The following is a 144,179-nucleotide window of genomic DNA, read 5'->3' as shown; positions in this document are numbered from 1 at the left end:
GAAAAATGCCGCCCCGTCTACCTACCTACTTATGTTTATTTCACCAACTGACTTAAAAAAAAAGTGTCCAAATCATTGTAGGCTGAAACTGTTGGCCAGGTTTAAGTTATGAAAGTCGAGACAGATTAATGTACACAAAAAGTTAATAAGTTTTAAAAAGCGCTTTTTTGGAAGCGCAAACTTTTTTGTTTTTGAGGACTCCATAAATATTTTTTTTTCTACATTTGACTTATAAAAGGTTAGACAGCGTGGATTTGACTTATGAAGTTAACAACGCAATGTTCGTATAATACTGCGCGAGCGAAGCGAGCGCGAAATTTTTTGAGCCTGCGACACAAAAGTACCTGATTAAGTACTGCTAAGCAACAAGTAGTAACTTTTTTTAAGTTATTTGTTTGTTGTTGTGTAAGACTCACAAATTAAACTGGGAATTATGTACAAATAAAAAGAAACTGTGATTAGAGCGAGTGCCATTTGTGTTTGTTGATTCGGTGCGTCAATAAAAATAATAAACCATCACAAAAACAGGACATACACTGTTATTTAGCCGCGAGCGTAGCGAGCGAGAATTTTTTCACTTAGTTGCAGGATGTTAAAAGTGAAAAATAATCAACATGATCATTGATTACGCTGATGCCTGTTATCTGGATGCCACTGAGGAGCTTTTAAATAAACTTGAGCGCTTGCAAAATCTTTGCATACGTTTTGTTTTCAATCTTAAAAAGTATGATCATGTCTCACATTTTCGCAAGGAACTCAAGTGGCTCCCTATCCGTCTTCGCAGGAACACTCGCATTTTGTGTCTTATTTTTAATATCCTGTTCAATCCTAAATCTCCAACCTATCTGCGGGAACGTTTCTCCTTTCTCCGCTCACCTGATGCGTCCTGCAGGACACATCTCAAATCCCTTCTTAAAATCCCTTCCCACTCCACTGACTTCTACTCCTATTCTTTCACCGTGCACGCTGTACGGCTGTGGAATAAGTTGCCGCCTGAGGTGAGGAGCTGCCAGACTGTTGCTGTGTTTAAACGCAAGTTGAAAGAACACTATCTTTCCTCTCTGTCATAGATGCATATAGTATTTATTGTATGTATATTTATATATATGTATTTAAGTAGTTTATGTTAGTGATTATATATTGGTTATATCTTCTTTCTTTTTACACTGTCTATCTGTACCTATCTCTTTTATTCTAACTCTCCCATAACGGGCCTGCTGGAAGAAATTTCTTTAGAGATAAGCTGTGCCCTTGTACAATTGTTTCTATTATTTATTATTCTTTGTGTTTTTATGTGTACAAAACTATTAAATAAAATAAATAAATAAATCAACTAAACAAAGCGAAGGCTTTTTTAGAAACTTCGCTTGTCAGTATCATGATACAATGGAACTTCCCTATCAAACGGGTGTAATTTCATCGAAATTTCAAAAAAGAATTGCCTGGTGGTGGGGCGTCCCGCGGCGCCCCTGAGACCGAGGCGCCCGGGTTATTCGCACACTGCACCATAGGTTAAGACGGCCTTGTAGGTAACTATTATGGTAATCTGTGATGTAGGATTTAAAATCAGTCAGCCTGATTTTGCCGCCCCCTGAATTTGCCGCCCGGGGCATGGGCCCCGGCTTGCCCCCCCCTAGATCCGGGGCTGCAGCATAGTCGTATTTTTTTACTCCTGGTTCCATGTACGACTAACAGTCGGAAGTTTGCAATATCTCTTATTCAATAAATAGTCCAATTCTCAAGGCGCATCTTTCGCAAGAACTCTTGATGGCTGCATTTTATTGCCGTTGAGCATTTAAACCATTTTCACGGTTGGTCTCATCATTTCTAACAGAAGCTCAACTTAGCTGTGTGAACTTTGACGATGAGAGTTACACACACTACCAAAACCTCTGTCTCTGTATTGAATTCCACTCACACATGGACAGTTTGTACAGTTTATACGTTTGAATGGCTATCGCGATCGAAGTGTGACCGTCTTTTGTTTGTGTGCGTGAATGTCTGACTCCAAACGTTAGTTAAAGGCACTAGACACCGGACTGTCGTATTCTGGTACCAACGAGTTGTCCCATGCTACTCATACACTCATGATGTCCTAGTACATCCCTTTACGATATACTTAACTTTAACACGAATAGTTTCTGTAAACGTAATTCGATGTTAATGTTCGCCTGTAGTTGTTTCATGACTTCGTGTTTAGATACCGCAATTTCGTAACTGTTCTACCTATATAGTTGTCCTTTTCAGTCGTACGAAATTTTGGATGTCAGAAAGAGAGGGTTGATATCAAATATTATCTATGTACTTCAAACACAATTTGCAAGTTAAAGGCAAGATAAATTGCAGTAATATTGTAGTAATGTTGGCCGTAGTTAAGATACGATCCTTGAGGATAAGCTTGACGTGTCTAAAATTACTTTTTGTTACATATTTTTGGTGTAATTGGATTTACTTTCATGAGGTTATATTAAATTGACATCATTAATTTGCTTGGTTACTCAAAAAAATAGAACTTTTGCAAAATATTTTAAAAGAACAACGTACATTTTTGTAGTTTTCTTTAACGTTCATATTTATTTCGTAAATATTTGTTTGAAGCACTGTTTTTCGACGAGAGTGACAACAATGGAATAATGTTTTAAAATTACAACTACCCTATAGGCATACCTATACATGCTCTAAAAATGAATTTACTATAAATTCTCTTTCACAGCGGTTTTTGATAAACTAATCTAGAGCATTCCAGTACCCAGTAATATTTTGTAAAAAAATACAGAATTTATTTCAAATAGTTTCACGTATGCGAAATTGTACACGTTGCGACAACAGGAACGCAATTACAGACCAGTTATGTAAAGAAATCGTTATGTACGACGCATTCTTTAGACAAACTACACTAAAATCGTTTAGTTAGTTCAATTACTACACTACATTCTCTTTTTATAAGATTTTCTGCCTTACACTGAAACTACAGCAATTTAACTAGAATAAAGTACTATCAATATTGCAAATTCATTATTCTAAACTGACACCATTAGGTCTTACTTAAAAATAAAAAAATAAATTTTTACGATTTGTGAGAAGAATGTATATTAAAAAATCACTCATTGTAAAAACAAAATTCGCTAGTAAAATATATAAAATATAAAAATCGCGCGACACGACAACGGAATTTACCCCATTACTCACTCTCTCGGGTTGGAACCTTGTCACAATCAAATCAACCAAATCCAGCATTAAATGTACTTGTCCTTTCCTAAAAGGGTTTATTTACAAATCAAATTTTTGCGAGACGACGGGACCCATAACCTTGTTGGTCCGATTTACCTAGGGCATTCTTTTTTTACGTCGGTTCTAAAAGGCTCCAAACTGCTCTCGGCTTTTCAAACGGGCCTGAACGGTAGGAACCTCGAAATGACATTTGGGTAAAAATAAAAGACTGTCTCAGATTTGGAAATGGAATTTCAGTTTCAGTTTAGATTTCGGGTTCTATTTGTTCATTAGGTTTTTTTGTGAATGGGATTTTTCTTTTTGTTTTCTGTAGCTTTTGTTACCGTTTATTGTTTTTGCTTGTCTTGGCACCTTTCTAAGTTATCGGAAAAAATATGTATCAGTATGTTTGAGATACTGACTGCTAGAGGGCTATATGCATTTAAATTTTACCATATGTATTTCAAAAGAAATACAATTTCAACATACATATGTACCTATCTGTTTTGGAAGCCGGTTCTCAAAACTAGTACAGTAATTCTATCAGTATTTTCAAAGATAATGTATCTATACATAATTTACTTATTTGCAGAATACCTAAATTTCATCAATAATGATATTACATTACTTTGAATTCTACCTCCATTGTGCGCAGTTCCGTCAATATTAGGTCACATATTGCATGTGACGCCCAAACCTATATGTATTATTGCACCTGATGTTATTCTCATTTAGTTTTCAATTAATAATGTTATTGAAAACAGAAAATGTATGGATATAATAATGTGCTTATTTCCATTTTGTAGAAACATCTTTATCTGTTTTAAGAGCTTCAAATTATATTATTTTACTTGTTTGTTAAATTTGTACATGTAGGGACAAGTCATACATATTTTGTGGCACTATTTGCGTGGTACACCACTTTTAACTTGTTACTTAAAAGGGTGGATTTGAACTTTTGTTACTCAGACAGTAGTTGATTCTATGCAGAAATCAAACCCACAATAATTGTATCGTCACTGCGCCAACCAAACCCCCAAAATCCACCTTTTTCACCAATCGTAAATCCAGCTTTAACACCTTAAAAATAAGGTTTAAATTGCTCAATCTGTTCAAAGTTTTGTTCAAAAGCCTCAGTATTTCACACGAAAACTGCATTTTATATTCCCGCAGTACAAACTTGTACAAATAGCGAACAACATAATCTGGTAACGTATGCTTTAATTTGTTAACAGGCCAAAAATCCTGAATGTGTTGCGAAATTGCCGAGCCTGATTTACAGGCAACACGCAGAATTGTAGTTAATATTCTTACGAATATAGCTAACGTTGTTCTAGCTATTTTTATTTATGTAGGGCTTTAGGTATATTGCATGTCTTCAAGAATTATTTTGGTTTATGCACCGGTCTATGCCTTTGTGAAATTTATCTTCTTGCATATTTATTCTTAATACTTTTATTACATCTAGACACACGGCAGTGTGTCCGCCAAGTTCGAGCAAAAAAAGCGACACACCGGCCAAGTTAAAAATAGTTACTTTTTAATAATGTTACTTGGCAAGTTTTAATAGAAAATTAAATACTTGATTCATTGCGTTTAGTAGGTTTATAAGAAGGTGTGTGAAAACTTGCCAAGTAACATCATTAAAAAGTAACTATTTTTAACTTGGCCGGTGTGTCGCTTTTTTTGCTCGAACTTGGATGTACTTTGGATTGTATGGAACTTGGTACTTATTCAGATCTCACTTCTTTTATAGGCGAAGGATTTCCATATTATCGAACTTGGCAGCCTTTCACATTTTTGTTTTGGGTGGGTTCTTTATACTTTGCTCACGGATATCAAAACACTTTATACACAATTTTTACAAGTACAGCCGTTCACTGTTGTAGATAAATACTTATACACCTACTAGCTTTTGCCCGCAACTTCGTTCGCGTGGAATAGTGACTACCAGCAGATTTTTGATTTGACCAATAGATGGCGCTATATGTCCGGAATAATTTTATTTTTATTTTTTTTTGTAATAAAAACTATCCTATGTCCTTTCTCAAGTTTCAAACTATGTCTGTACCAAATTTCACACAAATCGGTTCAGTAGTTTAGGCGTGAAGAAAAGACAGACAGACAGACAGACAGACAGAAAGACAGACAGACAGACAGACAGAGTTACTTTCGCATTTATAATATTAGTTTGGATATACTTTCTCACAAACAGCTGATTATGTATTCGTCCGATTTCGGAGCAGCTCGTCTCGATTCGGGCGAGTTCCGTAAAGTCGTACAATACGTCTAATCGCACGACACACAGCGCCGTGTCGAAGACTGCCGAACTGACACGACGTTAGACGATGCACGGCCTTCAAGCCACACCTCCGTGCCCGTCGGAGTGGGGAGCGTGAGGTTTTTTCATTACGGAATTTCTGGATTTGGTCCCCGCGCTCAAGGCCTGCGATAGAAGCTATGCAATAGCTTAAAAAACATCAAAATACTACTGTCAGCAAAAGGAATCAATTATTGTACTTATTACTGAACAAAGGTGTCCCCAAAGTGGGGAAATTTGCAAATACTCACCGCGCTGTGCATGCGTAGGTATTGGTGAGCGCAGTGTGGGATATTTTTAGCTTCAGATGTGCTTGAAAAAAAAACTAGCACCTGTTTCGATTTTTCAGTGAAAATATGGTATCTGAATTTGAGAATGCAAAATATAAAAATCATGTAAATCCTCTCTAGCATAAAATCAGAAGCATCTAAATGGTCCATCTATAGGAGTGGCTATAAAACCAGTTTTCTTACAAAACACCTATCGCACGAAGAAGTTTAGCTACAATGTATGTTTTCCTTTAATTCCAAGATCCGTCTCTCCAGCTATCTAGGTTAGAACAATTTTATCAGGAAATAACTTTTAGTTTCACACTACAAACTTCTTTGTTGTACTTTAAAAGGAAAATTTATGACTCCGGTTGGAAATTTTGAAATTGTTATTTATTTCGATTCTGGAGTGTTGGTAGATTTGGACTGTAGGGTAGGACATTGTAATGGAAAAAGTATGTTTGCGGGTCAATTTAAAATTGGTTGAAAATGACGGGGAATTCTAATTTGGAACACAATATGGACTGTAGAGGTATATGACATTATTGCTTGGTGGTATAAATCAGGAACGTAAAATTGGACTCGTGATTATGTTGAACTGCTTTGAGACATGCATATTTTTGTCAAAGACACTTATTCAATATATTAAATCTACATATTTACAAAAATAAAAAAGAAAAAAAAAACTATATCAATATTTATGTTATTGACAAAAATGCAAATGATAACTTAGGTAGGACATGCATACTTAAATATTTTTAATTTTTAAACAGTAGGCTAATAATGATCGTACTCTTTTAACTTTGATAATTGTTTATTTTATTATTTTCACACATCATGGAAACAAACTGATCATTCATAAAAGCTCTCTCGTAAAACTAAAAAAAAAAAAACATTTTTGCTTTATTTGCAAAAGAGTCAACATGTATTTTCAATAAGTAATCTGACATGATGGAACGGTATTACGGGTCCGATAAAAAAACGGATCTGTGAATTTGTCAACACGCGCTGCCAAAAAATAGGGATATTATAATCTGGCACAATTGTATTGCTATTTTCTCTTTGGTTATTTCACCCGCATACCGAGGGAGCTACTTTTGCAATTGGATAAAATTAGCCTACCAGGCTTTAGACCATCTGTGTAGGTACCACATTTGTTTTTATTTGGTTCAGTAGTTTTAGAGTAATAGTCGAGCAGACGTACAGATAGAGTTACTTTTGCATTCATATTGTTAATTGAGGATTAGTAAATCTGCGTGGCCTTTTCAAATAGTATCTACTTACCTAATCATAAATAGTTAAATTCGTAACTAAAGAGCAGAATGATATAGAGAAGAGATACCAACATACGGATTGTAATAAATATTGTCTGGAATTACTTAAAAACGCACATATTTTAAAAAATGCATCAGCAATTGAATGATACATTTCGAATGACGTAGTCGTAGTTACAATTAATATTGAATGAACGGTTTTTAATCAGCATTCGTTTTAATTATTTGCTAATTAAAACTTATGATTACACACTTTGTTAATGAAATGGCTGTCGTTAATAGGAATATTATTAATTTTATAAATACATGATGCACGTAGGAACTACTGTTACGTACGAAGATAACAAAGTATTTTTTTTTTCATTTTGTAAGCATATTTAATGTTAGACTCACTTATACCTATAATATTATGAATAAACGGTTTTTATTTATTTTCATTATCATTAACCTTCTAGAAAAACATGTAACTTAAAAGATACTTCAACCCTCTATATTTTTCATTCTATCAACATGTTTTGTTAAAGATTTGATTTATAAGTTTACAAAATACAAATATTGGAATACCCAAGCATTCAAGTAGAACACGAATAAAACAACGATTATTCCGAATAATAACAATGAATAAACCATTCTAAAGCACTACCTTTTCAAATTCGCCTTGATGAATTGTTTCCGACTCGAAAAATACGATAGGATAATAAATGTACGTAAGAACTGCTTGAAATCCTGTCCACAACAAAGCAAAGATATTTTTCATTTTCAGAATTCTTCAGAAAATCCTTTTCATCTGGTAACCTAACAAAATAGGTCAAATGAATGTAGAACAGTAACTTTTAAAACAGCCTGGAGATAGCATGTAGCAACTTTTATATGAATAACTTTGTTTTGTTGATGACACAAAGGCTTGTCGGGCCACTGCGTCTGACAAACTATAGTTCGGCCATTCAGAGAATGCGTTCCTGACACGTCGCGATTGAACTGACGACGTAACTTTGCAATGGCGTTGCAGTTACGATAAAAATATTTTTGCTGGTTGTTTACCGTTTTAACAATTGAGGAGCATTAAAACAACATTATTATATCAATAATCAATGAATGTTATTACGTCGTCAGTTCAATCGCGACGTGTCAGGAACGCATTCTCTGAATGGCCGAACTATAATTTACTCATTCTGACATATGCACGAATGTACATCGCATAGATGTGGCGTTTTGAAGGTATTTCTGATGTCACTTTCATTGTGATTTAAAAAAATGAAATCTATGTCCATTGCTTTATACTGGTGATCTCTAACTTAAAAATTTTGCTAGTCCCGTTTGATAACGTATTTCCCTTTCCTTTTCACTTTCTGCTTGAAAGGTAGTTTACAATTCAAGCAGTTTCATGTAGTTTCTCTTTATGTTCAAGGTCACCACAAATGTTTGAGTTCTTAAAAATGACTCAATAATAGAACTGGTGAATTTTAAGTATCTGTGTTCATGATCTGAATACAACTGTATTCTAACAGGGCACACTAGGAGTGTTACTAGTAGTGAATACCTATAAACAATAGATTTGATTGAATGCAGACCAAAGGCTGAAATAAATATACTAGGTAGTGTGCTTATTATTCGTGATATTTTATTATAAAGGAAGTGTAGTTCAGTGAAGTAGTAATTAATTTCACAGAAAATAAAGTAAGATTTTCAAGTTATTATGTTTTAAGAGTAGTACCAATGTATTAATTCCTATTTCACAATTCAGTAGTTACTACATAAATGATGTTTAATATGCAAAGAGGTTTACATACAATACTTTTATACGCAAAATGTTCATTTATAGTGCGATGAAGTCGGTATGTAATATATCCTATATAACTACCTTGGAAGAAACACCGAAACAAACTCAAGAACATAATGTATAACACATGAAGAACATATGTACATGACTACACCATGTATAACTGGAAAAGCAATGTACGGTCGACTTGTTTTGTGTAGTTGAATTTATAATAGTAGTTCCTGAAATAAGTTGTAATAGAAATACATTACAGACTCGGAATTTTGTGAAGCGAAGATAATATTACAGTGTATTCCAATATTTGGTGTTCATTATTTCAGTTTCGATAACATTAATTTGAATCAATGTGATTGATAAAAGGGCTATCATGGTATGGGGCATGTGATGCGGAGGAATGAGAATCATGTTGAGGAAGATGATGAGTATGAATGTGGACGGATATAGTGGAAGAGGAAGACCAAAGAAACGATGGATGGATTGTGTGAAAGTAGATATGGTAAGAAATAATGTTACTTATGAGATGACGGCAGATAGAAGAGTTTGGAAGGAGAAAACATGCTGTGCCGACCCCAAATAAAATTGGGATAAGGCCAGGGGGATGATGATGATGATGTTGTAGATAAAATGGCCAAAGATATTATATAAAAGGTTAATAGAGTCGGTATATTTATTTTGTAAAAGGTTAAAGTGCAGGTATTCCGATTTGAGTGCGAAAATTGTTATATGACATTGCTACATTTTTATGTGCCGATAAAAAAATAAAAATTCAGCCGGATCTTATGACTGACTATAGCCATAAAATGACAACGAAGGAAACATAAAAAAGGCAACAAAGGCGATGCGTCTCATACAAATTTTAAGCAGAATGGAACAACAAAAGCAGAAACCAAAAATCCAGCGAACTGAAACAGTTTCTGATTCAAAAAATAAAAACCGGCCAAGTGCGAGTCGGACTCGTGCACGAAGGGTTCCGTAAATTACAGTTAAATCAACCTATCTCAAAAACTATAAGAGATACTTTGATCAAACCAAAAATCGTTGAAAGAGTTAATTAGCATGCATCACCTCTATTTTTTTTAGAATTTTATACCCCGTAGTTATAAAAATAGAGGGGGGGGGACATACTTTTTACGACTTTGAGAGCTGATATCTCAAAAACCGTTCACTTTAAGAAAAATGTTTTTTAGAAAACTTTATATCATTTTAAAAGACCTTTCCATTGATACCCCACACGGGTATGTACATCGAAAAAAAAAATTTCATCCCTCAGTTACATGTATGGGGGGCCCCACCCCCAATTCTTTTTTTTACTATTTAGTGTCATATTTTTGTAGCGGTTCATACAACACATATTCCCATCAAATTTCATCACTGTAGTACTTATAGTTTCCGAGTAAATCGGCTGTGACAGACGGACAGACGGACAGACGGACAGACGGACATGACGAAACTATAAGGGTTCCGTTTTTGCCATTTTGGCTACGGAACCCTAAAAAGGCTATTATCTCAGCGAATGAAAGGGTTCTGGGGCATATCCCGTTTTGTATATTTTTTGTATGGGATCTGCAAATGATAGCAAAAACGAAGCAGGACCTGGGTCTTCTTTTTGGTGCAGTTTTGTAGCTTCTACGCATGAAGCAGCAAGTGCTGTTCAATGAATAATGTTTATGAATCATGAGGATGTTCTTTGGAATTATATTTTTCATGGAGAAATCGTTTATGAAGAACAGTGAAGGTGAAATTGAGACTGTCAACTTGAATTTATTAATAATTTTGGGAATAAATCACTACAATGGTCGTCTCATTTGATTGATAAAATGTTTTACAATAATTTCCATTGCGGCTGTAGGGTTCTTCTGATTACAAAACTAAATGAGCAATGCTTATAATTTCAAAGGCCAGGCACAAACTTAAACAATTCAACGATACATTACGTAGATCGTGGAATCCTAGCCCCAACGACACGATAAGATGAAAGGAATATTTCGAAATACTTATCTGACAAAATATTAATACAACTAGAGGTACTTACAATAGACAGACGATCACAACCGCATCATCTCATACATTAAGATGAACGATGAATTAACGGAAAATGTTCCCAAGATTGGAACAAGAAACTGCTGTAAGTGATTGACCTATGAATGGGGGCTATTATGTGTCATATCGATAAACGATTCGGAATACAACAGTGTCGACTCTTCTGACACTTATCGGCGCATGATTGCGGTTCTGTTGGGTGTCAAACGTGAGGAAAGTTTTCCATTCAAGTCGAGAATTAGCACATGTGTCATGAATAGGAGTGTTGAAGATAATGTTGGTTGTTGTTATGTCAACTGATCGTGTAGTTGACTTGGTTATTGCTTGCTGTAGTTGAGAATAGAGATCGAGAGAGAAAGTTGATAAAGGTAAATTGATTTTATCATTCAGTGTTCAGTATTTTTGCAACAATTTAAAAAAAATGCGGTTGAAGTGTAAAGTTTTTTTTTAATTTACAAATCTATTTAATCTGCCATGTCAGTGAAGACAATCTTTGTCTTACATTAAGACATATTTAGCACGACAAATAAATAAAGAAAAGTCTTGCTTAAAAAAATTCAGATCACAACACTGTAGGTACCCAACATTTTCAGACCAAAAACCTAAACATTCAAGACCAGCACATAACTCAAGCCATTCCAAAGTAAAGCTACACAGTAAAACTTGGCAATATAATTTTACTTGAGCCACAGAGTAAAAAACTGCACTGTGGTAGCAATACGTGCTTCCTGGTACCGTTGATTTAAAAAATTAAGTCTGCACCTTTGTCGTACGAATCGCTGAACTTGCTGTTTCTGAATTCACCATTTGTCGGAATTACGTCAGAATATTCTTTTGAATTCTGAATTGTTATTTACGCTGTGTCGGTCACCGTTTTCGGTGTAAATTTTATTGGTTTGCTTGTATGAAGCTTTGGCCAGTTGCTGTATTGTTTGAATTGATTTCGGTGCTTTTATGTTAAGTAGGTATGGTATATATTTGACTTGTTTTGTTCGTTGTTATTGAACAATCATATTATTTTTTTACGTGATCAGTCATACTGTGTGTTTATTTAGTTATTACTTTTTGCACAATTTTGTGCAATGGCGGACTTTAGACGTGTTTAAATGTACACACACTCTTTGTTTTTGTAAGAGTAAGCTGAACAGCTCCCATAAATAAAATGTGCCTATGCACACAAAATAATTGCCCGATTTCATGAAATAAACCATCTAAATCAATATGTTTAAATGTTTCAAAACCAAAATGATTGCATTATTAAAACTGTCACACTAGCCAACAATTAGAATATTGTCATTTCTTTTAACCAATGCATATGCGTAAGTCGGCTGGCAGGAGCTGGATGCGAGAAGCCGAAAATCGATCTCAGTGGCGTGCACTTGGAGAGGCCTATGTCCAGCAGTGGACTGCGATAGGCTGATGATGATGATGATGAATGCATATTTCAGTAAACATCAATATGACTGTTACAATTCTGTGTTCACGATAAATTCCACGCTGGAATATTTTGGTGCCCCAATTAGAATTTCCAGGTATTTCCAACGTAATTGTGTTTAAATCTACGACTGAATTTACCAATGTAGATTTGTGGATTACCCAGTAATCTTTTGTTATGCATGACGATTTATCGATTTTGTATGACATCATTCCAATTAAATTGTGTTTCGTCTGTAAATGGACTTTTCGGTGTAATGTAGTGCTAATGAGTATATATAGGTTATTTCATAGATTCAGGGGACTGTTTTGTGCTAAAATTTGTAAGAATAGGCCACAGTTTTGTATGATGGTCGGTCGCGATGTGTGATTTTGATTTGAGTATAGTTGTGGGGTTGATACGCTTTTAAGAATGAGAATTTCTGAAGAGAGGAACTTTTCACATTATACTAAGTAGGTACTGTTCTTGCGATTTCCTTTAACTAATTGGTATGGGCACTTAATAATAATCTTTCCCATTTCTTTAGCTGTTTCTCCATACAAACCATAATTGGTAGGCCGGGTCATGTACTATGTAGGTGTACTATCGCAGTTAGAAAAGAAAAGGTTTTATTTTTTAAATAACCCCAGTCCTTTTCTACATCTCAAGAGTCCTACAATTATACCCACAGCTGTAATTTACGCCTACAATAAAGACCACTGGCCAAATAAAACACGTCATCTTATAACTCCCACTTTTATAATTCTTTTAACTGCTCCATGTAAAGTTGGCTACACTTAGAGGTCTCATACATAGCTCCCTGTTGTATAGTAACTGAATTATAGGTCCCCCGACGACATTCGGGATGACCGCGGCAAGATGCCTCGAAGTTTCTGGAAGATTGTATGGTTATGCGGGCATTGTGGCAGTTTGTATCGAATTTTGAGGCTTTAGGGTCAAGTTTTGAAGTGGAATTTACAGGGATACATGTTTGTGTTATATTTGTTATGATTTTAGAAAGGGGTTTTGGTTTTGTTGAAACAGGGAAGCTAATTAAGATATCACATAATCATTTCGAAAATTAACACTAAATATTCTGTCAGTCATAGAGTCTCTATATAGAGTAGAGACTGGAAGCCGACCCCAACATAGTTAGGTTAGGAAAAAAGGCTCGGAGGATATATAATAGAGTCAGTGTAATCATTAGATTTGTGAATCATAAACTAACGAGAAGGCTATGATTTTATTTTTCCAAACAAAAACCCAAAACAATAAACAAAAAAAAAAACATTTGAAAGCCATTACGAAATAAATCTAAAAATCCACCTCCTACCAAACAAATTAGCCTGGAACAATTAAGGCTTCCGCCCACAATAAATTACTGGTCGCATAGAAACACTAGATTTAGCTTAGAATAGAATAGAAACAATGAGAAACAAAGGTACAATGGGGATGCACATTTGACCAACTTTTAATATCAGCGAAGCGGAATAAAAGCACCCAGCCACCTCCGGAGAACTCATTTAGGCAAATTATGCACGTGCGTCCTAGAAAAAAGTGGGTAGCAACAGCGTTCTTTTAAGAATGGTAGTTATAATATGAGTTAGTGTTTTTTTGTACTGCTGCTGTTGTGGAGTTGGTAATGATCCAGTAGTTTAGGCACTTGTGTGTATAGATTCTGATATCCTGAGAATAAGATTGGTAATTTTGTCATATCTTATAAGATCCCTGAATATTAATTTAACTAGCTATTTTCCACGGTCATAAATCTCAAGGGTACCCAAATTAAAAGCAGTCTTTTCTCAGAACTTATTTAATTCACTTCAGTGGTAAGGGCATGAAAGCGCGATAGAATATACCTATAGACAGACAGACACAGTAACTTTCCCATTTATAATATTACTAAGAATTATATTGTAGTGGTACTTGTCTCTACATCCTTGCATCTGGCTATACTGTAATACTTATAAAAACTTAACTAACCATCATATCTTTAAACCAGACCTCACTCCAGACATCAAAATAGTACTCAAACATCAGTCCCAGACATACAGCAACCAGACAGTAAAAAACTGCGCAACTGGCAAGACTTACTATTATGTAAGCATTGTCAAGCAAAAATGCTACCGACGCATTATCCCAGCCGAGCTAATGTATGACGTCACAAATGTATCATGTGGTGCAGTGTGTACCACCCCTAAGGTCGAATGCGTGGATTTTGTTCTGTTTGTGAATGCATTTGTTAGGGCTCTGGATACTTGGAACGGTTAAATAACTGGAGATGTCAAATATGTTATGGACGGCTTTCAGTCTAAGCGGATGCAGCTGAGTACCAGTGTCTCACTTGGAGCGACTACCTATCTAACTCTCTTCAACCCAGCTACCCGGGCAAACCAACACCTCTTGGCGGGACTGCTTGTCAGACTTTGTGACTTCTACGTCATGAGTATAATATGATGAATAGTGACCACATAATTCATGTATTTTTTTGATTATATTACGCACGCACACAACATTGTCAAACTTGATGGACACAACATACGTGGGAGACCTTATCCAGTTGCTTCAATACTCTAAGTCCGAAAACAATAGAGGTTGTTTCCCACAGTAAAAAATACATATACATTGCTGAGGAACTAAGGATTAATCTTAGCCACGTTCGTACGTAATGCGCAATGTATTCATCTCGCTTCGTGCATTTTAATGCTAAGACAATGTCTGGATCTTTTCTTGGTTTTCTCATAATGTTCGCATTGGTTTTCTTTGAACAGAATGTTGTTACTTTGGCTCACGTAGTGTGCTCTTGTTTATTATATTAAAAAGTGTATGTAGCGTTAGATAAAATACATTATGCTATGCACACATATAGCTACGTACAAGTGATATTTAAAGTACCAATCTATTGTCCAAATATACATATACCCGTGCGAATTCGGAGACTGTCACCAGCATGAATATTTTGGTTCTTTAAAAACAACCTTCCATCTTCTAAGTTTCAAAAGCAAATGGATGATATAACCGTCCCGTCCGAAGTGTTAAATTAAATTTACGATATGACAGGGAGCCTGTCTATTCCCTGCCTGAGAGCTATGGGAATACGCCAAAGTGCAAACATTTTCGTTCGAGACGCCTTCGAGCTTATACGAGTATAGCAGACGGAGTGTCAAAGAAAATGTGCCGACTGTTTTGTGAAGCTGATCTTTGAGAGGTTTCTAGAATGTTCTTGGGTTTCGAATGGTTTGTTTTGAATTAGGAATAGGTGGAGTGAACTTTATTTTGCTGTGAGCAAATTGGTGTGTCTGTATTTGTATTTTAGAAGAAATACAAAGTTTCTTACATACTTTGTTTGTGTGTGTGTGTTTGATTAATTTTTGAATTTATCGCGGAAGAGAGACCGATAAAAATAAACTGTTGCTCTTTTATGAATGATGTATTAGCAATCAACGTAGAAAATATTTAACAGTTATTTACCTAAGTAATGTGAACATTCAGATGTAAAAGTTATTATGATAATTACTCAATACCTAAGTATTACAACTCGCGTAAAACCGTTTCTCTAACAGCCTGCATTTTACTATACCTACAGCTTACCAAAATAAATATAAGAATATTGTAAAGATAATTTTGGGACTTATGATGACCAGTTTATAAGACTGAAGTTAGTATACATTTTGAGAATCCTAGATGACGTTGAGGCTTTGTAAGTAAGAGAGTTTGGCTGTTAGAGTCAAAGGCTTGGAACTGTATCCAAGTGCCTTTGACTTGTCTCTGGTTTATCCCTAGATCTAATATCTGTATGGTCTGGTAGTCATCGTTTGTTATTTGTTTTTGTTTGTTAGAGAATACTTATGGTGAGTTGCATTGTTTAGCTATGACGGTAACCGAACCATTTTTAGTTGTCGACTCACTGATTTGACCAATGTTCGGCAATTTAAAATCTGTTTATTGATTGGTTATATTTATAGTTAAATGGTACAACTGATCTTTAGAAATGCAGAAAATTGTAAGAACACAACAAAGTTCAGTTCAGCTTTAGTTTATGAAGCAATTAAAATAATAATGGTGTTCCCAGTAACACAATGAAACTTCTTGCTAACCACTTAATATTAATATTATCTAGTCTCATTCTAAAATAATTGAAACACTTATTACTTGAACTAAACCGTTACGCATTCATTGAAACTAAAAGCCTCAAAATGAGCAATTATGTTTAAAACTTTTAAAGACGATCTATTTTCTGATTTATATCTCCATTACGAAATTTGTTGTGATTATTTGATAAAGGTAAAACTATAATATAATTTTACCTTTATCAAATAATCACAACCGACAAATTATTAATTAAAAATACAGTGTCAATCAAAATCTTTATTCTCTTAAATTAATGGAAATGATATCCCTGATTTTTAATAACAATATCCGATCGTATTCATATGATTAATATTTATAAAATTTAATATTGATACATGAAACGCCAGTAGGTGTCAATTCGATTCGCCGTTTCAATATTGGAAGCTGTTTAATGAATTCATCAACGCATGTAGTAAGAGATACCTTTGTAATGGCGATATTGCAGTAATATAAAGGTGTCTTTTGCAATGTAAAACTACTCGATTTTGATGTCACAAATGAATATGAAAATTTGTTTTTGGGCAAAAAGTTGTAATTGAATTTTGATGAAAGGTTGAAAATGTTATTTCATCTAATTAGCAGACGCATTTCAATGTCATATGTTATTGTTTATGTTTTTATTTTCATTGTCGATAGGCTCGCGTTTGGTCTCTCTCTCATCTGATGATAAAGTCCAATGTGGCCGAAGCACTCATTGCCTAGAATAATCACTCTTGACTCAAAGAATCCTAGGTTGTACTTGACGGGAAGCACGTGATTAGATCCCATTAGTGATAAGATTTTTTAAATCGGTTCAGAGCCTTTATCCTACAAACAAAACAATTGTTTTTTCTTCATTATTATACGAACATATGAAAAAAATATCAGTGATTTTTCGCCTATTTCATGCCGTTATAATATCATCTATATAACAACATAATTATAGAAAATAATAGTCTCTCTGACCAAAGATACTCATACATCACAGATGACAATAATTTTTGTGACTGGAAGCGACAAAGCCGGCTCTCACAATACTGGCTTCTAATGATGTCCTCAGAACTATTGAAATGAAAAGGAACTTCCAGACTAGATGGCTTCGCATAAATCAGTGTTGCTAACCTGTGTATTACGTAATAGTCCTATAAATCATATTAAATGATTTGTGGCAGATTTAATGAGAGATTTAGTAGTGGTTGGTATGTTAGGAATTGTGTAGTAGTCTATTATGGCCTATTATTGTCATACTAGTTTTCGTCTGAGGTTTCACCAACGTCCTAAAGGAAAAACTTCTCGCACATGGATGAAAAGCATAAGCTTTTAAATTCTGATTACTGCTGTTCTGCCAAGTTTCAACAAAATTCAATTATTAGTTTCGGCAAGAATGCGTTACAAACATGCAGGGACACATTACAAACTTTTGCTTTTATTAGTATTAGTTGGATGGACAGATGATGAAATTAATAAAAAGTCTAATCAGATGTCTGATGATGATAAGGACACCATCAATATACGTAATAAACAATCAATTTATAACAAAACAACAAAATATTAACAATATACACTCCACGACTTCTATATCTCATCACACTCGTCAGTTTTTCAAACTGAAATAATTAAAAATGTACGTGTTTTAATAAAAGAATGTAACTCGGAACAATTGCTCGATTCCCCGACGCCGCCACTCCAATTAATATTACGCCTATATTGATTATTTTTTCATATTAAACTGACAGGTATTACTGTATTTTTGAAGCTGATTTTAATTTGTATGTAAAGCGAATGAAATGGTATTTTAGTAATCTCTCAGTAAGTTGAAGGGATTGCGGAACTGTTTGCTGAGGGCTTCATCGAAAGAAGTTCTGCGGCCCGAATCACAATAGACTCTAGAAGAACATGGACTAGTTTTAGTTATTTCATGACTATAATTTACCCATGCAAAGAAATAGTTTTTTAGTCTAAATCTTAATGATACACGATGAATTTCAAACCGAAATTCATCATATTAGTTGGGTCAGCAAAGTTTTAGTGCGCTTAGCCTTTGACTATCCAATTCAATACAATTAAATAGTGTAGTAGGTGACATAATATTATATAGGTATATCAGTAGTCAATGGTACCATGGACCTACCAAACATACATTAAACTACATAATTCACACAACACTATGCCACTTATCATTTAAAACCCTCAGTACCACACACCAATCGTACAGCCATTGAATACCAGCTTTTAGTGAAGTACTTACCTACAGAATATTGGTCGAATATTGACTTGTGTCGTGGTGGTCTAGTGGGTAAAGAACCAACCTCTCGAGTATGAGGGTGTGGGTTCGATTCCAGGTCAGGCAAGTACCAATGCAACTTTTCTAAGTTTGTATGTACTTTCTAAGTATATCTTAGACACCTATGGCTGATAAAAAGGTGAAGGAAAACATCTTGAGGAAACCTGGACTATAAAGTCTGAAATCGCCAACCCGCATTGAGCAAGCGTGGTGATCAATGCTCAATCCTTCTCCGTGTGAGAGGAGGCCTGTGCCCAAAAAGGCTGTAACAGTACCAGTAACAGTATTGATTGCTTTATTTACCAACAATACATTACCACTATCAATCTTGCGAAACCTTTTAACATTATATGACAACATCAGCCATGCGTGTTTCCACTTCTAAATTGGACAAATTGAAGAGTAGATTGAGCGATGGGAGCTCGACAAGGGAAGTGCATTAGTCACTGTTTGCCTTAACATAGATGAATGGTACAAAAGCATATGTGGTGCAGGTAGGTAGGTAAATAAGTTGACCAGATAAAACTTCATTAAGGTGTAATTAATCAATTTTTTGTAGGTAAATAATGGGTGTCTCATGAATGGGTGAACGTTTTTCCTTATCTTGTTAATTTAAATGCAGTTTCAGTGTCTTTTGCAAATATGCTAAATGGCTATTACTAAAATACATATTACAAAGTACCCCGCTGTCTGTCCTTATGTCTTCTTAGGTCTTTAAAACTACGGTACCGATTTTGATGAGATGTTTGTTTTTAGATATAATATAATTCTATCTTTAAGTTTATACCTAATTTAATTTATGTCCGTGAGAAGCCGACCCAAGTTGCTAGTTATAAATAAAATAACTCTATATAAATATTCGGTTTTCACCACAATATTATAAGATTTCTTTATATTTATTTAATTTTAAGAGTTCTGCACCAACACAGTCTGTGCAAAACATTAAACTAACTCGTACTAAAGGTGGTCGCTGACTCTAGCTTGCTTACTGCGCACTGCCGAAATCTTTGGAAACTCGCCCAGTAAACATCCAGACTTCAGCTCATATTGTTTCTGTTACTATGTTTTATGAAACGTCGATGTCAGTAGAAAAATAAATGTAATTTGCCTACCTTTATTTATAAACTAGCTAGCTTCCGCCCGTGGTTTCACCAGCGTCCCGAGATAACTGCTTTCCGTGGCGGGATGGTGCCAAAAACTATCCTATTTCCTTTCACCGGGTCTAAGCTACCCTCCTATAATTATCAGTTTGAACGGATCAGCCGTTTTTAAGTTATAAGTTGTGTAACTAACACGACTTTCTATATAAACTAATCCATAAAAATTATGGGTGAGAAAATGGTAAATATTTTAGAAAAGTCGGTGTGCCTCACCAATATTAGGTACGTAAGTTCCATCAGTCAAAACTTTTTCATTCTAAGTGCTCACTTAAAGTAAAACTATCATTTTGATAAAGAAATCAAGACATGATTCATTACTTAAACTTTGAATCCGTGGTTTTGACGAAACAGCCGATAGGATTTGGGACTTTGCCAAGAATAGATTACAAGCTTTCCAAACTTTGGATTTGAATTGAAGTAAGTAGTTTTATGTCTGACTTAAGTTACTCTCATATTAAAAAAAGCGTTTTCAAGATAAGGGGATTTTATTGTGCGTTTACCATCGATATTTTTAGAAATGACTTATTACGTCACTGACTCACTGTGTCACTCTGACACTAGTTGTTAATTGTTTACTGTTTCGCGTACGAACTGTGCGATGTCGCGCCCAAAAACCGAGCAGCAAATCCGCTAGTGTAAAAGCACTGAAAGGCCAACCAATCATTTTCATTTGAAGCTCAGTTAATTGCATCACAGTATTATATGGTTATTATCTCCATTAAACATCAAACAAAATTATAAAGCAACAAAAACAACAGCTTGTATAACAGCACTCTCGCAACGCGATCTGCAAAGCGTTCTCCTCTCATTATCTTGCCATCCAGTTACGTAAATTCCAGTGGAAAAAGGCCACATTTAACTGTAGATTTTTTTATTGAATAATGAGTAAGAGTTGAGTGTAATAAACAGCCTTTGTACTTTGAGAAATCATTTAGTTTTCGCTTCTGTACTTATAATAGGTAATATGAAAACCTAACGTTTATGAGTTTGTGGCGTTGCGGTTAATACTTATAATATTTCCTCTTTATTTTGTTATACCAACAACATTATTTGTTTGTACCCTAAAGGCTTAGAAATAAGTGAACCGATTAAAAAAATTCTTTCACTATTGGAGAGGTAGACTATCCCCGAATGAAATAAGCTACATTTTATACAGATACGGTAAAAAGTGCCTACGAGACGAGGGTAAAACTGTAGACTAGATCTTCCTAACTGATTTTTAAATTGAGTATTTTAATAATCCCCTTTTTAAACCTTCCTGAAAAAGATGAATGTCCCTACATTTGGAAATACGCGGATCCGAAATACAAATTGCAATAAACTAATTTGTAACATTCGTGCAAATGAAAACCATTCATAAATCAGCTTTAGGATTGACGCAACATTTGCGTTTTATCGTTAAGTCTTTTCTGAGGGTACATTTTAATTAGAGACTGAAGGGATTTGGGAAACGAGTATTTTGCTATGTAGGTATAGGTATTTCGAGCTCATTTTTAACTCTGATTGGTTAGAAGGTTTTTTTTGGTAATGTTAGAAGTTTACCTTATTACGATATTACTTACTGAGAATCCTCCGATTTTCTCTATGTAAGAAGAAATTATACACCAATACCAATGGTTTGGTTTTATTAACTTTAAAAAATAAAATAAAATTCATTTATTTCAGGTATACCCAGAAAAGTTTTTACAAATAAATTATCATTATTACAAGTTAACTTCCTTCAATAGAAATAGCTCCTAAAATTTTTCTATTGCCAATCAAATTAAACAACTATTTTGGCAACAATCTTTCTGAATAATATTTTGTCAAAGATTACTTTTCTTAATCTACAATTCTAACAATCAAACAGACTATTGGTTAGAATGCAGTTACCCTCATTTATGTGTAACTGCGATGTTTAAGCGCAACACGTTACGGCTGTGCGTGACTCCGAATGGTAACATGCAGTGCATCGGAATACCAATGCTGTTTGCTTTGTGTTTGTCTTTTTGTGCAGTAGTAGTTAATTTAGCATTGTGAGTTGGTTTTGGACAGTAAATTAATAGTTAATTTCTATATTTTGCTTTTAGATGTTGTCTAGCTCATTTTGTAAATAATTATAGGCACATCTCAATACAGACACAGCGCTTGCGTCTAGTCATCGGCAGTATTTACAGTTTAATAAAAACACACCCATGTTACAAAGGCAAATGTTTCTGTGTGTACAAGTATGTATCTTACATCAAGCGACTGAACGACCTTTGATGAAACTTCGCAGTAACTTATGTCATTTTTGCCAGTGATTAATGCTCAATCCTTCTCCGTGTGAGAGGAGGCCTGTGCCCAGCAGTGGGACGATAAAAGGCTGTAACAGTAACAGTAACATTATGGAAGTAGTACCTTCCCTGAGGATATTTCTAGCAAAAATAGCCAGTTTCAAATATTCTTCAATTTTCCTGCACTATTTCCTCACTTTCAATAGTTTCAGTACGCAATAAACACACAATCACACTAACCAACTAACATGAATCAGTGTGCTCCCACTATAACCTGTATTCCGATCACGTTTGAAAACAATGAAAAAAAAGATAGAAAAAAAATTGGCTTGGATGGCCTGAATTCTTTTGTTGAGGTATTATTTTAAGGTAGTTTTTGATTTCTTAATTAAATAACAGCAATATATTTCTTAGGAGCAATCGTTGAACGGTGGTCATTTTTTGGATGCTGAGATCAACAGGATAAACAAGATTGATACACGATTACATACATAGCATAAATTCAATATTCACTGGAAAATTCAAAATCAGCAGGAGGATGATGATATTACCTAAACTAACTGGCTATCAACACAAACTATTGCTTTGTCAAGAATTGACAAACAAAATATGATTATTTGCAAATTCAAGAATATCGTGAAAGGTTAAATACGAAACGGCGAAACATTGTGAGTGTGTATGTTTGTTATTTCACGCTCGAATGACTGAACGGCTTATGGTGAAACTTTGCAGTACACGGTGTTGGTTTTAACAGAATAATTCGTACGAAATATGTATAATATACTACTTTTTGGAGCCTGAAGAAGTGCCTACTCTGAGGAAAACTCTCGCAAAAATAGCCAGTTTCAAATATTTTTCAATTTTCCTATATTGCCCCCTCTCTCAATACTTTCAGTACGCAATAAACACACAATCCCACTAACCAACTAACATGAATCAGTGTGCTGCCACTATAACCTGTATTCCGATCACGTTTGAAAACAATGAAAATTTTCCACTGCGGTTCTTTGAAATCTAACAAAAGCCAATCTGGAGTCAACGGTTACTTTTGCCTTGAAGTTTCCTGTGCTGAGTAGTTTGAGTTTTTGAGGTTTCAATAAGGAGGAATATTTCTTGAAAAATAATGCAATTTTGGAAAAAAAAAATATTCTAAGTAAGCTTTTTCTACACTGCACCTGTTAAATATAATTAATAAGTAAAAGCTATATATTTCTTAGAAGCACTTGGCAACGTAGGTCATTCTTTGGCCGTTGCACCCAAAGGGGGATGGGATGATTATGATGATATCCCACCTCAAAAAAATATCATTGACTTAGTGTTATTAACATTGCCTTATCTTGAAGATCTTTATGAACCTACCGTTATTTATTTCCTTTCAATGTGAGATGCATTTGAGTCAAGTACAGTAAAGTTTTTGTTTACAAAGCAAATTTTCTTCCTTTCTAAAACCTAAGACTCAATTGCCAAAAAGACAATACGGTGTCTCAAACGGGTCCCATACTACCTCGCACCTCGACATGAAAATCTTTTTGTCATCATTCCTTTCCTTTTACAGTCAACATGTAGTGCTGTACAATGACTTTCCAAATCAACGTTTGGAAGTTTCATACCTTCTCATTAAAAAATCCACAGGGTTCTTTACCCGTAGGGCTCCTGTAGTTAACTCATGACAAAAAATTAACATATTTATTTGACCACGAGTGCTACCATTGCCAATTGCTAGATTTGAAGCTATACAGCATTTTTTACATACAAGAACAGTTTCGAGTCTGGTATTGAATCGGAGACCTTATTTGGAATTTTCAAAGAAAAGATCACAAGGCAATCGCATGTGGTAATGTGAGATACCCTTACGTCTCAATTGTCACAGAGCGTGGCATGTAAGATGGCACACCAGTCACGTCGCGACTTCAAGACGCAGCGATGTGTGTTTCAAACAAACTGAAAATCTGTTTAGCTCTCACAGAATGGGGTTCCTACAATGATTCTTAGCTCTTGTGGTGTTGTTCAGGAATGGGGTTAACTTTAAAGATAACTTCTAGGATAAGGTGTACCTTAGTAAACTATGTATAGTTTATTCAGAGCTGATGGTGGGAACTTGTTGTTAAAATGTCATCTTTGTTTAATATTTTTGACTGAATAACTAACTAAAAAGTCACTTAAAAATGAACTCAAGTCTACAAACCACAAACTTAAGCAGCGCGTGTAATTCCGCTAATTCAGACATCTCCAAACCTTTTCTACAAAAACTTTATCCCCGAGAACAAATCTGACAAATAAGTCTTTCATCTAAAATCCGTAGCTTCGTTTGTCACAAAGCATTGCACTGTGATCTCATCGAACATCGCATGTATACCAGTCACGTTTCGTAGCACCAACGCTACGACGCTACGAGGCTACGACGCTACGACGTCTACGGACGCCGAATTTGTAGCCGTGGCCGATAACGTTGTACGTAGACGATTTTATTATGGAAACCACCTTTGGGCGATGTTGGACCTTTTCGGTGGCATTTAAATTTTGTTTAAGTGTGGAGGTATTGTTCGAATTCAAATAAAGAACGTATTTTGTGTGTACGTGGGTAGGAATTTGGGTATTTGAAAATAGAATGGGTTTACCACAGCAATTTCAATACTTGTTGGCTTTGTAGGTCACCTTCCACTTAAAGTATGCCTTTGTAGTCTCTGTCAACCAGTTAAACCCATTTATATGTTGGAAAGGCATAACTATCACAGATCACGTCTCAACACTTCTACATAGTACTCGGCAATAGCATTGTGAGTACTTGTAAATGTTTTTATTATAGGAAATCTACTATTCTATCGCTTGTGCTCGGAAAGCACTAAAACGTACGTGTAATGTACTGCTGAGTTGTAAGGAAAGAAGACGTTTCTTAGCAATATAGAATGTAAGTAAATGTCGAATCCAGAAAGCTTAATATATGTTGATAAATATTTATTAAAAGCTAGAAGTTTAACATCTATAGTTCGGCCATTCAGAGAATGCGTTCCTGACACGTCGCGATTGAACTGACGACGTAATAACATTCATTGATTATTGATATAATAATGTTGTTTTAATGCTCCTCAATTGTTAAAACGGTAAACAACCAGCAAAAATATTTTTATCGTAACTGCAACGCCATTGCAAAGTTACGTCGTCAGTTCAATCGCGACGTGTCAGGAACGCATTCTCTGAATGGCCGAACTATACTACCTAGCATTTTCCGAAATATGTCGGAAGAAAATGATAAGAATAATAATAAGTAGTTATCTCGGGGACATAGATAAAACCACGTTAAACAGCCACCACAGTAAGTAGTCAGTGCCACATAAATATTTAACATAAAATTCACAAATAAATTCTCTCACTATTCAAACATCCAGACTCGTTTATTCCATCATAACAATTCTAAGTTTTCCATTGGTTACACGAATATTTTGTACATGTATAGCATACGGCTCAGCGCACTTTGTATTGCGGTAATCCCCGTGTGCGCTGTGACGTCACTTAGCGGTAGGCGGATCTCATACTGCCACGCACGTTACATTTTCTGTACACGGTGAATTTTCTGTAGATTTTACGGCAGAAAAAACGAGTGCGGGCAAAAGGACTCTGGTTGTACCGTATCTTGTGGAGCATAAGATTGTACCTTAAGGTCCCTCGAGATATACATAAAATTATGTATGAAACATTGATAAATCTTTACTAATAGGTTTTTTTTGATCATGTGAATCTCAGGAACTGAGAATAGGCATAGATATGATCTGAAACACTTTGTCAGTGTTAGATTGTATATTTATTGAGAAAGATTAGGCTTAGTAGTAGTTTATAAAAGCGCGAGTTTTCGCGGGCTGCGGGTGTTTTTCATTAAACCGATGATCTGTTGAGAATTTAATGTGAGCCACTGGCAGTGTGTGATCCGCTTAATATTCGCACTGAGTGCATTGAAAGGGAGTATCGGTCAAAAGAGGCTTTTTGCTACTTTCGCGGTAGTTATGCATGGACTACATTTTGTTTGCCGTCGATTTCAGAGAATTCTGTTGTGTGTGCCATTTTACTGAAACGATAACATTTCCCCATTTCATGTCTCTCTGAAATTCTGTGTAAATTGTTATTCCAAAGTAGTGTTCTTCCTCTTATCGAGTGAGCTCCGGTTTTAATCATATAACAAGCCCATTGTGTCAGAGTTTTGTCAAATCCGCCTAACGCCCTCTAACGTGGTATATAACAACGAACGAATGATACTGAGTAGCATTTGGAGACGGTGGCTTTACGTGCCCTTCCAGGCAGGAACGATTAACATCGCCAACTTCCAGACCCCGGGCTTCTATTTATGCCTATGTTTCACAAATAATAATGAACTTCTACTTAGTGAAAACTCTTTCAGGGATTTTTATCCAAATTCGAACTCTATTATTTGCATCACTTCTTGGACCCAGACTCTGCTGCACAAAATCATATATAATCTCCTCAATATTATGTCTCCACAAAATTCACTAAGAATATTTCACCGTACACTTGCAAGTTTCCGTATACACGAGAATCAAAGCCTGATAATGCACGCAAGTGTTTTATGCCATCCTAGTAAGTCCTCATAAGTTATGAACTGTCTCTCTTATGGAACACCTGGGTAACCCTCCTATATGACAAGTTTTATGTGATAATGAACTCTAAATTAAAGCTCTTTAGGTGTATTTTACAGTGATCAAATGTGATTTATGGTCATGTGAATTTGTTGTAGATTTTTTGGTTTAGTTCGAAAAAAAATAGTACAATATTAATAAACTGTAAATGATAGGATTTATTTTAAAATATGAAACTGAAACTAAACTATTTTTTAGCTTTAAAAATCAGGTATTAATTATCACGTATCACAAATATATTTTCAAAACATTTCCAGATATTTTGTATTTAATAAAACTAAGTACCTACCTTTTTTATTTTTATTCAGAATAAATTTTATACATTTATTTTATTCGTAAAATGTTAAATAATGAGCTCATCATTTCTGTACAAATAAATAGTTTAGTTTTAAATATTTTTTTTTACATTCGTGGTTCTATATCCGCGTTCCTTTTTCGGCTTCAGCTTTAACACACTTTCTGAAACAGACAGATAAAATATACTTTCTCATATAAAACATTAGCAAGAATATCTCCTTTTACTAACTACACCAACAATCGACTTCCTAAAAAAATAAGATTTTGCGACCAAAAAGGAGTTCAAAATACTTTCTACGTTTCAGAGTAAACTTACTCAGTCAAATATCAAGTAAAATGTATGATTGCTACTACAACTTGAAGGAACAGTATCCAGTTCGAGATTAGTCTAGAATATTCTACGTTCGTCTAGAAACTTTTGTTCGCCTTCAGTTTGATTTAAAGACGAAATGTCAAGTAAGATGGGAGTCAGAAAGTTTTTATGCACTTTCAGACTTGGTTTGTCTGTTGAAAATATAGTTATAGTAAGTTTAGTTTATTATGAACTAGCGGTCCACAAGTTCTATATAACCGTACCTGAAAATTACTCTTATTATTGTCGTAATTTGTGTAGAAGTTTTTGAGTTTATTTTGTACATAGAGAGAAACATGTGAGAGATTTACAGCATAAAATTGCTTGTTTAATATCTCTATGGGCCAATGCAGTCTGAGAATAAACGTATTTTGATTTGATTTGATAAAGTCGTTTTAAAGGTCTTCAGGGTGTGGACTGCAGGCCCACATTTTTTTCCAAAAACTCAGAAGCCACATGGAATATAAATATTAGATGGAATAGAACATTATACATGGAAAATACAAAATTATAAAAATGTAGGTGTCTTTGTAGTTTTTACTTTTGTGGCCTTGACCTTTTCACAAAAGATAACTAAAAAGACACTTTTTACATTCTAACTTTATATACATTTTAAGTTACTCTAGGACCCTAGGAGTACTATCACGGTATCCTATCTAGAACATTCGATCTGCTATTTATGTGACTGTCAGGTATCTCCCTAAGGATTCAGACTGAAATATTGACGCTCTTTGTAGCTGAAACGCGTCCCTGAAGAAAAGGCCTAAATTCTAAATGTAGTGTTTGTTGAAGGAATTTATGAATGGAAGATTTTATGTTCAGTATTGATAAAAGTAACAGGTTATATTTTCATGCGTTATAGTAGTTTCTCAGTTACAAAAAAATAAGATGCTGTTGCTAAAAAGTAATACTAAAGTGTATAAAAACTGAAAATACTCAATATTATTTATAATATGGTTCTAGACACATTATGAAAAAACACAATTTCATATAATTTCACGTTCAAAACTAGATTGAACACATTATGCTTAACTTAACACCTTCCAAATTCAATAAAAATAAGATTCTTAAATATTTTATTTTTTTACTAGGCTGGATCTCTTCTTTATCTATAATAGCTATGTTCATAACAAAATCATCTAAACATAATAAGGACATTGTAAGCCACTTGAAAAAGTTTTCTTCAAAACAGCTCATTGTATAATTCTAAATATAGAACAAAACGCTAAGAGTTGCGTTAATTTCATTGCTATATAAGCGGAACGCATTAAACATATTACGAGTACTGAAGACAACGACTCTGGCACTAATTGACGGCAATCATCACGGGAATCTGAGCTTTAATCGTAGGTAAAATAAGGTTGAATATCGCGTGTACTTTTTTGGCAAAAGAAAATTTAGCCAAGTGTACAAAACAGCTGGTGCGTTCCTTATAAATCCTCGTTTCTGCATTGAAGTAAGATCTAGGATTAAATGTCTTTATACGCACAAAATAATGTATATTTACATATTGTCTGTTGGCAAGGGATATGGAATTATCTCTTTTATTTGTTTTGTTATGGTACTTAACATGTTTTATGTGTGATATCTTGGAGAATACACTGCCTCGTTGGTTTAGGTAGCAAAGCGTATTCGATCACAACAGCCATGCTGTCTGGAGTCTCGGGTTCAGTTCCTGGATCTGGCTGAATATAAATCTATAAGCTAAACTAATCGAATAGAGTTCTAGTTTTTTCTTTTTTCAATTTCGTAACCTTTTAACTAACATGTATACGTTGTATTTCATTAGGTCTGAATTCCACCTGTGAACGGAATATTGCTTTGTTTTTAGCCGACTTCCCAATGATAAAGAGGTTCTCAATTTGTTCACTTATATATATATATTTTTAATAAATCCTACTTTTCACTACAGTTTTCAATGAAATAAAGTTATTACCCGGTTTCTGCGTCCCCAGTGGGAAGCTAATTAAACTAGCGTGCACTTCATCATTCGATTATCCATCGGAAAGAGGATCGCGAGATTTCGTTTTTTTTTGAAGCCACTTAAAAAATAAAAAAAAATATCTACAGAGCGTTAAAAAAGTTCAACGTATATTTTGGTTTATTTTTAGTTACCTAAATGTTAACTATTAAGATGTTATCATTAAGGCAACCTTTAAAACTTTTAGTATAAAGGTCATAGCCCACATATCGCCACCGCTCGGCAAAAATAATAATATCCAAATATAGCCTAGTATTAAATTACCTACACACCCATTCGAGTCGTATAATATGTGAGACCTTGAAAGGTAGCAAATGTGGTTTCTTTCTAGTGACGAGTCAAACCCAAAAGTTTTTGTGGTAAGATGGTAACATCTTACCACAAAAACTTTTAAACGTCAGTTTAAGCCTTGCCTAAAAAATGTCAAATTATGACGTTGAGATATGGTTCATTTTGGAGCCACAATTTTTTTAGACAGGTGTAAAACAGGCGTTTAAGTTTTTGTAGTAAGGCCATTACAATCTAATTAATACTTAGAACAGTATCGATTTTCTTTTGTAATAATTTTTATGTAGCTTATAGACTTCTCAAAGTTTATAAAAAAAAAGTCTTTAATAATGCTTGCTTTTGTTTACATTGACTTTGATAGTGAAAGAATTCTGTACGCTCTTGATTGTGCTGGCTACTACATTAGTACCTATATTTATCAAGTCCCTAATAACAAAGACGAAAGTCTTCAACCAATGTGTGTTACCAGTGATGACTTACGGCACCGAAACGTGGTCTCTCACTATCGGCCTCATCTCAAAGCTCAAAGTCGCTCAACTAGCTATGGAGAGGGCTATGCTCGGTGTTTCTCTACGTGATCGAATCCGAAACAAGGAGATCCGTAGACGAACCAAAGTCACCGATATAGCCCACCGGATTAGCAAGTTGAAGTGGCAATGGGCAGGCCATATTGCTCGCAGAGCAGATGGCAGATGGGGCCGAAAAGTGCTGGAGTGGAGACCACGGACTAGCAAGCGCAGCGTAGGACGTCCACCAACGAGGTGGACAGACGACCTTATAAAGGTCGCCGGAAGACGCTGGATGCAGGTCGCTTCCAACAGGTATCTGTGGAGATCAAAGGGGGAGGCCTATGTCCAGCAGTGGACGTCCTATGGCTGAGATGATGATGATGATGATGATAATAACAAAGATGCATAGGTACATGCGAGTTTTAAATCTTTAATATTTTAAATGGATCTTGCCAACTAAAACTACCTAAAACGAAATCCTCTTTCTAATCACACCACTGAAGCTGACTGTACTTCTGGAGAATTTCCAAAAACGGTTCACGAACAGTTAATTCAGTAACCCGATTTAATATCGCGTGATAGTCTGACGTTTAATGGCTATAATAAAACAAAGTTAGTTTTAATAAACCCTATTATTTGCGTCGAAAGCAGTAAATACGGCTAATAAAATTATGTTAATTGATTGCCTTATATTCACAGAACGTTATTACGAATTTCTGGTTAAGGCGATGCTCGTTTTGGGGTGGAAATTCTCTTGGAAATAATTGTGCGTAGAGAGGATAACATTAATGTTTTCCATGTCTAAATCCACCGAGCATAGGTGTTTCGTACGTGATTGTAAGCATGATCATCAATTGATCATAAATCTAGAATTAGGACTACTACCTAGACTTAAGTTCACCGACAACATAAACGTCAATTTTCTTAAAACCATTGTTCTATGACTTCTCATGGTAATTTGCAAAGCAAACAGTTGTTTTACGAAAAACTGACTTTTATGTTATCGGAGAAAATGGAGATTAGTCGCGTTCTTTTATTTATTCATACCATATAATTATATTTTATAAAAATAAACCATAAAAAGGTATCTCATTAAAATAATGTGCCCACTTATAGTAAATAATTATCTTCAAAGTACTGTAGGCGTATAAAATTGAGCACAAAAATATAAATAAGAATCGATCATATCTATTGAATTGATCGTTCTATAAATAAAAAATCAAATTTATTGAACGTTCAATATAATCAGTTGAATGTCTTTTGTCACAGATGTTGATCTGTTCAGTGAATCTCTGAGTGATTGAAATTGACTTCGATTTAAAAGTGCGATATTAAAACGATCAAAATGTCGTACGTGAGTGAAATACTGGTTGAAACACCAAAATCTTTATTCAAGCAATTGTACAAAAAATATTAAAAGTTTACCAAGTTTTTTTGCATGAATAATAATCTATTACACTAATATTATACGATTAAGTTTTTTACGCTTTCGAATAAAAACTACTTAATGTATTTTGATGAAAATCGTGATATAGCTTTTATTTAAAAATGACATACAACTTACCTATAGGCTACTTTATACGGGAAGTACATAGTTCCCTCGGAATGTATAGTCAAAATGTGCGAAATATATATGCTCCTTTTGGTAAAAATGCTGATAAAATACAATTAACCAGGAAACCATTCCGATCTTCTAATGAGCCCACCAAAATAAACTGAAAGGTGACGAAACTTCACCTATAACAATTTGAAACCATAACCACTAAAAAAATCACATCCAACTCATTTTTAAAATCCGCCAAAATCCGTTCAACTCCGTCAGATTTCGTCAGAACTCTGACTTAAAAGTCATGATGTTCTATTTTAACTTATTACCGTGGGATCCGTGTCTGCGGAGCTCAAGTCTTAATTAATGAAGTTAGCTTCCAGTTATATGAGTTTGACCCATATTGTGTTTTATTGTTTTTCTACAGACACCCCGGTTAAACTTTAGTCCGGACATCGGCGCTTTTTTTACCGTCATGCTTCCAAGTTTGCGGTCCGGATTTCAGTCTGAGTTATTAATTAGTTTTGCTGTCTTTTTCTAGGGTGTCCGTTTTTGCGTTCGGAATTTGAAACGTTCTTTATTAGACGTTTTGTGTAGAGGGAAATATTTTTGTAGGGTATCTCCGTAATATTTGTGTGCGATGGATCATCTTAAGCATTTGTTTTTAGCAAACAATGTGGGAAGCCTATTTTTATAGGACAACGATGGAGGCTATAGCGGAGATGATGATGATGATGATGATGAAGTTTTATTTGTGACTCCATAAAGTTATCTGTAACGCTCAATCTTCTTCGGGTTGGAGAAGGCCTGTATTCAAGAGCTACCTGTGTTCATAAAAAAGCTAATGATGATGATGATATCTATAAGACTTTTAAGACATGTTACTTTAGTATAAAGATTACTTACACACATAATTCATAGTTCAAAAAACCGTTTTTAACTGCTCTAATGTCATAGAAAAAAATACAGCACAGACGACCGAGAAGGCATTTTTTCACCTCACAAAACACTCTATCGTCTATCATTCACAAAGTTCTTCACAACAAGAAGCCCTAAATATTTCATCCTGACAGCTGTTCTTAATCAATATGATTGATGATGGAGCTCAGTCGACTAATATCTACGCCGTGTTTGATAACCGATTGACATTCAAAAGGCATCGTTATGTGATCATATAAAAATATATCTAGAGTAATAAAATAAAGAAGTTTTGACGACCTCGATGGCGCAATGGTCACCATACCGGACTGCCGGACCTGATGTCCCGGGTTCGATTCCCGGTTCGGTCGACATGTGTGCCGTGGTCTGGGTGTATATGTATTTAAAAATATGTATATATGTAGCTATATGTAGTTTATCAGTTGTGTTAGCACCCATAACACAAGTTAATTAATAACTTACCATGGGGCTAACCGACCGTGTGTGAAAAGGTGTCCCGACATTATTATTATTATTATAAAGAAGGAACATTATTTGGTCTGTTTGTAACCTAAAGGCTTCGAAAATACTTTACTTTGAAAATTTCTCAACTTTAGAAAGCTACACTCTTTCCGAATCACTGTAATACATACTGTATTTTATGCAGTTAAGTAATGCTTGTTGCTTTACTCGATGTAAAAAAGTGTATTTATCAAATGAAAAAATATTTTTAAGTCGAGTTTTTTTTTTGTATAAAATATGGAACCGCAGTTCAGGATATCCACAGCTTTGATAAAAATGTATAAACGGAATAAATTCATGAATAATATTTTTCAGACTGTATGTAGATATGTGATGTATTTAGGGTAAGAATGATGATATGTTTTCGCTGCTTTAGTAGGAATCAAGGGAAATCAAAGTACGTCATCAGATGACGAATTATTAAATATAGTAGAGGTACTTAATTTTATCTACTGAGCCGATGTTGAAAATTCTTTGTCGTTGTGTTTTTGAGTGTATGAGCCTTATCGGGACGCAGACAAAACCAAGGGAAACAGCTAGTAAACAACAATTTATCAAATAAATAATAAACCATTACAATTTACTAAGCTTGTTTATTCCACAAACAACATTAATTGGTTTACAACACAAAATTCATTCATTTAGTATGAAAACCACAATTTAATTGGTGTCTTGTTAATTAAAGTAAACACGGCATAGTTGACAATAACTAAGATTGATCGAAGTGTTAAATCAAATGGAATTATTACACCTTATGTACCTATTGATAACAATGTGCTACAAATTGGAGATAGGTGTTCGACATTGTTATGTTAATAATATTATACAGCTCGTAGATATATTGATACATGTAGAATTTTGTTTTTACTTCATCATGGAGCTGAGTACCAGTGTTTTACATGGAGCGACTCCATATCTGATCTCCTCAACCCAGACCCGGGCAACCCAATACCCCTAGGTAAGACTGGTTGTCAGACTTACTGGCTTCTGACTACTCGTAACGACAACCAAAGATGTTCAAATGACAGCCGGGACCTACAGTTTATCGTGTCATCCGAAACACAGTCATTGGTTTCCAAGGTATACCTTAGAAAGTACATACAAACTTATTAAGGTTGCGTTTTGATTTGCGGGGCCTGGTATCGAACCCACTCGCATACTTGAGAGGTTTGTTCTTTACCCACAAAGATAACATGATCTTTAGTACAATTTAATTTAAAGCTTCGTCGCCACTAAGGCGATTATCACACTGCCCCGCATGATGCAGCGTAGTGCGTGGATGCGTTTTTTTCCGTTGTATGGAAATATCTCCGTTTGTATGGAAAACACGCATAGTCCAACACACTGAAAATGCATCCACGCGCGTTCATGCGGATCACGCACATACATGCGGAGAAACACGCACCCCCGCGCGTAGGTGCGGGGCGAGACGCAAGGTATGGCACACTGAATCCCGCAATGCCGCGCGTGATTTTGAATGGGCGTGACGTGTATATTTGAAAATGGAACTCGCTGTGCGTGAATTTACAAAACGCACCTACGCGCGTGAGTGCGTGAAAAACCCGCACGATGATGCAGATCTGCACTCCCGCAGGAACGCGCGTAGGTGCGTCGACACGCAAGATGCAGCGTGATGCGGGGCAGTGTGAAGATCACCTTATTATAATATAAGCGATATAGGGAAAAGCAGATAACATAGCAATAATATCCATTGGCACAAATAAATAAGCAGAACAAACTATACATTTATTTTTAAAAAATATTAGTAGTTCACCCACATATTGCCAAAAGAAAAATCAACGACATCCTCATAAAAACATAGTAACTTTTCACTTCAAATTTTATCGATATAAATCAAGATAACCCTCTAGTGATTGCGTTAAATCGTGGAAATGTTGCAAAAACCTAAACTTTGTGAAGTGTGTACGTGACGCGAAAATCGAATGGGCGAAGGGTTAACGACTATTGTTTTTTACAAATGCCCACTGTATATCACTGACCAGCACTATTTGGTTTGTGGCGGATTTTACCCCCGTGCGCTGTTTTGGGTTGAAATGTTTGTAAGTGAGATTTTGTTTTTGGTAAATTGTAACATTATTATGAATTGAAGTGGACTGATTCAGTGCTCTAAGTCAAAGTCAAATCATTTATTTCATTTAGACCTTTGCAAGCACTTATGAACGTCAAAATTATTACTAAGTTTTATTTAGTTGCCCATTCCAAAAGTAGCTTCCTATGGAGAAAAACGGGCAAGAAACTCCATGGATACTCTTTTTTCTTAAAGTATGGTAACACAGTTTGTATGTTTTGATACATACCTACAATAACAGCATAATATCTATATTTTGAATTTTTCATGATCAAAAATTAGTTCTATCATAATTCAAAATTAGGGCCTGAAATCAAATGACAAGTAGCCAAAACTCAAAAACAAAACAACATTTCCAAAATAACACAAACGAAAAACAAAAAACAACCAATCACATTTACCCATCGCGTATTTGTTAGAAAACGTCGCAGCAATTCAATTAACTTTTAATAAAAGCGCAATCTTGGACCTCATAGTGTAAACTGTGGGACCTTTTGTTACCACTCAAGAACTTCTAGTTAATTAACTTGGCCTGTCTTTCCGATTGGAAGCCGGTAGTAAGTTACGTGAAGTTCTTTAGAGTTCGATACAATAGGGGATAACTTTACTAGGTGTTTGCTTTGAGATTTTTTTTTTTCTTTGTTGTTTAGTGTAAGTTAGGAAAAAATTGTGTGTGAAGGAATTTTATTTTGATTAAGTGTTAAATTAAGAGATTATTTACCATATAATGCTGGCTTTAAATGCGAGGCGTATAGGCTTGACAGCGCTTGTAAGATCTGAAAAAAAGACACACTAGTTTACAAGCATTGTTAGATTATTTTTACGAAATATAGAAACCATGCTTTCTCTTATTTTCCTTAGAGCAATGTTACAATCACAAGGCATTATTTTGAAGTAATAGTTTTTTAATGCCACCCTTCAAACCTATCAATTACCTTCTTATTCTTCTAGGCAAAGGCAAAAAAAGTACAATATCTAATTTTCCTTGCCTTGTTATGACGTCACAATAAATCTTTTTACCACAAAGCAGAAACTGACCACAGAAATACTCAAGCAAACCAGTACATACATCACTACCATTATTAATTGATTCACCGCGGACAATACACAGATTGAGTTAGCAAAACATATTGATTTCCCTGCCAAAGGAATAACCACCTTGTATAGAAATGATAAGGTTGATTTTCCAATGCCGATTGGTTTAATCAAAGTAATAAGGCAGACTAAAGTGACGCCCCGTTGCCGACAAACAGTTGTAAAGGTTCGGACAATGATGGAGACGAGACATCTATCCGACTAACGTGCCGTAAAGGGCGATCGTTGACGGCATACGAACCGGATTCCGGTGAAATTCTCGTGTTTAGGTTCACTTGCAATTTGTGGGAAATGGCTTGAGATCTGTCTGTGTTTTGAGATCAAAATGATTGTGAGGATGAGTTGAATATGATTTATGAGAGGTTTAGGGAAATTATGAAGGTTTGGTACTCTCAAGCACTGAACAAACGGACAGATACACATTGCGATCAAACTTATAATATCCATACAACACACATTTAAAAGAGAGTGAGACCCGTTAATTTGTTTCAGTGTTTCTTCTTAAGGTAGGACAGCAAATACAGGCGTCATCTTGTTTAAAATGTAAGTGCATTTTAAACGTAAATAAAAATATAGTTTATGATTTCAACCCTCTTTTTTTAGGTTTTAAGTTCTAGTATTAAGTTTTTGTGAACGGATCGCGGAGCCTAGGTTCTACAACACAGGGAATCCTAGTGTAGGATCTAGAGCGTAACCTACATTGTATGAATTACTTGCAATAAACGATTTTTCATTTTTCAATGTTACTCGTAACTTCGTAATAACAATAGGCGTTTAACTGGTAACAGTCGCCTAAGTCCGACATTTAGTACATTTAGTCCCAAATGTCGGACACGAGACATCTGCCGGAGTAATGTGGCGTTAAAAACGATTGCCTGCACTCGATCTGTGGCCAGGATTCTGTGGTTAAGGGATTCTTTGGCGTTCTATGTCGATGGGAGTTTTACGGGTTACAGTCAATGGAATGTTTTTGTAGTTTATAGGTAGTGTAAGTTTCTTTAAAAAAATGCTTTTTTCCAACCCGTGTACTTCTGAAATATACGACTGAGTCTTTAATGACTACAATGTCGGTCGCAGTGGTCGCAAGACTGACTACTGTGTGTTTTTATTTTTGAAATGGCATCTTGCCGTTCAGTCTATGTGTATACTGCTTAAGCAGACTTTACTGACTGTTGTGCCCAGGGTTTGATGCCAGGGTCGCCTTAACTCACTTTATAGGTTTAAAAAACTTTCATAAAGCACTTTCACACCCGTGCCTGAGTAGCAGTCGTTACAACACTACGTCAGAGGCCGTCAGGCGTATTTGATAAAACTCTGACTCAAAAACCAGGCCAGACCATGACGCAGTTAGATTAAACCCACAGCTCACTCTTTAAGGAGAAGTGAGAGTGTTAATGAGAGAGTGCAAATTGCATTTACCTTATTCCCATTACAAAGCAAATTATCTCAGACATATCCCCATTGTCGTTTAACTAATTAATTACAGAATTAACTATGCAGAGTGCATAATCCACGTAACAGCCGTGCGTTTATTTGTTAAATACTACTGATATATGGTACAAGCCCGATTTAGTTGTGGTTTACAACTACAACAAAACTATTCATTATTTATTCAATTTAATTTTATATAGCACACTAATGATTTTAATTATTATAATTATCAAAATGATTATTTAAACAGTGACTTAAATAACATTAACGAATCAGTATCAATGTACATATTATTATGTGATTTAGTGAACCTAATTAGTTGTATGTTTTTATTGAAACCTATTAATTTAGATCAAATTCATTGATCATAAAATAAATAAATATGTTATGCAAACACTATTATAATAAATATGATTACAATTTTATTTGGTTTGTATAGATCTCTTGTAAGCTCATGAGCCTCCTTGTGTGCCTTTGTACATGCACATTATCTTTGTATGACTCAGCAACTTCTTCATTAATGAGTGCTCCAGAACTTACGCATTCACAGGCAATAATATAGGTACAATTACACACACAAGTAAGGCTGGCCCGCTTTCACCAGATTGGAACCTATAAACAATAGTGATTTATATCTAATTTTGCTAGTACAGTTGATGCAACAATACCGAATGTATGCATCTACCCAGACATGCGTGGCACGTAATGTAGTACCATGCTCCATGTCTCGTGCTGACTAACGTCTGGACATTATGTATATATGGACGATTTGCTATTACATAATATTGTGGACTGCTATTCCTTCGGAGTGGTACCTAGCTGTTCGTAATTTTATGTGATGCGATAGTAAAATAATTACTATGACATCTGAAAACGCGCAACAATTACCATGGAGGGGTTTGTCTTTTAAGAGGTAAGTAAAATGTATGTACATTTAGGTAATAATTGATTTAAAAACAATCAGCAATGACAAATGAAACGTAAACGAAAGTGGTAGCGCTGTTAACATTCTGGACAGAGCCTAATTAAACTCGATATTTTTTCTAATGTTTTGTCAATTTACGCAATAAAATTCTTGACTAATTCACTTTTTTTCTCATAGTATGTGAGCGATGCGTCTTAATATTCCAGACAGAGCTGTTTTCCGTCTTTCGTAAGATAAACAGCTTGTTTGATTATTTGACAGACCGATTTCTACCCATTTACCAAAGAAGGCTTTCGTTTACTTTTTATCTAAGTGCGCGGAATAGTGTCCGTGAAACGCGCAAGGAACCGGCAGTGGATATAGTGCTATATTCTACATAAGTTTTTTTGCCATTCTAAGCGATGAACATCCGAACAAATTCAAACAATATTTTTTTAGTACAAAATTACTAAAGGTGAGCTCCCATCAGTTTCAGTCGCTACGCTACTCGTAATTCGTGTAAGCATTGCATTAATTTGGCTTAGCCATGCTTATCTCACCGCTTTGAGATGCGTCCCATTTATCCAGTGCACGCTCCCCGTATTAGCAAATAATACGTTTAAGATTGTATAGCAAATAGTATAAAGATTATGTCGTGGGAAGTTAGAGAGCAAAGTCTGTAAGGTATGAATAATGATCTGCTGTAACCTATTTGTTGGTGGTAAATCATCAAATGACCTACTAGGTGCTGGAAGGGTGTGTCAAACTTTGCTGACTGTACTTCAACTGGAGGTCTTCGTGTTTCAAGGCCACGGTAACTCTTTTGGAAACTTCTACAGTATAGTGTCGGGAACTTAGTACATACATAAAGATATGAAGGTTCCGTCATGTACATAACTTGATTGAACTAAAATAAAGAAAAATTATGACTGTTTGTAGCCGGCTAGCTACAACACTCCATCTATGTAGACAAAAATCTTTCTCCAAATTCAATGACAAAGTCATCATCCTCCTCATCCTCCGAGCCTTTTCCCAATCCTGTTGGGGTCGGCTTCCAGTCTAACCGGATTCAGCTGAGTACCAGTGCTTTACAAGAAGCGACTGCCTATCTGACCTCCTCAACCCAGTTACCCGGGCAACCCGATACCCCTTGGTTAGACTGGTGTCAGACTTACTGGCTTCTGACTACCCGTAACGACTGCCAAGGATGTTTAATGACAGCCGGGACCTACAGTTTAACGTGCCATCCGAAACAATCCGAAACAAAAATTCAATGACAAAGTAATAAGTAGATACTTAATTATCGCTCACACACACAAACAAAAGGTCATCACATAACGCACACTGACACACTACACTCATCATCATTCAAGTACCACACTACGTAAAGACATTTGTCTTATAAAGACCTCTCAACAAAGTAAATAACAGTCCTAACTCAAACTCATTGTCACAGCATTAAAGACTATTGATCAACGCACAAATAACCCTCTCCTGCTTACATGCTCCCGAGTTAACCCTACAAACTGTTGGTACATCAGATCTTGAAACGTACTGTGTTAACAAACTGTTGGTACATCACATCTCGAAACGTACCGTGTTAACAAGCTCGATAATTTCACGAAAGTGTTATTATCAACGTTCGTGATTATAATATAAATGTAAGACGGTGTAATAGAAATTAATTTTGTATGATAGAATTAGCGTGTTCGCGGTATTTTGTGATAGTAAGGTTGAGTGTTCGTAGTTTCACCCTCAGATGTGTTTGAGCTATTTATGTTAGGCGTACATTGTAATTAAATTCATTATTACACACCTCTATTCATTTAATACTAGCTTATTCTGAGGAAATTGCTTCGTGTACCGTATAAAATACGGCCTTTGACAGTTACGAATAATGTTCATTTGTATTTGTAAAAGAGGTTTTAAAATATGTTTACTTAATCTAGAGATAATCAAACACAAAAGCTTTGTCTCTTAAAAATTAAAGTACTATAGAAAGTATAGATGAGCATTATCACGAGTTTTAAGTCCGTTTAAAAAATGAATCACAGAATATAATTTTGTATCATTCATGATCACAGTAAATTACCTATCAAGTCAACATAATTTAGTCACGAACTGTCTGAATAAGTCAGCTTTTTGTCACACATTACTTCACAAAACACAAAAGATTCCATTATTAATAGCGTACATTCGTCACCAAATAATACGATCCCTTTTATTTGTACCATCCTAGCCTAATAGACGGAGACATTACTCAAACATCTTTATACTCTAAGAAAATTCATCTAAAAATACATAATCCCAAAAATCTCAAAGAGACAGCCAACAAGAATCTGAGCCACGGATAATGTATCTAGGCTATTCTGAGCCCAAACTAAGTGTGCCATTTGCAATATTAGTGGCAGAGGCCAGAAAAACATGGGTACAAATTGCGCTAACTTTTTCCCCTTGAAGGACGTAATCCGCTATACAATATTCAGGGTGGTTCTCGAACCTTCGGTCAACATTAAGTGCTATGTATTCAGATTACATTGCCATCTTTGTCGCCACGTAACGCTTTGGAAGCCGTTTTCGTTTCTAATTTGGTCATTGGCTCATTGGATTTGTATTTGGAATCCTTGTTGTGACTTTTTTTTTTTTTTTTTTTGGTTCAAGGTTGAGGATTTTTACGTTGATGACATTGTTTGTGGTGGGTACACATCATATTTTTTTTATCTAGCCTATGCTGTCCCACTGCTGGGCAAAGGCCTCCCCCATAGCCTTCCATCTTTCCATATCGGTCACTATTTGTGGCCTGTCTGTCTGCCTGTCTGAAGCTGTCTAAATCTTCTCTCCAGTGTTTCCTTGGTCGTCCTCTTGGTGGCCTTCCATCATCAGATGGTATTAAACATTAGTAGCTTTTTCTATAATTCAAACATCGCCTATTACAAAAGCACGTCACGTCATTACAAAAGCAGCACCTAAAAATATAAACATTATCTAACATTTTTGACCACTTTTCCATCTAACGTTAACTTTTATCACTTCAAAAATAAATCCTACCCGTACAATTGTTAGAGAATCAAAACAAAATCTGATCCTAAGTTGAGAAGACAGGCCAGACAGACTGTGAACACATCTGCCACTCACGTCCGGCACACGTGGCAACACACGGATCTTACACGGAATTCTAAACGAGAAAATATATTTTACGGATGTGTAAAACTCGGGGATTGAGGTATTATAGTTAAGTTTTGGGTGATTGTAATTTTTAAAGGATTTTAAAAAAGGTGGTTTCCAATTCATAGACATAAAAATATTGCAATAAATAAACAAATGGTATTTTTCACTCAACTATCCGCTGAAAGAAGTACCTGATTATGTGCATACATTGTCCCTAAGTAGGTATCTAATTCATCTTACACTTGTGTCATATTACATAACTGAGCCTGAATCGCTAAAGACTGAATCATGAAGGATTTTTTTCCTAAGATCCCTGAACAGGCATGTGGCTTGTATACTCATTCCTGCACAGTATAAGGTGAAGACATTCAAACTGCAATTTATAAATAATTCATCTATCTTACTCCAGCTTCACTAAATTAAACCACTCATACGAGCATACTCTATCTCTTTCACATCGAAGCAGTAATAAACCATTAAACAGAGACAGCAAGCTTATCGTCCACAGAGATCGTTAACCCAATGTTAACCTATTTCAGTTCACCCTCAATTTAAGGAGCCAGATAAGCTGGTACCAGGGAGTAAGGAAAGATGAGCAGAGATACCATAATGCAGGTAGGTCAGGTGCCTTCTTCCAGGTTGAATACGTACCGAGGGCACGACCAAAACGATAAGTTACGGTTACAGCTCGGGTTCTTTGAGACATCTGTCATTGATTTTTGGCATCATAAAAAATAATTGGTTCCAAATTAGGCGTATAAGGGCAAGGGCAGTAATGTTCCTCGTTCCCCACACAGCCGCATTTTGGCACGCTACTTTCTTAGGAGATTTTCCGTTATGGTACCTTTGCTTGTCAATTTGTTCTCCATGGCTGATACGAATCTTTGAGAAGGAGGTTATAACACGGGAAATCAGACCTAAAGTAAAGTGGATCAATTGTTGCAACTTATTGCAACTTTGCAAGCGGGAAATGTTGCATAAGACGTTGTAGATTTAAATGTGGAACATTATTTTATAGGAATGGAGCGTATTTATTAAGAGTGCTAGTGCAAGAGTATTAGCCAGTTCGGAAGTTCACTGCTTTGGATCGCCAGAAGGACCTACTTGCTATTTTATTTTATTTCTCAATATTAATGTTGTATGTAAGTAAATATATAATTGAATTTAAATGTACTTTTCTTCTTTTAGGTATCTTAGAGTATATGTATTTTTAATTATAATAATAAAAAAAATAGATGGTCACCTATCAACTTTTATTTTTATCTATTTATTTGTTGGTCACACTTTGTCCTCCAAGTTCCTTACTTCCCTATTCTATACAGGAAACCGAATTTCAATTCCAACAATGTAAAAAGCCCACAAAACCAGCAAATAAATTTAAAATTCAATTTAGATTCAGAGTCCATCAAGAAATCACTTGCAGGGTTCGTTCCGAAGTTTGACACATAAAATGTTACAATGTAGTCTATAGATACCCTAACTTGTTAATGACGAATTTGGTCACAGAGACTAGGATGCTTAGATGTCCAAATTACGACCAATCTTATAGAGTAGCCACACGTAGCAAACTTTTAGTCGGCCGATAGTTTGTTCGGACTCATAAATCAGTATGAAGATGAATGGTAGTACGCACATTACAAAGATCAGGTATTTAGTCGGTATCAGACCGACTGAAAACTTTGTTTGGCATCAAGATTTTCTTAAAAAAAATTGCCAACCATTGGGTGAACTGTCGGCCGACTGTTTAGTCTGCCGTTTGCGGCTACTCTAACTTGTTAGTGACGAATTTGGTCACAGAAACTGGAACGCCTAGATGTCCAAAATACGACCAATCGTTTAGACGACATTGTAGGTACTAGGTGGCAAGTTTGTGGATCAATTTTATTACTTTTAGTGCTAACCACGACCTTTTCACTGTTACTTGAAGTCTAGTTGAAATATGTAGTAAATTGAGTAGGAGTGGCTGTTGTGTCACATCACACATCCTTTTTTATTTCTGTTACCAATTTCAAATTGGTGTCAAATTGATCGCCTTTTGTTTTTATATCATTACCTATTTGTTACTTGTTTTTTGTATACTCACTGCTGTTGGTTGTTTCTACAATATAATGATAATTTATCAATATGATTATCTATACTTCTGTATGTATCTATATAAAGAGGAAAGCTTTGATTGTTTGTTTGTTTGTTTTAATCGAATAGGCTCGAGAACTACTGATCCAATTTGAACAATTCTTTCACCATTTAGCAACTACACTATCCGCGCTGAATATGGGCTATGTTTCATCTAGGTACCTACGGGAACAAGTTCTCAAGGGACGCGGGAGAAACCGCGGGAAAGTGGTTAGTAGCTTATATAATAAAATTGCTTAGTTTATAGCTGAACTTTATAATTGTAAGAACTTTTGTATACCCATATTTGCAAAGTAAAAATTCTAATTCAATGTAACTGAGCAATTTTAAAAGGCCGCAGGGCATCTGAGGCGGATGACGGGGAGTAGCGACCCCGCGGGGCTATATATCCGAGTGCTCCAGGGAGAGTATACTGTCCCCCACCTCCGGCTTGCCGGAGTGAAGCATGACGGGGGATAGGTCTCCCGCCTCTTGGCTTGCCTTCATCGGCCGGTCAGAGTGGAGTCGCTAGAGCAAGGTTAGTCCTGCTCGGAGGGTAGGTGCCTCGTGGTAAGTGGCGAGTGGGCCGGTGATGCTGGACCCACAGGGAGCGCGTGATCTGCGTTTAAAGTCCGCCGAGGTATGCTCACCCTTCTCAGCCGCTCATGTCCCTGTTGCCCTCTTGTTGCTTTTCAGTGACTGATTCCCGGGGGCCCAGTAAGTGAGTTGGCGAGTCTCCACCTGCCATTTTAACATGTATTTAATACATTGTCATCGGCAGGTGCCATAGTTCCCGTAGTTTCCCCATTCCTAGTCCATTAGCATCCCATCACAATAGCCTAAGTAGTTTTCATCCATAGTTAGCAATAGTTTAGCACAGAACCGGGGATTGTCCTTGGGTACATTTCTATAGTGTATACAGGGATAATCGTCGGTTTTGTGTCACCATTTCATTAAAGTTGTCTCAAAAGGGCTTCAGCGTGTTGGCTTCGGCCCCACGTTCGCCTCCCAAAAATCCGGGACTCTATAGTCCCGAGGTCTGGAAGAGATAATATCCTTTATGTTATATAAAGGATAACTATTTTAACTACATAAAACAGTTTACCTAATATCGGACTAAGGAAAATAACAAACACCCGGAGGTATATGGGAACTAGTCAACTCATCCCACTGACTTTCAATTTAAGGCTAAAGTGTGTTTTAACAGTAAGGCTCACACTACCACGCTCCTAATTTTTATACAAGGCCTTCAGAGATTTAACCAGACCGATCAAAAAACCAGTCGTGTCAGAATTTTCTTAAATCTATTCTGTAATTAAATTTCAGATGAGCATGACCGAAACAAAAAAGTACAGTGACGATTATCAAATAGCTGGATACGATGATTACACTGCTATTTACTTAAAACTTTGGGCTTGTTTGTTCAGTTTTAAGACATATACGCGCTATAAAGTTAGATGTATTTAAAAAATCAAGTGCTTCAGTACGTACATATACAACTACGGTCAAAACAACAGAGTCACAATTCATCGATGCGTATGATACACAGACTTTAATTGACTTTGCTTTTAGCAATATGGTAGCCTTTGATCCTCCCAAACTGTACTTATCGGCGCGAATTTATCCGTTTCTAAAAGTTAAACAAACTTCAATGGGCGATCGTTCGGCGTTAGGCTTATTGAAAACAATGACGTCATAGATTTATGGGGCAAAATAATATTTTACGCAAATACGTATTGGGAACAGGAAAAGTGTGGAAAAACTAAGTTTTGTAACGTTGTTTCGTAAGCCTAAAAGGTTCTGTGAATATTAATGTTGTAAGATTTCTGCGTAGGTGTTTGTTTCCGATTACCTGATTTGTTTTCAGTTTCATTTCTATGTTAATGGATGTTATGTAAATTATGGCACAATACCTATGTTTTTTCAGGATAGGCAGAACAGTTTCTACTTCAAGTAAGTATACTTTAGATACACTAAAACTTAGCTGTGTTTAAGTTAAAGTACAAGAGACTTTCAAAGTGCTCCTTTCGTTCTAAATGGCGGACTTACTATTTTTTTTAAAAGGCAGTTACAAACGATTACCTACATCTGATTTGTGACTCTTATTTAATGAATTTTGTGACCACGCACGATGGCTGTCATTAATTAATGACGTCTTTTTGGTCATTTTATTTACTTTACGTATTGTATGAAGAATAAATCGTCATTTAATTTGTAATGAGTATTTATTTTTACTGGTAGAAATTATTACTCGGGCTGTTGTACCACAGAATTCTAATCGCTCTTAAAAATAACACAAGGTTGTAATTATTTTGGTTTATTAATTAATCGAATCCGTAACATAATATTTTCCTTGTTATATCAGCCTATTATCGTCCACTACTGAAAGCATGCCTGATCATCTCGGTTTTTGGCAGCCCGTATCCATCCACTACCCATCAACTCACTTAAAGCAACTAGTACATATCGTTGAGTAACAAACATTATTTTAATTTACTTCTTTTCAAACTGAATACGGAATTAAAACAGAAATATTACATAAGCAATGAAAAAAGAAAATTGAACACCAAACAGAGTGAATCTTACTCAGTTTTCAGTTTACTTTAGAAGCAAATGAAATACCGCTATGCAGATCGGTGGAGATCATAAAATAAGGTATGAAACTAAAATCATTGTGCACGATTATACGACCAATATGAGCGCTGTAGTTATCTTTTATTCTAGCCTTGAATGACAGCAATATGGATAGTGAAGAGATCTTTGCAGATAAAGCGATGCTAGATGAGATAGATAAACATCTCTATTGATATTATAAAGTCTATCTCATTAATAAGTGGTCTCATTTGAAAAGTTATTTCAGTATTACATTATATAGCCCATTTGTAGGAAGGCTATAGAGTACTCTTTATCCTAGTACGCGAAGTATGTAGTTCCTTTGGACGCGAGTGACTATGCTAGCGAAAGCCAATAAAACATTACCGTCAACGGATAAAGAAGATGGGAGGACCAAAACAACGATGTATGGATTGTGTAAAAGATGATATGAGTAGAAAGAATTATGCGAGAGAAATTATAAGGCGTCGTCCTAATTGGCAGCGATCGTGCGATGGCGCGATGCGTTTTTCATCTAAGACGTCGTCCTAATTGACAGCGATTGTGCTATGACACGATGCGTTCTCGTCGTTTGATGAGTTCAAACATACAGATTTCATCAGAGTGTCCTATTTGAACCTCACAAGTGAGATAGTGAGATCGTGAGATGAAAAACGATCGCTGCAATTAGGACGACGCCTAAAAGTAGAAGACGGCTCAAAACAAAAAAAAATAAATAAGAGCATGGTAGTGAAGCGACGAGTGGATACAGTTATTTTGAAATTAAAATCGAATGCGCAATAATGAAACACAGAAACAGAAATGATAATCTGATTGACGTAGCATAACTAACAGGCTCGTTACTTCCAGCAAACCTTAACATAAACAGCAGTAAATCGCATCTGGCACTGGATCGATGGCAGTCTTATGATACATAGTTCCATGCACCGGCCTCTCGCGATAAAACCTTGATTTGTGATCCGCTGTACGTTTCGATGTATGGTTTGTATTTAGTTTAGTTGTATGTAATGTATTGAAATGAGGACTTGTGTTGTTGTATAGTGATTAATTCGATTATTGTGTCGTATTTTTTTAATAACGATACTTTTTCCATAATCCTAATCCGTTTCACTGTCTATCGACATCGTATTAAGTAAAATTAAATGCAATGTAATATTTTAATTTGGGTAAAATAACCAAATTGCTTAAAATTAAAAGACCTTAGAATATTCTTAGGTAACCAGCTTTTTACACAAAAACGTCGATTAATTTTATTTTTATTTTCCATTTTGAAGCTTCAGACAAACACACATAAAAAAGCAAAAGTCTAGGTATTTAAAAACACATGCAACCGATCGCTAAGTCTAGTCACGCAAAAATAACACACGAATATGTAAGGAAAGAAAATAGATGCGATACCACCTTAATACTTCTTACTCAATACCATCACCTTCCATTTAAAAAATACCCTAACAAGCCAGCATTACATTACAAAACAACAATAAAGTGTCACATTACAATTTACGAGAACAATAATAATTTTATAAGACATAACACGGAGAACGAACTGATATTAAAAACGTCGCGGCTCACGTTACAGACACGCTATAAATATTGTGAAAGTCTTCTCTGGAATATAGTTTTATGTTGCACATTAAATCGTAAGGAGAAAGTATTTGAATTCATTTGTTTGTTATAATTGTGACGTTAATGTATGGAAAAAGAAAATGGTAATTTCCAGTTTTTTTCAGTGACGTAGAATCATCGGCACGAATCTTGACCCCTGGCCTTCACCTGCGCAGAAGTGATTTATTAGCCAAGAACCAATCCCGAGTGACGGCTATGACTCGATGCGGTACGGGCTAATCACCGCTTTAGCACGCCCCCGCGCCTCACTTCATACCACAAAAGGGACCCAATAAATTACTTCTTCGCAGGTGAAGGTCAGCGCTCAAGATTCGTGCCGATGATTGTACGATCGATTTAAATAACCAATTCTTCTGTTAATTTGCTTACTAGAGAAATTATAAATAGTATTCGTAATTTTAAATAATAACATAAATGATGGGTTGTTAAGTAACACAATACATCAAAACGTTTGTAGCTATATAATGCCAAACACACTCCATTACTAACACAATATATCAAACAATTAAATTAATATTTCAATACAATTTCATGACTCATTAAACATATAACATTTATCAATGAAAAGTATAAAGTGAAACCTCGCTGGGAAAAACAAAACGAATAAAATATTATAAAACAGAATTATGATACTAAAAGAAATCACAATACTGGCTCCACAGAGGAATAGATAAATGGAGATGCCATAAGGGACGTAGGTCAGGTGTTTTCTTCTAGGTCAAATACCTACTTACTGTATGTATGATCAAAACGATCGGTTACGAGTGAACTAACAAAAGTTCCGGGTTCTTCGACAGATTTGCCGAAGATTATTGGTTTTAATAAATATGGTGTACATAGAAAGCGTGGAAGAGTGGGGCTAGTAACGTTCCTTGCCCCCGAACACCTGCATTTTGGCACTCTACTTTCTTAAGGGGTCGAGTGCCTCCGCTTTCTGCGTTCGAACTCTACTACTACTACTTCTACTTGACCTACGCGGATGGATGCCTCATGTGTGAGTATATCTATGTAACGTCTGATAGATCCCTAGGAGATGGTCCGTTATGACATCTCCGCTACTTATTTTGTTCTCCATTCATTCGAAAGAAATTCAAAGTAGAGATATAATAAAACCTGCAGGATTACTTGACATCGGTTGTAAAGGAATTCTAGCGCCTATTGTTACTTATTGAACCATACTTTTTATATCATCTTTGAATATTTACTGAAGATTATGAATAACATCTCCGTAGACTTTTTTTGCTGTTTATTTTTTTTTAATGTTTCGTGTTTGTTTTTATTTAAATATGGAAGGTGTTTTTTTAATCGCTCGATCTGTTTTAAAATTGAAATAAGCTAATGGATTTCACTGCTTTTTTTTCCTTTTGTTTTTCTTTTTATATAAAAATGGCTTCAAAAATATGTGATGTATATGCCGGAAATCTTTTACAATTTAGCCTCATAGTATTTAGCCTCATAGTAATGTCACAGTGAATCAAAATAGTAACAAAAAATAACTTCAAAATAAAACTAGTGACATTGACAACATCTCTATCCATTTCAAAACGTAATAATGATAAATTGCTCCAGATCCGAATCAACTAAGATCAATCACTATTAACTTTATACATTCAATTTGCAATATCGTCATCTTCACAAAAAATGTGTCACAAAAATTATTTTCTTAGAAAAGAATGGAATACGAAACTAGCTTTCATTAGATCATAATTTTTCAACTCGTTTCGTCGGTAAAAGTTGAGAAGCTAAGAGCTCTTATAAGAAGTCTACTTCAAGTTATTTTATACTAGCTTTTACCTACAACTTTGTTCGCGTGAAATAGTTACTTTAGGCTGCATAAAACTTTCTACGGCATTCTTTACAAAGGTTGGTCATCATTTTTTTTCCGTGCCTACAGAATGTCAGCGACATTCTTGGAGAAATTTGAGAAATTACCCAGCCTGTACTCCTATTTAACTCGATTCATACTTCGATACGTCTTGTATACTTGTACGATAATTGTTTGCCGTAATTTCACCTGTGTGCTGAGCTTAATTATAATGTAGCCTTTAGCTGTCACCATGGTACGGTAGACTGCACATCAGTGGTAACTGTCATGCACCTTAACTCAATAGTAATAAGTACGATTTTTGAATTTTGAAGTTGACTGTACATGTCACCGTGCCATTTCAGTCAAAATGGTTGTCACCTACTTTTTACCAAAAAATCGTAACAGACAAACAGACTATTGCATTTATAATCTTAGTAAGGATATTCTTAGCTCCTGGCAGACAGTAATACTTCACCTGGATATAAATCTGGTTTAAGAAGCGCTTTGTAACTAACGGTAGGATTAAACTGTAGTCTAGAACTGCAGTGACCACGGCTTTAGCAGAATTGTTGATTGAGGGACGTTGATCTGTTAGCGCTCGGATGTTTTTGAAACCATGCCGCTGTTCGTTTTTGTAGATCAATGTTTTCTAGTGTAACTCCGAAATATACGATGGTAAAAGTTAGTTTAGAAATATGTAGTAGTATGTATGTAGCTATAGGTGTGAAGTGAATATTATAGTTACCACATTGCTGTGTTGCTTCCAAAAAAGTTAATTGTTAAACTAGAGTCCTGTTATTATTTAGTAGTTAAGTAGTAGGTAAGTTTGATAATAACAAGTCTTACCTAGGTCTTCTGTAGCCTGGATCAGGTAGGCAGTCGCTCCTTATAAAAAACCTACTAGTACTCAGCTGCATCTAGTTAGACTGGAAGCTGTTGAGTTGAGCTGAGCTGAGCTGCGGTCGCAGCATAGTTGGGAAAAGACTAGGCAGATGATGACTATTATTTATAAAGCTTCATAATCTGAATTTCCTCACCGTGTGAAAGACGAATGACTGCAAAAATTGAGATGTGACATGAGATAGAAATTATATTGATTCCTCTAATATTTACGATGTAAGAATATATTTATTCCATGCACAATTCCACAATCCAATTAACTGCTACCAAAGATGAATAATACAATAAACACATGTGAACTTCATAATAGCGCCAACAGGATTTAATAAAACAATTGAATAGCAGCTACATAGCGTTTAGCTAAATTTAGAAGCAGATGGCATAGCTAAATTAACCTCGGTTTATCAGCCATTAAGTCATTTGGCAAACACCCAAAGATTTCCTTATTCGTACGAGATGTTTTAGCAATAAGTTACAAGATCTTGGCAAGGTTTGAAATTAATAAAGGATATTGGACCCCTTTGATTTGCTGATGCAATTTTGGTTCGGTTGTTGTTGCAGCTGCACTGAAATTATGTTTAGCAATATTCTAAGTAACAATACGGGGAGTTAGTTGTTTAATTTTTGAAATTGGTTCGGGGAACTTATTTGTGGGTTTATTCGGTTGGTAAGAGTGAATAGTACCTTGGCAATTTAATGAATCTGACGTAGTAAGATTCCTTATCTGGTTGGACTGAGTAATTGTGTATGTATTTTTTTTGTCTCAAGAATGGTAAATGATTTTGTATGCTAAGGGTCAATTCCCACTGAAAGAGCAGCGGCCGTAAGAGCACGGAAAATGTAAGAGCCGGCCCGCCGCGCTGGCGCTCAATCCCTTGCAATTACGGCCGCTGCCGGCCGCTGCCGGCCGCTGCTCTTTCAGTGGGAATTGACCCTAAGTAATTTTCTAGCCAAATTCGAGACTTCAACAAATTATATTATCAGGCATAAAGGAGTTTTTTGCCAAGAATTTCCGTAGTCAAAAACATTACCTACAAATAAATTGGCTCAGCCAGAAATTGGTAAGTGCGACTATTATTAATTGGTATCTCAAAACGGAACTCAGATTAAATCCGTTTTACAGTGTTTCGCTGTCCGAGTTCCAAAAACTAGCCAATTAATTCAATTACCCACTGGCAAGTCTTTTGGGCGAGTTTTCCAAACTTTGAACTTTATTTAAACGAATATTTGAGAATTTGTTATTTAATTATAGCAGCTAAATCTTCTGATTCCAAGCAGGAATAATTTATTATTTTATTACGCAAAGTGTGCCCAAATGGGGACACGCATGTGCTACATTTTATTCGTGTGTCCCCAACCGAGGACGGCGTTGATTGCTATCTAATTAATCTCAAAAATTGTTTGCGATTAATTCTAATTAAACCATTCTTCACGTTTTATGATGAATAAACCTATAAAGTAACAGATTGCTCCTAATATTCGTTGATATATTGTTGGTCGTTAGGATAAATCAATGGATGAAACATTTTAGTCATCAAAATATTTTATTGCCCGCTCGGAAATGGGTCGATGGACGGTTTAAAAAAGGATCCTGTATGTCTAAACTCTTTGGTAGATATTTTTACCAACACGTGAATATTAATATGTACTACAGAAAAGTAAAATCCCAATTAGTAATATCAATTTATTTCACGAAAATAAATACTCAATAAAATTTCAGCTTACCAAAATAACCCAAAACAGTCTTTAGCCATCCCCGTTTCGAACAAATCCGATCCAGAGTATATCAAAAGCGAGGGAACGAAAATAACAGTAGACTTTCTAGGTAAAAAATCAACACCAAGTATTTTTCAATTCCGAGACGTGCAGTAATGAAACGGTGTTCAGTATTCGAACGCCATTCTTTTTTTGAATTTTTCATTTCTTATTTTTAGTGTTCGCGATTGCTGTGTCAAATGATTTAAAGAGGTTTTTTTTAACGTCTTTTTTTTTGTTTTGTTATGTTGGTGGTGAGAAAGAGGTTGGTTTATTTTTTATTTTTTCAGATGAGGTAAGTGGGACATTTTATTATGTTGGTCAGGATTCAGGATATAATTTGGCATGAGTAATACGCATTTATGTAAATTATTCTGATTGACGTACTTATCATAATCGTAGATACCTAATCAATGTTAATTAAAAAATAAAACGTCGTATAATTTTGCTCATGTCTTCTTTTCATTTTAAAGCTGAACATTTTTCCCCTTTCCCCTTCTAATGATACTCCAGCGGTTAACTTTTCAAAATATAAACACCGTAACATCTTGACAAAATAAATCTCTTATGAATAATGAAAAATGTTAATGTGCTGACGTCGAAGCGATACTAACTGCAATCCTGGTTCGTTCTCATTATTTCCATTGTACTGTATCTTAAGTATTTTCAAAGAAAACCGTGAAGTAAAGAAAGATGAGCGGAGATGCCATAATGCAGGCAGGACAGGCGCCTTCTTCTATGTCAAATACTTACGGTGAGTATAACCAAAGCGATCAGTTACGAGTGAACTAACGAGGCATTCAGGTTCTTTGAGACATCTGTCAAGTATTTTTGGTATTACAAAAAATTATCGGGTCCAAAGAAGGCGTATAAGGGCAAAGACAGTAGCGCTCCTCGTCCCCCGCACACCCGCATTTTGGCGCGCTAGCGCTACTTTCTTAGGAGATTTTCCGTTATGGCACATCCGCTAGTTATTTTGTACTCTATGAAGAAATCTGTGTCTCCGTTATTTTCAAAGAAAATGTTGCATTCGGACAATGCCACGGTTTCTTTGTGATAGTCACTGTGAGGAAATTGAAATTTATTTATTCGTGATAATTATTTTTTTATGCTAGCTTTGTTGGGTAATTATTGCTGATTGTGTTAAATTTTTATGGAAATATGTAGTCTTTCTGCGACAGTCCCCGTAGGTACTTTCTATTGAAATTACCTGAATTTTGACAGAACTGTATACTCAATAAAAAACAGTTACAGTTACAGTCTAGTGGTGTTACTTACCGTATCTACATTTTAAATAGCACATGTAGTCAACGTCCTTTCTTTACAAATATGGTTTATTTTAATTACCCAACTACGTCCAAGAGGGAGTTTTGTTTCCAATCTTTATCACAAAAATCTTTATAATTATACTTATCACTCAATACAAGAATAATTTTGCAATAAAACCTACATAATCACAAGACCTTAAAATGACCGTACGAAATAAACTGGTATTAACAATTATAAGGTAACATTATCCACTATTCAAAGTCATATCGTTTGTTCCACGAGGCCTTTGACGGGCACTTACAATTGTCAAGGAGTGGTCGGTCATTAGACAAGAGACAGAAACTGCAACCTTTTGCCCGTTGCGCCCTGAAGAACAAAGTGCTTGCATACTTTTTGTAAAGAAAAAAAAGGGTAAAGAACTCCACAGGTTGCCAACTTTTTTTTTATTGCAAATGTCACGTTGAATGACGATCTCGCTAGAAAGAATGCTAGTGGAGAAATGATGATGATGTTTGCAACAACAAAACTGGGATAAGTACAAGTGTTCGGTGACAACAGTGATAAAAGATGAGTTATTTTTACTTACAAGTGCATACCGTCGTCTTAGAATGAAAACCTCGGAAATGCATTTTTTCTCAATATTTTTTTATTGCATTTCTTGGAAGATAATCGTAAAAAATATCGAATACTAATCCTTATCCTGAAAATTTATCTCTTGCACTAACGAGGTTTTCACTCTAAGGCATCGATACACGAATTATACAGGAATGAATTTTATCCATTGCGCAAACTTTGTCAACTTATAGTTAAATAAGTTTTATAGATACGTGTATTTTTATTTTGTCGTATTTTAGTACAAAAAAGAAAAGTTATTGATATCGAAAGATGTTTATTTTGTAACCGATTGTACGGTCACAGTCATCATAGTAGGCACGGGCGGTAACGCGAAACCGGTTTACTGACGCGAGCGCTGCTCCAAGCGCGTAAGAATAGTTGGTGTCCATATTTTGCTGATTTTAGGGCGGACAAAAGAATGAAAAAAATTTTTTTACTGATGATGCAGATATGTTCTGTTAATGATTCTGGACCACCAGTTTTTTTTGTGCAATGCTTAAAATTCATTCCTGTATACGTCCCATATAAGAATTCAATTATTTATGTGTGTTACTATTTTTATTTTTTATTTGTAGTTACTATCACTAATCTACTCGCTAGCAGAAGAGAGAGTTAGGTGCTTTTACACTATTTTATATTAATATGCTACTTACATTTTATGATAGTACTTACATATATTTTAAAAATTATTCACATAGAATATTAAGCAAGAAAGACAAAATTGCTTGCTCTCGTTGCCACAACAAATTATTTGGTTGTCTCTCAATATTTTCTTCAGCGACTAGATTACCTCAGAAATAAAAAAAAAACTCGGAAGCATTTAAAATAAGAGCATAAGGATAAAAACGAGCTCCAGCCAGTCTTATCTGGGATACTCATCATTTCGTAGCTTTGAGAACGTTAACTTGAAACCAGCTAAGCGTGCAGTCACAACTTTATGAAGACACAAAATAATTAAAAATGTGTTTCGTAACAAATTATATTTTTCGTCCTGGCGATATTTAAATTTAAGGTAGAATTTAATGTTGGACCAGATTTTAAAGCCGCCTTAAACAAAAAATATTTTATTATCTCTCTGGAATCGAACAAACTCCTTAGTAACATCTATGTATTCTTGATCCAATAAGCGAAGAATCCTATACACATCTGTGTTCCAAATACTAAATTCCAGATAACCAATAAAAAAAACACTTACGTTCCATAAACGAGATGTCTCAGTAGATACTGGCCGAAAAGTCGCGAAACCAATTTTCGAAAGTAGAATTCTCTGTTCTCATATTTCCACGATACATATTTCATTAAGCAATCTGAAAGCCGTGTGACGCCGACTTTCCCAGAAGTCTTTATTAAGAGTATCACAGTGGGGCGCTAACTTAATTCTTTAAAATGAAATACATTTCTGTAACGTATCTTGTCTCCGTTTCATAGGTAATGTAATAAAGGAGGTGAGGTTTTCAATCTTTTATTTATTTATTTATTTTATTTTTTTATTTCTCTGAATGAATTCACAAGAGTAGTGTACTGTACCTGCTCTAATATAATTAATGTTTAATTTTAAGTGTGTAGAGTAGTTTAGATTAAGTATCTGTAAAATTGTCAATACACTATTGCATTAGGTTCTCCTGTAATGATAGTTGTATTTTGTGATAAAATAAATAAATAAATAAATAAATTTATTTAGTATTTTCATTTCAACTTATTGTGTAAAATGATATGATTTTTTTTTACTTTTGGCAGGGATTTTCATAATATCGAATAAAAACTGTCCGATAGCCTCTCTCGATAAATGGGCTATCTAAAAAGATGGTCCACGATAGATTAGACATTATGTAAGTTAGTTTCAAACAAATTAACTCTTCAGCTTCATGAAATTTTTAAGTATAGATTCAAGCTCAACACATCCCTATATTTTCATAACGTCAGCTCCAATGGACACTAAATAAAAATATCCATATAAACCATTAACGTTAAAAACAACCAATATCCATGAAACGAGGTACAGACGCAAACTCTGTCAGTTTTCAAAAAAAACTGTTCCCATTTCAACATACGTTACACTAATTAAAACCGGAGGGAGTCAAAAAACTCCGCTGTAAAAATAACCTAGTTTTACAAATTTAAAAATACGTTCGTATGTGTGTTGAAGTTGTTTAAAAAACCTAGTTCTGCAACGCAGCTTTCAACATACTATTTACGCATTTGAAACAGAACTATTGTTTATACATATTTATAGAAAATCAACAACTATCGTAACCGTGCTTCATTGAAATGAGGGTTTTCTAAAATGGCGTCCACCAGGTGGCAGCACCGAGTCGTCAGGTCCAGGTAACTGTCAAAGTGCTTATCTTTACTATGAATAGTGAACGATTTTAGTGTTTTTTTTTTTATTTTATAATTAAAGCACTGCATTATTGTTTTACTATTGAGGTTGAGTAAATAAAAAAAACTAAATCATATTGTGTTAACAAATTTTTCAACAAGCTTTTCCTTAGTACCAGTGACTTTTGCACCCTCTCTCTTAGCTCAATTTTTAGTTCGGAAACCTTATTCTGACCGTAGTCTATAATAAAATCAATAACAGAATTTCAATAAACAATAAGTTCGGACCCTACAATTCCATACTATTTGACAGCCTGTTTGGACCTGACGCATACGAAGCGCCGCCTGGCGGCAGAAAAAGTATCGAAAACCCTCATTGGATCAGGCGTTTTACTCAATTTATTAGGATAGATACTATAACTCCCTTTCATTATTTCTTCTAGGTATTACTCATAGTATGCTGTAACTATACTACTTTATTCACTCAGATGACAAGCTCTTGCAAATAATAGATTCTTTGTTACCCAAAGACATCAGGAGGATGATTATGTTTGTGTCACCAAAAATCTGAATACAGCCTTTATATCGTACCACTGCTGGGCACAGGCCTCCTCTCGCAGGGAGAAGGATTGAGCATTAATCACCACGCTTGCTCAATGCGGGCAGTATTCCTCGAGTAGTTCAATAGTCGAGGTTTCCTCGAGATGTTTTCCTTCACTTTTTTATCAGCCATTGGTGTCTAAGTTATATTTAGAAAGTACATACAAACTTAGAAAAGTTACATTGGTACTTGCCTGACCTGGTATCGAACCCACACCCTCATACTCGAGAGGTTGGTTCTTTACCCACTAGGCCACCACGACTTTTCTATGTAACAATTCTATGAAGTCTTTTTCGTAACCTCTAACGAAGCCATGCCATGACATGCCATATTCCAAAACGATATACCAAAAATGTTCCGGATAGGTTTCTAGAAAAACGGTCGTTTCGAAACTATGTTATGAGTGTGTTATCAAATTCGTATTTCTAAGAATTTTTCGTTTCAGAGCAAGCAAAAATAAAAAATAATCTTTAGAAAAATACTGTTAAGAAATACACGAGTATGTATCATGCCCATAACGATGCCGATTAACGTTTTTGTTCCAAGAACTTCCATTTTCACGACGAAATCATTCCGGATACTAATATAATCTAAAACCGAAACAATTATGTCTATTTTTAGATGAATCCCAATACTTCAAGTGGAAGATCAAACAAGAAAATCTACTTCATCAAATTACTAAACAATACAGTAACTGCCTAACCTAATATTATCATTTACCCACAAAATACCGAAACCAAATAAGTCAGTCAGTACAGACTTTCATCGGATTCACACAAAGCCCCTAATAATAATTCTACATCAATGAAAAGATTCACTAATTTCGAGGCAGCCTTAATTTCCATGGCAAATTACGTCACAGTCCGATAGATTCCTCTTGACATCGTAAAAGCTATATAATAAAGCCAGTCTTCGTTTTGACTTGCAAGGCTTTCCTTAACAATAATACTCGGAGTAAGCATCTCGAACTAGTGATGTTTTTTGTTAGTGTGATGTAATGTATCGATAGTCGATAGATATTATGTAATGTCTATTGTGAACAATAAAGCCTTAAAGAATCCATAGATGTAAGTAAAAACAGTACATGGACTAGAGGCGATTAATATTAAAACTTCTTCAGCATATAACTTTTGTTGATGTTTTGTAACTGACCTGTACCTACACTGAATTATATCTTACCAGTCATTAAAGATTTTGTATATCACCAGTATCTATATATAACGGATAATTGACCGAATAACTTAAACTTACATTTCATTAATCTCGAAAGAACACCACTACTCTTCCAAACTCACAAAAAAAATAACCCTCCACAAAATATAATCCCACCATTTGCCCAAATAAACACGAACGAATTACCATCGACATTGTCCAAGTAACATCACTATCCGCTTGTCTGTTAAACCCGTGACACCGCTTGGATAACCACCAAATTACGTCGAATTCTTTTGTTGTCGAATGAATAGTATCGAGACAGAGCTAGACACTGTTATTTCCCCTTTTTGTTTGGCTCAGATCCGCTGGCAAGATAAATTACTTAGAAGCAAAGCTGTGCCTGAAAAATGTAAGGTTATACAACGTATTTTTTATGCGGCTTTAACGATTTAAGCTTGGAGGCCTAATTCCTTGTCAGTGTTTAAGAAGCGGGTTTTGTGTAATCTGTCTACATTGAAATACTTATTTTGTGTACAATGAATACCAGTTAGACTATTTTCACACTTGCAGACTTTGAAGCGTGCATATCCGTGTTTTGAACTACGTACGACGCACGTGTGTCACATCCCGCACGGAAAAAATCTGTCACCAACACCTGGTTTTAGGTATGTGAACTGAACTTGTCAATAGTTTATAGGCTTACAGCTGTCGTGCGTATTGATGAAGCTAGCTGAACATACGCTTATTTGAAAGCGTTCTCTGTACTCAGAAGAAATTAGAAGCTTGATAGTCGAAGATTTGAAAATGTGAATAGCATAATATGGCGCATGCAAAGATCGCGAGCCATGGTGCTTTTGCAAGACCTGCAGAATGATCACAACGCACAATATTCTAACAGAAGCTATGTCCTCGCTTTCAAGCAAAGAGGTTAATGTATATTGCATACGTTTCGAATCTAGCTAACTGAAGGATTATTTAACTATCAATTTATTATCTAACCAAATTATCAGATTTCTCATCACATAATTATCACGCGAGAATACCTTATTAGCTGCTTATATGGGCTACCTGATTCTCTTATATAGGTACCTACAATTATGTATACCATATACAAATTAAACTTCTCTAAAAAAAAACATAACCCATTTTAAACCGGTTAAAACCGGCCTAAAAACCTAGAGCCGCGTGAAACCTTATCTAAGCATTACTGCATTACCTAGGTACAGTTCGCGTCATAATTTATTTACTCCTCTAAGTTGGAAGAACGCCAAATCTAGTAAAACGAATCCGACATTTCAGCGACTCTCTTGCGGTTTTCAAATGAAAACGCTTGCTAAACTTGCCCAGATGAGCACTGTTATTTTATAATGTGTTAAGCACTTACAAACCCCCCATTTAATATTCAACCTTATGACTTCAACTCTAGAGTTCAAATTACATGTCATTTTTGGCTGCTAACCAAATGATTACCTAAAAGTACAGGGTTAAACTGCGAGCTTTTAAATAATGATTAGGTACAGTTTTGGGGTAGTTATGCCATATTTTTGCTCGGTTTAAAGGTTTTTTATTTTGAATGTTTTAATAATAAAGTGTGTGGTAAAGTCTTTTAGCCTACTTTTGTTTGTGAATGAGGTTTTATAGTTGAAATGAAGATTTTCGTTGTTTTTAATGAAAATCTTTTTGTTAGTAGTATATTTCTGTAGATACTGGAATAATGGGGTATCCGTGAATTTAAAAGATATTATTGGAAATTAAATTCTGTCCTCATTTTGTATTATTTTATGTGAAATGCAAGCAAACAGATCATGACAGCAAAGGCTTTTATAAATGGTATTTTATTTGTATTTACTTTTTCTTTGTAGGATACGTGATGCCATTTTATATGAAATAAAACATTTTTGTTCTTATGTTTTACCGATGATAATGCTGTTTACAGTACAAATTAATAACAAACATTATTTTTTTTTGTAAAGGGATTACGACTTTGAGTACATAACAGCAAATTCATATAAAAACATTATAAAATCCTTTTTAGACGACGCCAAACTGAACAAAAAAAAACAATATTCAAAAATAGAACGCAGCAATGCAGAGAACATCCAATAACACCAAACAATGGGACATAGAAATAATTTCCAAAACAAATTCGAACGCTATTAAATTTTCAAGTTTGGAATATTAGAAAATCCTTTATTATCCGACTTCTCGGACTCATAATAAATTGCCTGTCTTTTGTTTCTTTGGGCCAATCAAAGTGACGGTGAGGCCATTAAATCCGCGGGCCAACGTATTATTAACTGTACGCTGTCAGTTGAAACATTTTAGAATCGTATTTTAGGAACAATGTTCCGTTTTCATGATGTTGATAGCTGAATTGTTTGGTATTAGCTGCCTAAATTGTTTTAGGATGATTTTGAAATGGGAAATAATTTGAGGGGTATTTTAAAATTAGTGAGGAGTTTGTGAGTGAGGGTTGTTTATTTCGTATTTTGAGTGGTGGAAGATGTTCTATGGGATATTTGCTGTGCACCATAATTGTTTGGTGTTTTGTTCCATGCGAAAAAATGACATACCTACGTGTATATTAATACGATTTTTTTACATTTTCAACCATGTAGTACTTTGCAAAAGCAGCTTTTTTAAAATGTGTGTATACCTAGAAGAGGTTATTCCAATACTAGTTCTTTAAACCTTTGCAATACTTCAACAATACCTCGCTAAATTTAAGGCCTTATACAACAGGGCAATGTTGTGACTTTAATTACAGCTTACTCAACTTGAAGGCACTCAGTTTGAACATTTAAGTTTAAGCTTCTAATGACGTTAGAAAGGAACACCGTTTGATTCCAATCTTTTGTACAAGGAAACTTAATTATCGTTTTCAAACAAAGAAATTAATGTACACTTAAAAGTTTTCCTTTACAATCGATTAATGTTTTAATACGATTTCCGTGACTGCGAAGAGGTTTTCCAAAGTTTTGATGTAACTTGCGTGTTGAATTATATTTTTCATCTTTTTTTAATACTTAGCTTTACACCAACTAACTATATTGCTAGCCACATGTAGCCTTAACTTGTCATTTTTAGGGTAACTAGACAAATTTTTCTATATCTAGATTTTTCCCACGGTTTCACCCACAACCAACGAGAATATTTTCCTTTCATTTATTAATTTAAAATCACTTATGAAATATCAAATGAGTGGAAAACTATATAAAATATAGAACTAGTTTTTAATCAAAATATCAAAACCTAAAAGATGAAACTTTAAATTATCTATCAGTTAGTTATTTATACAGTTTTCGTTTTATTACCCGAGCTCAATTAAAAGTATAAATTTTAGAACTCTCTAGAGCGAAAACATTTTAACGTTTCGCTATTGGACTGAAATTGTTGCCTATAAATAGAAATGGGTTTGCATATAGTAGTGAATATCATCGATATTGAACTGTCTATGTTTGGAGCAAAACAAGTCTATAATAATTTTTGGTCGGAAAACCAAAATTAAATACCCTCTTCATTATTTTTTCTTCTGATAGCGTTTTTACCATGACCCATGGAAACTGCTCATGCAGTTGATAAAAAACCCTATAGCTTTCCTCAACAAATGAGCTATCATGTAGTAAGGAAAGGATACTTCAAATAGATCCAGTAATTAATGATATTGGAGTTTTTAAGCAAACAAACACTCTTAATTGATTAAATTAAGTAGGTACCTATAGATATGAAACAGTACCGAGAGAGGCCCCCACACTTCAAAGAGCGGTCAGCAAATTGCGGGGCCCCTTAGCCACATAAAAAATGTATAAATATATGGCAGAATATATGCCATTCTATGGAGGTAGATTACACTATTATCCTTTTACTCAAATTTGTATTTCCAGGACACGGCAAAACAGCCTTCAAACATGTTAATAGTAAGCAGAACGTCATTCACGCGCATTCCGGTACGTTTGAACGTAATGCCGTCAGTCACGCCGTTCGTTTGCAAGGCAGCATCTGTGACGCTCATATCGCGGGATTGATAACTCTCGCATTAATCTGCAGCCTTAAAACTATGTGTTTTAGGCTCCGGGTCCAGTTCTGAGTTATGGATTTTAAGGGGTATGGAGTAATTTGCGTAGCGAAACTTTATTCTGGGTGGTTAATCAGGCTAACTTTGTTTACCGGTAAAATAAAATATGAAGTTTGAATATTATTTGCAAGAGACTACATATAAGAGAGAATATAATATGTGTCTGTCGTATAAATCTTATTCATACCTATAAACCATATTATTCAATTCAAACTATGAGATGGAGGTTATTTATGATTAAGTACAATAGTAGGTAATTAGAAGCTTGATCTATGTATGATTGAATACAATGTCATCAACTACGACATGCCTAGCTGCGTAGCATGAAAATCTGTACAATCGTATTTGTGTAGAAACAAGTGAAAGACAGACATCAATTGTTCAATGCAACGAAGAACGAAAGATATCTCAGCAATCTGCCGATCTCACTGACATATCGCCGACATCGAGCACATCTCAATCGATTCTAACCGAATCAATTTCAACTCTCGAGACAACGATTGGATAAATTAAAAAGGCGAAGTAAATTGCAACGTCAATCAGAAGCCGCCGCGTCATTGCTGAAGCAATCAATCTTCATGAGACCGAGTCTTTAAGAAAAATAAATTGCTTCTTGCGTCACCCGGTGCGAGATAAACTGGCAATATGAGTGTAAGCTTCGTGTGAGAATGACATGTCACGTATGTACATAAATATTGGTATTAGGGACGCGCCTAAGGAACGTCTTTGTCACATTGAAATGTAAGTCAAGGTTGGAAATGCGAAAGAAATTTTATTCTACATATGATCATTATGATGAATAAAAATTCCAAAGGTTAAGCTTTAATGTCAAAGACTTTCAAAAAATAACTCCCTTTGTGCAGACCTCTTGAAAGTAAAATAAATTACGAAAGTTATTTAGCTATGAAAAGTGTACTACAAAATACAAATTAAACTGCCTACTGAAAATAATTAACATCATTAAAAGCCTTCAAACGAAACAGACGCCAAACAAAAGTACCAGGCGAGCAATAAACAGAAGAGTTTCGCGACACGCAACATTTGTTCACGATCACATTTATGCAAATGTAACTTTTTGGCGATGTAAATAAATACACTGTTGCTATGGTAATGAGAACAAAGGAAACTCGGGTGTCTGAAAATGTGTTGACTATTGTTGAGTTTCCTCGGAGTTTGTACAAATGCTCCCGGACCCTCTAGAGCCCCAAAACATGTGTTGCCAAACGTTAGTTAAAATACTTAAGTTTGGGCGGTCAAATTTATTGAAATAGTATGTGATTAAAATAGGGTTCGATGCCTATACGATTACTGTTTTATGTGTGTTTTACGGCAGTGGCGTTATTTACTTCCCTTTTATGAGCATTTGATTAACTATACAACTTTCCATACCATTAGTGTAGAGTAGATGAGTAAAATTACGAGTTCATGTTTCATAATGAGTAGAACGGAAAAACGAGTATTTACTCAAAGAGCCTCGCTTTAATGATACAAATAGCACCATTCTGTTCTTCAGTTTCACGACGCTAATAAAATTCCGACAAAGATAGTCGAGACATCCAACAAATAAAAAAATAGCCGATAATAGCCGTTCTTGGCACATCATTAGCTTCAGGTGTCAATAAAAAATAAAATATAATCTAATCTGTGCTGTCAGGACGTAAACATGTTTACAACCATCCTACTATGAACGAGGTTTTTCTTTATCCCTATTATTACGGTCTCGAATATTGGCCCAACTGTTTATCCAAGCTCTAGATCGGCACACAGCATTGGTCTCTCTCAAAAGCCAGTGTTGGTAGTTGGCCGATCTCTGTGAAGGAACCTCGCGCTCTAAAGACTGGTTGGAACAAATATTTGGCACCAACGTCTAGAGCTGGCTTTGAACGGAGCTGTATCTAAGGCAATAAAAAAGTAAATGAATATAATCCGTTTATCTCCACAGCATACTTCGCGACTACACCGCCACAGCGAACAGTGAACTATCTAGAAATAAGGCTTATACATTTTCCATCTTTTTTCATGTGATATAATGCATTCAATAAAGTGTATTGTTATTGGAAAAGAATTATAACCTCCCATTTCTACCTAAATAAAAAAATCTGTAAATAGTGCTTCCAAGTTCTACTCCAATTTCAAAGCCTAGTCCTTCATGGTAATCCATCGCGAATCAACCAGTCAGGCAATTGTATTTGTTTCAATTTTCAAGTAGCATAACACGAATCATGTTTACAAGCGTTACATTAAAATTGATAGCCATTAGTTGGACACTTTACTTGACATGTTAACCATTAAAACGTGACCTATCACGTCACTTAGCCTCAAAGGAAATTGAACTCTATGTCTTAAGCAATAAGGTGTGAACTTTTTATTTGGTGCATTATCGCAAGTTCTAGAAAGAATGGTCGATTGTCGGACTGTATTTTGTTATGCATTTCCCTTGGATGGGTAAATTGCATTGTTTAGAGGTTCTGCAACTAGTTAACATTGTTAGCTTATTTAAACTTATAAGGGTTTACTTAAAATTTCACTTGATTTCATTGGCTGGGGTGCTGTCTAATACACGAGTTGAAGTTTGGCGGATTACTTTTATGGAATACTAGCTGTTGCCCGCGACTTCGTCTGCGTGGGCAATATAGAATTGTCAAAATACTATTTATCCGGTATATGTATGTGTGGCCATTTATCATCATCATCATCCCCCTGCCCTTATCCCAATTCTATTTGGTGTCGTTAATATGTTTTCTCCTTCCATACTCTTCTATCTGCCGTCGTCTCTCATGTGTGACCTTTATATTTAAATGAACGAAGTAAAGTTTGTGACGTTGTGGAAATCTCTGGACCTAGTCAACCGATTTGGAAAATGATTACGTAAGTATGGGGCGTAAGTAATTCTCACAGGATACAAAGGTCTGATAAAGCTGTCATTTGTGCATTTTCTGCAGCAACTGCAACTTATCAGAAGCCAGAAAGTCTGTCAAACAGTCTTACCATGGATAACGTGGTGTCCAGTTCACTGTAGTCACTTCAAGTATACTATTGGTACTCAAACAGATTCGGTTTGACTGGAAGCCAACAACCACATAATTGGGGAATAGCTGGGTAGATGATGACGTAGTCATCAGGCAGGCGCATAGTTTCACTACAGGGGGAAACACTTGAGGATTTTCTGTGCACTCACTCACTATGTTAAGTTGGGATTCCACCGAAATGTTTGAATTAGTTCACGAACAGGCCAATATCTGTGAGAATCCAATTCATGTGTTCGTACTTGAAGCCTGCAGTTTTTTTTGTCAAAATGTGCGCTCGCAATTTGTCACTTCTTGGTGCAGCCAGCAAACATAAGGCTGTGTACACGCTAATAATTATGTAGCTTCTCCAGAATTGATGTAAAAAGATTCTTCGACAGCGGGCTATAGTAGCGTAGTTAATATAACAAACTAAAACAATCTTGTTGATCCTGCAAATATAGTTAGAGAAGCGGGTGTGCAGGATGACCACTAAGAGTTGGTAAATACGTTCTGAAAACGTCCAAGACCCCGCGACCAAAACTAATTCATTACTATTCTAATTTGTTCATGTACCATAAAACTCAAGTGAAAAAAACTTAAAAACGTTTATTCAAATTAGGCTGATAATTCAGCAAAAACAAAAGACAGCCCCCAAAACCCCTTCACCACTTCCTATGTGTTTTTGTGAAGGTGGAGAAAAGGATTACCAAGCTCCCAAAGGCCTGGGTAGGTATGTGCAACACGTTGCATGGCATCCTGGAAAGTTACGTTATTCTCAGCCATTAGTTTGACTTGTTCATTAGAGAATGCAGTCTTCTGTGCATTGAGCAGTGCAGCATTGGGTGCAGCGTGAGGGAGTGTTAGGCTTTGGCTCTGGTGGGCCTCACTGGGGTTTGCAGAATCTCCTAAAGGGGCGCGTGAAATAACGCGCATCGCTGACATGGGCATGTTAGACACGGGTCTCCTAGGAGCCGGATGGTCGACGACCCACTCAAAACTCATCGCCCACGCCTATGGTGGCCGGGAATCGGCTCCCGTGGTTTCTTACCGCAGTGGGAATTTTCAATCGTTCCGCCGCCTCATTCTTTTTCATCCCATTTCTTCTCGCCCCAGACCATGGCTTAAACCTGGGCCGGGTACGATAGTTCGCACAGTCCACACAGTGGTGATAGTCGGACACCATCTCCATGAGATCAGAGTTGGGAATATATGTTTTCAAAAAAATAATAGTACATTTAACGAAAACACGTTTTATAGCAAGTCTTTGTAACTGAATGATATCAATTATGTAAACGTAGATATATAAAAGGTGCTTTTTTAGACTCAGGGTCTGATTGTGACTATTCATAATCGAGAACAGTGTATTTGTGATCAGAAGTTGAAAGTAAGTACATACATATGTCTCTGGTATGCGGCGCGTAATTTGTACGTTTTCAGGGGCGATAAAGCATTTTACGTGCGTATGGTATTCAATCGAGGAAGCTCTCATTTCTTTAATGTGCACTTTGTGTCTGGGCTTGTCTCTAAAGCTACAGAAACTTAAACTCACGCTTAGCAGTGCTTGCGAGAGACAGATCTTTCTCCTTTCTTTTAGGATCCATAAGCGTTACATGTTTTGCACCACACAAAAAAATATTTAAGGTCTACTTAATAGGTACTACTCATTTAACGTAAGTTGCTTTAAGCCTCCACATTAATGGAAGATAAGCTAATATAAAACCCCAGCTCAATTTGTTTATGAAAAAATGCACAACTCCATCTATGACTTTACATGATAATTAATTAATGGTCCGCTAATGTCTTTCCACCTGGCTGCTTTGTCTTTGTTGTATTTTATATACCACAGATGGAGTCGCTTTGACCGTGGCTGAATAATTTTACCCCTGTTGACCGGGATAAAAAGTAGCCTATATGTTAATCCAGGGTATCACCTATCTACATACCAAATTTGAATCAAATCTGTCTAGCCGTTTTTGCGTGATTGAATAACAAACATACATCCATACATTCTCACAAACTTTGACATTTATAAATAAGTAAGATTTTGTCAAGGAGTACGGTAGACTCGATCGAAACCTTATAGGTATGAATAACAAAACATAAAGAAATATTGATTTTGAATCGACAACATATATCCGCAAAATTCGGATTATGGAGAATTTCGTTAAATTCCAATGGCCCTGACAGACAAAGCGCAGTATGACAGCCATATTTGTCAATAGATATAGATAACAGTAGATAGATCGACCATTAGATGATTTCTGGTGAAACCAAAAACGAAACACTCTTTTTTATGTAGAAGTTATAGTATTTAGAGTTACGTATTAGTATTTATAGCGTTTCTTAAGTTTTGGAATCAATTCATAGAAAATGTTAAACATTTTTCAAAGTATCGCTTGTTTTGTTACTAAAATTTGTCTTTAACACATTCGGGGGCCAGCTACATGCCTCTACAGTGGTCAGTTTTTGAACTCTTATCGCATAAAATTATGTGTCACGTATTGCCTATCTATCAAACGGTAGTGGGTTTCTAAATCTATGACAGCATCCTTGATAAAAGGATAGAAACCTGCGTACAAATCAAAAAAACCGGCCAAGTGCGAGTCAGACTCGCGCACGAAGGGTTCCGTACCATTATTTATAAATCTGACAAAAAAATCACGTTTATTGTATCGGAGCCCCCCAAAATATTTATTACATTCTAGTTTTCAGTATTTGTTATTATAGCGGCAATAAAAATACATCATCTGTGAAAATTTTAGCTCTCTAACTATCACGGTTCCTTAGATGCAGCCTGGTGACAGACGGACGGACAGACGGACGGACGGACGGACGGACAGACAGAGGAGCGAAAACAATAGAGTCCCGTTTTATCCTTTGGGTACGGAACCCTAAAAACAAAAAAAATACAGGATTCAGAAAAAGAAACAGCAAAACTCAAAAGAGGCCGTCTATACTAATTTAACAAAATATTAATAAAATACGGTTTATCCCTGTTGACCGGGATAAAAAGTAGCCTATGTGTTAATCCAGAGTATAACCTATCTACATACCAAATTTCAACCAAATCGGTCCAGCCGTTTTTGCGTGAATTAATAACAAACATACATCCATACATTCTCACAAACATTCACGTTTATAATATATGTAGGATGTAGGATGTAGGATGTAGGATTTAAAGTTAGTTATAGGTAGAAGTTGCATGCAGTTTGTTTATATACTAGGTATAAATAATCAGTGCTATTTTTGGTCCTTTGATACGTATGTAGCTTACGTTAATCTATTTGACCCTACAAGGTTGTGAAATTGATGTTGCTGATTTTAACAGTTAAGCATTAAATCTTTTAGAAAGAAAGAAAGAAAAGAAAGAAGATTGCTTCAAGTGGTTTCTGGTGTTGTCGTTTGTACCGTGTTAGTTGTCAATTTTTTGTATTGGTCATAGCGTAACTCCAGTAGGTACAAAACTGGTGTTGCCGCGCGGTAAACACGCGAGTATAAAAGCGCTCTAAAGAACTGAAGCTCTCTCATATATTTTTTAATATACTCATAATAATATCCTATAGTGGTGAGCAATGCATCTTATACTAAGAGAATAGGTGACATCATTTATCGTTGCTCCTGGTACATTACACACGCTTTCTAGAAAATAGCGCTGTAACACTAGAATTTACTACTACATCATATTAGAATATTGCGCAAAATATTATAGGAACTCTTTGCTGTTGATAATCATAAGTATAGTTTTTCAGGATTGATACATTTTGTTTTACATTATCTGTAATATTATCTGTTAACTCTTGAATCCACCTATTTATTGCAAACAATTAACAAAATTATTGTAACATTATAAAAAAATAGAACTTATCTATAAAATATCATAAATGATATGAAAGTATTACTTTAATCTAATCTCAAAAAGCAGCGAAATAATGTAACTACTCAACTAGTTTATGACCTGTCAGATATTTCTGAACTTTATAAACAAAATTATTAACTGTTATTCAAAGTCTGATACTTGAAGATTTTTTAAGTAAAAGTCATGATTTATGTCATGTCAATATTTTCAAAACTTTAACATTACGTATTGAAACCTATTTAGTAATAAAATAGCAGAAGTCAGACGAAAGTGAGTCTAACATTATAGGTACCTATATCAGAAACTTAAATTAGAAATATCAAGTTTCATACATTCGATATTAGTTTCTGAATTTTGTATTTTCAATACACGAGTTTGTGTATCAATATTTTGACTTCAAAATAATTTTAATATACGTAGTAAGTTTTTTAATATGTAAAGTTTGCTCGTAAATAAAGATGAATAGATTTCAAAAGTAAACATATTTAGGGTATAAGTTAAGTATGTATAATGAAAAACTTAATAATTTGAATCATAATAAAAGGTTTTAGTTTAACTTCAGATATTGGTTCAGACAACCGCAAATTAAAATTACTGAAAATTAATAAAACACATTATCTCGTATGAACCTATAGTCAGTTTAATTAAGAAAGATAAATTGAAACTTAGATAATTGTCTATACTAATATAAAAGAAAACATATTTTTTGTCTGTTTATTTGTACTTTAAAGACTACGAAACTCTTAAACCGATTTGAAAAAATATTTCACTGTTACAAAGCTACATCTTTCCTGAGTAACATAGGCTATACTTTATCCCAGTATGGGCTTTACTTCCCAAGGAACGCCGATGAAATCGCTGTAAAACGCCTAGTCTTATACATTATTGGAACAAAAAAAAACCTATTCGAATAATTCCAAATTTAAAAACCTTATTTCCTCGCAGATTGGTCCTTTAACCTCCAAACCTCGGAACCGCAACCTTTAAAACAAATGAAGCAATATTGCGTTCCAAAAATTGAGAGTTACTAAACATTGCGTGTTTGGGGACAGTAAAAATACAGCTATTAAAGGCAGCACGGCCCGTTTAAACTTGCCAGCCAAATGGGCATGTAACCAGTGCTATGTAATTAATATAGCCTAATTATATGTTTTCTTACAACAGTCACAATTTGAATGAGTCATTATATATTATGGGGATAAAGAAAAGTTTGGGAGTTTAAGAGCTTTTTTGTGTTTATTTATATGCTGTAACATAAATGTGTAAAAATATGTAGTTTCATCATCATCAGTGAAAAAATAGTTTCTTTAGGCATATTTATATCAAATAATGAGGCGTGAAACTATGAACACAAGAATAAATCTTAATAAACAAACCTAAAAACCATTACACAATGCAGTACTTAATTAAAAACCCAACTTATTCACTACACTTCTGAATTATATCTTCATTCACAATCACCCAAACAAGACTAAAACAAAAAACGTCATTACATCTACCTCAAAACGACCTAAAAGGTAGTAAAAAGGTCTCAATTAATTGCACTTCTTTGACTATACAGTCTACTTTAATCATTTCTACTGACCGTCTTGAGTTACAAAAAAGTATCTTCTTCTATCTCTTCTACATAAAAGAAGGTTGTGTTACTTACACATCTAGAATGGCTGAAACGTTTAGGCTGTAAACAGTACGTCGACCGACTGTCAGCGCTGACCGTCGGTCGACCCAGTTATATCTGTGCAAGTCTATGAACGCGCACACAGCTACGCTGACGGTACGCGCGTGATTTTGTATGTGATTTGGTCGGGACGTACGGTCGCCACTGACCGTCGGCCGAGCACTGTTTCCAGCCTAAAGCTGAAAATAAGAAGGGAGACAGCTCAGATCTTCAGATCCAGCTCAGAGAGAAGAACATATGATAGTTTTTGTCACCATCTGGCTACTGGCAAAAACTAACTTAAAACTAACAAGTACTCTCTTTATGTACCCAGATGGTATAATTTACATGAGCATACCAATTCAAGTGTGAAGGCTATTGCTCACCATGCACCAGGACAGCATAAACATGAACAAATCGCTCAGGACGCGGGTGAAACCACTGGGAACAGCTAGTCATTATTAAAAAAGCAGGGCCCTGCGACCGCTAAGAGTGCGGAGAAAACTAGCTAATGTACTACAGAGGAAAATATACATTTTCTTAATGAATTGAAAATGGCAGGGGATCCTACCGCCTGTCACGTTCTATGTAAGTTAGTAAGCTCTACTTACGTAGTATTTGTAACGGAAAATATTTAACACAAAGTATCTTTGTCTTCTTGCGTTCCTTTTGTGTTTTTTTTCTTCTATTATGTTACTTCTTTTGTTTGTCGGGAAAATGGTAATGGTGAAGTAATTTTCCTAGTATTAAAATGTAGTTCTGGGAAAGTCGTATTAGTCTTTATGTACTTGTATTTACTTTTATACATACACAAGAAATCTTTTTGATATGGTTTATAACATTGTATTTTATTTTAAAGTTTATTTATTTATTATTTAGAATAGAAGACTGCACATTTTTTTTATTATGTTCATTTTCAAAAGCAAATACGAGGTGTTAAATATAAATATCATAGATAAATAAATTGATAACATTCCGACTCTTTGTCCCATAATTCAATTTCGTATCGCCACGAGAATAGATTAAAAAAAACATTAGGCTATAAATGTCATTTGAAAAAAGAATAGTCGAACGATAAAAAGTTCCATAATTGAACATCAATCTACTTTAGATCAGGCCCACGAGATCCGAATCGAATGACGTTTGAAATCGATTCATGGCAGTAACCAAATTATTCCAATCACGAGTACCATTCGATATGCAGCTTTGGTATAAATCTGATACACCGATATCGTTCGGAATTATTTACATGGTCGAATCTACCGGTCATGTTTCATTGATGGACAATAGGGAGGTACGTTGTATTGTATTGGCTGTAAATATAGGACCAATATATGTCAACTTGCTGGTCCTTTGGTACGAATGTGTCCGATCATTTTGTTGATAATTTGGTTAGGTTTGATGATGACCCATTTTTATAATGTCAGCGATAGTGTTTACTCAGTTGACTTATACTACCCAACATTAACAAAAAAATAAAGTAGTAAAGTGGAAAAGTCGCTCGGTCCTTCTTTCAAGCACGATACTTGAAGGAGTTCTTAACCTTTACAATATAACAATTTTCGCAAACAGACATGAACTTCTTAGAAGGAAAAATAGAGCCTAGAAATAATACGAGTGTGGCAGTAAAAGTATTCCATAATTGAACGTCAACCTCGTTCTATTTTAGATTACGCCAACGAGAATCAAATCGGATGACGATAGAATCGATTCATTGAGGTGAGCGAATTGTACCGATTAGGGAAAACGGTACGCTACCGGAGAGTCTTATTGAATTCCTATAACACGCTATGGAAGAATCTGGAAAGATCTACGGGAATAATTGTTTTTGTTTGGGTATTAGGAAAATGTCTAGTGTGATTGTTTATTAAAAACTAGCTTCCGCCCGCGGCTTCGCCCGCGTATATTTCGGTTATATCACGTTTCCAAGAGAATTCTTCAAAAGTCGGTGATAAAAACTATCCTATGTTCTTTTTCAAGGTCAACTCTATCTCTGTACCAAATTTTATTACAATAAGTTCAGTGGTTTAGACGTGAAAGCGTAACAGACAGACAGAGTTACTTTCATATTTATTTACATTAGAAGGGATGATTAACTTGCCGCGAGAAAAAAAGTCTTTGTTCCATTTACGTAGGTATATTTTATTTAATAGGTTCCTAATAAATATACACCATATAAAATGCTATTTAAATCGTTTATTATTAAACCCTGTATTTATAATTGACAATGGACAAACTACACAAGTTAAAAGAAAATACAAAGAATGATTGTTATTTTTATGAAAACATTAACAATATGGTTGAACATTACAAAATATTCATAAGCTCGCACGCTCGCCGTATTTACTAAAATATCACGTTTTTGTTGCACGCTAAAATTCAACAGATGCATTCTATTTTTTTTTTTTCACAAGTAATAATTTTATTTAAATATAAAATTTCATTGTTTATTAACAATTAATATGTTGGTTGGTGATCTTTAATTACTGAAGCTTGCATAATAACGTATTTATTTTCAATGTGTACACAAAAAATCACGTTGCATAGAAACTAAAAACAATGTAGATTTTGAATATTGAAAATAACAACAGTAATTCGTTCAATTTAGAGTACAATTTTATTTTAAATTACAGGCCATTTTAAAATATGACCTAAAAAAGTATACTACTTAACTTCTAGTCACGCTACGTCAGAATTTATAAAAAGACACACTTCACTCCAATTCTTATTTTCCCGTTCACCTCCGAACAACGACCATTCAACCTAATGTTGACTTAAAAGTAATATCGAAGAAACTTTTTTCTTTCAAAACCGAAAGTTTACAAGAACTCTCAAACACGGTTAACGTAGGTTGACGCACCCCGATCAACTTTGAGCTATAATAAATTTAAAGTTCCACTGTAACGGTCAAGGGATTTTTAATAATCTCCATGCTAGAATGAATAAATTATTTGAATATTGAATAAAATTTTCCTAACTTTGACGCGGGTGCTTCATTTGTTTGAAGGAGAAAACTTTCCGATTATTCCGATAGGTAATATGTATAGAAGCGAATTATGATATTGAAAATGTTCGGTAAGACAGTTTTGTACATGGAAAATTGCTTTCGCTGATTTATTTGAGCCAGATAATAGATTTATTATATAAACATATTTTGTTGCTAGGCTTTTAAGAAGATGTTTTATCGGTACAAAGCTTTTATCCTCAAGTAGATTAAGGGATGATGACTATTAATAACTAAGCGAGTAAGCATGAATAGGATGTTAGTAGTAAGAGACCTAGAATTTTTACGGTTGTATAGGGATAATCGTATAGGTAAGTAATAATGTCTAGAGCTCATAAAAATGATAGATATTTTATCTAAGGTTGCTTTTCGAAGAGAAAAATATATGTTTCTTATATCTTTTGATATAAGAAACATATATTTTTTTACCTTTGCTAATATGTCTATATTTTCAACTATAAAGTTGTATTTAGTATAACATCCACTGCGGTAAAGGTACATAACCGTTTGCCCTTCAAGTAATCCCTCTAAAATAAACCAAACAGAAATTAAGAAAATAATGCAATAAAGCTCGGTTGGTGGTCCATTAAAATTGCTAATTACCCCTTCTAATGGTACTAAATGTTAATCAGATTTCGTAAATTAAACAAAATGATATCCTTTTGAAACTTGATACACTTTCAATTTTGGTGAGTGTATTTTTGTTACAGTATGCTGACGTCCTGGGAGAACCACTTCCAGCAACTGGGTAAGATTATGTCCTACCTATTTATATCAGTTCAGTAGTTTTGTCTTCCACACTAATCAGACAGACTGTTACTCTCGTGTAATATTAGTACCTGAGGATTTGATAAAGAAGAGTGAAGGGGCGTTTTGGGAGCTGTGTTTTGACAGTGACTTTTTATCTCTTCTGACGTTTAAAAAGTGCTGATTTTGCCTACTTTGAATAAATGACTTTTGATTGTTATTTTCGTGTACGTTAATGAGTAAAGTAATCCTTAATCTGTACGAGTAATGGTGTGTTTTGATCTGGCGAGTTGAATTTTCAAACACGATGAAATAATATACCTAGATCCATTCAGTAAACTTACTAACATTAAACCTATATAATCTCCAACACAAAGATTTTCCCTACAAAGAAAACACAGCATAAAATTACAAATTTAATCACGAGCATATCCCAACAAAATGCAAGAAGAATATTAACAAAATTATAATATAAATCTCGGTGCTGCAGAAAATATTTCACCTCTAATTACCAGAGACACGTTCATACTACATTTAAATTGCAGGTGCGTTAAACATTTTGTTTAATAAATTAAATTCTCATGTTTAAATTGTATTATAAAGCTTCGCTCGTAATTGTAGCATTAAGTAATTCAACCCTTGTGTAATTACAAAAGGATAATCTTGTTATGGTCGTTTCTAAAAACTTTTGTGGAACTAAATAAGAGGTTACAATTACTAAAATGACGTTTACGGGTACTTTGACGGTATTTCGGTTAAGCCAATTAGCATTATGCTGAGTTAGAGTAGCCGCACACTACAATCTTTTAGTCGGCCAATAGTTTGTTCGGGCTTATAAATCAGTGTGAAGATGAATGATAGTACGCACGTCACAAAGGTCAGATATTTAGCCGGTATCAGACTGACTGAAAACTTTGATTGGAATCCCTACTAATATTATAAATGCAAAAGTAACTCTGTCTGTCTGTTGCGCTTTCACGTCTAAACCACTGAACTGATTTTAATAAAATTTGGTACAGAGATAGAGTTAACCTTGAGAAAGAACAAATGATAGTTTTTATCTCGGACTTTTGAAGAATTCTCTTGGAAACGAGATATAACTGAACTCTACGCGGGCGAAGCCGTGGGCAGAAGCTACTTTTCTATAATTCATAGTTTTCTAAATACCATTCATATTCATACTGATTTATGAGTCAGAACAAACTCTCGGCCGACTAAAAGTTTGCAGTGTGCGGGTCCTTACTCCGGTGACGTTTACGGGTATTGCCGGTTGAGTCAATTAGCATTATGTTGAGTAAAGCTGAGTTGTAAAAAGATATGAGTATTAAATTGCTTTACTTTTTATTTGTTTTGTGGCGTAAGTTGGATATAGTTTACGGGTCATGAAGGTACGGATCATTATCATAAAGGAGGGTTTTTGACGAAATTGGTGGCGAAAAACAAAAGACTGTCACTATCCTGCTGCCTTGGTTTTAGCCATTAGTGGTGAGGGAAGCGGAAGCATTTATTTTAGCATTTTCTTGAGTCATCTTTCAGTTCAAATATTGGAATCTATGTTTTTAATACAACATATTTTTTATTTATTTAGACAGATGCATTGTATAGTTTGAACAGATTAAGAAGTCCCCTTGTAAAGCATAATTTTATAAAATACTGTTCTTTCGATGTATCTTCACAAATGTTACAAAAAAACGAATATTGATTAAAAAACAGTATTTCTTAGTATTGCCTGTAGTTAAGGGTAAATGCTTAATGGACATATCGTGTTTAACTGACTACAGAACGGTGTTCCGTTTAAACTGCCGTTTCTATTCAAAAAGTGTTGTTCCTTTTACTTTTACACTTGTTTGCAGGTGAAACGGAATAGTTTTTAGCTCGCTATAGATTGATTTTTTACCCGACTGCCAAAGAAGGAGGGTAATGTTTTTCGAGTGTATGTAAGTATGTATGTATGTCTGTTCCTTTGTGACCTCCTGTAGCCTAAACGGCTTGATGGATTTTGATGTATGAGGTATCGTTAGATTTGTCTTGATTACGGGAGTGTCATAGGATACATTTTATCCTAAAAGTCCCACGGGATATTTTTTCTAAATTTCCCTTTAAAAAAATATGTATGCGGTATCATTAGATTCATTTCAATCACGGGAGTAATAATTAATATAGGATACGTTTTTTCTCAAAATTCCCACGGGAACATGTTAATTCTGCGTCAACGCAAAGCAACTCATGCGTTAGCAAGCAAAAAGATAGGGCGTGGCCTGGCATGCGGCGCGCGGCGCGGTGCGGAGGGGGATATGCTCGAGTATACAGCCCGAATGCGGGCACACGCATAAGGGCACACGTCGTTGACGGTCTTCAGCAGTAATGACTCACCTAATTCTTTTTCTTCTTCACTACCAACAGTCCAGATTGGCGGTAAATTTATGTTGCGGAGTAACATCACTCGTAATCTAAAGCCAAATGTCGTCGAAATAATTTAAAATGGTACTTACATATACATAGTCTTCTACATCTACAACATTTTCGTTAAATAAAAACAGCTAAAAAGTTATAAATAAAAGAATTATTATTAAAAAAACAAAATACCCGACTGTACACTAAAAAAAGAGTAAAACAAGCCCCACAATAATATTTAATTTATAAATATTGATGGAAAGCATCGCAGGCGGGGACCACCTTGACCGCCACCAACGAAAATTCTGCTAAATGGTGCACAACCGAAATGACTATAAATAAGCCTCTGTTGGTCCCCGCCTGCGATGCTTTCCATCAATATTTATAAATTAAATATTATTGTGGGGCTTGTTTTACTCTTTTTTTAGTGTGCAGTCGGGTATTTTTTATGGCAAGATTTGTATTTTATGTTTATATTTCTCTTCGAGTGGAGATCATACGTACCTACTAGATTTTGCTGCATTACAAATTCTATTATTTTCTGTGTAAAATAAAATTATGTATGAAAAATATAAACTAAATTCAGTACGTACACTATCATTATATTATTATACTCGATATTCAAATGTAAAAAATGTGTGTTAAAAAAAAAAAAAAAAAAACAATGAAACTGTATAATATTGTAATCGCATTTGATACATGTACCAGGAAATAATTAAGGCATACATAAATAAAATACAATAAAGACTTTGCGATCTACATACTCGACATACTTTTACATTAAAATTTTGATATCTATTGTTTATAGGTAATGGTATCTTAACATGCGTGGGAGTGGATCACATACCTATAGCTTTATAGGTATGTGCTCGTATAAGCCTTTATTAATATGAATAAATATGAAATACTAGCTTTTGCCCGCGACTTCGTTCGCATGATATAGTGACTTCCGGCATATTTTTGGTTTGACCAATAGATGGCGCTATATGTCCGGAATAAATTTTATTTTTATATATTTTTTTTAAAATAAAAACTATCCTATGTCCTTTCTCAAGTTCCAAACTATGTCTGTACCAAATTTCACACAAATCGGTTCAGTAGTTTAGGCGTGAAGAAAAGACAGACAGACAGACAGAGTTACTTTCACATTTATAATATTAGTTAGGATTAAAGTTTCCTGGAAGCCACATTTAATTGGCCATGTCTAAGTTAGAAGCCTATTTTCGTATGAATGGGTAACTAAAATAACCTGGTTAGTCTTGAGGTGCATTTGATATGACTATTTTATTACACTGCACTTTAGGACTATATAAATAATGAACTGTTCTATTTATGTGTTGTGTTACTATAACTAAGGTCGGAAATCTAAATCATGGTTGCTGTTGCAAAAAAAAATCTATTGTATTCTGTTCTATATTTATTTTGCATTTTATTTTACTAACTTTGTTTTTGCAACTACATCTTGACACCTTTCATTTCTTTTAGTACCAACCAGATCTGCCAAACTATCACGTTATTAAAAAAAATCTTTTTAAAAGATACCATGTCACTATACGCTTATAGGCACCTCCCTATCGAACATCAAATCCACATTTATATTATCGAACATTAAACATCAAAGAACAATTTCAGACGTCCATAGTAACTTGGGCTCAATAAAAATATTTCATGGACAGTGAAAAATCTTACAGTTTTTTGTGTAGTTTAATGTCAGAAGCTTTTCTATGTTTTCCACTTTTGCATTGAACTCCTCAAAACCAAATTATTCCAAATTATTAAAACGAAAAACCTGAACTCGATAAACAAAATAATTACTTATTAAAATGATTTTTTTTTTTGATAAGTTCTAGATAACAATTAAATATTTTATAAGAAGTTAGTATTTTATATTTAAATTGTTGTAGCAAAGAACTTTGTGTCCGTGAGAATTTAGTTTTAAAAGTTGATTGGGTGGGCCGAAACCTGACATTGTTCTTTCTCCACAACCCAATACTCATTAGCTCAAAAAACAACAAAGCATCGAGCGAGCAAAAACAGCAAATGTTAAAGTTAATAGAAATAAGAAAAGGAACAGTGTATTTTGAAACACAGCTACGAGAAGTCGGTTCGCGTCAAACATAAATAGACCGAGCTTGCTATTGGTGCTTCGAACCTTTATTAACGTCAGATCTAGGAAGAAACCTTGGATACGACAAAGTAAAGGAAAATTAGTTTCCAGCTGTTTAACTGGTTTTAATGAGAACTTTTTGTGTATTTAGTTTATGATTTTATTTTGATTTTTCGTTGTAATTATGTTTAAGGTGGCTGCGTTTGAAAGATTTTGATTAATTTAGGTTCATAATTTTGGTGCTTACCAAGGGATATTTAATTTTACAGAAAGATTACAGACTAATAAAACAATTAAATAATGTATGTAAGTAGTACTAATTGCTAATTACAAGCTTCCACATTTGTGACATTTGTTGAGGAGGTCAGATAGCGAGTCGCTTCTTGTAAAATACTAGTACTCAGCTGCACATATATGGGAAAATGCTCGATGATGACGATAATTTTCATTATCTATAAAGCAAATATGTATTGGTTTGATCATGTTTTGGTGTAGTGTCAGTCTCAAAAGCAATCTTGATGTACACATACAATAAGAGCTACTCACTCGCATCCATACAGAGGGTTCCTATCATCTTACTATACCCATTGTGCATATCAATCACATATCAACTAGCTATCAATCAGAAACCTATGCTTTGGTCTTTATCTAAGATATTCCTGATTCCTGAAGAGCTGACGTAACTTGGAACATAATAAACTAAGCTAGCATTTCTACTGACAAGAGATTACATTATATCTTCAAAATTTCAGTAAATAAAGAAAATAGAGTTTTAAGAGTTTCGCACAATGTAGACTAAACAGTTGGTCGACATTTTACCCCATTTATGAACAAATATTTTTTTAAGAAAATCTTTATTCCAGTAAAAGAAATCAGACTGTCTAATACCGGCTAAGTACCTGATCTTTATAATGTGCGTACTACTATACATCTTTATAGTGATTTCTGAGCCCTAACAAACTATCGGCCGACTAAAAGTTCACAGTGTGCGCATACTCTAAAACTCTCAAACTACAGCTGTTGAACGAGACGAGTTCAAAAATAAGACATTGTTTCAAAAGCTTCAAGTTTGAAGTGGCAACATGCTTTCAACTTACAGATATTCACAAAATTTTCTACAAAGAGTTCACTAACGGTGGATTTCTATTACCTATCTATCCTTTCTTTTGAGATTATGTCATATTACAACAACTAATTGCAAAGCGACGACAGATGGATAGACAGATTATAGAAATCCGTATATGGCTTGAAATGAAAAAGTGAGAATACCTACTTCATTTTTAATTCACCTTGAGCCAATTTTCTTGCTGGCAAACTTAGTCATAGAAGTTATCTAAACATTGAGCATTAAACAATTTTTAAAAGTCAGTCACAGATGCAGCGTCTAGTTCACTAGAATAGATGTTGTAAAATATGTTTCATATAAATAAAAAGAGAACTGAAAACGACATACATTCAAGGTAATTAAAACTGTGCATTACTATATAAGATCTATGCTAAATGCTACAAATTATTTTTTAAAATTATTTTGAATTTTGAAAATGAAATAGGGAGCTCAAATAAAAACGTCTGTTTTCCCAGCCCAAAAAAAAACTAAAGAAACTACGATATTCACATTCTCAATACCATTTTCATAGTGAATGTATCGGGATAGTCGACAGGCTCCATCGTTCACGCCAGCTCTCTCACACGGATATATCGAGAGCAGAGAATACATATGAGTGACGTCACACCGTGGTACCTGCAGCTCTGTGTAGATATTGTGTTTATTGATAGTAAGCTATGGTTAAATGGGAGTTTGAAGATTTTGGATGATAGAATGTTGAACTAAACAATATACTTTTCCAATTACAGAGGGATTGAGTTTTTATTTTTTATTAAGTTAGCCGCAAATTAAAATGGCGCAGTCAAATAAAAGTGTCGGTTTTTCTAGACTAAAAAAACACAAGAAACTACGATATACACATTCTCAATACCATTTTCATAGTGAATGTATGCCGGTATCGGGATAATCGACAGGCTCCATCGTTCACGCCAGCTCTCTCACATGGATATATCGAGAGCAGAGAATACATATGAGTGACGTCACACCGTGGTACCTGCAGCTCTGTGTAGATATTGTGTTTATTGATAGTAAGCTATGGTTAAATGGGAGTTTGAAGATTTTAGATGGTCAACATCTTATGACGTTTATATTGAACTAAGGAATATAAATTAATTTACTTTAATTCTTGTAATAACAAAGACAAAACATATCGAAATAGGTTTGTGTGGTAGAGGTGAAATGTGACTTTACTAGTGTGTTTTTTATTCTATCAAGAAGCCATTTTACTTCCAAATTCAAGGTGAATTTGCATCACAACACAGTTCTACCTCCAAACACAAATCTCACACAACAGCTGAAACCGAAAAGTTTTTTCATAAATCGATCAGTGTCATTCAAAAGTATGTCAAAGCGAATTGGGTATGTGCCCAGCCTTACGTCGCATAGTGCTGTAACTTCTAAACAAGAAGTTTCCCCACATTGATATTCAATGGACATCCAAGTCTCAATATTGCATTTCTGCTCCCCGAGTTAATCTCAAGTTTGATGGCAACAAATCTATAAGCCAAGAGTTACGCTGTATTGGCAATTCCTACAAAACGAGGTTACAGATATAGAACAGTGGATTTATATGGCGTTCTTTTGAGTTAACAACGTGCTGTATTCAGCCAAAAAGATTTCTAACTAATTAAAATAACTAAACCAACAAAGTGAGGTAAGTTTTCTTATAAACCAGTTCTTTCGTGTAAACCAGTTTGACTCGCTATCTTACTCTCCTAAAAGTCGTATCATACCTATTCAATCTAGCACCAAATTGATACCAAGTTTATGTGTATAAAAAATTGTATAAGGCCAAGCCTAAGAAAAATATGCATAGACCGAGAAACACCAAATTTTCTAATCTGACAAATAGCCGGTTAAACCAGTTTTCCGTATCTGACAGTTTCAAAAGTCGCTACTTGAAGCGACGTAAAGCAATCTATATCAACCGTGATATATTCAGGGTAGTAGGATTGCAACGAAAGTTAACACGAAGTTCCCTTGTTTCTCGAAAAACTTCCCTTCTTATATTCTGTTAAGGATACGCTTTCGAGTTGGCGGTTAATTTTGTATGGGAAATTCGTGAAGTCCTTCTGGAGAAATAGTGAATTAGGATAATGAATTAAAGTTTTGTGGTTTTCATTGTTTTCGTGATAAAGTAAAGTTTGTTTTTTGCATCAGCTACAGATTATATTCCTTGTTTGTATCTACTATGGAAACAAAACTATTACTAAAATATAATATGCATATATACGAAGAGACGATACTTTCTTGCGCAAATTAATGAATGTTGTCTTTATTTCTTTTCCTATTTTAAAAGGTAACTTTTCTTTTGAGAAAGACACCTTTTTATTAGAAAAAGCGCAGTGACATGGCAGTGAAACATGACCATACCTTAAAAACGAATCAACCGCCGAAAGCAATAACTTAGGTACAAAGTCAAAATGTCGTCTCAGGGTCAATGCTGCCACATCAAAAAATGCTTCAAAAGAAATTCACATCCACAATTAACTTCTACATAAAGGTGTAACCCTACCGAACCGAAATGCTTTGTTAGGAGGCGTAACACTAAAATTAATGAAGTTTTCACCCATTTCTAGAATTCTTTTCAGAAAAATGTCACCTACATTTTCTATGCTAGGTTTCAAGTTAAAAATAAAAATGTTTTATAGAGCTACTGTAATGTTTCTTTTGAAAGATACTCGTATATTGAATGCTGGCTGTAGTTTTTCATTCGAGCCAGAAAACGGCTAAGTCTGAAAAGTTTTTGTAAAGATAGTGGCAGTAGCATCAATTTAGGGTTTTCTTATACTGTTGGCGATTTTAAAATGTTACTAAAATAGTCTTAAATTCATACACTTTGACCTTTGATACACTATAAGATTTGTAACTGAATTAAGTACTATATACACAAAAATTATTTTATTCTAATAACCATCAAGTCGATATTGATATGGATAGATTCATTAATAAAATATATGTTATGTAATAGAATTAACAAGCCCTTCCTAGCACACTTAGACAGATATTTAGGTTCACTACAGTCTGACTTTTGACTGGCATTTTAGGTGTAACTTCGCCCTTTATATTACAATGAATAATTATTATACCTAAATAATAGTTTCTCAAAAGATTACCCACACACTGCAGACCAAACACTCGGCCGACAGTTGAAACGATAGTCAGTTTTTTTTTTAAGAAATCGTGAATTCAATCAAAGTTTTTAGTCGGTTTGATACCGACAAAATACCTGATCGTTGTTATGTGCGTACAATTCATTTCTAAACTGGCTTCGTCATTTTTCGAAAGAGTTACCGCGGCCCTGGTAGATAAAAGGCCTACGACGGAACACGACGTTTTTTGTCAGTAAGAGTCTGACACTCCCACATCGCTGCTAACCCACAGCGGGATGGGTCATTTCATGATTTTTGACGTCGTTAAAAACGCTATGGATTGATAATTTGGGGGAATTCTGTCGACATAAATAGAGCATTTGTTGCGCAAAAAAAATGTATTAGAGCCATAAGTGGAGCAGAGTATTTAGACCCTTGTACTCCGTTATTCAAAGAATTAAAAATTCTGCCACCTGCATGTTTATACAATATGTTGATTTGCATCCGTGCCATATTCAAGGAGGTAATTATGCTAATGCTTCTCGACCCAAATCAATAAAAAAATTGGTACGTAATTTTTTTCTTTAATTATTTTTCGGAATTCCGTAAATGTCATCTAGCCTTATTTAAACTTGGCGCGTATGTTACTGGCGTTACAACCGTGCTGCACCCTCACACAAACGCAAACACAAAGCATACGCAACGATCACTCATAAATTTCATTCATAAAATTGGATAACTTCGGAAATACCACGACATTACAATGACAAAAAAAGCAGTGCATATTAGTTATTTCCCATCTACTGTAATTCCAATCGATTATTTACGTATTGTACGTCCTCCTCCTGAACTATGGCACAAATGCAAATCAACACCTTGTATATTTTTGAAAGGACAATGGGCGATTCCGGTCCAAATGTCCACCACGAACGAGACCTATATGGCTAGATAGCCCGTTAAATATAGAACATTTTTTGTTGTGAAAGTAAAAAAATATATAATGCCAGAAAAAAGTTATAGCAAAATCAAATAAAACATTTTATAGATTTTTTCAATTACTTTTCGTGTGTTAGATTTTCGTACTTTCTGTAGCTTCTGACAAAATAGAATTATTCATTATTAGAGAGAAGACACCACCAGTTACATCGAACTTTCTTAGATCCAGGAACCGCTGAGTATATTCAAGCACTTCTGGCGCCTCAATTGGTTAGTGATTCGTGCATCCATCGCATCGGGCAAACAAATATGGGCTGTTTATATGCAAATGTGTCTTACTCATCTTAGTTTTAGATAAAGTGCGGAAATGGAAGTGGAATAAAATAAAAAATAATAATGATAACATACAAAAATTACCGAAAATTAAGAATACATTTTTGCCGAAAAATTTTTTTGGCATTGTTTTTCTTTTTACTTTCTTAGTAAAAGTTACTCTAAATTAAGTGGACTATTTAATTATATAGGTCTCGTTCGTGGTGGACATTTGGACCAAACTTCATACATTCTTGCCCAATCTCCTTTGCATATTTGTGAAAAAATACCCTTCCTTGTTCCCATTGAAAGAGCTCAACTCAGTACGGCTACATAAGAAACATCCTGGGAAGTTGCAGGTACCTTCTCAGAGATTACATTTATATAGCAGAAATGTATACTGCATGGCAATTAAAATTTTTAATAAACTTCCTACAAAATTGAGAATGCTTGCATTTAATAAATTTAAAAGACGAATGTTTTCATGGCTCTTGGACAAATGTTTTTATTCATTAAATGATTTTCTAAATTATAAAGATTGACATGATAAAGATTGACCTTCAATTTAAATTTATGTTTATATAATTTGTGTATATTTTTTTAATATAATGTTATTTTGTATAATTTTGTTTTATTTTACTTTTTTTTTAATCATTTATATAATCCGTAGTTTATAAGTATTTTTACACCGAAAACGGTAGAATAATTGGGACATGTAATAAATTTAAGATCTTTTGTAACATTATTCTGACAAATAAATACTATTACTATTACTAAAATGTATAAGTCAAAACAACTGTCGGCTGACTAAAAATTTCTAGTGTGTTTGTACGCTAAGATTGATAGATCCTTTAGGTATTCAAATTCAACGATTAATATGTAACTAACGTTCAAAAGGTCTGCCTCAAAGCTAGGTTATAATTAAGAAGTCAGAATTTCTAAATAGCTATTGTTTTATTTGAAATGTCTGTAATAACTATTCGGTTTTATTCATGAAAGTTTGTGCACCGTTTATTTATTTAATGAGTAACTTCGTGGGCGAGATGCAAATGCTTACTTGAGATTCGAAAATAGGCCCCACGAAATTAGTTTAACCCCTCTGCTCGACAAGATTTTGACATATGACTTTACCGTTGATTCGGCGGGATATTTTGAATCGCGACATGGAAGTCAAAAATTTGTACTAACTTTCAACACATGAATTCTAAGTCCGTAATGCCTGATCAGAAGTATTTTAACTATAACTTTAGAGCTCACTTATTTGACAACAACGTGCAAAGGTCAAATGGGGTCAGTTAATTCAGAAAAAGATAATAATTACGGTGTTTTTAAGTCTATCGAAAAGTTAGGCATTTCAAATTTGGTGAAAACTTACCAATAAGTAATCGCATCACTTTCTCAAACACAACACAAACGTCATATTTATAACATTTTCAATCCGTTGCAGTACATTTCGTGCACTTATTTATGTTCAATAACTAAAAAATCAGCACATAAAATACACAATAAAAATGAACAATTTACAAGATCAGTCAAGTCACAGACAAGTAGAGTTTGGAATGGAGTATTTTTTTTTTTTCAATCAGCGGTGTGCATTCGATACCTAAATCGGAAATTTATTATAAATAATCGAATACCAATTTTATATATACCTATTTTTTAATAGCAACTTATTTCAATTTTATTTATTAATTTTAAATTATAGGTTCAATTTGTTTTTGTTGTTAAGAAAAAAGATATTTAAGTTTTTAGCATTAAATTTTTATATGTATTATTTATTTTGGTGTTGCGTCATTCGTAATAATTTTTAACTTTAATTGAATTTTTATTACCTATTACGGAATTTTAATTTATTCTTATTTCTCAACAATTCTAACATTTTTGTTTCGGCGGAGGGTATGGGGGTGTTCTGAAATATAATGCAATTTGTAACTACCAAAGGTATGTACTTATTTGATGATGAGAAACAATAATAATAATTGATTGATTTGCCCCGCAGGGCATCTGAGGCGGATGACGGGGAGTAGCGACCCCGCGGGGCTATATATCCGAGTGCTCCAGGGAGAGTATACTGTCCCCCATCTCCGGCTTGCCGGAGTGAAGCATGACGGGGGAGAGGTCTCCCGCCTCTTGGCTTGCCTTCACCGGCCGGTCAGAGTGGAGTCGCTAGAGTAGGGTTAGCAGCCCGCTCGGAGGGTAGGTGCCTCGTGGTAAGTGGCGAGTGGGCCGGTGATGCTGGACCCACAGGGAGCGCGTGATCTGCGTTTAAAGTCCGCCGAGGTATCCTCACCCTTCAACCGCTCATGTACCTGTTGCCCTCTTGTTCCGATTTAGCGACTGATTCCCGGGGGCCCAGTAAGTGAGTTGGCGAGTCTCCACCTGCCATTTTTACGTGTATTTATTACATTGTTATCGGCAGGTGCCATAGTTCCCGTAGTTTCCCCATTCCTAGTCCACTAGCATCCCATCACAATAGCCCAAGTAGTTTTCATCCATAGTTAGCAATAGTTTAGCACAGAACCGGGCATTGTCCTTGGGTATATTTCTATAGTGTATACAGGGATAATCGTCGGTTTTGTATCACCATTTCATTAAAGTTGTCTCAAAAGGGCTTCAGCGTGTTGGCTTCGGCCCCACGTTCGCCTTCCAAAAATCCGGGACTCTGTAGTCCCGTGGTCGGTTAGAGACATAATAATTGATTGATTTTAAAGTCACCAAATATTTTTAACCGAATCCCAAAAAGGAGGTGGTTCTCAATTTGGATGTTTGTTTTTGGTCGAAAGGGTATATTCCCCATATTTGTTATTAGGTCCAGGATCTGATGATGGAAACCTTGAGAAATCGAGGGCAGCTCTCGAAAATTGTAAGCATAGATAAGGTTATAACTTGACACTCAGATGTATATCTGATAACACTATGAGACAGTAAAGGTTTGGAGCTGACCTGATGATGGAGACCAGAGAAGGTCGAGGGAACTCGACAACCGTACTTCTCTCGTCTCCATCTCCTTCACTGTTGCAGAGGCCTCGTAAATACGAATAATATAAGCACAAACACGAGAAAGTTTAAATATTCAGTTGTCGAGTTCCCTCGACCTTCACTGGTCTCCATCATCAGGTCAGCTCAAAGCCTTCACTGTTGAATAGTGCTACCAGGCAAACACCTGAGTGATAAGATTTCAACCTATGTATTTCTGCAACTTTCGAAAGTCGCCCTCGATTTCTCAAGGTTCCATCATCAGGTCCTGACCTAATGATAATGGGACCACCTCGGAAGTACACGCTATCAAACAAAAAAAGAATCATCAAAATCGATAAATAAATGGCTGAGTAATCGCGTAACAAACATACAAAAAAAAACGGTCGAATTGAGAACCTCCGCTTTTTGGGAAGTCGGTTAAAAATAAGTCGGCAGCGGCCATCTTTCCATCTTGGACCAGCTTTCGATGAACAGCGAACTATTTGCCCCTTCAAACAATAAAATCGTCATAAAATTTTGCGATAACTACACCTAACTACGGCTCTCGTCAAATAGCTTTGCCGCTCAGTTAAAAAGTTGGAACTAACGAATCGCCATTAAGTTTGGCAGATCTACAGGAATCCTGCACATAAAACACCCGAAGAATAAGTCTTCATTTGCCGTCTTCAGAAACCCTAAAAACCGAAGATTTTTTTTATTCCGGCTACAACGTATTTTCTACCACTGATTTTCTAGCATTTTTTTCAAAATAAATTAAGTCATTTTACTTTTCCTAATTTATTTTCAGATTATGGTAAGTATACAAAAGTGCAATTTAGTAATATTATAATATCAAATAATATAAAATTATTAAATCGATTCTTTATTTTAACGAATCGGATCATTCGATGCAAAACTTCTATCACCGTCGCCATCTTGTCTATGCGTCTTCAAATTTAAAAAAACAACTAATGTAAACAAACATGGCGAGTTCGATCAGAATTCCCGGTAATTACGATTGGATTTTAAAAAGGTATATTTCTAACGGGATGCTAAATATGAAAGGTTTGAATGCGTAATAATAATTTAAATTTATTTAGTTATTTTATTTAGTACTCACAAATGTGGTTTGATTGGAAAGAAAATAAATATGAGCGTAAATAATTAGGAAAGTGTATGACTGATTCGCAGACCCCAATTGGGGTCTAAACCGAGCTTACGGTGACATTGATGTTCAGACCCCGATTGGGGTCCGCTACGGATTTGACGGTTAACCGGAACGTAGATAGGTATAGGAACCTAAGCAAGACAAAAGTCAAATCATTTATTTCATTTAGGCCTTCACAAGCACTTATGAACGTCAAAAAATATAAATAAAGTTAATTCTAGTTGCCCATTCCAAAAGTAGCGTCCTATGGAGAAGAACGGACACAACGGAACGGAATGAACGGAAGACATAATTGATTTTCTATTGTTTTCTAATTAGTGACATACAAAAGGTTAAAAAGGGAAAATATTTAAATTAGACAAGATTTTCGTTACGACTGGAGTATTTTTTTGGTACAACCTTTTATAGAAGACATACTTTTATACCTAATAAGTAACTGCATAACATTTTTATTCATCAACAGCCTAATTACATCCCACAAAATGCCCAATATACCCACAAAATTCACGTTAACCAAGAAATAATACAGAACGTAATAACTTGACTAACTATAACATTTCTGACCGTTACCGTCAAATGCTTCGGTCTGTTTGTCTTAACCGAAGTTCTGATGAAACCAACATAGTTACTGTTTAACTTTCCACGATACTTTGCCCGCAATATCTAGTAAACAATTAATATTATGAACAAAACAAAACACTAAAACTGAGGGAAAAATATCAAACTGAGAAAATAAAAGTTAAGCTATAAAAATGTGGTCAATTTATTTGTGTTAGTATGACCTGCGAACGGTTTCAGATAAAATTTTATGTTTTTGTTTAGTTTTGGAATTCATTGTGATATTGATATTTTTGGTTTTATAAAAATCAAGTTATTTTGATACATTTGCTCTTGAAGTTAAGTGGGTAAAAAGTACCCACAGTTTTGTCCACAAGTTGCAATGACTATATACTCAGATAACTAAAAAATGTTTATTTCAGTTTTGCAGTAATTTCTACCGAATTTACACTTATTAGTAGAACAATCACGTGTGCAATATAAATATTAGCATTCACATTCAAAATGTACGAACTCAATTGTCTCTCAGTCCACAAAAATAATTTGCTCTTCATAAATTCTCAATTTAAAATCAGAATTTAATGAGCGCCTAAAATGCCGTGAAAGACCGAATCAAAGGTAAACAGTGCTCTTTAAATTTAGAAGGAGCGCACCGGTTTGAACCGGTTTGCAACCCCAGTAAGAACCCTTGAGCGTAGGGTTACGTTCTGCGTTTGAGCTCAAATATCAATGGACCCGTGAATTGGCAACATTAAACTCAAACAAAATCTTTTTCTTTGCGAAAGATGATAAAGTTAAAACATTTTTAGCTGTGTGGAAAATTCGTGGAAAAGCCATCTGACTCTTTTGGGTTTATCTCTACTGTATACTAGATGACCTTTAGTTTTGGTCTCCTTAATATAGGTAAATAATGACCCAAAATATATTTTGGAAACTATCTCAGTGTTATTTATATTCAGATCATATCCTCGATATACTGTTTATGTACCTACATCTTGGTATACAAAACAAAAAATTTGCGAACGCAATTATTAATGAATAAAACAAAATATTGTTAATTTGTAATATTACTTGTACTATAAATCAGAATACGCTGTCAGAAGTCACAAACTCACGCACAAATTGTTAAATCCATACCCTTATAGGGAACAGGCTAGATAACATAGGTATTACAAAAGGGTTACATGTGTTTACATAGGCTAATGAAATGCCTTGAGCCTTAGGTCATATATCGAGTAAAATATATGTATTTATTAATAGCTACATGGATAGTCAAACCTTTGTATATTGAGACGAGCTTTGGATAAAGTCGTACTAGTAATTAAACATGAAATAGAATCATTCAGTATTTGTATTTGACTGCCTCGTTTGTCTAGTGGTCGCAAGCGCGGCTGCTGTGCTCGAGGTGTCGGGTTCGATTCCTGGGTCGGGCCGAAATCGCTTTGTGGGTTTTCTTAAACTTTCACAAAGCAGCCCGTAGTGATGATCTCCTTTAAAGGAGAACAGCCGCCGTGGCCGAAATCGGCCATGGACGCCATTATTTGTGTTATAGAATTATTTTAGTATTTTTATAGTGCAAAATTGGCATATTGGACATAATATGTTGTATACGCGTCCCGGGTAAATTTCTTCTCGTACCCGCACAAAATTAGCCGACGTTACTCGGGAACAGTATAGCTTACCAACAGTGAAATAATTTTACAAATCGATTTAGCAGTTTCGAAGCCTTTAGGGTGCTAACAAAACAAAAATGTTTCCGCTTAGTAATAGATATTACTACACATAACATACATATGGTGTGAGAATCAATAAAAGAAGAAAAGTTTGACTTTAGCCTAACCTTTTAACGCGCATGATAGACATTGAGTAAATTCATCTCAACAACTTTCTACGTCACAAATAAACATGACAATACGGGACCTACACACCACCCACCATATTTAAACAAAACATTCTCTCTAAGCCACAAATTATCATAACTAGCAACATCAATATTGTAAAGGCAATACGGTAGGTACAAGACAAACAAAAGACCAAATCCGAGCACGTGAGCAACACAATATGTAAAGTGAGTATTCAACACCTACGAACTTTCTGTTAATTAGTTTAGTAGATAACTATAACTAAAGATAAGATAACTATGACTATAACTAAAGCTGTGTAAGTTAGTTACAGTATCGCAGAAAAATAGACACACTTAAATAGATGAAAAAATAGAATAAATATTTATTTGTCAAAAAAACGACGCAACTATAAAAGAAATCTAAACGTCTTGGAGTGAGCAATCATTTATATCCAAGTTCATGAACTAATGTTTTAACGACGCTTATGAAACTGCAAATGAATGATATTTATGAACAATAACAGATGGCTAAATTAGTATGAATCCTTATCCCTCTGGGAGCGTATGTAGGTATCAAAAATACCACAGGAATTGTACCAAATTAAAAATACAAACAATCCTTCAATAAAAACATAAAAATGTTTATTAACCTACGCATAATGAATTCCCTAGCTCCTATACTGTGCACTGTACAGATTGCAAAAATAACGGTATTCCCTGTTAATTAATTAGGGGGTTATGCCAATAATACCCTAACGATATAAAATAAAAGTTGAAAAATATACCGTACTCCCATGGGGCGGGATTAGTCTGTTGATTTTGGATAACTAACACACAAACACAGAGGTAATAAATAAAGCTATCATATTAAGACTTACCGTTTTCCCGTAGTTTGTGTGTACTTGACTTGCTCACACAAGAGATTAATAAAATATGTAAAGTAGACACTATTGCGCATACGCGAACCGTTAAATGACTAACTTTAAAGACGCAAAGTTACTTGACGAAAACTTGGCATAGATCTCAGAGCTACATCCTACAATGTACAAAAACACACTCATCCACTCACTCATTCAACTCCCATCCAACTTAATTGTATAACAACAAAATAAATCAAGGATTTTCCAAACAAAACTATAATTTAAATGCATAACAAAGTCTGCGATTTGTCGTCCCCTTATCTGGCGTTCCGTCACCAACGTTACTTGCTGAAATAAATCTACATACTTGAGATAAAAGTTTCGTAAAGTTTTCGGTTTTAAAACAGGTTTTCTGAAATAAGTTTGGTAGGAATTGTGGGGAATGGTCATATGTCGCTTGGAACCGGGTGATGAAAGTGGGTTTTATTTTATTGCTCGATAAAGTATTATTTGCAGTTAAACTTAATAAAGATGTTTTTTTTTTTTTTTCAATTATTAATTCATTTTTTTATATTAAAAAAACCGAGCAAGTGCGAGTCGGACTCGCGCATGTAGGGTTCCGTACCTTCCAAACTAATACTAATATTCGAGCAAAAATAAACAAAATAATCACGTTTGTTCTATGGGAGCCCCCCGAAATATTTATTTTATTCTAGTTTTCAGTATTTGTTGTTAAAGTGGCAACAGAAATACATCATCTGTGAAAATTTCAGCTCTCTAACTATCGCGGTTCATGAGATACAGCCTGGTGACAGACGGACGGACGGACAGACAGAGGAGCGAAAACAATAGGGTCCCGTTTTACCCTTTGGGTACGGAACCCTAATAAAAAATATTAAAATCATTTAATATATTTTAAAAAAGGTAGCGGTGGTTTGGGCCCCGGAGACATAAACCTCCAAAAAAAATAGTTTGTTGTTATCAACTTTTTTTGATAATATTATATGTTACAGCGATAATATTATGTTAACAAAATAATATTATAAAAAAAATGTACCTCATAGTATTTTTCATGTTACGTATTTCCACAGGAGTAGCATTACCAGAGCGCAATTTATTTTCAATCCCAAAATAATATTTCAATAACTAATTTCAACGGCCTTCCAAAAATCGCGGATTATTTATTTACGAAAATCGTTGATTGAATAATAATTTCGTTCAAATTAAATGTTGAAAAAATATTCAGACCACGGATTTACGAGGCTGGCCAATCACAATATTTATTTCGGTGGCCACCAAAACTGGGTAAAAACATTATGGCGTATAGCGAAATGTTTGCATGACCAATAAGCTTTTCAACAGATAAGCTTTGCTTTAGCTGTCACTAATTGCCGTACGAGCTGGTGACATATAGAGAAAAATATAGTCAAAAGGATCATTTAGGACAATAGCTGAGCTGCATCATTCATCTACCTACGTTGCCTAATTACCTATGTTGGGTTTGGAAGCCGACCCCAACATAGGTACTCAAAGTACCAGTGTTTTACATAGGACTTTTATATACATAATTATCAAATTATCATGGATTTTTTTTCAGGTTAACAAATAATAATACAAGTTCAAAAATACTTACTACGGCTCAGAAGTTAAAAAGCTAACTATATGCATCATCCTCCGAGCCTTTTTCCCAATCATGTTGGGGTCGGCTTCCAGTCTAACCGGATTCAGCTGAGTACCAGTGCTTTACAAGAAGCGTCTGCCTATTTGACCCAAGTTACCCGGGTAAAAATCTAACTATACCCACATAATTTAAATATAAGTTACTCTTAAATTCTTACGCTATAATACCCCAGCCTAAGAAATAACCCAAGCATTAAATACGCTACCACTTACTAATGAAGAGTATGCTAATTACTTACTTCAACAAATAAACGCTTTTACAACTCTCTATACTACAAAGTTTCGTAGCAAGTTTTATGAAGATTTCGTAGCATAAGTTTTGTGCAAACTACACTCTTTTAGCACAAGTAAGTGAGCGTTTCAGCACATTTTTAATGAAAAACTTACACGCTCGTAGTCACTACGTATTGTTCGTAGCAACTAGCGTAGTAGAAGTCTACGAGTTTATTGCTACGGTTTAATGTGTTCTACTAAAATAAAATGAAATTGTATACTTTAGAAATTGAGCATTATAAATATTACTTGCACTCATAAATGACAGAATCGCACTTGACAACAAAAATAGAACAAATAATTTTACTGCGCTCTCAAATGCTGAAAAAAAATTAAACGTTAACCTACATTTCAAAAATGAACACGAAAATTATTGTCATACTCTTCTAAAAGTTAATATTAATATCTAAATTAATAAAACATCAAACATTCCGTCCATGGGTATTTAACCCGATATGTCGTACCCAAAATAGAATACACGAACTTTACATTTCCATACAAACAATTTCACACAATACCGTTCGGATTTCCTTACGAAATTAATTTTGGAAATCGGATATCTCCTCATATTTATATGGTAACGTTTCCATACCTAGACACATACCGATGGATTGAAGGGATTCCCTTTGTTCTAGTATAGCCCACAAAATAATACAAAATATTATATCATGTTACAGTCATAATGCGGAATCAGTTAGATGTATATTTGTCTAAGGAAAGTAGGTAAAATTACGTTCGACCATTGCCAACGAGACACTGAGGCATCAATAACTGTATCTACATATTTTGTATTGAAATTATTACTAGTATTTTTTTATGAAAATAGCTATTAATGAAAACTGGTTATTTCTCCAACATACAAATGAATTGACGATGGGTTGCGGAATAAAAAGAAACATGTAGTATATTTATTAATTAGTTTTTATTTTTATTGTTTACTAGCTTCTGCCCGCGACTTCGTACGCGGATCCTGTCCCTTATGCCAGCGACTACGGGGTCAGCAAAATCAAAGATCTGAATCGTCTGATATTGAATTTTAAGGGCCCGTTGACTTGAAAACAACGGAATACGCATAGCCATTAGAAATGTTCCATATATTTAATTTTTGTACTTTAACGGCAAAAGCACAGCAGACTAAACAAAACGCTGAGAACTGAACCGCAATAGACGTGACCATAGGGATAAAAGTAGTGATTCTAATTAGTCCGCATTTAAGTTGTGTGTGGCAAAAATATTACACGTATTATTACGTAAAAAAACATTAAATGTTACTGAGATGACAAAGTCGTGATGACTTAGTGGAAGTCGTGGTGGTTTAGTGGGTAGAGAACCAATCTCTCAAGTATGAGCGTGCGTCTTTAATTCTAGGTCTGGCAAGTACCTGCCAATGCAACTTTTCTAAGTTCGTATGTACTTTCTACGTATATTTTGGATACCAATGACCGTTATTTGGAGGGGATGTTAAACTGTAGGTTCCGGCTGTCATTGAACATTCTTGGCAGTCGTTATGGGTAGTCAGAACCCATTAAGTCTGACCAGTTTTACCGAGGGGTGTTGGGGGTTGAGCGGTTAACCGGGTTGTGGAGGTCAAATAGGCAGTCGCTCCTTTTAAAACACTGGTACTCAGTTGCATCGTGACTGGAAGTCGACCCTAACATAATTGGGACAAAGGCTCTTGAGATAATAACGACAATAATAATGAGATATAAGCATCGCAGGATATCGGAGGCTGATGACGGGGAGTAGCGACCCCGCGGGGCATATATACTGAGTTCTCCAGGGAGAGTATACTGTCCCCCATCTCCGGCCGGTCGGAGTGAACCATGACGGGGGTAGGTCTCACGCCTCTGGCTTGGCTTGACCATCCAGAGTGGAGTCGCTTGAGCAGGGTTAGTAGCCCTGCTCGGAGGATAGGTGCCTCGTAGTAAGTGACGCACAGGGAGCGCGTAATCTGCGTTTAAAATCCGCCGAGGTATCCTCACACTTCAGCCGCTCATGTCCCTGTTGCCCTTTTGTTGCTAATCAGTGACAGATTCCCGGGGGCCCAGTAAGTGAGCTGGCGAGTCTCCACCTGCCATTTTTACATGTATCTAATACATTGTCATCGGCAGGAGCCATAGTTCCCGTAGTTTCCCCATTCCTAGTCCATTAGCATCCCATCACAATAGCCCAAGTAGTATTCATCCACAGTTTGCAATGGTATAGCACAGATTGTCTTTTTTTTTTAACGACGTTCACCGGGGATTGTCCTTGGGTTCATTTCTATAGTGTATAAAGGGATAATTGTCGGTTTTGTGTCACCATTTCATTAAAGTTGTCTCAAAAGGGCTTCAGCGTGTTGGCTTTGGCCTCACGTTTGCCTCCCAAAAATTCGGAACTCTGTAGTCCCGAGGTCTGGAAGAGACATACAAAATAATAATGAGATATACATATATGTATAACGCAAAAAATTCGGAGAGTGGGGGCTCGTGACGCCACGTCTAGGTATGTAAAATTTGTACTAAGCAGTGACTTCACACAAAATTCAAGCGTGTTATATCTTCGTTATTATTTGTTTGTGAGAAGGAGAAAAGAAAAAATACGTGTCCATTATTTTAGGGTTATCTAAAAGACGGACTAATTACTTTTTTTGATTCACCATACCTATTTCATAACATTCCTTTCTATACATTTCAAGTGTAGTATTGCTCTTGAAGTTCCACATCAGGTGTTCCAGATCTTCGATGTTTATACGTCAAAATAGAGAGTGCTTATCAGATTGAACCACTTTTGCTAAAACGTCATATCTTTATAAGCTATAGTCTAGCTGGGCTCCTGGGTTTCCACATCAGGTGTTTTACATCTTCAATTTTTATAAGTCAACAGAGAGTGCTTATCAGATTGAACAACTTTTGCTAAAACGTCATACCTCTATATGCTATAGTCTAGCTGGGCCCCTGGAGTTCCACATCAGGTGTTTTAGATCTTCAATTTGTATAAGTCAATAGAAAGTGCTTATCAAATTGAACAACTTTTGCTAAAACGGCATACCTGTATATGGTACAGAGAAGCTGGGCTCTTGGGGTTCCACATCAGGTGTTCCAGATCTTCAAATTTATTATCTCAGCTGAAAATGCTCATCACATGAAACAATTTTTGCCATGACACCATTTTTGTATCTCTTATAGTTTTGTTGGTCTGTTGGTGTTCTGCATCAGGTCTTCAAGTTTCGAAGATAAATTATAGCCTATATGTTGACCAGGCTTAATACTGACACAACAAAGAAAAAATCATTGAAATCCGTTCAGTAGTTCGGAAGATTAGCGTGTACAAACAAACAGACATACAGACATACAGACATACAGACATACAGACATACAGACATACAGACAGATTTTTTTTTTGGATTTGTGCTCCATTACTGTTTCTAAACCCCACCGAATTATTATTTTTTTAATATATTCAATGTACAGACACAGTTTTTTTACAGATTTATTATATGTATAGATGTAGATGTAGATTATGCATCCTTAATCAGTATCTATCAGGTTAATAAAACGCTTATACTTTCTATATTTTTTGCCGTCCCAGTAAAAAAAAACTTAACCCGATTGCAGTTTCCCTACAACATATACATAGACTGGGCACATTGAGCAAGCGTATTCAATTGGAAAATATATTCTTGTGTACAAAGCTTGCGGAACGCGCCTGATACGGGGGGATACACGTGTTTTTATTGTAGAACTTTGTATAATAATAATATTTGGAAGTATGTAAGTTATATTTTTTGTTGTGTATGTTTGGGTTTATTTTTGATCGGTAATAATTAAGAATACCAATAAGTAACACATTTTTTAAACATTGCATAATGTGTGGACAGTCGACTCAAAAATATTGTAATCTTCTGGCATACAATATATTATATTGTAATTATTATGGACTTAACGTTATTTTATGCCACGTTAAAGAAAAGATTTATTATTTAACTTGACAATACAGTAAAATACAGTAATTTTTGATACACCAAGGGACAGTACAGTTATTTTCTTCCTTAATTAATACGCAGAATATTCTTAAAAAAAAAAAAAAAAAAAAAACAAAATAACAATAAAATAACTTCATACAACAGAAATCTTTTATGCCACTCATTACTGAAAATCATCACTGCATTTCAGAAGCAACATCATCAAAACAAAAGATATGTCCTTTATTTTCCCACAAAAGCGTGTCACCCTACAAGACATAAGCTTAGGAGCTATCGCAAACGGCGTATTGGAAAATATATTGTTTGTTATTGCCTCAGAGACTACCAGAATTTATCGACACAAATTGGAAGCTTCAACCCGTTGTGTTTTAATACTTGATTGACTTCTTCTTTCGTTTCTGCATGTTTAAGTCTAACAAGCCTTTTTAACCGACTTCCCAAAAAGGAGGAGGTTCTCAATTCGTCGGGATCTTCCACTAATGCGGATAGTGATAACTATGCTTGTCACTTAAAAGCCAAATATAAAAAAAAGTTTTTATCCACTAGACACCGACTTCTAGGCCGATGCACATGAGAATATATTTTTTTTTTGCTTTTCAGTGTTTTTGGGAGTCGGTTTTATATTTTTGTATAAAGTTGTTTTACACGACCAATTTTTTAAGTCTATCAACTCAATTGATTCCATCGTCAATGAGTTGAGTTGGCCAAACTCAGCCTTATTTTGTAAGTCACCCTTCGTGTTGCAATGGGTTGATACCACTGGAGAAAGTGGGCCACAATGCCCTACAATGCAAATGCCCACAGGCCTAAACGATTGGAATGCCAGACTGATTCGGCCTAAAGTTCACTCATGGTCCTTCTGCTTTCTGTATCTTGAACAATTCCGAATTTCTGGTAAAATCCTGATACCTTGTTTTCATTGACTCTGACACCTGAGTCATAAGGCAGTCCCGTTTACAACCACCAGATTGACTAGGCAAACATAAAATAAACATAGTTCCAGAATGACTTATCTTTCGGTTAGAACAAAGCAAGCAAGAAATGAAAGGGAAGGTAAACTGATGTGGCGTGGAAGGTATTGATAAGAATGAATGATAATAGCCCAGTAGGTACTAGGGTATTAGGATTAGTGAGGAGTTAGTCTAGCGTGAAATATTTTTCTGTTTTACTATATTTGTTCGTTCAGGTGGAAGATAGAGAAAGATACGCGTGGCGTGTTATTATTTAGTGCTAGTTCTAGATATGGTTTGTTAAAATATGAAACATATTTCTTATTATATTATATAATCTCATCTTATTAATAAATCAATATGCTAGTAAAGAAATAAATGCCGCAATAATGTTTAACTGTCAAGTAACAAAATCCACTATTATAATTTTTAAATAATTGAAATCTCCCATAATTGTCATAACAACTAAAACAACATTCGAAAAACTTTCTGAAGTCGCAGTTTTTGCATTAAATTGTCAATGAAGTTTTTTACTGTCCGCAACAGTTTATTTTATGACACCGTTCAGTACTTTTCTTCTTATCAGTATATCATTTTACGCATATCTTTAGTACACAATATATCGACTCAGACAAAGATAGCCCATAACCATCTCGAGAATCACATCCAGAACTCAACCAACACCATACCATTTGCAAAATAAACACCATCAGAATTCAAACAAACTTTGACATTTCCCACGACTACACGCAAAAATATCACTAACCAAAAAACTGGCTTATCATCATTGCGTGCTTTCCAAAACCGTTTACGAATCACATTTGATTAAGCGATCTAAAATTGTTAAAGCTATATTTTTAGTTTTTATCAAAAACTAGCAAATAAGTTACATCTCATTTTGTGATTAGGATCTACGAAGGAACGGGGGGTGAACACGCGAACTATTGCACTAGTTTCTTTGTACTGTTTCGTTTGTTAATTTTGTAATTATGTTTTGTGGTGCGGCTTTAGTATTGCTTCCTTGCCTTTAGAAGTAACTAGTTAATTCTTCTGAGTTAGTTTTGACTTATCTAAGTAGATAGTTCACCCATAGCCTTGCCCTAGCTACTCATCGTTACACATTTTCTCATTAGTAGGAAGGAATGAGCATTTAACATCTTGCTAGATCAAGGTAGATTGTAAGTACAGAAAGCAGTGATATCTAGGTGTTAATAATTCTGTCTAGAATACTTTATTATAGAAGTATATGAAATAGTTACTTATTAAAGGCAAAACTTATATTTTTTTAAGTTATCAAAAAGATTAATCAAAAAAATATTTCCTCTTCGATGATTTGGCAGCGAGTATCAAAGAAATCTAGAATGGTAATTCAAATTAATAATAACAAAGTTTATGAAATTATCTGATAAAACTTCTAACTACTGAGAAATAGTTTTTTTGAGACCTCGCAATAAATATACACATACTCAAAGTATACATTCTCGTCTAAAAATACAATAATAGTATTATAAGAGAGCAGTTCCATTCAGTTCAGACCATTTTATACCTTCTTCCCGAGCCTTAAAGTTGAGAATCCTTGGCGTATTAACTTTAAGATCTTATCACGTATGATCGATTGTGCGATGAAAGAAATACACTACGATGTGAACTGTTACACGTTGTCATTAAAAAGCAATTTTGAACTTTCATGAAAGGCAATAAGGTTTGAAATCGACAAATGGTTTCATATTCTTTTCTCAGAAATGTGTAAGTTGATAGAGGTTTTTGGTATTAAGAATGAAATCTAGTTACACTTTCTATAATATTAGTTGTGGAAATGACAAAATCGTGAGTATAGATTCTCTCCATATTCCAGTAGATATAAAAGCATACTTTTACTGTATATACTCAATATTGATAACGCATACCTACTTCACAAAGTTACCTTTGATTATTGCCACAATTTTGGCTTACATTTTAGGCCTTACTGATCTAGCAATTGCAAATATGACTGCTATAGGTACTCAATACTCAATTCTTTCTTAAAATTTGTTGACACAGATGGTACATTTTACTATCTTAAAATAATATGGACGATGTTAAAATAGTTTGAGAGTTTTATACTAACAATAGAAGTATCGAATTAAATTCCCTGCATAGGTTTACAAAGCCTTGAGCGCTTTAAAAAATTGACAAAGCAATACCAACTATAATAAAAAAAAACTGACAATAACATTGCACCCTATATTTCCCTTTCCATCAGAAATATTGACCCATTATTGTATTTATAAAATATAATGAAACTCTCCATCAACAAGGAGTAATAAGCCAGTTAGCTATTTCTGTCTCATAGTTAAAAGCACGCCAGTCAAGTAATTACGGACATATTTATTACTTAATAACAGCTTTGTGAGGGAATAAGTTAGAGCTAGTTTACTTGTTGTACTTTTGAAATAAAATCAATAATGTACTGGACTATGAGGTCTTTATAATGTGACAGCGACGACAGGGTAGATACCTATTCATCATCATCATCATCATCATCAGCCTATCGCAGTCCACTGCTGGACATAGGCCTCTCCAAGTGCACGCCACGATACCTATTGTGTTATTAAAATCCAGAGTGATAATATTATAAACTAGCTTTTGCCCGCGGCTTCGCTCCCGTCAACTGACTTCTCTACTTTACCCTATTTTTTTTTCATAAGTACCTTCTCCTGACAATAACAAACACAACAAAAAAAAGAATTAGCCAAATTGGTCCAGGCGTTGTTGAGTTATGCGCTTACCAACACATTTTGCGATTCATTTTTATATTATAGATGCGAACGTTAGTTTTTAATAACATGCAAATAATTATTCATCTGCTTAGCCTTTTCCCAAATACGATGGGTTTGGCTTCCAGTCTCACCGGATTCAGCTGAGTATCAGTGTAGTGCAAGGAGCGAATGCATATTTGACCTCCTCAACCCAGTTACCCGGGAAACCCAATGCCCTCGGTAAGACTAATCGCAAAGACTGCCAAAAATGTTCAATGACAGATGTCAATGATGAGCGATGATTACAATGACTATTATAAATGGTCTTAAAGATCTTATTATCATGGGTGTGACCTTGAAATATAATCAAAGGGTTGTAAATAAATCAGATTGTTTGGTATTAAAGTCAGTCTATCGATTCTCAATTAGCTCCAAATTATAAATGCCTTATTATTGTGTGATTTGTGTTTCCTTGTTTCCCTGTAATTTATAAGCCAACAATTTCGGAAGTAATTATCTGATAAAAAGTTTCAAGTTTAACAAGAGTGCGTAATTTTGTTTAGGTTCTCATTTCATTTGTTTTTATTTTTATAATCTAGCGGTGAGTTCTTGTTTTGTGATTTTACTATAAAGATAACCAAACCACAACCAGCCGTATACTTGCCACATTATTCGTTTGGTTATTATCGTTTTAGTTAAATAGTGCAACACACCTTGAAAGCCCATGCTTACTGCAGACTAGACTGCCAATCGCTAGTCAGTTGTCCGTTAATTTTTCAAAAGTCAACGTTAAGATGCTCAATCTGTGGATGGATAACCATCTTATCATAACGAGTTTCTCCGTGTGTCCTGCTGTCATTTGAACATCTTTGACAGTCGTTACGGGTAAAAATAAGGCAGAAAATCTGATAACTAGTTTCACCAAGGGGTATTGGGTATCCCGGGTATCTGCGTAGAAGAGTATATGCAGTTGCACCATATAAAACTCTGGTACTCATCTGTGCCCGGTTAAGACTGGAAGTCAGTCCCAAGATAGTCTTGGAAAAGGCTAGGCAGATGATCATCTTATTTCTTCAAGCATCATGCTCTAATATAGTTCTAGGTTCTCAGAAATCCCACACGAACTTAATCTAATCACGGAATTAACGTCTTCAATACCAGAAACTTGTGTCGGACATCACTGACAGTTTGGGCAACTAACTTAGTTTAGTACAACATACAACTTACTAGATGTTCTAGTTATTTTGGATCTTGGTGGTACATGATACTGTTTATATGAAAGGGAAGTAAGCCTTACGTAGGTCAATGAGGACCAAAATGCGGTTGAATGAGAACGTACTTTTTTGGAATTCGGTTAAAAACGAGATCATTTCGCTGTTTGTATCGAATCAAACAATACTTGTATATGTATACTTTTCTTAGTTCGTTTGGGTGGTTGAGATGGCTAATTTTGAAATATTTTTCCGATTTGAAACACTTTAATATTCTTGCTTGTTATCCAGGAAAGCTATAGGTTTTTGTATGGCAATCCTATATAACGTTTTTTTGGCAGTATATTTGCGAGTAGCCATAATAGATTTAACTTTACAGTAGCGTAGGACTGTAGTACCTAGTTTTTTCTCTTATCTAAACCTAAAGTCACAACCAAAAGTGCTTACTAATTCTAACGCTATTAAGAAACTCGGTTTCTCAGTAATCGTACAATATTGAACGAAATCTTCGAGGCATATCGGCGTTCTGAACATCACGCAACGTTCGCGTGACGGACACGAAATTGTTATTGATTTAAAATAATTACAGTTGAACCGAGCAAACAACGCTGTGCCCCACTGTACTTATGTAGTGGGAAACACAAATGTTCGATTTTCACTGTCATTATATTACTGTGTACAGTCGCGTCGGTATTGGTTTGTGAGTTTTCTTGATGATAGTCTTGGTGGTATAAGTTTGTTTAATTGACCTGTATATTTTACTTGAAAAAATGTTTGGTGAGGCTTCCATTACGATTAAACTGAACATTGTGGTAAAAACCGTCTCCGATAGAATAAAGTTACCAGTTTATGCTGTGTAACGCTGTGACGTGTTACGCTGTGTGTGTGTATTAATTAATGATCAAACCATTGTGATTTTTATTACCAACAAAGTACAAACTTTAATTGTACTTTTCCGACCAAGAAACAAAATAGGTTGGTACAGATTAGGAAAACCTTATCTAGGTATATCTACCAAAACTTTTGAAGTGTTTTCTCCAACATCTCAAAATGCACATTATACTAAAAAAATATTCTCCAAAGTCTTTCACCATAAAGAAATACCGGTAAATAATGTACAAGTAACTATTGGGTTCCGTATAACGTTCTCACGCAATCTTTGAGTTAATTAAAGGAAAGGTTTCAAGGTGCACGAGAGACGAGTCAGCGATCTATCACTACTCCACCAGACGTGTAGTGCCGGTCCTCTTTATTGGAAGTAGGGTAAAATGTTGTTTTAAAATAGCATTGTTTAATGCTGTGTATACGCTATTCTTTAGTGAAATTAGCATGAAGCTGCGGCCTGGATCAACTAGAATTGACACATGGTATGACATAAACTCATAACAGAAATATTATTTAGGGACAAAACTAATCAAAATAATGCAGATGTGCAAAATAGTCTTAGACAAAATAATGCCTAGCCTATTCTTGACTTACATGGCATTTTTCATTTCTTACGGTCAGATATACATCATTAAAAAGCCAAATAAATAAAATTATGATGAAACCATTTAGTGTAATAATTATATTTATTCTTCTTATTATTGTTAAAACCTCCTGTAAAAAATATAGGTATTGTTCGCCGTCGCTTGCTCTACCGTAAATAGGGATTCAGTACTGGAAGCCCTTTGGTTGAGATGTTGATGATGATTTTAAAGTAATTAGGACCGTGCATACCTACATTAACATTACTCTTATAACTTTTGTTATTCAATACAAACCTACACATTTACATACACAGCCACATAACAACAACAAGCCCTATGTAACAAATACGGCCGCACCTCAAACATTATTAACCCCTGCTTCGGGCGCCTTCTATCATCGGGTATTAAGAGATAAGCCTGCCACGCATTGTGTTCAACGCGATAATCGTTTGTGACAACCCTGCTCGTTCGATACCTATGAACCATGGAGAACAAAATAACTAGCAGAGGGACTATAACGGAAAATCGCCTAAGAAAGTCATCATCATCTCCCGAGCCTTTTCCTAACTATGTTGGGGTCGACTTCCTGTCTAACCGGATGCGACTGAGTACCAGTGTTTCACAAGGAGCGACTGCCTATCTGACCTCCTCAACCCATTTACCTGGGCAACCCAATACCTCTTGGTTAGACTTGTGTCAGACTTACTGGCTTCGGACTATCCATAACGACTGCCAAGGTTGTTCAATGACAGTCCAAAATCGCCGAGTAGCGCGTCAAAATGCGGGTAAGCGGGGGATAACGAACGTTACTGTCTTCGCTCTTATACGCCTTCTATGGAACCAAACATTTTTTGTATTATCAAAAATCGTTGAATGTCCAAAAGATCTTCACTAGTAACTGATCGTTTTAGTCATGCCCACCGTACGAATTTGACCTAGAAGAAGGCGCCTGACCTACCCGCATTATGGTATCTCCGCTAACCTTTTCTTACCCCGTGCTACGAACGCATTGAACACGCAAATTCAAATTTTATTTTCAAATTTCAAATTCTTTATTTGCAGAATATGGGTAAGTATACAAGATGTTCTTAAAATAAAATTATAAATCGCCATAATCAGGCTCACGCCATGCAAATTTGTTGCAACCGAACAGTTACATGCAAACATATCGAGAAAAAAAAAAAATAATAGTCCATACAATTACGAAAATGTCAATCTTACAATAATTAATAATATTACATTCGGTTATTAATCTTAATACTAATAGAAAAAAAAATACAAAATAATACATAATGTCAAAGAGCAGAAATAGTCACTAAATTGTTTTAATTATTTATATATTATGATACAATGTTTCTTCCGTACTAGTTTTATATTCAGATTATACAGATAAATAAGTTTATATTCCGATTAACAGTTCGCTAACGCTCCTCTAATGGTTGGAAAATGTTATAATTTATTGCTTGTATAGAATAGGTGGTTAATTTTCAATATTATGTTGTTGGAATTATTATTTACGGGATCTTGGAAGCACCGTTGTGTGATGTAGGAGCTCTTTTGTTCGGCTACGAACTGACAAGGGTGATGTAGATAGAATCATACGATCTTTATTATTTAAGCGAAACTAACCGGTGTTTTATTTTTTATTGAGCATCTAACTTTCAATACTTTCGTCGATACACTGTTTTTAGTTTCTGGGAAATGGATATGTGCATAATATCATTAAAATAATTTATCAAGAAATAATATGAGTATTTATACTTCGGCCGTTCAGAGAATGCGTTCCTGACACCTATCAGTTAGTCACGACTAGTGATGGGCACAACATAACACTGAGTTCGTTACCGTTCCTTCAAAATGAACCGCCGCATTATTTTAAGATTATTTTCGTTTTAAATTGGCGGAATCATTTGTTTTATATTTTAGTTATTTAAGTGGAAACCAAAAAAAGGTAATATTCATATAATAAAATTGTTTTATTTATTCTTTGTTACAAGTACATTGAATTGAATGTGCGAACAGAATATTAATCAGACTCCGATTTGCTTGAGGAGGTGGTGTCTTCATCATCATCTTCGCCTACATGTATAATTATATTATTATCAATAACAGAATCAATCCTGATATCTCGGTCTAACAAAAGCCGGGTAATCAAATAAAAACAGATCGAAAACACTTGAAAAACGTGGTCTATGCGCACGAAACGACAACGGACGACTGTTTTAGCGTCACAAAATGGCGGCCCATAACGCCATTTGGGGTTACCATTTTTAATCTAAGTATAAAAATGCGGTTTGGTCATAGTTTTATTTTTATATTTCATAAACGTTATAATTAAGTCTTATAGTCCATTATTTTCCAATTCTTAAAAAGAAAATCAAAACGTATTATTTTATATTATAACTGTATAAGAACAGATTACGATACTTGCCTGTTATTTTTAGCACAGCACTACAAAATATAAACCGCTGACATAACCTTGTAATAGCGCAGTATAGATTTAGAAAAATATTGTTTACCAAGTTATTTGACACTCAGTTTGGCACAAAATTATAACATTCATTGATTATTGATATAATAATGTTGTTTTAATGCTCCTCAATTGTTAAAACGGTAAACAACCAGCAAAAATATTTTTATCGTAACTGCAACGCCATTGCAAAGTTACGTCGTCAGTTCAATCGCGACGTGTCAGGAACGCATTCTCTGAATGGCCGAACTATAAACGAAAAGACACAATCAAATGATAACAGTATTATGAGGCTTCTACTATTCAAAACTACATAGTTTACATAAGACGTGCCAATGAACATCTGAAGTAAAAAAAAAAACTTTAAAAGCGACGTGTAGATTCGTGAAAAATTTCTTCATTCTCAAGCGTAACACGAAAAATTATAAATTTAAAAAAACCCCCGACCCAAAAAAAGTACGCAATAATTATGACAAAAGGTTAAACACGCCAAACCCTATAAAAAGCAAAAAATAACTTTTAACACTACGTAAACTAAATTTTGTCGTGTCGGGGGACCGCTCTAATTCATTACTTTAGATACGTGTTTTTTTTTTAAACGAATGTTGTAATTAGGTAGGTATCATTTGATTTATGTAAGTATTTATGAAGGTAAAAAGCGGTCCCCCGACACGTCAAAATTTAGTTTACGTAGTGTTAAAAGTTATTTTTTGCTTTTTATAGGGTTTGGCGTGTTTAACCTTTTGTCATAATTATTGTGTACTTTTTTTTGGGTCGGGGGTTTTTTTAAATTTATAATTTTATTTTATTTCATGCTTTTTAAAGGAGCTCCTTAATTTTTCCTTCTTTCATTTAATTTATTTTATCTTAAGATGGGTCGCTATATGCGATCTCGGCCAAAGGAACCTGCTTAACAATCCTCATGACAAATTGGCTCTGGGAGAATTGCACAGATTGAGAAACAATAAAGATTAACCTTTGGACATTCTAGATTTTCAGCAAAAATATAAATCGGTTTATCCGTTTCATTCCGGCATTTCAAGGTTTCATCCGCCACATCCCATTTCCAGCATCAGGTTCTCGTCAATCAGAAACATGAAGAGAACTCGTCAAGACAAATTCAACGAGCCCAAACTCGATGGGTTTACTAAAAGGCAGTTCAGGGTTACGTCTCCTACCTTCGTGCCCTAACAGCAGACCAGCTCAGTGGTTCCAAAAGACATTAGTGTTTCAAATTTCAGATCCACATATACTTGCAAGTAAACTGAGCGTGTAACATTCCTATCACATCTAGCAAACGAGCTGATGACCTTGAAGACCTGAACCGATTTCCACCAAACATAGCTAAGAACACTCCCGACTGACATACCTTTTAAACAAAAAAAAACCGCATTACAATCGGATCATCCGTTTGGGAGCTACGATGCCACATACACACACACACACACAGACACGTCAAACTTATAACACCCCGTCGTTTTTGCGTCGGGGGTTAAAAACGTTGAAAAGCACTTGAATAAATATAACATACTCAATTCATAACAACAAATGACAGTATTTCTACCCCAACTCAATTACACTACGACTAACAATATCAAAATTAGTCTCAAAAACAAAACTAATAAATAACCTAAGACTGTGTTTGAAACTTACAAATTAAGGTGAGGTTCGACCGCTGCACTCCATAATATTTCATATGTCTAATGGTGCAGTTGCAACGTATTGTGCCAGTCAGTCGCCTGATCGATGGCGCTTTGTTGTGAATTATAAATTGCAATGCTTTTACAAGTGTTGTGTGTCATTTGGAAGATAAGGTTGGTTGAGAATTTTGAGTTGTGGAGTATACTTCTGAACGCTATTAAAACAAAATTAAAATACCTTTAGTACATTGAAAAATCGCATCATCTGTCTATCCATTTCCCAACTACGTGGGGAGTCGGGTTTCCAGTCTTACAGGATGCAGATGAGCAACAGTGTTTTATTTGGAGCAACTGTGTAGGTACCTGACCTTTTCAAGCCAGTTACAGAAACTGGTTGTCAGACTTTTTGGCTTCTGACGATCCGTATTGCTTGACACAGATTTTCAATTGACAGCAGGCCTCTTCTCACATACCTTCCAAAAAACAGACGAGCGTGTTATGATACCTAAGATGATCACCCATCCACGGTCCAACTGCAAAAAGGACATAAAAAGTAAATCAGAAAACATAATTTATAATTCCGTTCACCCCAGTAATGGCCAGCAAAGGCCAAAAAGGTATAATTTTCTCTTTATTCAAGACTTAAAAACAACATTCGGATTACTTTTACGAAATAATTTATACGCATGAGTTGTATGTTTCCAAGTACACATCTTTATATTTGCATTTAAAAAGAAACTCATATATTTTTTTAATAATTTCGTGCACATCTGACGCTAGCTGAAATTATAATTAAATTAAAAATGTTAATGCAATTAAGCGTGCAATGTTCCCAGATGTATGTAATATTCATTTTTGTATTTTTTCTGCTTCGCTCGTTTTGTGGGGCGTAAGTGAAAATGTTGGTTAGTGTGATAACATTAAGTATGTTTGTTGAGGATAAAGTTTTTGAACTCATCGATATGGCGACCATAAGGCCTTTGATTGTATTTATCTGTAAGACATTTGGGTGCTCCTTAAAAACTTTTTATAGGAAATTGAATAATTGGGATCGTGATCGGGGTTTGAATTTCGAATCACTAACCACCCACCTTTTTACCCAGATCCCAAGGGAACTACTTCCTGCACATAGATAAAATCGCATATGCTATTCTGGTAAATAAGCCATGATCCCAACTTTCATCGAAATCCATCCATTTATTGTCGTGAAAGAATTACATATCTACATACCGACATATTCACAAACATAGGCATATAAATCCATACTTACAAACTTTCTCAAGGTCAACGCACTCCAAGAAAAAAAAACAACAAAACAACAGCTTATTACACGAAAAAAGACAATAATTCAATCACAAATCTGACATCCACCAAAAAAAAAGCGCGAATTCGCCGCGCAAAGCTAAGTTACGGACGGCCGTATTTTTTTCGTCCGTAAATAATATATTAGGAGAGATATTCGAAGAAGCAGCCAGCTTGTTTTAAGGCTGTTTCCACATAAATCGTGCGTCACTAGTTTAACTGGCAAAACAAATTGCTGTGACTACAATTTTCTGAATCCAGTTTTTCAGTGTCCGATTTCTTGAGGGTTAATATCCGTTCTTTCTCGTTGCGTTTTTGTTTTGTGTGTTCTAAGTTTGAATTTTATGGTTTGTATTTTGTTTTTAATTTTGGATTTTTGTGATGATGTGGTCTTTAAGCAATGTTCTAAATAGTTGATTTTAGGGAAAAAAATGACAGACACTGATTACAAACAAGACTTCCATGAGTGACCGTCCTTCTTGTTAAAATGAAATAACCACACGGAATAATACGATTAGATCCTGGTCCTAGATATACCTACCTAGATATCTTACAGGTAGAGGCATTTTATCAGTTGACTTCCTAAACTAGGTAAAGATGAATCGACTGAGCTGTGCCAAACGTGATGTCGATATTCTGAAACATATTTCCAATACTGTAATTGATACCTGACGTAATAGAGATAATATGTACCTACGTTTGTAACCATAATAAAAGAAGAGATCCTTTACTAAATATTAATTTTGTGAATAGTTAACTGTAATCATAGTCGATTAGAAGCAAAAATTCCCTGCAATTCATTATCATGGTCATGGTCACCCATCTATAACCCGGCTTCAGACATACAGCTTAACCTCTCACAGCAGTTAATACACGAACTCCTCAACAAGTCAATCAACCAGACTCCGTAATAATGTCAAACATAACACATTGATTGGCACACAATACGCGTGACTTGCTAAACATTCCTTCTATGTGGTACGTCACTAGATTTTGTTTAAATTGCCCTCAGACTGCAAATTTTTAGTCGGCCGATTTTTTAAGGCTAAAACTTAATCAGTATGAAAATTTTGGTAGTACGTATATTACAAATATCACGTTATGTTACAGCCTTTTTTTTTATCGTCCCACTGCTGGGCACAGGCCTCCTCTCACACGGAGAAGGATTGAGCATTAATCACCACGCTTGCTCAATGCGGGTTGGTGATTTCAGACTTTACAGTCCAGGTTTCCTCAAGATGTTTTCCTTCACCTTTTTATCAGCCATTGGTGTCCAAGATATACTTAGAAAGTACATACAAACTTAGAAAAGTTGCATTGGTACTTGCCTGACCTGGAATCGAACCCGCGCCCTCTTACTCGAGAGGATGGTTCTTTACCCACTAGGCCACCACGACTTTTACAAATATCACGTACTTAGCCGGTATCAGATCGACTGAAAAGTTTGCATGGTGTTAAGATTTACGCATTGTAGAACAATGAAGGTTCTTCTAAACTATACACAGACATGTTTTGCTGGGGAGTTTGTTGCGCCACTTCTAATTCTCAACAAAAACACATGGGAAGTGGTAAGTAAAGGGTGGGTGTTTTGGGGGCTGTTTTGCAGCCAAGTTTGAATAAATGATTTTTGAGTCATTTTTGTTTTTTTTTTTGCCAACTGTTGGCTGACAATTTAATCTACAGTCAGTAGGATATTCTTAAAGTTCATGATATTAGGCATTCGTTAGGCATATTCGTTAGGCACAAAGGCTGTGATATCGTGACTCGGTTATAATGCACAGAGATATTGGTAGGCATCGAAGGGAATTGTGAATAGAAGGCAAGGTCGGCACGCGACTTGATTAGGGTGACCGTGATTTGGGGTAAACTTAGGATATGTCTTACTGTCAATTCCTACTGGTACTCGTAGTTTGGCTGATGATAAGATTATCGCTGGTGAAGTAAAAATAATAGTTATTATGATTGAAAGCAAAAGTTAAAGATTGATCGGTGGTCAACTAATAAGAAAAATAAGAAAATTCTGAAAAACAAAAGACAATCTACAAGATATTTTTGTTTGTTAAGTGAAAAGGTTCCTAAGTGTCAGGAAATTCATTGTAAATTAGTTTTTTTTCTTTATTTAAGTAAAATAGTTGTGAAACATTGTAGCACAAAAGAAACCAGCCACGTTATTGATCTAAAACTCATTTTTTTTACTACCGACCTACATCGTTCAAAAGTTTTTCTTTGCCTTTTTCTAGCTAACGCAAACACATGAAGTGGAACGGTGTAGACACGCAACGATAACTAAAAGCTTGGGAACACTTTTATCACAAATCTAAGTCGTTTAGAAGTTACATGCATTGCATGACCGGGATATGCAAGCACTTTGATGCAATTGTGTAATGAAAGGCACAGCGATTACTTTAAAATAATAAAATTTTATGTACGTCTGATAAGGAGTTACGAATGCAATAGCAGTTTTAAAACAAGTTTATTATTAAGAACATGAGTGACTTGTTTTGTTTATTCATAGGATTTAATTACATTGAGATGTAATGCCATCAAACTGTGTATATTTCAAGACATTTGCTTGATACCTTTTGTATATAAATATACCTACTAAGTAATTTATTCATCAATATTCATCATATTTAAAAAAAGGATTCATATTTAAGGATAAAGCTTATTTAATACATATTTTTGTATCTCTTTAAAAATAAATAATATTTTCTATATCTAGACGTTAAAAATAAAATCAATGTTACACTAGTTCAATAAAAAATCACGATGGCTTTTTTTTACTTATTACAGCAAAAACAATCCGCAATTATTAGGGCGATATACATTGAATATCAGTGCGAACAATCGTTAGTGGTTTGTCCAAATCATTTGGTTATTTGTATTCAATAACAATATCTCGTTTTGTTTGTACATTCAGCTGGATAATGGGAAGTGGTTTCATAACAAATTAAATTACATATAATTTTGCAACTAACTGTTGTAATGAATTTTACTTTTGTACATATTTGGGTAACTGTAACGAAGCACCTTTTTTTTGTTTAATAGTGACATTAAAAAAAGTTTTTTTTTGTAACACTCGAACAGTGTGTAACTTAAAATCATACACATACTCATTACATTAATGATACAGGATTTTCCTCATGTCATGAAATATTAAATGATACTCTAAAAACCAAAAATAATATTTAAAATCTTGGGAAAGATCCTAAGAAAGTCAAATCCATAGTCGCCCTGTTTCCCCCTCGCTACATAGCTTGATTGATTGAGATGATTCAGCGCAAACGAATTTCCCGAGTGAAATAACAATTATGTACGAACGTACTACCTACACATTGATAATTATGTAATCTACAATGACAAACAGTATACAATTATGGGTTTGTGAATATAATTTTTCTTAAGCAACTTTAAATGAATTTGAAATGTTTTATCAAACCAGTATTGCTCACATTTGAAATAGATCTACAATTTATTTATAAAGTGTATCTAGGAGAATCAACTTTTGCTTAAATAGTTATGTATTTTCTGAAAATTTCAAGCTCTTTGATACTCTCACTACGATTACAACAAATTAAAACAGCAAAAACAAAGAACAACAACCAAAAAAAAAAACACTTTTTAATGTCAGCTGTACCGACCACCACTATAGAACTGCCAACTGGTCACCCATCCACATTCTGACCGAGCACACGTCTGCTTACCATCACAAAGATTATTCAGTATTTTTGCTCACTACATAAACCCAACACAACCGTGACTTTGCAATAATTTCACCGTCACGCAATATTTTTTCTGGCAATAATTTCTATCCAGCGTTTTAACGATCCTCACCTTTATATTGGACTTTATTGTTTGGTCTATAAAGGCGAGAATTGATCGGCAAGCCATCAATGGGTATAAGCGCTGTTTAATCGGTCAGTTTTCACGTAACGTTTGATAGCCCGTGCGTGATATTGAATACACGTTGCTTTGGAAAATGGCCAGCTTGTGATGTTGGTTTAAATAAACTATAACTAGACTAAAACTCTTATTTATTTCAAAGTTTTCATCAAGAATAGAGATTTTAGTTTTATTTGCAAGCGTATTTAGAAGAGAATTATTTACTTTTGATTTTCTTCAACACAATCATAATTTGTCCAGGATTTTCTTACAAGTACAAGGTGTATTGGTACTTGCCCGACTTGGAATCGAACCCACACACTTACAGCTTCACTCACTAGACTCAAGTGACATTAGATACATGTAGGTATTATCGCTGCTTCTAAAAATGTATAGGTACATCATGTACTGTTCACTGTATACTTAGAATTCTAGGCTGACATGTATACTTACCTCAAAATGACATATTTATTTGTTCCCCTGCACGTAAGTTGTGGAACACATAAGTATAGCTTAGCTATCATCTCTAAGGGATGCCAGCAGCTTCTACCGCAATGTCCGTGGGGCTACTAAGTCTTGCTGCAGCACTCTTGAAGTATGACCACTATGTGATTTCCAGGATTTGAAATACAATCATCAGTATATAAAGTTCTACAATAAAATTAGTAAAGATATATTTTTCGGTCGAGTCTGTATCACGACTTTATTACAATTTGAAACTAGGTAAAACGTTTGTAAAGTGTAAAATCTTATTATTTTTCAGCAAAATAAACATACATAATACTACTCATTTTTTTTTCAAATACCTATTCCAGGATTTTTTGTGAAAGTGTACATTTTGGACGACGACGCATCACAACGACGACAACGAGGCATCTAAGGTATTGTCAAGCTCAGCGGGGTCCAGCAGGGCCGAGGCCTGCCGGGGCTGCGGGTTGTTCAAAAGAGATACCGCGGCCCTGGTACATAAAAGGCCTATGACGGAACACGACGGTTTTTAGTCAGTAAGAGTCTGACACTCCCTCACCGCTGCTAACCCACAGCGGGAGGGGTCATTTGATGATTTTTGACGTCGTTAAAAAAAAAGGTATTGTCAAGCTATAAATAACCGAAAAAATGAGCAGTTCTATCAGTCCGTATGTCACAAGGCTTATTGCAATAACCTCAGCGTAATGTGCTTTGATATTAAAGCTTTTACCGTTTAATAGCTCTGACAGATGCTGGTACTTTTTTGATTAAATCCTTTACTAGTCGCGGATGTAATAAATCGGGGTTTTCGTCACTTTGTCGGGTTTTCAATGTCGATGAATAGGTAACGAGGTAATGATTTGATCTAAGCTGTTCAAGAATGTATGCCAGTATTAAGTCTTAGAAACTCTTTCTTGAGGAAATGTTTTATGGGTTAAAGTATAGAATCTAGTCTAGTCTTCATAAAACGTAACAATTGAGGCTTACGTAAAATCCTTTCACAAATGAATGACCTTTAGACCTATCTGAATCAAATAAAATCCAGTTTTGTCTATCGGTTCGTTCTTTCTTTCCATGAAGAAGAATCATCCCTCTTGCAACTTTTCAAATTGAACCCTCCAACAACATTTTATGTTCGTGTTAAATCCAACTTAAAGCCAAAGTAGGTACATGAAACACTCAATAATCAATATTGCGAACATCACACAGATTTTCATTAATACGAAACTTAATGCACTCTTCAAACATCCGCAATGCCAACATTAAGCCCAGCACACATGTACGTTGGTATAATTAAGTGGCACATTATACTCGTAACTCGCACACTCGTTTATCAGCGCTCGAGGGTTAACACCACGGAGTAAGAAAGATGAGCGAAGATGCCATAATGCAGATGGATCAGGCGCAGCCTTCTAGGTCAAATTCGTAAGATGGGTATGACCAAAATGATCAGTTACCAGTGAATTGACGTGGCGTTTGGGTTCTTTGAGACTTCTGACTTCTTCAACGATTTTTGATATTACAAAAAATGATCACGTTCGAAGAAGGCGTATAAGAGCGAAGACAGTAACGTTCCTCGTACCTCGCACCCCCGCATTTTGTCACGCTACTTTCTTATCTCCGTTATGTCGCTATTATTATGTCCGTTATGGCAGCTCCGCTAGTCATTTTGTTCTCCATGGTTAACACCGAGTGACGTCGACATCTCGCACTCGACTCGCACGCTTATATTACGTACATTTATTAACTTTTATTCAACTTTTCTGTGAGTTACTCGCCTTATTTTATGGCGCGAATATAAATCTCGGGAGACAATGAGTTTGATGGTTCATTTATATTAGATTTGGTCGTAAAAGTTATATTGTAATAATGATATGGGAATGTTACTTGTGGTTGTTTAAAATCAGAATGTAGATTTATCACAAAGTACTAAAAACCACCAGTAAAGTATGTGTTATCTGCTACTAAAAATAATTACATCCAAAAAATTTTGAAGATTAAAAATAATATGAGGCGCTATACTTTCACGTTGGGGCCAAGTCCAGAAACATCTTGATTGTTGAATATTGAAACGATGTGAAATCAGTTCTCCTAGATCAGTTTTCTTTTACACGGCATACTTTAAGATCTATGCTATAAAAAATGCCCAAAATAAGATGTCGTTTCTTACACAAAAATACTCAAAATAAGACTCAACATCACACAAAAACACCACGCTACACCAACACATACATTTATATAAACACACAAGCAACACGAAGAGGAAATGATAACGCTCGCTGGCTCAAGAATCCAAGATGGCCGCCCATTAATCACGTGACCTACGGAGGGGATGACACCACGGTCCCCCAGATTGACTGACAAGCTATAGTTAATTTGATGTCACAATAGAGGATCGTAGCACTTAGGAATAGACTGGATATTAATCATGTGTTAACTTCAGAAGGGTAGAACTTTTTTAGTGTCTGAGCAACGCTTATCAGAGTCAGGAGATTGAAGAGTCTCCCTTTCTACGGGGTATTTACAAACACATGAGAAGAGAAAATATATTATAAACGTGAAAGTGTAGATGCTTTCTATTATTATTCTATTACAAATATACAGTGCAACTGTGTCTGTGCTTGTACCTACACTATAATAAGTCCTGCGCAGCTGGCCGATCTCCTTAGAGAGCCGCCGTGGCCGACAATCTGTTAAGACGCATGATCAGATTGAAGAAACTGCTCAACTTATTCAATATTCTACACCTTTTTTGACCTCTTAGCTACATTTTCGTATACAATGTTTCAATCCTGCTTGCCCCATGCTCCAATAAGTCTGTCTGAAGAAACGTAGTGCAGAACTTACAACGTTAAAACCTGCTTTACGGTTGCAATAAGTGCACTCGAACCACTGCCCTTGTTACCGTGCCAGAAGGCGTAAAAAATGCTTTCTGGGACTTCGTTTACGAAATAGGTTTTTTTGTAAAACGTTTCGGAGGATTAACTGTTTGGAATCTTGTATGAAAAATAGTATAGTTTTCTGGAGTAAAATAAATGAAATATCTTGAATGTTCCGCATGTTGCATTCCGGTCTGCTAATAGGTACTACCTGTAATACTAATTAGGTGTTTTTCTAATTGTAATCAAGGCGCAAGTTGCTCAGAAGTACCTAAACGTACCTATTCGAGCACACAGTAATAAATAAAGGTATGTAAACAGTTAATAAAAACAAAACAAAAAACTTTTAAATCATCACTCCAAACTGACTTAAATTCAGCACTCAACAAATTCTTAAAAGATAAACTTAATTGCCAGCTGTACTTAATCCGAAAAGACATGTACTCAAGTAAATTCCTAAAAACGTCAGACACCGAGAAAAAACTCGATAGCATCTAGAAATTAATTAAATTCGAAAACACTTCGCAGTCAAGCGCGATTTTAATCCAAACTCATCTTAAGAGCTGGGCTGATAAACTCTCATTTTGAATCAAACACATAATCCCCTTAGATTGAACAAAATTAATGTGGATTTAAAACATAACAGACGTTTCTAAAGTATCCTCGGTTTTACTTTATCGAAATTTTATTATCTCGGCCCTTGTCGGGCGGTTTAATAACTCTATACGACTCAATGACGACGGGAACAGACCTCTTGACAGAAATATCGTTTTGATTGCTTTCAACTTTTTAATTAAACGCCTCGTCGTGGTAAAGTGGAAGAAGTGTTTGAGTTGTTTTACCGAGCCTTGCAAAAAACTAATTTAGATAGGCTATCGGCGGAATAATGTTTAGGGTTGCTAGACACAAATTGCGTTTTATCTTGACTTTTTAAGCCGGTTTTTGATATTGTTATTTGGGATCGGTGTTTGAGGTAGATTGCTGAGATAAAACTGAATGTTTTAATAAGGGCACTCGTTTCCGAACTGTACTTAAGAACTTTCTTGTCCCATGAGTCATATGTATGTGGTACACTCCGATTGTTTAACCATTGTGTCCGCTTCGTGGACAGTGAAGTGGACAGTACCCAATTTTTTACCACCTATAAAGTGTGCAGTCACATCATACTACATTTAAGTCAAAAAAATCTAAAGCATTTAATGCCACAAGTAAGTTCATAATATCACAATATCCTATTTAGTTCAGTTCGTATGTTTACTTATCTAAAGTTCGCCTTACCTTTGCTATAATGCCGGGTGTTTCAGCCTCGTTTGCCGAAAACTTCGCCTAACGTGAATGCAAGTTTAGCAGTCACAGCATTAAGTAAGCAAGATCCGTGCAGTTTATAAGTGTTTGCATATTGTGTCTTGGTTAGAATATGAAGTTTTAGATGTGAATATAGCTGCTTGCTAACTAACAATCATAGGCGTTGGTCAGTAGATGGGTTACCATCTTATTTTTACGACTTCTTCCATGTTTTAGAAGACACGTTTTTGTTGCTCCCAGTTGTCATTTCAACATTGTCGGCAATCTTTACGGGTAGTCAGAAGCAAGAAAGTCTGACAATCAGACATACCAATTCAAAGGTTGTCTTTTGCCCAGGTAACCGGGATGAGGAAGCCCATTTTCATGTGAGTACATTGAACAATAAATCACATCACAAACAAACGAATAAACAAAATCTCAAACGCTATCCACAAACCACTCCGCCATCAAAAACTTCAGACAGACAAATTAACACCTCAGAGACTTACGAAAATTTTCAAAAAAAAGGAAACAAACACAAAAAACGGTTCAGAAAATTTGCTTTCCGCACAAAGTAAGAAGGGGGGAAACAAAAAATCGGAACAATTTCTAGTGGAAGTTGTGTAACAAGTTAAGGGGAACGTTTCGAAGTTCCGCACCTGCTGGCGAAAACTTCTACCAGCGAGCTTGGGGACATACTACTGACGTTTACCGGGGTTGCTCGTATTTTCGAGGAATTTTTATGGCTTTGAAATAGTGGTGATTTTTTTTTTCTGACAGGTGTAAAATGATCGACGTTTAAGTAATTTTTGGGTACTGTACAAGAGCATTTATATAAATAAAGAAAAATAAAAAGTAGCATAAACAACTTCAGTGATTTTGACAGGCCATGTTTAACCAAATTTTTTTCATTTTTATATCTGTAAAGCACATTCCAGAGCTCAAAAACTAATGGCGCTGGACGGCCATTTCAAACTGTTTAGCAGAGCGTCCTATGTCTGCTGAAACTTGGAATAAAGTATGAATCTACAAAATAACTGCAACACAAACAAAAATATTACTACAAGAAATGAATTATAGGTAAACCCGGGTGACAAAAATGCAAGCGCGCAGTAGTACCAGATATTAAAGACGATTTGTAAAGAGCAAAGTTGAAAGTCAACGTTTCTTCGGACGAAATGTTTCTATTTAAGTTTGGTGTCTTGCAAATATATTATGGGAAACTTTTGCATTTTTAAAAGGTAAATTTGTACCTGACGGCCGTTCCCGTACTTTTAGATTGTAGACTTTAGATAGTAAATGAGTTTGGGATTTGGGAAATGCTGGAGTTAAAATTGTTGAAGAGAATTTTTATTGCTGTTCTTTTGTTTTTGTTTCGTGTCTTGTGCAGAAAATATGTGTTTGAGAAATAAGTGGTGGTCAAATAAAGTGTGAAAGCACTGTTAGTTGTTTTTTACCTCCTATAATTACTATTATTTATTTTACCTCATTTAGGTTATTATTATTTACATTTACCTCACCAATTTTAAGTTTATTTTAGTCAGTGTGATACACCTTATACGTATAACGTATAACTTTTATGAACTTCTGAAGCCACAACACCGCTGCTGAGCTAGCTACTTGTATCAATAAAAAATCTTTTCCTTATACGGGAATCAATCCCGTGACTTGACGTGTTATTTTTAATACTAAGTCTGTGGTTTGAAATTTCAAATAAATCATTATTCTTTAATAGTAATGTTTTTATCGTCGGTTCGCGCATTCCGCGACTCTAATGAGGTTATAAAATTTTACGGACTTTTTGCAGTTTTATTTATTAGCTGCCTTAATTTAGTCGTTAATATTTGAATTTGATTTGATTTTAAATGAAATATGTTTCGGTAGGTAATGAAGCAATCAGGGAAATTTTATTACTTACGTATTTTTGTTTTTTTTTATGTTGAACTTTTAGTGGTTGAGAAAAATATACATATGTATGTATACAAGGTGTTGATTTGCATTTGTGCCATAGTTCAGGAGGAGGACATACAATACGTAAATAATCGATTGGAATTACAGTAGATTGGAAATAACTAATATGCACTGCTTTTTTTTGTCATTGTAATGTCGTGGTATTTCCGAAGTAATCCAATTTTATGAATGAAATTTATGAGTGATCGTTGCGTATGCTTTGTGTTTGCGTTTGTGAGAGGGTGTAGCGCGGTTTTAACGCCAGTAACATGCGCGCCAAGTTTAAATAAGGCTGGATGACATTTACGGAATTCCGAAAAAAAATGAAAGAAAAAAAATTACGTACCAATTTTTTTATTGATTTGGGTCGAGAATCACTAGCATAATTACCTCCTTGAATAAGGCACGGATGCAAATCAACAGCTTGTATAAATATCCAACAGGAAGGTACTTAATTATTTATTAGCATTCCATGAAGTAAATGTTTCGTGAAGCTCAACGAAAGGGTGATTTTGATTTATTGTTTTACATTATAAAAAATACTTGTACCCCTAGCTCAACAAAGTACAAAAAAAAACAATTATCAATTTCAATATAGTATGAGTAATAAAAACTTTCAGAAACAAAACAGTACAGTCAATCAAAAAATAGAACCCACTCAGCTCAAATTGCTATCTCGCAAATAATAGGTCAGGAGAGTAAAGTTAGCAAAAATACAGCATTTTGTTTTCGTGGCACGTCGAGACGAGACTGCGGGACCCTCGGGGCCTATAAATCGCTCAGCACCCTGTTTTATTTAATTACAACAACCACAGATAAGCAGAATACAATTTTGTACACAGTTTTTTTTAAGTTGACAGTTCAAATTAAGGATGTCTACCGGACTCCTTTCTTTTTGGTAGTAATTTCTCTGTTGTATTTTTTTGGTAATGAATCTGGTAATATTAATTTTAAGGCATAGAAACTTCAAAGCAGTTCTTGTGGAGTTACTTTGTTCTTCTGAAATCATATCAGTCATTTGTTACAGTCATTATGTACCAAACGTACAAGTTTTGTTTATACATTTTAATTATCAAATAGGGCTTTACTAGCAAAGCCAACTTCGGATCTGCAATATTGTACGTATATTTCTATCTGGGCAACCTCTTATGTAAGTGTCATGGGAGTGGGTAAAGCACCAACCTCTCAAGTATGAGTGAGTGTTCGATTCTAGGTCAGGCATGTACCAATGCGACTTCTCTAAATTTGTATGTATTCTTAGTATATTTTTTTTTCTTTCTAAATATATTTAATACACCAATGACTGATTAAAGGTGAAGGACAACATTTCGAATAAACCTGGACTATAAAGTCGGAAATCACCAACCCGTATTGAACTAGCGTTAATCAACGCTCAATACTCGCTCAGTCTTTCCGAGACTTGTGCTCAGCAGTGGGACAACAAAAAAGCAAATGATGATGAACCTCTTTTAGACCAAGAGCGTAACTGCTAATTACGTCTCTTTAAAAAATAACATGTATTAAGATTATTCACATGACGTCATAATAATGAATCGCATTGTAAGTAATTTGCTTTTAAATAAAATAAGCGTGCCTATCTGATGAGTTCTCACTGCACAAAATCCCAATTATCTGCCCACATGATGTCTGCATACTATTGACAAAAATAATGACATTTCCACGAATAAATTATACGTAGTGACGGAGCCTTTTAAAGTATTCATTTACATTCCAGGTAAAAAGTGTTTTACTTAATGCAATTCTTTGAAACTTATAATGGTGTTAAAACGTGGTAATTTTTTCTCGGTAAAAGAAATCATCCCTTATGGGATCCACTATGAGAACAGCCAGAAGATTATATTTTATAAATCTGAGTAAATTAGGTATAAGTAGGTCGGTATTAAAGGCTTATACTTTATTTTTCACCTTCCTAGCAAAAACACATAGGAACTACTGAAGGGTGGGCGTTTTGGTGCTGTCTTTTGAAAACAGCTGATTTATCGGCTTAATTTGAATACAAGTTTTTGAGTTTTTGCTTAACATGCTTTATTTACTACCTACCACTTCATGATTTTCATAAAGTCACTTAAGCAATTTCCTTTTTCTTGACACCCCAAACCATAATAGCCCAATGATAAGCCCCAAAAAACCTAGTTTCCTACCTGAAATATAATAGTATTCAGGTGATAAAGCCGGTGTGTTGTAATAAAAAGTGGCTGCCTACATCATTATGTATTTCAGGCGAACTTAACCTACGTGAGCGCTTTGAATAAGCGGTCGGTAATCTTAAAAAATATACTTTTATCGCCGTAGAAGTAAAATGAGAATATTACATTTTTGCCACGAATTTTAATTTACACGTTAATGTAGCTTGACAATCTTGTATCTAGTATTCGAGATTAATATTTGTAAGTATTTGTCAGGCTTGATTTTATGTATCAATCTTCTTCCCAGCAAAAACACATAGGAAGTGTTGAAGAGTGGGCATTTTGGGGGCTGTCTTGTGTAAATTCCTGACGTTCAAAAAATGCTGTCTTGCAGCCAAGTTTGAATAAATGATTTTTGATTTTGATTTGATTATGAAATCACTTACCATTCATTACTTGTAGCTAAATAACAGTCGCACGGTTCGATGGATCACAAGGTTAAGCAATCCGGTGCGAGGTCTATCCTTACATGGGTGACCATCTTGACATACCTAACGAGTTCTTCTGTGTATCAGGAGACCCAATATAGTTAAGAGCTAGGCAGATAATGACGTAAGCAAGATAATTAAAAAGCAAGAAACACTAAAACAGATGTCTTAAACATCGTTCGTAGAAACGCAATCTACTCCGAAACTAACTCGGCACCCATTAACGGAATTAGTTGAGTCACTGAACGGTCTTCATTTAAAAACTTACAACTTATTTTCAGACTAAATTGAAAATGTTGAAGAACTAGCTCGAAATAGATTTGAGTTGAGAAATGTACTCGTTATTGCTGTAACGAGTTATGGTACGGAGAAATAGCTAGAAAATCATCTGCCTAGCTTTTTCCCAACTATATTGGGATATGTCTTTACATGGAGTGACTGCATATCTGACCCCCTCAAGTCATTCACCTGGGCAACCAAATACTCCTTTCTTACAACGAAAGTATGTCTCCAATGTTAGAAGATCCAAGCTTAAAAAACTAACTTGAAATCAGTACAAATATTGTAGTTGAAAACAAAGAAACTAATCATGACACGTCCACTCGCAGCTAAACCTCGTATGTGTAAGTCGGTGGACCATAAACTGTGACTCACTTTGAGTATGCATTCGACAAGCTATGTCTTCTTTAGTAACCAAAGTAAAGTGCCATTGGATTTTTCGATGGATTTGATTTGAATGTTGTAATTAAAAATGAAATTTAAAAAAAAAACTTGTTTTCAACTATCATTATACCAACTTAGCTATATTTTTGCATGCTTGATTTTACGCTTGTATTCAATAAACCCGCGTGTCAGGGGACTTCTTCCCTCAGATAAAATATAGACTATTTTGCTAAAGAATAGTGTAACTTTGCATTGTAACTTTGTATTATTTCAGTAAATTTGGAGCTAGGGCTCAAACAAAACCAAAATCTACTTGATAAGATCACGTAATTGTGATGATCGATTGTTTTTATTTATTCCTGGCATGATTGGGAAAATGTAATATGGATCTACCTACATTTAGACCTACGATCCTCCCATTTATACAAAACTAATAATGATATACCTTGTTAAATTTCTACGTAAAGGCGTCAGTTCTCAAGTTAACCCCGTTTGCAACGGTCTCGCTGGAAACTTCCACTATATTGGTGCAGTTCACTTCTTGGAATCGGAGACAAACAAACAAATTAGTAGATTGTTACTTCAACTGTGCTACTTGAGATTTATTAATGAATATTTTAAACTAGCTTCTGCCCGCGACTTCGTTCGCGGATCCTGTCCCTTATGCCAGCGACTACGGGGTCAGCAAAATAAAAGGTCTGAATCATCTGATATTGAATTTTAAGGGCCCGTTGACTTGAAAACAACGGAATACGCATAGCCATTAGAAACGTTCCATATATGTATTTTTGTACTTCAACGGCAAAAGCACAGCAGACTAAACAAAACGCTGAGAACTGAACCGCAATAGACGTGACCATAGGGATAAAAGTAGTGATTCTAATTAGTCCACATTTAAGTTGTGTGTGGCAAAAATATTACACGTATATAATATTGCACGTAAAAAAACATTAAATGTTACTGAGATGACAAAGTCGTGATGACTTAGTGGAAGTCGTAGTGGTTTATTGGGTAGAGAACCAATCTCTCAAGTATGAGCGTGCGTCTTTGATTCCAGGTCTGGCAAGTACCTGCCAATAGTGCCAATGCAACTTTTCTCTCTTGAGATAATAACGACAATAATAATGAGATATAAGCACCGCAGGACATCTGAGGCTGATGACGGGGTGTAGCGACCCCGCGGGGCATATATACTGAGTTCTCCAGGGAGAGTATACTGTCCCTCATCTCCGGCCGGTCGGAGTGAACCATGACGGGGGTAGGTCTCACGACTCTGGCTTGGCTTGACCGTCCAGAGTGGAGTCGGTAGAGCAGGGTTAGTAGCCCTGCTCGGAGGATAGGTGCCTCGTGGTAAGTGACAGGGAGCGCGTAATCTGCGTTTTAAATCCGCCGAGGTATCCTCACACTTCAGCCGCTTATGTCCCTGTTGCCCTCTTGTTGCTATTCAGTGACTGATTCCCGGGGGCCCAGTAAGTGAGCTGCCATTTTTACATGTATCTAATACATTGTCATCGGCAGGTGCCATAGTTCCCGTAGTTTCCCCATTCCTAGTTTATTAGCATCCCATCACAATAGCCCAAGTAGTATTCATCCACAGTTAGCAATGGTATAACACAGAACCGGGGATTGTCCTTGGGTTCATTTCTATAGTGTATAAAGGGATAATCGTCGGTTTTGTGTCACCATTTCATTAAAGTTGTCTCAAAAGGGCTTCAGCGTGTTGGCTTCGGCCTCTCGTTTGCCTCCCGAAAATTCAGAACTCTGTAGTCCCGAGGTCTGGAAGAGACATGCAAAATAATAATGAGATATATATAACGCAACTAATTCGGAGAGTGGGGGCTCGTGACGCCACGTCTAGGTATGTAAAATTTGTACTAAGCAGTGACTTAACACAAAATTCAAGCGTGTTATATCTTCGTTATTATTTGTTTGTGAGAAGGAGAAAAGAAAAAATACGTGTCCATTATTTTAGGGTTATCTAAAAGACGGACTAATTACTTTCTTTGATTCACCATACCTATTTCATAACATTCATTTCTATACATTTCAAGTGTAGTATTGCTCTTGAAGTTCCACATCAGGTGTTCCAGATCTTCGATGTTTATATGTCAATAGAGAGTGCTTATCAGATTGAACCACTTTTGCTACAACGTTATACCTCTATATGCTATAGTCTAGCTGGGCCCCTGGAGTTCCACATCAGGTGTTTTAGATCTTCAATTTGTATAAGTCAATAGAAAGTGCTTATCAAATTGAACAACTTTTGCTAAAACGTCATACCTGTATATGGTACAGAAAAGCTGGGCTCTTGGAGTTCCACATCAGGTGTTCCAGATCTTCAAATTTATTATCTCAGCTGAAAATGCTCATCAAATGAAACAATTTTTGCCATGGCACCATTTTTGTATCTCTTATAGTTTTGTTGGTCTGTTGGTGTTCTGCATCAGGTCTTCAAGTTTCGAAGATAAATTATAGCCTATATGTTGACCAGGCTTAATACTGATACAACAAAGAAAAAATCATTGAAATCCGTTCAGTAGTTCGGAAGATTAGCGTGTACAAACAAACAGACATACAGACATACAGACATACAGACATACAGACATACAGACATACAGACATACAGACAGAATTTTTTTTTTGGATTTGTGCTCCATTACTGTTTCTAAACCCCACCCAATTATTATTTTTTTAATATATTCAATGTACAGACACAGTTTTTTTACAGATTTATTATATGTATAGATATTATATGTATAGATTAAAATGTACTTTTTAATGCTTTTTCCTAATTGAGACATTGTTAAGATGCTGCATAGTAATTAGATTTTTGGAACATATTTTGTAGAAGATTATTAACTAGTAATTTATTTTTCTTACTGGTAATGAGCAGCTTCTTATCATGTCAGATGTTCACTGCGAAAGTAACTATTGTACTAGTCATATATTTTTTCAGGTTCGTTAAGCAACTAAAATTGAAGTATTTTTCAGCACCTATTCATTCAAACAATAGCCAATAAAAATTAACAAATAAACAAGCACAAAACAGAAACGAAATAAACGTACTTCAGTCAAACGATAACAATAGCTTCATTTTTGAAAAAAGTTTTTTTCAGTTTTTGCCAAACCATTGAAACGTTGATGAATTTAAAATTTTGTTTTAACAATATTCTAAATATTTGCGTTCTGTTAAAACAAACCCAAATTGCAAATACAATATATAAAATTCACAGCAAAAAAAAAACAGTAAATTCAATCAAAAGTGAAGTATCAAAACTCAAGTGTCATTGACCCCAAATAAATGAAAAGCGATACTCTACCCAATCCAGCACAAATCGGTTGGAAATAAAAACTGGGTAACTGCGGGTCAGGCTTGCGCGACGGGTTCCGGACCATTATATTTATGAAAAAGCAAAAAAACACGTTGTATGGTAGCATTCCTATTTATTTTATTCTCATTATTTCAGTATTTGTAATTGTTACGACAACTTAATATACATCATCTATAATAATTGCAAGCCTTTAACTATCACGGTTCATGAGTAACTGATGGACAGCGAAATCTCAGTAATAGCGTCCCATTTTACCCTTCGTTTACGGACCCCTAAAAATGGACTCTGATACCAGGTAATTAAATAAAGTATTCCCCGCGGCTATGTGGTCGATAGCTCACATTCTAGCAATTTCTTTCCAATCGCTAGACTGGTCGCCAGCCACGTAGATTAAAGTTAAAACTACCCTTGGGGGATTGAAAAGTAGTGTTTTGTTCTTTTTAGCAGATTTTATTTGGCAAGGATCGTTGTTGTTAAGGCGTGTTATAAGATTGGTGACGGTTTTTGGTTCGTTATTGAAACCAAGAGGATGACAATGAATTTTTCAATTATTATTATCCTGGTGAACTTTACTTAAAACTTTTTCAGCGTTACTACAAAAAGTTAAACATCTATTGAACTCTTGTCTAAAAAAACGCCTACAAAATGGATCCTATTCCAATGTCATAATCTGTTTTTTTTTAGACAAGTGTTTAGCAGATGTTTTAAAGTTTTTTTCGTACGACGGTTACTAATTAATTTGTTTTTTAAAGATGAGTCATTTTGTTTTTTTTTTTTTAAATATAATTTAAAGAGACGCTCCTACAGCTACAAGAAAAATAAATCAGGTCAAAGGCGGCACAATGTCTCACTTTGTTTTCAGAAAAAGAGGTCTCATGAAGATTTTCCTCAAACAAAAAAATATCTATAATAATAATTCTATAAGAAAAACTGATAGGTATAACAAACGGATTACAACGATAAATTATTGGAGGAAAGGAAACATGGTCGCTTACCCCTTAACTTCGGTCTATTTTATTTTTATTATATTACACACGTTTGTTAAGAGAATAGGGCATTTAATGTATACGGTTAGGGTACGACTAGGACACGATATGGCTCTGATGAATTTCTATGTAATTTTTCATTTCAAAAATTAGTAGTTAGTAAATGTCCTTAGTTGGAAACTAAAGCCTCTTGATAGATTTGGTTTTCTTTTTGCTATTACTTCTATCTAAGTTCCTAACCTAATTAAATCAAGTAATATGTATAGGTAGTACCTATGAGCCCTCACATTTGCAACGCTAGAAAATGGCCGTTAAGTTCAACAAAATATTTTTAACATCTGCAAAATACATTAATATGCAAATAAATATTAGAGTTTTGAGTTTGAGTTTTGAACCATAGAATTTTTAGACAAAATACATACATTTTGTAGCCCTGTTTGCGACTTGCTTTTTTGGCGATTGGTTTGACAGGTTAGTAATTATTTAAACGGTAAAACTTATCGCCAAAAATAGCAACCAACGATCTACTCTTATCCGACTGCAGTTGATCTAATTCATACTTTGAACCAACAGATGCTTACAGATAAGAAAAATCGTATCGTAATCGTGACATGCAAAATTACAAATGTGCCTAAAGACGCATGATCTTGGCATCATACTTTCGTTCGAACATTGTGAGCGGAATACATTATGTTTTGGGTGAACCATAATTCACATACTATGGTCTATTCGTTCGTGTAAATTGTTTTGATAGGCACGAACATTATATACTTTGTTTTTCCACAGTTTATTATAGTTTAGGGTTTGTTTCGTTGGTTTAAGCTCCGTTTTATTTATTTAAGCGAGTGAAAGGAGTTTTTGTGTTTTTGATTTGTGTTTATTTGTATTCCATACTAGCTGATCCCGCGAACTTTGTATCGTTTAAACCTTCCCTGGAACTCTACAAACATTTTAAAACCAAAAAAAGCCAAGTCGGTCCAGCCATTCTCGAGTTTTTTCAATTCATTTTTATATATAAGAGTTTAGGTTCGTTCAGTTTGTTGTAAAATAATTTAATGGGTATTTAATAGACCTAAAAATTTCCGTCACAAAGCCCAAAAAAATGACCAAGACCTAACTTCAGAATTGCAAAGTGATTTTATGCATTTCAAACTTTTAGGACATAATTTATTCGATGAAGAACCTATGTATATCAAATATTTGACATAACTGCACTATAGTAGATATATGGCCCAATTTAACTCGTATATACCCTCAAAAAATGTATCATGCTTCATCAAAAAGTCATATAATTTTAAAGCCCAATTTCACATCAGCCATGATGCAAGAGAACAAAATTACAAGCATTAAAAGTAGCAATATGTTTGTAACAAAGTACAAAATTAACCCTTACATAAAGTTCATACTAATATGCATAAAATTATTCAAGTTTTGATGGACTTGTTTACATTTTACGTACATTAAATAAGTACCTATAATAGTAAATCTCAGTGCGTTACCGGCAGGCTGTTGGCTTTAGGTATATGTTTAAAAAAGGTTAAACAATACTTATACAATGTATTATATGTATTATACTAGCTTCTGCCCGCGGCTTTGCCCACGTGGTGTGATGAAAAGTAGTCTATGTGTTAATCCTGGATATCACCTATCTATATACCAAATTTCAGCAAAATCAGTCCAGCCGTTTTTGCCTGAAAGAATAACAAACAAACAACCATACATTCTCACAAATTTTCACATTTATAATATTAGTAGGAAAGTAGGAATTTGTATGATTAGTAGGATTTAGCAAAGGAGTAAGCAATCTTAGCAGAAGATTTATGTATAAGGATTTTAGTAAACATATTCCGTCAACTTGTTCAACCATAGAATTCATCGTGCTTTCCGAAATATGGAGTAACTGGCCAATACAAGATGGTCACCCATCCAAAGACTTACCGCGCCCAGTATTGCTTAACCTTGATGATCGATGAATGATCGATTCACCATTGCGGTTATTTCATAGCTACCAGCCGATTCAAACATAGTTATGAAATGGCGAGGCAGATGATAAAGTTCGTGTGTAGCAAGTATTATTTCACCTTTTTGAAACAGATTGTATATTTTTTAATCCCGTATGATGTTGCCGAGAGAATTTAACGTTTAATGCTATTTTCGAGCCCTTTGCGTAATCACTCCAGCTTTTTTAATTTTCGCATATAACCTTTTATATTTGGACTATTAACGTGTCAGGAGTTGTATTTTACTGAGAAAATGTTATGTTGTTTTTGATGAAGAACATAATGTTGGTGCTTGTAAAATAGGTTTTGTAACTTTTTGTGTAATGTTGCCAATTGTCATTCAATTTTTTTTTACAATCTAGGTGTTTGAGAACTGATCTAAAAAGCTGCCTAAAAAGTATTGGTGTTTATTTAAGAAACCGAAATCTAGAATTAATTCAGTCTTCAAAGAAAACTTATTTTTTGTTGGTAGTTATGCACTCTATTTCTTTTAAACACACTGCCCTATTACTTTATTCCTAAAGATTCTACCAAAAGAGGCGCATTTAACCTAAAAAAAAACTCTAATTTGAAAAAACAAATTATGAAAAGTTTAACAGTCGCATACATTCAACTCTTCAATATTCGCGAACCATAATTTGCCGTAATTATGAGAAGTCAAACATTTCGTGTACAAACATATCACATCAATGCTTGAAAACTTTGTGACACGGAATATTGTATTTATTTCTAATTTTAACATATTAAGTATTGTAATAGTTAGGCAAAAAACCAAAACCGATTTCAATAATATACCTATAACTTACTCCTAAAACTGGCAAATAGTATGCTGAAACCGCATCAAAATTGGTTCAACCAGACCTGAGATAATCGAGCACAAACAAACATACATACAGGTCAACCTGACAACTTTTTTGAAGTCGTTTAAAAATGTGGTTACTCTTCATTCATCAACATATTTCAATGTTCAAGCCAATTGTCTACCTTTTTCAAAAAAACCTGAATATGCCTTCTTTCCCAAAAATCTTTTATCACTCATAGAGAGATGACTATCACAAAATTCACTAGAAGCCTATTTCAGTACTGGCCGAACAATGCAAGGACTTAGCCCAGTATTACAGTATTATGTAGCTTAAAATATTTCGCTACAAAATTCGGCCTCACAAACGGACGATTATTCTATTATTAGGAGCGAAAATTACATCTACAAGAATGCTACAATGCCTCTGTACTAAGAGGAAATTCCTTGAATTATTAAAACCTAATTTGTGTTTGCACACATACAAAACTTTCATGGAAACACCAACGTTTGGTTTGCGAGTGTGTGTACTTTGTAACATAGACGCTTCTTTCATTTTTCAGAAAAAGAATTCTCTATAATTTCTTTTTTTTTATAGTACCTTGAAATGAGTGTTATGTAAAAGTAAATGAGTCTGTAAGCCACATTTCTCTGTCATTTCACTTTTGACAATCATGGTCGTCATGTTCCGAATTGGGCAACATCTATGATGATCAGCATCACGACATACCACCTAACTCATTTAAGGTACATGCTTGTTCGAGGGACAATCACAGCCAGCAATGCTTGATCTGTCCGCCTCATCAAGGAACCTTCATCATCCTCCGAGCCTTTTCCCAATCATGTTGGGGTCGGCTTCCAGTCTAACCGGATTCAGCTGAGTACCAGTTCTTCATCAAGGAACCTTGTAGTCATGTATTTACCTGTGGCTTCTAATCTTAACAAATATTTAAAATAATTGTCTCTTTATACACATACAACTGAAATGTGAATGATCTGTTTATTTACAAAGCTTCAGGAGAGTCATGGCAATAACATTACCCAGAGACGGTGCCTGCATAACACAATTTCACCGTAACTCACACTCATACAGGTGTGTATGAACAGGTACATGAGATATATATGTGTGTGTGTCAGTACAGGTACCTGAGATACATGTGTGTGTGAGTGTTTGTCTGTGTGCGACTTTAATTTAGACAATGCGCTAAGTCAGCTGTAATACCGCATTATTATAGTTAACTTTTGGCAGTTCCAGAGCAAAGTAGGGCAGTTTGTTTCTCGTGTGTAAAAAGTTAGTCAATACCTTGACCTTTTTGTGTTATACTTGAGTTTGTGTTACGTTTGGATGTAAAGCGTTTATAGCGTCAATTGAGTAATGAGCACTCAGTACGTATTCATTTTAGTAGCAGAAAAACACTATAACGAAATTGAATTTGACCCGCACTACGCAGCACAAGTATTAATAGATCAGCCGCTATTACCCACCATTTAGATATTTCATAAAAGCCCAAGTTCTAACTTTGCAAGACCTAAAATAAATCATCTCCCAAAAACATTTACGACAACCCAACCGAAATTGAAATTTAAACAAAATAAAGACAGCTTCTAAAATTACCGATATCGATAACCGGACAGCTGGAAAATGCGTCAGATTTTACCGACTCTCGTAAACAACGCACTGTCATTCCATGTTGACGTTTATCGACGCTTATATCGACATCGTGATAGTTGAATGTGCCCTGCACTAGTTGAATGATATTGAAAAATATATTGTGTAACAAATTTGGGATATAAAAATTAATGGTTCAATACTAGATTTCTAAATTCCAAACACATGGGCTGGTACTTTTCAAAATTACATACAAAAGTACATATTATTATAAATTATATAGGTAGGTGAACGTCTTGTCATACGAATATTATGTATCGGAAAAAAAGACTGATCAGACTCGTGTCTGACTTTAAAGTCATAACTAATTTCAAGGTAAAAATAATGTACAAAATACGTAGGTAAAATATGTCAAAAGATTATCCTATGGAAAATCTTAGAAAAGAGTCTTAGGTAGATTAGAAAATAAGAGGTTTTATTTGATCTTTTTATACAAAAAATCAGTTGCCTATAAAATTATGGTAGCTGAAATAACCGACCTACCTAAAGTTATTTTCGATTATTTAGCAGACGGCGTCCAGGATAATTTACTCAGAATATAAGAGATATTTTCTCATTTAATCACGTCTTGGCTGGGTCAATGACCTCAGGTATCAAGAATGTTCCATTCCAGACTCGATCAATTTTATTGAAAATAATAAAACAAAATGACATCTTTCTTAACTACATCTTAGATGAACATTAACGCTTGAAAAACTGCATAAAAAAGTGCAAAACATTTCAAAAATTCGAATCGAACAACTCAATTGTGAACGTGAATATTCAAAGGGGAAATGAAAAAATAGAAAAAAAAAAATAGAAATACATTTTCTAGCGCAAGTTGTCAGTGAAAGATGTCTCTCGATAAATAACCATGTTTCCCTCGAAATATAGGGACTCCTTATGAATTTCAAATTCTATATTTGAATACATAATTCCGTTGAGTTCGAAAAGTTATTTTTCTTTAAATCTGTGTCGCGATTCTGTGGAACATTTTAAGATAATGTGTTATTTGTTATTCATAAAGAACTTAGGTAGCACTCGGTACTACTTCTAAATTGTGTTATTTACAAGCAAATGTATGGATTTGTGTTCGCTAACATGATTTATGTATCTTAAGCTTACATTACCGCAAATAGGTCTTGAAGTAAGAGTATATATTTGCAGAATAAATTACAGTCAAGTTGTGGTACTAATCAATTTGTAATCACACCAGCTTTTTTTATTGTTCTCAGTTTGTTGAATTTCCATTATCTTTCTTGATCTTATTTATACACTGCAGTTATATTGATCAATCCGTATGATACTATTTGCAAGTCTTTAGTCATCATCCTAAAATCAAATTGATTTATATCTTTGTTTTCTGTATACTTTCAGTAAACACAATATGAAGCATAATTAATTACTATACTACACACATTTTAATTTCTGTCATTCCTATCGAGACAAACAGACGGTGCGCGACCTACATTCATATGCAGATTTTACTGAGCTCTTCGCTTAATTGTGTCAATTCAACAGCAGCTGCACTTGATGATAAATTACAGTTCATATTTATATTAACATGTCCAAATGTAATTGTAGTTATGATATTTAATGTATTGGTGGATCATTCATTTTCGAGACTAATAAAATTGAAATTTGGAACTTCGTTTTTTCTCGTGAATAGTTACAAAATAAGTTTGAGGTAGCCTAACCGCTCGCATGACGATAATTATAAGACAATTGACTGTCAATTGTTTCTCGCGTAATATCTCCGCTTAATATATGACAGGCGAGTGGTTAAACCACCGGCCTATCAAGTACCTACAAGTATGTGGGGTCAATCATAGGTCAGAAAAGTAGGTACCAATGTTCAGTTCCAATCATTAAATCCTTCTAATTTACGGGTCCGATGCATGTGCGATCACCATTACGTCATTGAACCTTTTTATGTCTTACTTATTTCTCTCTCAGTTAGTTACGTTTCTTTCATTTTTAGTTGGCTTTTGTGTCTCATTTTTTGTTGACATACGACACTGATACAGCTATGTTCACCAGTGGGTATAGTTTGGTCAACATTAGGTAAACTCGTAGTGAGCACGGGAGGGTTATCGGTGTAACCTTCCGCGTGCAGCGTTGATTGGTCGTTAGAGGCGCGGGAGCCATTTTGTGCGTATTCGCGATTATGTTGGAGATTGGGTGCTCGGAAAAGTTTGATACTGCCTACTTAGATGCGACTTGATGTAAAGTTATGAAGAAATACGTGTAATTTCTTCTATATACGTAGCTTATTTCCACAAATAACTTTTCCAGTATCTAGCCATATGTAGCTGTAGTATCCCATTTCTGAAGCATCACTTGTATCCATGCAATATTCTGCCATGACGTTTTTAGTTTATAGCTCCCCTCAAATAACTTGGCTGCTTCGCAATAGCCACTTGATACCTGGGACACGTAAATGAAATGCGGTGCTTTGGTTGTACAGCTTGACTATTGCAAGTCATTAGCTAATTTCTTTATGTTTAGTTTTATTAGCTTATTTAAAGAGAGCTGCTGGTTAACTTTTACCTTGCTGTAAGGGTTTTCAATTGAAAAGCAGTAGGTAGGTAGCGTACAGTAGCTCCCTTATAATATATCATGTTAACAGCTCGTCCAAAGGAATCTTCGTAATTGATGAAATATATTTACATAAGCTTTAATATTATTTATTTTTATTTTAATATTAGGTGATGAGGAACATGTCCAGGATAGAGCGAAGTGGAAGAAGAAGATACGGAAAGCGGACCCCGTCACGAGACGGGATAAACGCTAAGAAGAAGAAGAAGAATTAGGTGGTGGCGTTGACGCCCTATATTTATTCTCCAAACTATCGAACCCACCGTCAGCAACGAAACCCCATCCACGGGGACAGTTCAATTTAGCGTATGTGATACAATAGTAGCTAACTGTTCCATCATAGTGTTGGTCAGTGTTGTTATGGAGCAATTTACCTGTGTCTATTTGTGTACACCTGTCGACTATCGACAATGCATAGGCACAACACTATATCTGTGAATAGATGCGTTTTTATGCGGGGTTTAAGTCTGATTTATTACTTGCTAGTAGGTCCTCCGGAATTTATTTTTTCAGTAGTTATCCTTACTAATATTATAAATCGGAAAGTGAGTTTGTTTGTTTGTTTGTTTGTTTGTTCCGCTTTCACGCCGTAACTACTGAACCGATTGCTTTGAAATTTTGCAGACGTAAAGTTAGAAGTCCGGATTAAATAATAGGGTACTTTTTATCCCGAAAAAAATAGATATTCCCGAGGGAAAACAAAAATATTGTTTGCTTGATGGATGGATTGTAGATGGCGCTGTGTGTCGTTTAAAACAAGGTAATATATTGCAAACGAATATAAACATGTAAATTTAGAAGCTAAATGATACGATAATGAATCCCCGAAAATGAGGAATTCCCGAGGGATGATGTACAATTTGTTTAATCGTCTAAACTGTTTTTTTTTACATCTACTTATATATTGCAAACGAATATGAACATATAAATTTAGAAGCTAAATGATACGATAATGAATCCTCGAAAATGAGGAATTCCCGAGGGATGACGTACAATTTGTTTTATCGTCTTAACTGTTTTTTTTTACATCTACTTATCCTGAAATAACTATAATTCAACGAATTACTAATTGGTATAAGTATTAGTTAAGTTATTTAGTTCTTGAGGTATGCGATAGATGGCGCTGGGTGTTTTTAAAACGTGGTAACGATGTGTTTTTAAATACGTAAGAAGTGGAATGATAGCTTTTTAAAACGTGGTGACGTTGTTTTTTTTAAGATACGTAAGAAGTGCAATGATATCTAGCGCTTTAACCTGTAGCTCATCGTATCCAGCGTTACATCGCGCTTCTTAGATTTTTCCGTGGGAATGAGAAGTTTTCTTATAGTTGTGATTTATACCGCAATATAACCGAATTCCACGCGGGCGAAGCCGCGGGCGGAAAGCTAGTATATTTATAATCATCATCTGTCATCGAGACGTCAAATAGTCCGGTCACGTTAATTCTGCTCTCTTGTTAAAATTATAAAATAATAGTCTAAAATAAGTCTTGGACTGTGTGCTATCTGTAAGCATATTATCTAAACCCTAAAGTACGCATTGACATTATTTTCCGAAGTATTAAAGTGATTTTATATGTGTTAATCGTGAAAACAAAACAGTTCTGTGGTGGTGATCTAACAAAACTTATTTATATTGTTCAAGTAGTTTGAGAACAAATTATCTCAAGCTACCGTCAAGTGTTTTTTACTTTGTGTCATCACTTCAACACATCTTAAATTTCGAGACTTTACGTCAAGTCTGGTTGGCTCGGAGCGTTAGCGAGTACCTAGTGTACACTTTGCGTCGTGAGTTCGAATCCAGTAACTCACCATACATCTTTTTGGATTTAATTTGTGATTGAACGTGCATTTGGAGAATGTCTAAGGGCTGATTTTTCAATCCTCAGTTAACTTCTATCTGAGGAATAAATATGGCGGGTTGACATATTTTCCATACAAAAGCTGTCAAATCGTCAAACATATTCTTCAGATAAAAGTTATCTGGCGATTGAAAAATCAGCCCTAACTGTGATACTTGTGGATTACCAGTTAAACAAATAGATAAAATTACGTGTAAAAATTGTGATAAGATTTACCATCATCTATGTGGGAAACTTAGTGTTATAGTTCGGCCATTCAGAGAATGCGTTCCTGACACGTCGCGATTGAACTGACGACGTAACTTTGCAATGGCGTTGCAGTTACGATAAAAATATTTTTGCTGGTTGTTTACCGTTTTAACAATTGAGGAGCATTAAAACAACATTATTATATCAATAATCAATGAATGTTATAATTCAGTCAGTTCAATCGCGACGTGTCAGGAACGCATTCTCTGAATGGCCGAACTATAGCGCGTTTAAAAAGCTCAGTAAAGCTGCTCGTTCCAAGTGGAACTGTCCGAGCTGTTTATCCCAACATGATGAATCTTGTCCATCGTTATCCGAGGTACTTGAAGATAGCTCAGAAGGCGAAGATAATAGAAGTAATGATATACGACGCACCATACGCGAGGAAATTAGAAAAACGCTGCGTAACGAGTTAAGGATTTTTTTTAAGATCTTAGACTAGAAATGGACGAGTTGAGGAAACAGATTGATGAGCTTAAGTTATCTGCGTCTTTCGACATTTCCCAGGTTAACGACTTGAAAGCTGAGCTTATGGCTGTGCAACGTGCTAATACTGAATTGCGTTCACAGAACTCTGATATGCAAAAGACCGTGACTCAACTATTAACGCAATTTAACAGCCTTGACCAAAGTATGCGGGAGGCGAATCTAGAAATTAACGGTTTACCTGAAAATAAGAATGAAGTATTATCAACTATCGTCACACAATTGGCTGGTGTTGTATCGTATGCGCTAAAAGACTGCGATATTGTGAAGTGCGTCCGAGTGGCCAGTATGAATAAAGATAAGTCTCGCCCGCGCTCTGTGATAGTGAAGCTGCGTAGCCCTAGATGTCGTGACGAACTCTTTTCTGCAATAACTAGGTTCAACAAATCTCACTCGGATAATAAATTAAACACAAGTCTTTTGGGTTATGGCGGAAACAGAGAACCAGTTTATGTATCTGAGCACCTTTCTCCGACTTATAAGTCCTTACATGCTGCTGCACGTCTTAGGGCTAAAGAAAAGTCCTATAAGTTTGTTTGGGTTCGCTATGGCAAAATTTTTGTAAGTAAGAATGAAAATTCGGGTACTATTCTAATTAAGGATAAGCAGTCTTTAGAGAAAATTGTTTAATATTTATTATTATTTTTATTGTTTTCAGTATCTATATAGACATGTTTAACTTATTTATTTTCTTAATTTATGGACAGTATCTCGATTTATTATCAGAATGTCAGAGGAATGAAAACTAAATCGCATGTCATTCTATTGTCTATTTTAAGCTACAACTATGATGTTATATGTCTAACAGAAACATGGTTAGATGATTCTTTCTGTTCATCTGAATACTTTGATCAAAGATATACTGTAGTACGTCGAGATCGTAGTGCTCTGTTTAAAGATGTGTATTGTAAGAAATATGGTGGTGGGATTTTGATAGCAATTAACAATAAGTTTAATTTTGTTAATAGAGTGGATTGGCAAACATCTGTTGAAGAGATGTGGTTATGTATTGGTACTGGCAGCGTCTGTTTGAATATATGTGTTGTTTATTTACCGTTTTATATACCTTGCCATACCTTTATTGAGTTTTTGACTAGGGCTGAAGAAATCTGCTTACGACATACTGATGATACCACTTTAATTATCGGCGATTTTAATCTTCCCAGCGTGAAATGGGCTCACTCTGATGATCCCTTTCTAGGAGTAAATGATCCTAAGTCGTTAGCGATGAGAGATTTTCTTAATATAACCGGCTTTGTTCAAATGAATAAAGTCAGCAATGTGAATGATAATATTCTAGATCTTATCTTGGTTGATGAGAACACCAGTATTTCTGTTTCTTCCGCGCCACCCTTAAGTAAACCTGATGTACATCATCCACCACTTGAATTAGCCCTTACTAGGATTTCGATTTTAAATTTAAGATGTAATAATATTTTACAGACTAGATATATTTTTTATAAAACCGATTTTGAATCGTGCGTTCGTGATCTTCGTCAAATAAATTGGGAGGATTGTTGTCATTTAAGTTGCAATGAATTTGTTATGAAATTCTATAATACACTATGGGGAATTATAGACAAATACACTCCGAAAGGTAAACCTAAGAAAAGTTGCTATCCCGTCTGGTTCTCCGCTTCCTTGATCAAACTACTAAAAGAAAAACATAAATACAGAACTCGGTTCAAACGATACAAAAATCCTCGGGACTACGACACTTTTGTTATCTTACGGATGCATGCTGAGAGAGCTATGGATAAGTGTTTTAAGGATTACATAGAGAGAATTGAGAGTGAAATAAAAACTAATGTAAAAGCTTTTTGGCGTTACACTAAGTCAAAAAAAACATATAGAGGTATCCCTGACAAAGTTTTGTGGGGTGATCGTGTTGGTGTGGGTGGTACTGGTGTGGTTGATCTCTTTGCTGACTATTTTGCATCTGTGTACAGTATGAATCAACAGTCCCCTGCAATGTCTTCAGGTTATTTTTCTTCTAATTACAGCATCTCTTCTATCGTCATCACTGAAAATGATGTTAGAGATAGCATCAAAAAGTTAGATCTCAACAAAGGGGCTGGACCGGATGGTCTTCCTCCAATTTTTATTCGTCTCTGCATTGATGGTCTTGTTGTCCCTCTGCAGATTATATATAACAAATCTATTAAGGAAGGCATATTTCCTGATTTATGGAAAATATCACACATCATCCCCATTTATAAATCGGGTAGTATGAATGATGTATCTAACTATAGACCAATCTCTATCATATCTCAATTTGCAAAGATCTTTGAGGGTCTCATATACAACGTAGTTTATTCTCACCTTCGTCATTTAATTAGTTCGAAACAGCATGGATTTATGTCTAACCGTTCTACAATGTCTAACCTACTCATTTATAGCACTTTTATTACCGATACCCTCGAATCTAGAGGCCAGGTTGATTCTGTTTATACAGATTTTGCAAAAGCCTTCGATCGCGTTGATCACTCAATTCTGTCTATTAAGTTAAATTATGCCGGTATACATGGGTCTCTGTTACGGTGGTTTGAGAGTTATTTAATTAACCGTTCTCTAATAGTAGCCTTGGCTGGCTATGAGTCTGTACCCTTTTCTCCTTGTTCTGGTGTTCCACAGGGCTCTAAATTGGGTCCTTTGCTTTTTTTGGTATTTATCAATGATCTTTTAGAGTTGATAAATTGTAATTGTTTAGCCTACGCTGATGATTTAAAAATATACTCTAGAATATCGCACCAAAGTGATTGTGCAAAGCTCCAGAGAGATCTTGACGTTCTTCAGCAATGGTGTTTAAATAACCGTATGACGCTTAATGTTAAAAAATGCCAGACTATTACTTTCACTAATAAAGTTAATTATATTAAATTTGATTATCATATTGACGGCTCAGTTCTAACTAGAGTGTCGGTGATACGTGACTTGGGAGTACTTTTTGATACAACATTATCTTTCCGTAATCACATTGAAAATATTGTGGATAAGGCTAAAAGAATGCTTGGTTTCATTATTCGGTTGTCGAAACCGTTCCGTAATTCGGGCAGCATTATTTTATTGTACAACGCATTGGTAAGGAGCTCCCTAGAATATTGTTCCACAATTTGGTCTCCCTATTTTTCAATTCACATCAATAATTTGGAATCTGTTCAAGCCCGGCTTGTCAGGTATTTATGTATGAAAAATGGAATTAGAAAAGCCATACCTGATTATAATGATAGGTTAAGTCATTTTAAAATGATCAGCTTGATTGAAAGACGTAACTGTTCTGACTTATTAGTGCTGCATAAGATTATAAATGGTATCATAGATGCTAATCTGGTAAACTATTTTAACTTTAGATATAGCCTTCGTAGTAAACGTCAGTGTCGTATTTTTGAATTACCTAAATCCACGTTAATTTCCACTTTCAACAGTCCTCTAACCCGTATGGCAAGGCTATATAACGAAAGGTCCAATTTAACAGATTTCCCCATTGATATTTTCCGTATGAGTTACGCTTCATATAGACGCACCATTTTTATTAAAACTGAGAGTGTAAGTTAGTTTTAGTTTTGTTGTATATTTTTTGTTTTTTTAATGTCCTTATAGTTTTTTTTTTCTTTGTTTCCTTTAGTCTCTGATATTTAATTTGTTAAACGTCATGCATACCTGTTATTAGCGTAGTTGCTGAAATGCCATTCCTTGTAATCGTGTGTACATTGTATTTTTGTGGGTGACTATTCTGTTGGTGTGCTTATTGTAAATAAATAAATAAATAAATAAATAAATAAAATATACAACAATTAGCTGTTTCCCGTGGTACCGCCCAAATCTTAAACTTAACGCATCAGTATGATAAAGCCTGTTTCGTTTCGTCGTAAAGTAGTTTTGGACTAAAAGCACGATTGACAGAGAGAGTTACTTTCGTATTTATAATATTAAGGGAAAATAAAGAGTAATTTCACTTGGACAATCATTGTGATGATTTGTCAAGTTGGGTAATCATAAATTGATAAACTTAAGTAAATATTTACTCAGTTTATGCAAGAAGATGTGTTTTAGAAAGTTCAGTTTAAAATCCAAACGCAGCAAGATTGTTGTTTCCACGAAAAGTGTGTTTTGCTTTCCGCAGGTGATGCAAGTTGTCTTTCCGTGACCATGTGCTTTAAAATGTACTAAACGTGAGAAAATAAACGTAACATTTTCAAAAGTTTTATTTTGGCTGAGACTTTCCTTCCTCTGTGCTTAAATTGCACTGATGCAAATGTTTTGAGTTACCTATATTTAAAAATAACATTTAATAAAACCACTGTCGTTCTTGATTTTACTGTTTGCAATTATTTTGAGTAAAATTCAAAGAACCAAAAATTTATATCATTTCCCCATGAATATGTAATTTAAAAAACTTTTTACACCAAAAGAGAAATCGTAGAAAGGTTATTCTAATTATTACAACAACCTTAAAGTTTAACTTATAATTAACACAACCTAGCTACCCTACATACGTACATTCTAATTCACGATAATATCCCAAAAGCTGTTTAGTTGCGCCAAAAGTTCTGCGTTCACAATCTGCGCGATCAAAAGGCTGGTGCACACAATGCAATACTCGTTTATGATATTATGGTCTCACATTAAAGATTTGACCTAATGCTACACAACAATTGATTGCCACATTCGATTTTTAGGGTTCCGTACCCAAAGGGTAAAATGAGACCCTATTGTTTTCGCTCCTCTGTACGTCCGTCCGTTTGTCACCAGGTTGTATCTCATGAACACAAATGCACAAATACTGAAAACTAGAATAAAATAAATATTTTGGGGGGCTCTCATACAACAAACATTAGCGCGAGTCCGACTCGCACTTGGCCGGTTTTTTTTACATTTAAAGTTTCAACATGTAAAATTGTAGGTATCTTAATTGACCTGTTACAAAAACTATTTAATTGCATTCAAAACTATGGCTAGAAAGAAAAAGGGTGATGAATAGACTTACCAGCCATAGTTGATTGTAAGCTGCAGCTCTGCATGTTTTCTATTCACAATTTATCTATTATTGCTCTTACTTTAATTCCATTTCCATATTTCATGGCCTGGCCGAACATACGAGTGTTTTGTGCAATACACCGTTAGTGTAATCTCAACCTAACATTTAGCAGTTTTGAAACACAACAGCTTCAATGGCACGTGCGTAATTAGAAGTACTTATGCAGCCTCATGGTGGTGCAATTAACAACACTCCGTAGAAGACTGTGAACTTGCTTTAAATTGACTTGTCTCTAAATACTAAAATTACAAAACTGAGTCCTTAGACGTTAATCCTTTTTTCGGTGATTTATTCAATCTACCTACTGAATTCCATGCGAAAACCAAAACAGGAGAGTTTTCGACGAACTCTATTTTCAGCCCAATAAATGACGAAAACGGTGCTAAAAGTTTGAATTACTTTTTTAGTCGAGTGAAAATAGTCTTTGTCTACACTCGGCATCATAAACTGTTTTATACATATCATAGCTTTTTAATATACGAAAATTAGTGTCCTTTATGTGCGTGAAACTGTAGAATAAAGCTAGTCATGTAGGAATTTAGTGTTGAAATTTTAACACTAGCTAAAGGCGTAAATAACCTATTTTATAGCTTATTTGACACGAACATAAAATAAACTGCTAATAAATTTAGTTCATTTCAATCAGGATTTGATAGTTCACAGGGCAGTAAAAATGTTCCGGGCTCGATCTTAGTATTGCTTTTATATTGAATCAGACGGCAAGAGTTCATTTTGTTCAAAAAAGATAGGTATAATTTATGTTATAGTCTTAATGAAGAATGTCTTATTATGTCATATTTGAGTAGTTTCAGTATTGTTTTATCTAATCTTAGCGATTATGATAAAATAGTAAATAAGTGTTTCTTAAGTCTGCTTTTTAAAATAAACCTCATATATGATTTGCATATAACTTAATTTGGAGTTAGTGTATTAAGGGTCACACATATTAGGTAGAATAGGTGTTGAAACAACAGCAGATAGCCAGTTACACAAAAATACTGACAACTTATTAAGCCAACTATAGTTCGGCCATTCAGAGAATGCGTTCCTGACACGTCGCGATTGAACTGACGACGTAATAACATTCATTGATTATTGATATAATAATGTTGTTTTAATGCTCCTCAATTGTTAAAACGGTAAACAACCAGCAAAAATATTTTTATCGTAACTGCAACGCCATTGCAAAGTTACGTCGTCAGTTCAATCGCGACGTGTCAGGAACGCATCCTCGGAATGGCCGAACTATAACAGCCAGCACCCTTGACAAAACTACAAAGAGAATTTAATTTACTACCAAAATGAGTTCCATTTTCAAACGTACTTTTGTCAGTACTTTTACAACTGTAGCTTGCAAAAAGTACTATCATAATCAGACATAACTCGAGGGTAGTTTATCACCGCTAGGTT

This window comes from Helicoverpa zea, chromosome 7 (assembly GCF_022581195.2).
Source record: "Helicoverpa zea isolate HzStark_Cry1AcR chromosome 7, ilHelZeax1.1, whole genome shotgun sequence".
NCBI lineage: Eukaryota > Metazoa > Arthropoda > Insecta > Lepidoptera > Noctuidae > Helicoverpa > Helicoverpa zea.
Note: the sequence above shows the minus strand (reverse complement) of the source record.